General features: G+C 33.8%; 17 protein-coding genes and 1 long non-coding RNA gene across 27 annotated transcripts in view; 9 read left to right on the top strand and 9 right to left on the bottom strand.

Moving 5' to 3' along the window:
• LOC130621667 (DNA-directed RNA polymerase I subunit RPA2-like) overlaps positions 1–17,631 on the top strand; it is a 39,390-nt gene extending 21,759 nt beyond the window's left edge. For 2 of the 4 annotated variants that reach the window (XM_057436996.1, XM_057436997.1), the window contains exons 3-30: positions 7,518–7,577; positions 7,854–7,928; positions 8,010–8,129; positions 9,425–9,565; positions 9,691–9,885; positions 10,276–10,426; positions 10,669–10,795; positions 11,020–11,137; positions 12,016–12,213; positions 12,515–12,724; positions 12,811–13,017; positions 13,131–13,283; positions 13,353–13,397; positions 13,786–13,893; positions 13,977–14,051; positions 14,254–14,355; positions 14,581–14,664; positions 14,753–14,807; positions 14,881–14,980; positions 15,202–15,274; positions 15,382–15,450; positions 15,608–15,666; positions 15,756–15,853; positions 15,949–16,074; positions 16,189–16,316; positions 16,462–16,509; positions 16,672–16,788; positions 17,058–17,631. In XM_057436996.1, coding sequence (XP_057292979.1) covers positions 7,518–7,577; positions 7,854–7,928; positions 8,010–8,129; positions 9,425–9,565; positions 9,691–9,885; positions 10,276–10,426; positions 10,669–10,795; positions 11,020–11,137; positions 12,016–12,213; positions 12,515–12,724; positions 12,811–13,017; positions 13,131–13,283; positions 13,353–13,397; positions 13,786–13,893; positions 13,977–14,051; positions 14,254–14,355; positions 14,581–14,664; positions 14,753–14,807; positions 14,881–14,980; positions 15,202–15,274; positions 15,382–15,450; positions 15,608–15,666; positions 15,756–15,853; positions 15,949–16,074; positions 16,189–16,316; positions 16,462–16,509; positions 16,672–16,788; positions 17,058–17,276 — 3,261 coding nt within the window. In that variant the 3' untranslated portion in view covers positions 17,277–17,631. Of the gene's footprint in view, positions 3,935–7,517; positions 7,578–7,853; positions 7,929–8,009; positions 8,130–9,424; positions 9,566–9,690; positions 9,886–10,275; positions 10,427–10,668; positions 10,796–11,019; positions 11,138–12,015; positions 12,214–12,514; positions 12,725–12,810; positions 13,018–13,130; positions 13,284–13,352; positions 13,398–13,785; positions 13,894–13,976; positions 14,052–14,253; positions 14,356–14,580; positions 14,665–14,752; positions 14,808–14,880; positions 14,981–15,201; positions 15,275–15,381; positions 15,451–15,607; positions 15,667–15,755; positions 15,854–15,948; positions 16,075–16,188; positions 16,317–16,461; positions 16,510–16,671; positions 16,789–17,057 lie in introns of those variants that run through there. The other 2 variants (XM_057436994.1, XM_057436995.1) reach the window with 1 other exon arrangement.
• Positions 4,193–7,036, top strand: LOC130621668 (uncharacterized). Its single transcript, XM_057436998.1, has 2 exons — positions 4,193–4,430; positions 4,509–7,036. Exon 2 carries the CDS (start codon positions 4,512–4,514, stop codon positions 6,948–6,950), a length of 2,439 nt encoding a protein of 812 aa, XP_057292981.1. The 5' UTR covers positions 4,193–4,430; positions 4,509–4,511; the 3' UTR covers positions 6,951–7,036.
• A 2,183-nt stretch (positions 17,632–19,814) lies between the features above and the next one.
• LOC130621669 (39S ribosomal protein L44, mitochondrial-like) lies at positions 19,815–20,986 on the bottom strand. Its single transcript, XM_057436999.1, has one exon. It carries the CDS (start codon positions 20,946–20,948, stop codon positions 19,854–19,856), a length of 1,095 nt encoding a protein of 364 aa, XP_057292982.1. The 5' UTR covers positions 20,949–20,986; the 3' UTR covers positions 19,815–19,853.
• Positions 20,987–21,062: 76 nt separating this feature from the next.
• On the top strand, positions 21,063–26,387 carry LOC130621670 (vesicle-trafficking protein SEC22a-like). Its single transcript, XM_057437000.1, has 6 exons — positions 21,063–22,713; positions 22,796–22,959; positions 23,895–24,077; positions 24,384–24,517; positions 25,075–25,134; positions 25,838–26,387. Exons 1-6 carry the CDS (start codon positions 22,538–22,540, stop codon positions 26,036–26,038), a joined length of 918 nt encoding a protein of 305 aa, XP_057292983.1. The 5' UTR covers positions 21,063–22,537; the 3' UTR covers positions 26,039–26,387.
• Positions 26,388–32,137: 5,750 nt separating this feature from the next.
• On the top strand, positions 32,138–33,656 carry LOC130621666 (cyclin-dependent kinase 5 activator 1-like). Its single transcript, XM_057436993.1, has one exon. It carries the CDS (start codon positions 32,552–32,554, stop codon positions 33,392–33,394), a length of 843 nt encoding a protein of 280 aa, XP_057292976.1. The 5' UTR covers positions 32,138–32,551; the 3' UTR covers positions 33,395–33,656.
• A 1,858-nt stretch (positions 33,657–35,514) lies between these two features.
• Positions 35,515–39,501, top strand: LOC130621664 (uncharacterized). Of its 2 annotated transcripts, XM_057436992.1 has the most exons (4): positions 35,515–35,764; positions 36,026–36,085; positions 37,176–37,429; positions 37,517–39,501. In XM_057436992.1, exons 3-4 carry the CDS (start codon positions 37,177–37,179, stop codon positions 39,460–39,462), a joined length of 2,199 nt encoding a protein of 732 aa, XP_057292975.1. In that variant the 5' UTR covers positions 35,515–35,764; positions 36,026–36,085; position 37,176; the 3' UTR covers positions 39,463–39,501. The 2 variants fall into 2 exon arrangements, with proteins under 2 accessions (XP_057292975.1, XP_057292974.1); XM_057436991.1 differs by having other exon boundaries at positions 37,176–39,501.
• A 2,329-nt stretch (positions 39,502–41,830) lies between these two features.
• LOC130621663 (uncharacterized) lies at positions 41,831–51,021 on the bottom strand. Its single transcript, XM_057436990.1, has 11 exons — positions 48,546–51,021; positions 48,261–48,455; positions 47,939–47,993; positions 47,770–47,859; positions 46,742–46,875; positions 45,241–45,436; positions 44,593–45,139; positions 44,477–44,498; positions 44,109–44,189; positions 43,861–43,968; positions 41,831–43,368 (listed from the first exon to the last, which is right to left on the bottom strand). Exons 1-11 carry the CDS (start codon positions 48,771–48,773, stop codon positions 41,992–41,994), a joined length of 3,033 nt encoding a protein of 1,010 aa, XP_057292973.1. The 5' UTR covers positions 48,774–51,021; the 3' UTR covers positions 41,831–41,991.
• A 4,961-nt stretch (positions 51,022–55,982) lies between these two features.
• On the top strand, positions 55,983–59,297 carry LOC130621662 (major facilitator superfamily domain-containing protein 6-like). The gene is made up of 2 exons (XM_057436989.1): positions 55,983–57,969; positions 58,986–59,297. The coding sequence occupies exons 1-2, from the start codon at positions 56,322–56,324 to the stop codon at positions 59,222–59,224; spliced, it is 1,887 nt and encodes a 628-aa protein (XP_057292972.1). The 5' UTR covers positions 55,983–56,321; the 3' UTR covers positions 59,225–59,297.
• A 472-nt stretch (positions 59,298–59,769) lies between these two features.
• LOC130621659 (corticotropin-releasing factor receptor 1-like) lies at positions 59,770–74,630 on the top strand. Of its 2 annotated transcripts, XM_057436987.1 has the most exons (14): positions 59,770–59,881; positions 62,490–62,533; positions 62,637–62,748; positions 62,828–62,947; positions 63,070–63,209; positions 65,151–65,272; positions 65,617–65,728; positions 66,110–66,260; positions 66,603–66,684; positions 68,772–68,844; positions 71,519–71,604; positions 72,544–72,667; positions 73,163–73,251; positions 73,889–74,630. In XM_057436987.1, the coding sequence occupies exons 2-14, from the start codon at positions 62,504–62,506 to the stop codon at positions 74,145–74,147; spliced, it is 1,500 nt and encodes a 499-aa protein (XP_057292970.1). In that variant the 5' UTR covers positions 59,770–59,881; positions 62,490–62,503; the 3' UTR covers positions 74,148–74,630. The 2 variants fall into 2 exon arrangements, with proteins under 2 accessions (XP_057292970.1, XP_057292969.1); XM_057436986.1 differs by lacking the exon at positions 59,770–59,881 and having other exon boundaries at positions 61,893–62,533.
• Positions 63,591–68,620, bottom strand: LOC130621661 (uncharacterized). Its single transcript, XR_008980902.1, has 2 exons — positions 68,360–68,620; positions 63,591–64,247 (listed from the first exon to the last, which is right to left on the bottom strand). It is a non-coding gene; the product is annotated as an uncharacterized LOC130621661 (long non-coding RNA).
• Positions 74,631–74,876: 246 nt separating the features above from the next.
• LOC130621660 (corticotropin-releasing factor receptor 2-like) lies at positions 74,877–85,711 on the bottom strand. Its single transcript, XM_057436988.1, has 13 exons — positions 85,671–85,711; positions 83,879–83,978; positions 83,303–83,422; positions 81,811–81,953; positions 81,444–81,565; positions 80,804–80,921; positions 80,044–80,194; positions 79,199–79,274; positions 78,742–78,811; positions 78,136–78,221; positions 76,418–76,541; positions 76,255–76,332; positions 74,877–76,054 (listed from the first exon to the last, which is right to left on the bottom strand). The coding sequence occupies exons 1-13, from the start codon at positions 85,698–85,700 to the stop codon at positions 75,686–75,688; spliced, it is 1,587 nt and encodes a 528-aa protein (XP_057292971.1). The 5' UTR covers positions 85,701–85,711; the 3' UTR covers positions 74,877–75,685.
• Positions 85,712–93,832: 8,121 nt separating this feature from the next.
• Positions 93,833–101,524, bottom strand: LOC130622556 (pituitary adenylate cyclase-activating polypeptide type I receptor-like). 2 transcript variants are annotated; one of them, XM_057438023.1, is made up of 7 exons: positions 101,150–101,524; positions 97,532–97,598; positions 96,606–96,672; positions 96,009–96,094; positions 95,771–95,918; positions 94,842–94,922; positions 93,833–94,273 (listed from the first exon to the last, which is right to left on the bottom strand). In XM_057438023.1, the coding sequence occupies exons 1-7, from the start codon at positions 101,364–101,366 to the stop codon at positions 94,040–94,042; spliced, it is 900 nt and encodes a 299-aa protein (XP_057294006.1). In that variant the 5' UTR covers positions 101,367–101,524; the 3' UTR covers positions 93,833–94,039. The 2 variants fall into 2 exon arrangements, with proteins under 2 accessions (XP_057294006.1, XP_057294007.1); XM_057438024.1 differs by having other exon boundaries at positions 95,822–95,918.
• Positions 101,525–101,573: 49 nt separating this feature from the next.
• LOC130622756 (uncharacterized) lies at positions 101,574–106,755 on the bottom strand. Of its 2 annotated transcripts, none has more exons than XM_057438252.1 (6): positions 106,045–106,754; positions 103,671–103,794; positions 103,331–103,441; positions 102,807–102,985; positions 102,521–102,642; positions 101,574–102,020 (listed from the first exon to the last, which is right to left on the bottom strand). In XM_057438252.1, exons 1-6 carry the CDS (start codon positions 106,075–106,077, stop codon positions 101,834–101,836), a joined length of 756 nt encoding a protein of 251 aa, XP_057294235.1. In that variant the 5' UTR covers positions 106,078–106,754; the 3' UTR covers positions 101,574–101,833. The 2 variants fall into 2 exon arrangements, with proteins under 2 accessions (XP_057294235.1, XP_057294236.1); XM_057438253.1 differs by having other exon boundaries at positions 101,950–102,020; positions 102,521–102,566; positions 106,045–106,755.
• A 91-nt stretch (positions 106,756–106,846) lies between these two features.
• Positions 106,847–139,822, bottom strand: LOC130622758 (uncharacterized). Of its 3 annotated transcripts, none has more exons than XM_057438256.1 (8): positions 139,288–139,822; positions 138,181–138,239; positions 137,105–137,146; positions 136,579–136,759; positions 136,401–136,457; positions 136,224–136,298; positions 135,996–136,080; positions 106,847–106,933 (listed from the first exon to the last, which is right to left on the bottom strand). In XM_057438256.1, the coding sequence occupies exons 1-7, from the start codon at positions 139,310–139,312 to the stop codon at positions 136,028–136,030; spliced, it is 492 nt and encodes a 163-aa protein (XP_057294239.1). In that variant the 5' UTR covers positions 139,313–139,822; the 3' UTR covers positions 106,847–106,933; positions 135,996–136,027. The 3 variants fall into 3 exon arrangements, with proteins under 3 accessions (XP_057294239.1, XP_057294237.1, XP_057294238.1); XM_057438254.1 differs by lacking the exon at positions 106,847–106,933 and adding an exon at positions 134,823–135,666 and having other exon boundaries at positions 135,996–136,061; XM_057438255.1 differs by lacking the exon at positions 106,847–106,933 and adding an exon at positions 135,631–135,666.
• On the top strand, positions 112,443–113,204 carry LOC130621304 (uncharacterized). Its single transcript, XM_057436604.1, has 4 exons — positions 112,443–112,522; positions 112,741–112,830; positions 112,912–113,007; positions 113,089–113,204. The coding sequence occupies exons 1-4, from the start codon at positions 112,510–112,512 to the stop codon at positions 113,202–113,204; spliced, it is 315 nt and encodes a 104-aa protein (XP_057292587.1). The 5' UTR covers positions 112,443–112,509.
• LOC130622754 (uncharacterized) lies at positions 113,541–125,392 on the top strand. The gene is made up of 15 exons (XM_057438250.1): positions 113,541–113,850; positions 113,923–114,024; positions 114,190–114,428; positions 114,622–114,797; positions 115,055–115,154; positions 115,728–116,057; positions 116,193–116,310; positions 116,417–116,508; positions 116,580–116,697; positions 116,783–117,121; positions 117,326–117,505; positions 117,783–117,929; positions 118,021–118,115; positions 118,344–119,046; positions 123,936–125,392. Exons 1-14 carry the CDS (start codon positions 113,676–113,678, stop codon positions 118,908–118,910), a joined length of 2,778 nt encoding a protein of 925 aa, XP_057294233.1. The 5' UTR covers positions 113,541–113,675; the 3' UTR covers positions 118,911–119,046; positions 123,936–125,392.
• Positions 120,328–123,812, bottom strand: LOC130621302 (uncharacterized). Its single transcript, XM_057436603.1, has 7 exons — positions 123,267–123,812; positions 122,954–123,136; positions 122,716–122,861; positions 122,382–122,553; positions 121,422–122,144; positions 120,666–120,997; positions 120,328–120,432 (listed from the first exon to the last, which is right to left on the bottom strand). Exons 1-7 carry the CDS (start codon positions 123,631–123,633, stop codon positions 120,328–120,330), a joined length of 2,028 nt encoding a protein of 675 aa, XP_057292586.1. The 5' UTR covers positions 123,634–123,812.
• Positions 130,757–134,457, bottom strand: LOC130622755 (uncharacterized). Its single transcript, XM_057438251.1, has 15 exons — positions 134,377–134,457; positions 134,232–134,303; positions 134,059–134,134; positions 133,835–133,939; positions 133,591–133,680; positions 133,303–133,478; positions 133,089–133,216; positions 132,838–133,009; positions 132,602–132,740; positions 132,370–132,522; positions 131,543–131,783; positions 131,381–131,456; positions 131,173–131,229; positions 131,010–131,090; positions 130,757–130,895 (listed from the first exon to the last, which is right to left on the bottom strand). The coding sequence occupies exons 2-15, from the start codon at positions 134,259–134,261 to the stop codon at positions 130,806–130,808; spliced, it is 1,614 nt and encodes a 537-aa protein (XP_057294234.1). The 5' UTR covers positions 134,262–134,303; positions 134,377–134,457; the 3' UTR covers positions 130,757–130,805.
• Positions 139,823–140,239: the final 417 nt, after the last annotated feature.

Here is a 140,239-nt window from a genome sequence, read left to right as displayed (position 1 = left end):
TTTTATCGACATAACTGAAACCCTTATAACACCAACACAATATCTTATCACAGTAAAAGTTCTGGACGAGTATAACAAAGGATATCCTGTTGCCTATCTTATATCGAATTCTAGGGACGAAACTATTTTGTTCTATTTCTTTCGCGAACTACAAGTTCGTGTCCAAGACACGGATTTAAAAGTAACAGCAGTTATGACAGAGAATTCATGTAATGAGTACTATGCTTTCCGTAGTGTGTTTGGAGACGATGTGAAGCATCTGCTATGTAAATGGAACCTTCATCGTGCTTGGTGTCAAAAGATTCATGAAGAATGTGCAGGAGATGAAGCTCTGCAACAGGAGCTGTATTTTATATTTGTTACTATGCTGGAAGAAGTTGACCTTGCCAAGTTTGAGAGCATTGCTACGGAGTTTGTTAACAATTACCAATCAAGATGTGCAAATTTTATCACATTTTTTATGTCGAATTATCTAAGCCAGCCAGAAGTTTGGGCATCGTGTTATCGTAATAATCCTTATGCAGACTGTGATGAGATTCTTTATGGTGACCGCCTTCATGACAGAATAAAAAGAGAAATAAAAAATAACCACAAAGTAAAAGCTATCGATGATATTCTTGATCTCATATTAAAATTTGAACACGAAGATTACTTTAATCGTGGTTTAAATTTGATGCTAAACCCACCAGAGCCAATGCTGGTTATTTCAGAACACATAGCAGGAATGAAGATCAAAAATGCAAGTGTTGTTGAGAATTACAGCACAGATAACAGATGGCTTGTTAAAACAACAAAAAGAGATCCTGCGGACCTGCAAAGTATAAAGGAAGAGGCTTTTATTGTAACATGGAAAGCTGACATTTGTGAAAAAGATTTTTGCAGAGAACGCTGTCTGAAACTAGCATGTTTTGGTTTATGTGGACATTTATATCACTGCTCCTGTGACACTGAAACAGTAACACCATGTCGACATGTACACAAGGTTCACAGTATGCGCATTGGAGTTGGTCAATATCAAAACGATGAAGAATCGTCAAAGGAGGAGAACAAAGAGGCATCTGATGAAATAGATCACGGAAAAGTAGACATGGTGACAACTGAATTAATTGGCGAAACTAATCAATCAGAACAAAAATTAAATCTCATTAACCAAGTTCATGCGACAACTGCCCCAGATCTCAGTCATGCTCGAGAGCAAAAATTAAAAAAAATTAAGTTGGATTTAGTTCAGCTATACAAATTTCTGGAAAAAGATAACATTCAGAAGTACTCCTTGGATTTTATCGAAGCAGGTTTGAAAAAAGTTATTGATGAATGCAAGGTAATTGACAGCATTGGACAGAGCAAATCTATTGAATCTTTTCATGGCAAACGGAAAGCACCAGAGAAAGATCTAGAGGAGTTTGAATTATTGGTAAGATCTGTGAAAAGGAAAAAAGTAATGGGAACTAGTGTACCTGTTATTGTTGAAATTGAACCCAATCCTGCTGTTTATAACACTTTTCGAAAGAGGATGACTGGAAGCAATGAAGAAACACCTGAAGACAGAATGCTGCGTTTAAGCAAATCAAAGAACATTACCATTAATATAGAGAGTGATGAAAAATATCGTAAAACGCAAAGCCAGCAGGTTACATCAACACCTGGAATTATCGTGGCTAAAGAAGGAGATGAATCACCTTTAAAAGTTGAAGATGAGGAGTTTAAACTCGATTTATATCAACCCGATGAAGCTGATACAGAATGGACACCAAGAGGGCCAAGAAAGGGAAAAGCGAAATCGAAATCTTTAGGGAGAAAAAAAAATACTAAGCCAAAAGCAGCAAGCATTGAAATACCACCTTTTGCTGATTTTTCAGATCCACTTAAAGTGACCATTCGTAATGGTAACTGTGGGTTAAGTATGATTGAAATAAAAACCTTGGACACCAATGCTTTAGAGACAGAGAAAGAGATAATATCTAAAACTATTCCGAATTATACCGAAAACCTTATTCCAGATGCTGTGGTAAATTCTTATCTTCATGTTCTTTCAGAAAAGAACAATTCGTTGTTCTTATTGACAGAGCAAACTCAATCTTTGTGTAACTCTGAGCCTCACAACAAACGCTTTTGGGACATTAAAGACCTCAATGGTGACAAGAAAAGAAAATATATTTTCATTCCATGGAAGAATCATGATGTAATATGTTTATTTGTTATTGATCTCTACAATGAAAACATAATGCACATGAATCCACTCAAGAAACTTGAAGAAATTCCTGCAGACGTGAAAACGATTTACAGTATGCTAGCAGGTGTCATGATAACAGAAATACCATTTGATAGTACACGCACCACGCAGCCAACATGGCCACTTTTGTTACCTGATTATGTGGTTGAGACAGACCTTAAAAATGCTTCAGTGAGATCACTTTGGTATGCCAATCAGCTTTCCACAAACCAGTCAATTGCAGATACTTTGCCGAGTATGGACAATTTCAGAAAGTTTATATTTTTTGACATTGCTGGCTGTTGTCTTGTACATTGTATAAAAGAGACATTACATGTATGTCCCGTCTGTAGTATGGAGGAAGGTACATCTATCGAGTGCAGTCGTTGCAAACAAATGTACCATGCAGATTGTTTGAAGGAGAATTCAAAGGACAATCCATTTATTTGCTTGTTCTAAATATTTTTTCTTGATTATTTGTGTTTATCAATTGCTGGAAATTTTTAATTTGATTTTTTGATTCCAATGATATCATAAAATTGACTTTATTTTGCCTCACATTCTTGTCTTTTGAGCCCTTTCTACACCAAAGAAACAAAAGTATAAATATGGGAAAAAGTCTTTTGTGTACTTGCTAATTTTTTACTAAGTAAGATCTTGCATTAATATATAAAAAACAAAATTTTTTAAGATCTATTGATATCACTGCTGTTGTTGTGTAAATATTTTTTGCTATCTTATAAAGGAGAAGACTTTTCTTCCTATTTGGTACTTTTTTGTGATACTCCTAATGCTAAATAAAAATACTTTATAATGTTTTTTTGGACTAACTCTTGGTCAGTGGAATTAAGTTACATTCATAAAATTTTCTGATACTTTTTGCATGCTTTATAGAATTAGGTCCTTTGCATCAGAGTCTTTTATCTGTATGTATTGTTTACTAGAGTGTAAGAGTTATTGGTTCTTACTGTGTTTTAAAAATTAAAACAAAGCCTTGAGCATACTCGCTGTAGTGGAAGTTTGTCTTATCAGATTAGTAACCCTTCTTTAATATCTCTTTTCAGTTTATTAAAGATAAATTGTCATTGTAGAATATGTTTGCAAAGGTTTTTCATGTCTAATGCATATTAGCTTTTATTTTATCTGTGGTTTAAACAGATTTTGTGAGGAAATCTTAAAATGCGAAAAAGGTTCGCATTGTGTTTTAGCTTTAAAATCTCTGTTAAAACCGATTTAAAATATAATTAAACCACAGTGGGACCCAGCTTTAAAGTTTGGACAGAATGTATCTGTTTTTGATATGTTTATTGTTTTTTTTGACATGTGTTAATACTTAATAGTGTTTTTTGCAATTTTGCTATTATTTACTTTATTTTCTGGGACATAAGCCACTAGCGTTGTTTTTGCTGTACAAGCAAATGCAACTGGCACTAAATTAGAATTTAATGAAGAGATGCTTTATGGATTATTATTATTGTTTAAGCCTCTGCCTAGCATATACAGTCTTAATAAGAGAAGAACTGTGTATCTTGTTGCATTTTGTGTGTAAAGCTTGACAGACAGCTGTAACTTATACCCAGAGAATAATAGAGGCATTTAATGGTTTACATTATATATATTTATCCTTTTTATGTATTTCCAGTGTTTTTTTCTGAGAATGGTTTTTGTACAGTATACCAAGTACTAGAGTTGTAACAAAAAAAGCTTTATCTATCCCCACTACTTCTTCTTGTTGATTTTTTTTTCAAGGCAAGGCTTATTTTCCCTCATTTGATAAGTATATTTCCCACTGAAATAGAGATGTATTTCTCTTATTGCAAACTTGTTTTTTTAAAAGCTATATAAATTTAAAAATAAGCAGCAGTAATGCGAATATTCTTGTTTTAAAATAAAAGAAAATAGTCTTTAAAAACATGATGGACTTCTTACATAAGAAATATATACAAATTTTTATGTCTTTTAAAAAACAAGCAAATAATAACTTCTGAAACTGAAACAAAATACAATGTTGTTGTTGCAGTATTGCACAAATAAATATTTTAATATGTTCTAATCAAATTCAAACTCCTGGGTAATTAACACTTTGTGTCAATTAGCCAAAAAATAACTTCTAGATTTATTGATTTATTGATTTACGTATGTCTAAAATGTTACTCCTTTTCAGAAAAATAATTATTTTCACAGATAACAACTGAGTTGATAAAGAACATACCTAAAGGTAGATTATATTTATCATTTCCTCAAAATATTATTTAAAATGGGATACAATTATGATACTGTATTTTTTTCTTTAAAGCATATGGACCACACAAAATCAAAACAAGAAAATTCTGTTGAATGTCATAGCAGTGGAATGATTGATAACAACAGAAACAACAAAATTGATATTGAAAATAAAACTAAAGAGTGTAGCAATGCTGTCCATTTAAACAAGGAAATATCAGATGCTGTTCTTAATGTCATAAATGAAATTGTTTTACATCAATGTGACGAAAAGTCTGATACCTCTACCCCGCAATTTAACGAAACGAATGGTGTTGTATACAGTGATGCCACCTTCCATTGTGATAAATGTCCACGTAAGATAAAGCGTAAAGATAACTTTAAACGACACTACTGGCAAGTTCACAAAATGCGGTATCAGGACAATGCGATATTGAATAATACAAAAAATATTTGTATTTTCCCGGGATGTTCTGAAGTATTTTACCATAAGTCGAGAATGATTGAACATCTAACAACAGAGCACAATGTCAGTGTGGATGTTGATCACAAAATATTTAGTTGTTTTGATGATTTCATATCTTGGAAAGTTGTAGAAGAAGGCGAGAATTTTGTTTGCTTTACAAAGCGAGATGAACGGAAAATCTCAAGCAATATAAGTTACTCTTCTTATGTGTGTCAACATGACGGTGTTAGGCATAAAAGATCAGCTAAAAAACTATGCAGAAAGAGTGTCAAAAAAGATTTAATTTGTCCAGCGCGAATGTTAGTACGTCGAACAATTAATACTGACAGCATATCAGTCAAGTACATCAAGTCACATAATCACAAAATCACATATGATGACATCAGAAAACATCCTCTCCCACAAACTGTCAAAAACGATATCAAGGAAAAGCTGCTGCTAAATAAATCGGTGGATGACATCTTCTCAGAACTGCATCAGGAAGCCCACGAAGAAGTGTCCAATAAGGCAAGCACAACTGCTATTAAAAAAGTACTTGTCAACAAAAACAAAATCCAGTACATTAAGAAGAAATTAAACCTACCAAAAACTACTGAAGATAATAAGTTGCTTATTGAAGATCGTTTGAAAGCTTTAAGTACTGAAAATTTCAATCCTATTCTCTTGTATAAACCTGAGGAGCTTGCAAGTGAAACAGAAGATCCAACACCTGGTCAAGATAAAGATACAACTTTCATTTTTGGACTGCAAACAAAAGAACAATTGGATACATTCCAAAAATATGCAGATAAAATTGTTTTTCTTGAATTGATGCTACCAACTTCAAATATTCCATATTACATCTTAACGTTAAAAGTCATGGATGAACTCTTTCAGGGATATAACGTGGCCCATTTAATCACCAATGTCAAAGATAATGATATTGTTTACATATTTCTTAACGAAATAAAATTACGTTGTACCAAGTTAGCTATTAATACAGTTATGACAACACTAGATGATTTTGGTGTGAAAGCTTTTACCAATGTGTTTGGCAATAATATTCATTTTATATTTTCAAAATGGCACCTTCATGAAATGTTATTTACCAAGTTGTTAACAGATTATCCTTTAGAGGAGGAGCTGAGACATCAAGTCTATTTCACACTTGTCGCATTGGTTGAAGAGCTTGATCAGGAACAGTTTAAATCAATTATAACTGATTTTGTGCAATTATATGAAGACAGATGCCCTCTGTTTGTAACATTTTTAGTGGATAATTACCTCAAAAAGCCCGAAAAGTGGGCATTATGTTATCGTGAGTCATCTTTGCGATGTTGCGATGTGGTGATGCATGGGAATGATTTGCTTCCTCAGTTAAAGTCAATGATAAAACTTTCCAAGGACATTTGCTCCATAGATGAGTTACTCCATGCTATTCTAAATATAAATCAAGCTGATTACCTAAAGCACAAGTGTAGACAAGTGTTGAAGGATCCATTGAACAGTAACCATGATGTTGGATTATGTATTCCTGATACCGATGTAAGCAAAATTTCTGACAATCAGTGGTTGGTTCTTGTTAATAACAAGTCATACGAAGTTAACTGGAATTTAGATGGATGTTTTGAAATGTTTTGCCAAGTGCGTTGTTTGGAGCTGGTTTGTTTTGGCTTATGTAAGCACATGTACACTTGTAGCTGTGGTGAACAGGCCTTAATATGTTTACATGTCCACAAAGTTCATGCACTGGAAACAGGCGTTTGCAGATTCCAACGTGTTCGTGATAACAAAGAAGAAATTTCCCTTCAAAAACCAAAATTTATTCTGCATAAGCCAGTCATGTCCATATCAAAACCAGTGAATAGCAGGCTAAAAGCTCTTTTTAATGTTCAAGAGAATATCAAAGTGTTACAAAAACTTATAGAGGAATCGTCTGAGGAAGATCTGATTGATGTTAACACTGCATTACAGTCTTTAAACGACAAGTGCAAGAAAAACATTGACAAGAGAAAAAAACGCAAAAAGTGCGAGAGGGTAAAAAGCTCTAAAAAGCGTTGTGAAGAGTAAAATATTTTTTTAAAAGTAAAAGTGTATTTTCAAAGTGAATGTTGTATCTATATATGTTTGAAAATATATTACAATCGGACAGCTCATCATCATTGTGCTATGCTGAAGATCATGTGACTTTACCTAGAACTTTGATTTATATTGTATTTCCCTTTGGGGATTTATAAAAAGTCTCCTATAGGTTTATTTTTTATGTATCCGTCAAAACTCTGGTCAGAGGTTTTTTTGATTTTCAAAATTAGAACATTGCAGTGTAATGTTTTGTTATTTGTCAACAATTGTCAGTGTCAGCTTTTTAGATTAAAAAAAATCGAATTTGTTTTAAAATTGGTTTGGAACCTTGAAAATGTTAGTGTTAGTCTTGTACTATATATATACCAGGAGTAATCCAAAATTTACAAATTCTTTCTTGAAGTTGAAATAACAGCTGTTGGCTTAGGAATTGTACATTGATTAAAATAAAGTCTGATCGAAAAAAGTTCAAACTTGAAAGCCAAGATGTAATAGGACAAATTACAACCAAAAAAGCTGTTGGTTATTTGTCTATTTTTCCCTTTTTTTACTTAGTTAATTCATCCACAAGAATTCGAATTACCAAATGGTAAAAGAGCTGAGCTAAGTTTTTTGGTAAGTAAATTTTTATTTTTATTAAACCAGGTAAGAATCCAAAATATGATTCTTGTGATAATTTGATCCACGAATAGCATTTCATTTTTATGTCATTTTATTCCAGAAACAAAGACAAATTATATTCTACTAGATCAAACTCACGAAATTTATGAATTAACAGAGTTTTTTTGAGTATAAAGTGGTAGTTACATTTTTGAGAAAAGTTCCATCAGAGCTAGGGAACATTCAGACTGATCTTTTTTAAGATAACTGTTTCTTAAAACTCCATTTCAGAATGCAGAAATTGGAGTACCAACAGTTGATGATAATGACTTTCATTCAAGGACACCTCGAATATATCCTGCTGAGGTATATAAATTTACTTTTTAGAAAATTCATTATGTGCAAACACTTTATACCTCTCTATATTAACCTTGATTTATAACATAGTGTCGAGAAAGACATTGCACATATAAAGGTAAATTGACAGTTACAGTTCAATGGAAAGTTGATAACCAAATACAGGGTCATGTCACCAAAGATATTTCTCAAGTCCCCATTATGGTTAAGGTGAGATTTATCCAGTTTATATTTTTTATTTTTTGGTTTCATCCATAAAAAATAGTAAAGTAAATAAATAAATAATAGTAAAGTGTTACTTAGCCCGATGCAAAGTGTTGTTTTGAATGTCTCCTTTTGGAACTAGCCTGGATGCAGGAAGGATACTGTCTGCTGCTGCAAGACCTTTTTCCAACTTTCGTCTTTTTATAATACTTCCAGGTTTTGTTTCATTTTTTTAATATTTTTTTATACAACTTTTTTTTAAAAGACAGGTTTTTTATTTTTACAATTTAAAACTTAAATTTTGAATTAAACATGATGCATGCATGTATTTTTCAAAAAGCATCCTTACAAAAATTTATTTACAAGCCTCAAAAAACATTGAGTCCACATTATACTTTTGAACCCTTTTCGGTAGGGTTTCAGATTTCACATGCATATTATTTCCAGCAATGTGCCTAAACATCAGGAGACTGATGTTTAGGTACATTGCTGGAAATAATCGTAATAAAAAATCGTAATAGGGAAAAATACTATCCTATATAAAGGGGAGAAAGTGGACTTATATTCTTAGGTTTAATGCTATTTCAGTTGTTTTTGTTATAAGTCAGAGAATGATTTAAGAATGCTTTGCAACACTTAATTGTAAACTTAAATCTTTTTCATGTACGTAGAAAACCTCGTAGTTAAAATGCATATTTTTGTAATTTTTTTAATTTAGAGAGATCTGTTTTTTATATGACATAAAATTGGAAAAAATAGAAAATTGCACAAAAATTTTAAGCCTTTTTTTAAACCCTATTTAGGCTGGGCTTTTTCGGACTCTGTGGCTAGGGACAGTCCTCTGAAAACAAGGGGGACATTATATTGCCACAATAAAAAATAAATAACGTTATCCATTTTAAATTACGTCATATTTCGGAACGTAAAAAAGGTTAAAACAGTGGATAAAGAGAAATAGTTGAAAACGTGTTGACGTGTAAAATTACATATAAAAACATAAAAAAGCTATATGACTTTGAAACTATTAATAAGGATATTTAAAGAAGAAAAAAATTCACCACCCTCCTTTCGGGCTGAATAGGATAAAAAATAAAATTCTGTTTGCATCTTATTTTTGTGCTGCTATTTTTTGAACAAGTTCATTGTGTAAAATACATATCTGTTCCCTTTATCATTTCTGTTTGAATATGAAGTTAACCTTAACAAATTACATTGCAGAATACCATGTTAGGTTCAAATTACAATAGTGCCGTGCTCTATGTTTTTAATTATTTTAAAAACAAGTACATCTTTGTTTTTAGTCCAAAAATTGTTCTTTACACAATTTGTCACCGAAACAACTTGTCCAACATCATGAAGAGGCTGAAGAATGGGGTGGTTATTTCATTATTAATGGAATTGAAAAGATTATTCGAATGTTAATCATGCCACGACGTAATTATGTATGTTTTCAATTCACCATTTTATCCTTATCAGAAACACAGACACAAAAAGATCAAATTACGCAGCCATATTAAAATTCTCATAAGTTTACACAGGAGCTAAACATTTTTTTTTGATTTTCTAGCCTCTAGCGATGGTGCGAAACTCGTGGAAGTCCCGTGGTCCATTATTTACAGAATTTGGTGTATCTATTCGCTGCATTCAACGCGACCAAACTGGCAACACAAACGTCCTTCATTATTTAAATGATGGATCATGCACGCTATCGTTTATTCACATGAAGGAGCAGTTTTTTGTACCATTGGCTCTTGTGTTAAAGGTATGTTTTTTATTGCTATAATGTAACACCTGATGATTGTCTGCATATATTACATTAAAAATACCAGCAACTATGATTTAGTCACATTTCTTTTGCAGTGCAGAACACCCATTTTGTAGCTCGAAGGGCATGTAACACTGGAAGTGATTTTAGTTTTTCATGTAAAGGAATAGAGTCATAGTCTTTTGCACACACTGAAACCTTAAATGTTCCTTTAAAAAGATAGTACTCTCCCAGATCATGCAAAACATGAAATGAAAATTTTAGGGGACAGACATTTAGCATAAAACAATCTTGACTTCAAGATCACTCGTTTGTAAAGAAGAAAACATCTTTTGACTGCTTATTGTTGTTACTTATAGATACTATTATTTTAAATCTTATTTTTAGGCCTTAACAAGTAATTCTGACAGTTTTATATACTCGCAATTGATGAAGGGTCGAGAAGAAAATGTTTTCTTTAAAGATGCTGTAACAAACATGCTTCGATCTCTGCACATTGATAATCTTTTAAATCAAAATGCTGTTCTCAAATATATTGGTTGGTAAATTTGAATGTTATGTTTTTGTTGTTGTTGTTCGTGTACTAGAAACGCCGTCAAGGTCATTCGTCGATTATTAACGGATAAAACCCATACATGCATATTCAGATTTTAGTAATTTGTCCTTAACGTCTTTCATTTATAACCAAGTTCACATAACCTAGACTTTTTACCATATTTTTATATTGAACTAAAGTAAATCTGGGCTGCTATACTAATGGGATTTGAACTCTCTTTTTAGGAGAAAGGTTCCGAATAAAAGTTAATTTGCCAGAATGGACTACTGATGAAGAAGTTGCAATGTTCCTATTTCGAAACTGTGTACTTGTTCATTTGACCAAGAATATTGATAAGTTCAATCTCCTAGTGTATGTTGATTTCCTCTTCGTGAAATGTTTTCTGTAGAATTATGATTATCCTGCAGAGTTTTGCGCAAAGCGAAAGTAGAAATGTCCTTTACTGCAAGATTTAATTTTTGTCTGGTCTATCAAAGTATTTTGTCTATCGTATTTTTCTGGAGTATTTCTCCTAGTAGGGAAATGAAGTCCATTTGCTAGACTTTGTTGTTATATTTATTGTGTTCCCACTATAGGTATATGATGCAAAAATTATTTGCGTTAGCCAATGATAAATGTGCTTCAGAAACACCAGATAATCCTATGAACCAAGAAATCTTGCTGGGTGGGCATGTGTATTTGTTGGTACTAAAGGTTAGAGTTGTTTTTAAAAACTTTCGAAGTGTTTTATTGTCATTTAATTTGAAATTCTGAGTATTTTGAATATCATTTGAAACTTGATGTGAGATTATTGCAATTCTTTAAAACCTTTTCTCTTTTTCTCAAATCACTTTGGATTTGGGTAACTTTGGAGGGTCCAACATGGATTAATCTACGATCTAGAAAAATCAGATTGTCTATTGTATTAAGAATACATAAAACATTTATTACCCATGTTGAAAATACTGTCGATATCTTTTAAACTGCGATATAAAAGGATGTTATAAAAGTTTATATTTTCTGAAAGCTAGATAAATGCTCTATGGAATAGTGCTATTTATATCATAAAATGAAAAAAACTGTTCGATATTAAAGCTTATTGCATAAAAATCACACTACTCAACAAATTTATATCAAAAAGTTGCTTTTAGTGCTTCTGCGTTTGAGAGCTTAAGAGCTCAGTATGCCCCCCTCCCCACAATATTAATCTATTAGACACATGTATGCCAAATTTTAGGGTCATATGCCCTAAAAATCTTTATGCAATCCTAAATTATAAAATGTAAAATTTTCGAAATACCCCGAATGTTCGAACGTTCGAATAGGGTTAAAGTATATTTATTTTTATTTATTTTATAACTTGATAGTGATAAAAGAAAGATTTATTTTTTATTAATAAATTTTTTTTTGACTATTCGTGTTAACGCGAATTATTTTTTGAATAACTTGGTTGAAAAAAACAACAACTTTTAACCTTAATCAGCTTAAAAATATTTAAAAATAGTAGCAAGCCTTTTAGAGCGCTGTGTTAGTCCTTTTGGTTTTTAAATTTTAGTTTTTTACGATTGTGAATTGTAATCTACTTTTTTCAGGAGAAACTTGAGGGATGGTTAGGCACAGTGAAATATGCATTGATGAAAACGTTACAAAAAAAGTCTGCAAAGGAATTTGATTTTAGTCAGTCTACAATTCTTAACAGTTTTATGAAGGGTACCAACGTAGGAAATCATATGGAAGCTTTTCTTGCAACTGGAAATATAATGTCGAAATCTGGACTTGGTTTGATGCAGGTATGTATGTAAGACATTTTGTATTATATGTAACAGATCTATTTAGATAAATTTACAGTAAGAAAATTTGATCATCCGATTCGTGTGACTAAGTGCTGTCCATTATTTTGTGCTTTTTATATTTTACTTCAAAAGTTCAGTAAACCTGGATAATTTAACAAGCAGGCCACAAAACAGAATGGAAAGTCTTTTTATTCTCTATACATAATAATTTAAATACTGTTTATAGCCCGTGTCAAACTTAAATTACACAGTTCAATTTAAAAATGTTCTTCTAAAAATATGCGTTATTATCTTTTAGACGTCAGGCTTTGCAGTGATTGCTGATAAATTAAATTTTATGCGGTATTTGTCACATTTTCGTTGTGTACATAGAGGTGCATTTTTTTCTCAAATGAGAACGACGTCTGTACGAAAACTGTTGCCAGAAGCTTGGGGGTTCTTATGTCCTGTTCATACGCCAGATGGAGCTCCCTGTGGTCTGTTAAATCATTTAGCTGCTCCGTGCAAGGTAGAAAATAGTTTATTAATCTTTATTTTAAACCCAATTATATTTGGTGTATTTTTGTTAGTTTATACTTCTATTCTATTACTTAGGTGGTCAACAAGGCTCCAATGAAAAGTCATTTACCGCAACTGTTGGTTACCCTGGGTATGCAAACATATGACATTCAGCGCCCTGCAGATCAGCACGAGTGGTATAATGTTTTACTGGATGGGCGGGTGGTTGGAAGAATTCAATCTGAAATGGCAGGCGAAATGACAAAGAAGATGCGAATTTTAAAAGCGCTGGGAAAAGACAACGTATGTTGGGAATTAACGTTACAGTGGATATAATTGCTTTTCCTGTTTATTCAGCTTTTGTTAACTTGCTTTATTAGGTACAGTTGTGGCATTAATTTATTTACCTTTGATAGGTTCCTGCTGATATGGAAATTTGCTTCGTACCTAAAACTAAAGTAGCCAGTCAGTATCCTGGAGTTTTCATCTTTACTGACGTGGCGAGAATGATAAGACCAGTCAAAAATCTGACCACAAAGACCATAGAATACATAGGCACGTTTGAACAGGTACGTATCGTCATGTTCCTATCACACCACCGTCGTGTCAATATTTCAATTTTTATACTGTTGTTCTAGGTGTACATGGACATTGCAGTCTGTAATGAGGAAATTCATAAAGGGGTACGTCCATGTGTTATAATCTAAAGGCCGCTGTCCGTACTGCTGCATTTCCCATGTGAGCTGAAAATGTTCTTCAGCTTGTCACAAAGATGTGAGCAAGACGATTGTAGTACGAAGGTTACATAGACGTGAAATCTTAGGGAGATAATAAAGTTGTTCTGTTTCTTTCACACGTAATGTTCCTCTTATGCTTTGGGCCAATGTTGTTATGAATTGTTTCCTGCAGCGTCCCTCCACGTCCACACGTTGCATTATTTATTAAAATTCACCAAATAAAAGAATTTTGTTTGATTTCTCATTTAAATTGAACTCACTGTTGTATATAATTTAGTTGAACGTGTTTTCGTATACATTGCGTATGCTTCTACTATTCCAAACACTTTTTTAGATCACGACCCACCTGGAATTAGATACATCCGCTATGTTGAGTGCATTAGGCACTCTCACACCCTACTCAGATTTCAATCAAAGTCCTCGAAATATGTATCAATGCCAGGTATATAACTGAATGATATTAACTGCTGTCCTAGTGTCATCTTGTTTCAAGAAAAACGCTAAAAAATCGTTTGTTTCTTTTAGATGGGTAAACAGACCATGGGTACACCATGTCAAGCTTTGAAACATCGCTCAGATAACAAAATGTACAGAATACAGGTGAACGATACTTTTTAATTTGAGTCGTTGGTTTTTGAGAGCTAATTTATCTTTTCGGATAAACAAGCAAGTTTACTTAATCCATCCCACCTGTTTAGTTTTGCAGATTTATTCATAAATTTTCTTTATGCTCTTCTGCCTGTCTTTTTGGGTTTCAATGCGCGAAATGGTATGCAATTTCGAATTATTCTACTGCTTTTAGACCCCTCAAGCACCTCTTGTTCGGAACGAGACATACAGTCAATATGGTATAGATAACTACCCCCTCGGCACGAACGCTGTTGTTGCTGTCATTTCATATACTGTAAGTTTCATAGTACATCGTCCTTTAAATACCTGGAACTCATACACAACAGAAGTCAATATTTTTCAGATCATGCACCTGGAAATACTTTAAAATTGTCTTGTGAGAATAAATAATGTTTTTTCGTTTTTTGAACATTGCAACAACTTTATGTTGTTTGTGTGTTTTAAAATGTAGACACTCAATCTTATTCAAATTTGATCTATTTAATATATGTTTCTGAAGGGTTACGATATGGAGGATGCTATGATAATAAACAAAGGATCTTTAGAACGAGGGTTTGCTCATGGACAGATTTACAAAACGGAAGTATGTGCTTACTTTGCTAACCAACTGTTTCAGAAGTTAAGAAAATTTGTGCATATTATTTGTTAATTTAATGTTTTGTGGCTTCTAGGTTGTAAATTTGTCGAAAGTTGGTGATGAAAGGGGAACGTGTTCATTACGATTTAGTAGGCGCATGTTTTTTTTATGTGTTTGTTGTTTATTCGTAAAAGATCTTTCGAATTCATTGCAATTTTTCAGGTTGTGATACCAACTCACCGTGTTTTAAAAACGGTCTCATAGACAAAGATGGTTTGCCTTTTGTTGGGCGTTACATTCAACAAAATGAACCATACTACTGGTTAGTTCTGACTTTATATCCTGAACTAAACTATTTAAATGTTTGTCGTTTTTATTTTTCCTGATAATAGAGGCCACTAAACGACCTCTTCCTGAATAAAATTGGCTACAATTTTTTTTAAATAAATTGTTTAAGGATAATTATTCGGAAAGTATTGGGTGGTGCATCCCAATTCATATTAAAACATTTGTTTTTTTTATATTTATATTTATTTATTTTAGTTACTACCACTTAATTAACGGGATATATAAAGTTGTAAACTACAAACATATGGAACCAGCTTATATAGACGACGTAAGTAGTTTATTCTTGCAGTATTCATGTTTATGTATGTGTCCAATATTTGTTGTTGTTCTTCATTACTTCTAATTGCTTTTAATGCAAATTTTAATTTTTTTCAGGTTAAAGTTCTTGGCGATGATAAAGGAGAGAGTGAAATGGTGAAGGTTTCAATTAAACTACGAATTCAAGTAAGAATGTGCGATTTTTTTATTACAACTTTTTTTCTTTGTCATTAGTTAGGCTTATAGCTTTATAGAAATCAACTCATGCTATTTGTCGTCTTTAGTATACGAGTTACCTAAAAGATATTTTTGTTATATATTTTTTTTATTTTCTTTTTAAAAGAGAAATCCTATCATTGGCGATAAATTTGCAAGCAGGCATGGACAGAAAGGAATTTTGAGGTTAGAAGTCGTAATTTCCACAGGAATTACTTTCACGTAAAATTGAGTTGTTCTCCTTGCGAATAAACGTTACCTTATTTTCGTTGTAGTCAAAAGTGGCCCACAGTTGATATGCCATTTACAGAAAGTGGGATGGTTCCAGATATCATATTTAATCCTCATGGCTTTCCATCTCGTATGACCATAGGTATCTAATTAAATATCATTTTAACTGATTGTTTTTTTTTTCGAAAATTTCTGACTTTTAAAGATATGGTGCGTAATGTATGTGTTTCTGTCCAGGGATGATGATTGAATCCATGGGTGGCAAATCTGGTGCACTGCATGGTATTACGCATGATTCAACGCCTTTCAAGTTTTCGGAAGACGACCCTGCAGCTGATTATATGGGCCAAATGCTAATCAAAGGTAATATTTTAAGTTTGAATGCACTGTGGACACACTGATGTCGTGACATCTAGCTCACATGAAAATACCACTACGTTCGAATGACTTGCAATTCTTTCTTAATATACATATTAGCTGGCTACAATTATTACGGCAACGAAAGACTTTATAGTGGCGTCAATGGAAAAGAATTGGAAGTTGATATTTTCATTGGAATAGTTTACTACCAGCGTTTGCGTCACATGGTTGCAGATAAATACCAGGTAAGAAGAAATCGTGCGGAATTTCTCGTTTTTGGTTGTTATAGCGAGAATAACCTAGCGACACAAAAAAAAAATATTTTACGCGAACAAGTAAGCGCGAAATGGTGATAATTTTATCCCTTTTTCATGTGATTTACATTTACAGGTTCGAACAACTGGACCTATTGATAATTTGACTCATCAGCCAGTACAGGTAATCATTTCTCCAAGCTGATTTTTTTGTGTATGTTTATGCTCTCAACTAATAGCCAGGTATTTTGTAAGACGCAAACTATGCTGGTGGATCTGCGGAAGTAGGCAGAAAGTCTTCACGTCTTTTATCGCACACTGATCTTATTGTGTATTTAATATTTAGGGTCGTAAACGTCAAGGTGGTATTCGTTTCGGTGAAATGGAAAGAGATGCGTTGATTGCTCATGGCAGTGGATATTTGTTGCATGACCGTCTGTTCAACTGTTCTGATAAATGCGAGGTAATAGTGCGCCATTTAAGAAGAATTTTTTACGCTTTTTCTCTTTTCTCTAGTCCATGCTTAATCTTATACATAAAACTTTGGTGTATGATTCGGTTTCGTACAAGGTAAGTACGCAAATATTTTGGATATTTCCTAGAACCCCCACAACCACAATCCCTCCACCAACATGCAAACTTTTCTCTAATACCGTATGGATAAAAGCCCTGTGCGTGAAAACTTTCGTTCAAGAATGCACCAGATTTACCTGACTAAATGTATTTATTTAGAGTCACGTTTGTACTAAATGTGGTAGTTTATTGAGTCCAGTTTTGGAGAAACCGTCGTCGGAGTTAGCTGTTTTGTCTGCTCATGGTAAACGCGAATGGTCTTGTAAACTTTGTGGAGACGGCAGCAACATCACGCAAATGGTTGTACCATACGTGTTTAAGTACCTATTGGCTGAACTAACCGCAATGAATATACGAGTCGTATTGGATGTGAAGTAAAGTGTTATGTTTTGGAAAGTAGTTAGAAGTGGAATTTTAGGTGTTTCTTAAATTGATAAGTACGTTGTGTTAAAAAAACATAGGATTAAAGATAGCATTTACTGACACATACCAAAGTTTGTGCCGTTTGAAGAAAGGGAGAAGCACAAGCTTGTAATTTGCGACTTCCGAAGGAAGGAAGAGTAATGACATAATGCCGTGTTTTGGACAATTATAACTCTTTTTGAAAATCATTTATTGCTAGAACTTCTTAAGCTTGATTCGGAGCAACCTTAGATAGTAATAATCACTACACTTCTTCACCTCAAGCGTGTAACTGTTTATAATCTATATAAACATTTTGACGTCTTTCTTGTGTGGTTTGTGTGTTCGCTAACCAAAAAAATGTAAGAATGTGTCCTAAAGTACGAAAATATAAAGATACGTTAGATGTGAAAAGTGAAGATAAAAATACCCTAGAGAAACAACTATCCCGCAAAACTATCCCATCAGGTAGAAATCGCTCCTTTCGCGAAATTGCCTACACCAAAAGTACCGCGTAACAATTTTTGTAACGTTCGGTCTTCTAAATGTAGCATTAGGAATACACCGACATTGCCTACCTGCACATGGCATGGATAGACTTTGGTTGTGGTAAAGGCGCTTGCTAAACTTGCTTGCACTACGGACCTTGTAATTGCCAAGCAATTCCGTAACCCCTGACCATTACGATTCTTGATTTAATGCGGATTAATTTGTTCTGCTGTTTTATTCTTGCAACCATTATAACAAAAAATTATGTTTTGGTCTTTTGTTATTTAGGAGGTTGGTTGCCTGTAATTGTAATTAAGGAAGCTTTCATTTTGAAATCTTTTTTTTTGGGAGTAACGAAAACATGACATAAAACAAGATTTTTTGCATTGGAACGGCGTTGCGGCCAAGAGGTTGTTTCTCGTTTTGAAATCCATGGTAGCTCAGATTTTCATATTCCTTCGTCTGTAAAAATCGGGTTCTTCAGCGATTTTCGGAAAAAAGCTGTGCGCATCCATTTTTAACAAAATGTCAACTAAAAAATGCCTATAAATTTGTTTGGGTCCTTGCATTTAAAGAAATACTTTTTTCTCAGTTTGTGTAGACATCTCAATTTCATTTTTCCCTTACAATTTGCTACAAAATTGTTGTCAGTGGAATTTAATGTGATGTGAAAAAAGCTGGCATATTTTAAGGATGTTGAAACTATGGATTTTATAATAGGTTATAAAATTAAACATTGAGATAATTGGATTGCCGAGAGCTTTTTGGCATCCTTTATATGGCGTCACACATAGCACTGTGCAGACTAAGTAAAATCGGGTGTTTTTTGGCAGTTCTATTGTGTCGTTAAAACACAGTGAGGGTTTCTCTTGTTATCTAGTAAAAAAAAGCAAATTCGATGCAAAAGGGGAAAACGGCAGTGCTCTTGTTCGCCCAACACTTAGTCTGTGAAGTGAATGCGAAAGTTTGAATTTGTCTCGTCTTTAATATTTATTCCTGATTAAAAGGATTGTAATTCAAATCATTATTTCGCATTTTAACGTTATTTCAAGTTGAAATCAACATTCCAAATAAAAAATCGCTAAATACATTGAATTCTACATTCGCAAAAGTTTTAATTTTTATTGCCGTCGAAGAAGCACCCCTCTCTTAATCTCTCGCACCTTTAAACGTGATAATTTTCTTAAATTTCAGTCCGTGGATCGTCTGAAACATCAAAATAACGATGAGTGAGAATAGGTTTACGGGAAGAGACAATAACTTGTTTAAATTTTTGTTTATGAAAATCTAAAAATGCATCAAACTTAATAGCCTAAGCTTTTTTTGAGGATATAAAATTCAGTTTCTCAGGGAAATTGAAAAGAAAAATTTTGCTTGCTAAAGTTCTTTTTAGCGTAAATATTTTTAGCGAGATAATTAAAACCTAGTGCCTACCTCCATTGTAATATGAGCTATGTATAAGTGAATATATTTGCAAGTTCTCGAGTCTTTTTAGAAAGTAAAAAAATGACGCACACAAAAGTTCCTTCTTTTGCATTTTGATTTCTTACTCACTCCCTTGATAAAATACCCAAATCCAGTTAGTGAATTTCGAAATTTAATCAAGACCAAATTTTCACGTTGTCGGTGTGGTTATATTAAACAACTAAATAGACACTTTATATTGGAGAAGAACTACTTTGTTTGATTTTGCGGGAATTTATTTTCGAGGATTCTCAAAAATTCACTTTTATTGAAATAAAAAAAATTCGAGTTAGTACTATCAGCATGATCAGATAAAAAAGCTTACTGTAAATCTTCGAGTAAGCGCCGCATCTTAGAACAAGACCCTTAAAGCACAATGAACAATACGTTACAATGACGAAGGGGTCAATAATGAGACAGAGGGAGGAAATTTGAAAGCACCGCCCAGAACAAGGATCATAAAGTGGATTCTTGATGCTTGGGCAGCTCTTCCCTTCAGTCTAATCAAAGATTCCTTCTTGCATTTCGGCCTGAATCTACCAACGTTGTGACAACTATTAATGCAAAACGAGAATATGTCTTTTTTTCTTAGAAAAAACATTACAATTTACGCTTACTATTTCTTAGTAAGGAATAGTCAATTTCCCCTTCTAAGCAATTAAAAACTGTATTTTTGAAAGCATCGATTCTTGCAGTGCGAGCTGAGTATCCTGAACCCTCTCCAATTTTAGAAGCACTACAATAAATTCCAACGTGAAATACTGGGAAATTAGTGTCAACACCGCTTTCAGCAATAATACGTGCTCTTGTTGGTCCGTTAACTCCATGCATAGAAAGTATTTTCATTAATTCCTTGTGTGGATCTTTCAATTCCACGTGCCTTGCGAGGTCTTCGTGATGGATTAATGGCAAAAGCATGTCCTCAATAAAACTTTTAGCAGAGGCGCTTCCTAAATCCTTTTCTATGGCACCAATGAAACCAAAGAAGGCATCACTAACAAGATCTTTTTTACTAAACTTAAGATGAACCTCTTTATCGATGTCCTCAAAGCTCTCAAATTCTTTAGACAATAGAAGAAGCTCATCCAGGGCAATGTTCTTCGCAAGCATGTTGATGGTATTACGACATGTCAAAAAGTTGTTGACTTTTGAACATATCAGTGGCGTCATATCTGGATAAAATTTGTATAGTCCTTCTTTGATATATTCTAATGCAATATTGAAGCCTGACAAGGCAAATTTGTCGAATGAAATCTCAGAAAGTTGGTTAAAAATTCCAATTCTCCGATGTAAATCAGCATCATCTTTCTCAACTTCTCCAACAAGTTTTAATTCATCAATAAAGGAGCAGTGTGTAAGTGCACTTAGCAAATAACTCTGATTTTTAAATTTTACATCTAGCCGCTCTTGAAACGCGTTCAGCTCTTTAAAGTAATTCTCTTTTATCCAGTCTTGAACATTGAATGTTAGTTTGTTGGAAATTCCATACTTTAATTCTAATTCTTTCTCAAGGCGCACTTGATCTTTTCTAGCCTTGTTTCTTTTAAATCGATTGCTTCCTTTATAAGATCTATAAATTACAAATGCTGTAGTCTTAAATATGGGAGTTTTAAAGAAGGAAAGTGGATATCCGGGATGAGCTTGTAAACCACCATATTTTAACAACAAAGAGCACGCACTTCGACATGCTGCCATCTTCGAATCTTTTGGTCATCTTTGTCCTGGTTATATTATGGAAGATGTTTCTGGCAAACTAGATATACTTGCGGAAAATATGGTAGCCACGTCAAAGGTCGGATTTGCAAAAGCTGCAAAAAATTAGTATACATAAACGACAAGGATTTGATTACGAATTTTATATTCTTTCTCCTTACTACCTTTTTTATGATTGTGCGTATATAAAGTAATCATTTAGCTTTTTGTGTTTTTCTTGTTTTGTTTTTTGGAAACAATACCTGTCTCTTCCCGTGCTGTGCCACACACCGTCCTTGTGTTTTGTGGACAACATAAATTATTGCGGTTTCAATGCTAAAAATGCATTTTTCGGGATAATTCAAGGAACTCTTGCCTTTATTGACAAGCAAGGCGCTGTCCCTCGCCACCTGTGGTGAATTGTACAACAGCTGTGTTTGTAGCACAATGAGAGCTAAGGCTCGAATGTTAGCTCTTTGATAATGAGGGCCTGTCTCGTCTTAACCCTAGGTCTTTAGGTGTTTACCAGGTGTACACTTGTAAGCGTGCACCTGACATGCAGCTCCTGCTGTTAAAATACAGACCAGATATTACTACTACTCAGATAATTTCATTTAATTTTGTTGAAACTTGGTGTGTATATACACAGACAATAATGATATTTATCTCCTGAAATTCTGAAAGAAAGTTTCTGCAACTTCAGTATATATCTGCTATCTTAGATTTCATTTTCTGGACAAAATGTTTGGAATTTTCAGACACAGTTTTAAAGTCTTCTTTAAATTTAACTTAAATGCTGAGCTCTTGACCTTTCACAACATGCAAACAGAAGTATGGATTTTTAGTTAAATTGAGTAATTTTATCTTAAAATCAGGCCATATTTTTCAGAAATCTAGAAAGTTTCCCTAGCTACTAGATAGATAGATGTGCATATTTTACATGGCTAGCCTCACAAATATCGAGAGATACACCCCATCTATTATTTCCAGGAGGTGCCGTGGCTTAGATGGGGAGTCCTAGAGTATTTAATGCTCATTTTGTGCTACACAGACCCAATTAGGGTCCGCGCTTCCCCAATTTCCTCACATGGCTTCGGTAAACCCAGGGCTATTGCAACATTCACTCGCCCATTTTAAATCGCAGTCAAGGGGAATCGAATCCCGGCCGTTGTAATCATTAAACTGCGGCATCACAAAGTAATCTAGCTACTAAGTAATTTACCTTAGCAACCACACAAATTGTTTATTTGAGTATTATTTGAGTTTTTAAGACCATAAACTTCAAGGCATCCAGGCTCTGCTCTGTCCCTCTATCTATATATATAATCAGGTGATATTAAAGATTCTGCCTCATATGGTGGAAATCAATCACACAACATGCATAATGGAAACAACACTGCTCCTGCTTTATGGAAGGCAGGAGTGTGCTGTGGGGTAGTTTATTTGATCCATGATCTTTGCAGCATTTAGGAAGTTAGTGTGTGAGTTATATGCACTGTTATATATTTCACAGCCAAAACATCTGCAGAAAAAAGAGTTTTCTCTGGAATTGACTGGTGCAGACTTCATTTTTAGTCCAACATTTTAATAACATGATTCGGTTTGCTGTTGTCCACAGAGCTAAAGATGGACTTGCCTTGTCTGCTTCAACAGACATGGACAATGGCGTGGAATTACGAGAAAGTAAAAGATATGCAAAGCTAGTATCCAGAAAGTCAAGACAATTTCCTGTTCGAAGTTGGATGGCTGTGGGTCGATTTCGAATTTTGTAAGTTCCATCTTAATTATAAGTTTGCCTTTTGGTTTATTTTTTTTTGTGTGAATGGTTAAAGATCTCATTTTAATTTCAGCTTCTTTACAGAATCAGATGTGTGCTTTCTGTTGATCAGTGAGTCAACATTTGCACCTGTGTTGGCTTACAGTTTTTTAGATGATTTGAAAAGAGAATTTCTTAGTAAATATACCAGAGGAGCTGTCAATAAAGCTGTCCGGCCTTATTCTTTCATAGAATTTGGTAAGTATATATGTGTGTATTCAAAAAATTTAATAGTTGTTATTTTGTAGTGCACAGTGTGAACGTTGATATACTCTTTATTAAATCTTGCATACTTAAAAAGCATCTGTGGCGTTGTCATGTTTATTCACCTTCTGTCGCACAACTTTCTGTTTATTGTCTTATTACCCCATTCAGTCTGGGGCTTTTTTAACATACTATGACTGATTGACTTTCCAAAATGGAATCAAAATTAGCACAGTTATGGATGTCATAAAAAGAACAAAATGGTACCAATAAACATTTGGTGGTGTTGTCACTTCTTCTGTGAATTTAAATAATATTTTCAGGAAATTTCTTGTATTATTCTGCAATTGTTCATCCTCAATGGACAAATTGCTGCCAAATTAAGGAAATGTTACTCTATTTAAACTTGAATTGTAATACCCAGCATGTGTTAAATAGTGGTCATGTGATGTTTTCCATATAATACCTTGAATGATCTTGAAATACTTTAAATTCTTGTTTGTTGTTGCTTTTTTGGTTAAGTGGCTGTAAAGTAATGAGAATTGAAATAATTGTTCTACAGGCAGCAAGGGTAATTTTTCTGGGTTTGTCATTCGATAAAATAAATTAGAGATAATTTATGAAACTTTTTTGTCATTTATTACAAGAAAATACCCTAAAATAACTAGCTGTCAAGTTGCAAGCTAAAAATAATTGCATGCAGAAAGACTTGTTTTTAAAAGTTATGAAGCAAAAGTTATTCTCGTCCTAATAAAAAACATTTTTTATATAATTGGAATATTTTTCATTTTTGGCTTGTGATTCTTTTTCTACTTTAAAATGTTGTGTATTATTATTTTGTGGTTTTTCAAAAAATATGGTTGATTGAGCCCGTAGAACAAATTATTCGATTGCCTTTGCGTAATGTGATACCAACTCATTGTTTATAGATGCTTACATACAAAAAACCAAACAAAAATACAACAACACAAGAACATTATACACAAGAATAGATCTATCTAGCATAAGTGAAGAATTAAAAATTAACGCCCCTTTCGAAGTGAGTGAAAGAGATCTCGGTCAGTCTGGCATCGTGTCAAATGGGATAACAAAGACAACAACATCACTTCCTTGTAAGAAGAAAATTTCTTTTTTTTTTCTTTTTAAGTATTCATATCTCGTGGTAAAAAAAGTGTAATGATGTGTGCTAATTCTTAATCCAAGCCATGTATCAGTTTAACAAAAATAAGATACACTAAGATGTTGGGGTATGTATTTAAAATCAAGAAACATACTACTTCTAAAAATTAAGCATTTCTTCACTTAAAAGATTTACACCAACCTCTACCTGGTAGGCTTATAGTTTTGTTTTATGTTTTTTACTCAATGTTACTGTGCCTTTTTTTCTCAAAAATATTGCTGTTGATTTTTTCTTTTAGCTCCTGTTCGCAAGCTATCTCCTCTAACCACCATAGCTTCAATTTCATTAGCTCTGTCTGGAGTGTGTACAGTGTTAAATATTATTAGATTAATACCTTTCATAAGTGAACATACAGGCGATTTCAACAATGAAGTAAGTTTATATTGTACTTCGTCAGTTCCGCTGTTAAACACAATTCCAGTTTTTATAATGTGCTATTATGTCTTTCGCAGATTTTAATTTCATCGTCAATCGATTACCTCACATTACAAACAAAAAATAATTATCGTTACATTGTAATGTTGTTTTTGAGGAAATTCTTAAGGTCGCTCTCTTTTAAAAAGTCCTCATCCGCACTAATGAGAGCTTAATATTTGGGTATGTGCGATATTTTATTGGGCGACACCTGTATTTTCGATGCTAATGATGAGTTAACTTCCTAGCATTTGCAGAAGTACTATTTTAAAAACCAATAAAAATTCAGAAATCGCTACAATCTTTAATGTAATGAAAATTGAGCATATTGAGTGCCAACGTTAGAATGTTGTGAACTGCAGCCATGAACGCCGTAATAAAAAGAATCCTTTTTGAAAAAATTCTTTGCTAAATTTTAAAAAACTTCCTGTTTTTTTTTTGTTATTAGTTTTTAAACAATTTTTGGCATTTTAGTTTTAAATTTGCAGTTATTAAGGTCATTTCTTTGTATTTAGAGTCCTTGGATGTGGATAAGTTTCTGTTTTTTTCTATCAGCGACAGTTAATCTTCTTCAGGTCAGTATTTTTTTCTTCCATCGCTTGTCTATAAACAAATTAATACTAAGTGAATCACTTTTAAGCCAAATCAAACCAAATCAAACGTGTGTCACCATAATAATTCTCCTGTCGCACAATAAACCTTGCATTCATATATGGTTTTTTATATTAATTTGTTGTACACACGACTTATAGTCATATATGTATTTTGTAATTTAGACTAAAATTTGCCACTTTTTTAGGGATTTTAAAAATATAGGCAACATGTCAGGAAAATATGGTCGTTTTATGAAAAGTCAGAAAAGGTCAGGAATCTTAGGTTTGATGGTCGATTAACACCTCCGAGGTAGAGTGTTTACAAAGAAATTTTACACCGGATTCTCATGTAAACGGCCTCTAAGCCATCGTTGGCTCGTTGTGTCTTCTGTACTTTCTAACCCAAGAGCTACCACCAATTGCTTTACTAGCTACGATGAATAAGATTGATATAAGATATATTTCAGGGGTCGAAATAATAAAAATGGGAAATTAATAGTCATAATTGTGAGTCACAAATTAAGTTGATATAAATATTCCAAACAAGGACTTTATCCCAATCAGTATGAAATGACAGCCGTTTACCAAATACCAATATGTCTGAAGTATGCATCTCATTCCAACGATTAAATCTACCGGGAAAAATTTACAGATAATGGGAATATGAAAGTTTATTTCTTTACAGTGTTACGTGTTGTTGTATCCTGTCTGTCAGCGAGTGCTTATCAACGCAACATGCTTCGCAGTTGGAATGTGGTTGCTCTACTGTTTGTACGACTTAAGAAACTTAATTCAAATCGCTTTTCATTTCATCTCGTCAGGACTAATCACGTTTAACACGTGGAATCGACCGCTACTTGGTAAATTACCGAATTATAACGTGTAGTAACGTGTAACAAAAAACATATCTCTGATTTGCAGAAGAGATTTTAGAAGAATGGAGAGTTTCATAACTGTAAGGTGTTCTTGAAGAAACGAAAAGTAATGAAAAGTACGAATAGACTTCAGACGGAATAACCAATCAGACTATAGTGCGCTAATGACGTCATAGACTTCAATACTTCTCGCATAACCTGCAATGCGATATGGTAATTTGAAAAAGTTTTTTTAAACAATTTCATAGAAAATATTCCATAATTTATATTGTTTCATATATTTCTTTCCACCCGCCTTAAAAGCGCTGGTGAATTATTTATGCAGAGCAAAGAAATATATGATTTTTTTTCTTGGTTGAACTGATGTATTTTTCCATTTGCATTTACTTCTGTTACAATTCTTAAAATATCCTTCAAACACAAAAAAATTAAATGTGTTGATGCTGGAAATTTTCACGCTTATAGTTGGACTTTTTGACTGAAAGTGTTACGTTAATTTGACGTAACAATTCATCGCACGTCCAAGTGTGTATAATGTCTGACTCGCTTTCTTCATAACACACCTAAAAAGAAAATTAAGAGTAAAAATTATTTTTTTCAGAATTTCAAATTTTATCGTCTATCGTCGTCTCAATGTCACGCTCCACACTTCAGCAGTTTTTAAATGGCCTCGTTTTTTAAAAATGGCGGACTTGGTCTAATTAAAATTTTAATCAAAGATTGTTGACTTGGTAATTTCGACTATATTTTTAGGGTTTGGGGAAGTTGAAGCTGGATTTAGAATATCTTTTCATTTTTCTGAAATACATAAATTACAAAAAATTTTACACGAAGATATTTTAGACATTTTGATCAAAAAAATTCAGATGGTGTGTGCCCTGTTTTGGACGTTTTTGTACCAATTATTTTTTAGGTTCTAAGACTTTTCTTTGATCAATAATCAATGTAAAAGAATAGTTTACCGAACGACATAAGAATTATCCAGTTCTCTACGAATGTTTTAAAATGGGTCCTCTGAAAGGTGGTATATCTATACACCTTGATATTCAAAAACAAAAATTTCTTAATAGTTTCTTATGTGATCATAATGACTACTTGTACTTGATGTTTATCAAATAGAGCTAAAAATAATGTTAATCTTTTTCTTTTTTGGAGATTAAAACCGGCCGAAAAGTTTGATAATTAATGTTTGTATTGAACCATTCAGTATGTTAAATCAAAGATAAAAGAAAATATTTATTTCAAAGGAGATTCAGGTATTTGCGGTTTCTTACATGTCTAACAAACCAAATTTTATTATTTATTATTTCCTTGGGAAATTTTTAAATTATCACACATTTGCAGTATAAAGTGGAAAAGTTTTTTTTTCTCTATATTTCCACAGGATATCAATATTTCTTCCCATTTTGTTACGGTTTTTGTAATTTTTAATTTAATCTTCTTAAAATTGTAAACAAATCTATATTAGTTCTAATCTATATTAGTTTTATGCAGAGTTATCACGAAATTTTAAAGGAAAAATTTTAAAGTGAGGCTTTCTCAACCTCGTTCCCTGGGCATCTTGTATTCTTTCTCCCGGGGTTAGAAAGGATACAAGATGCCTTGGGGACGAGGTTGAGGCTCTCTCCCTAAACATAAAGAAATCTCAGTGGTGCTAGCCAGTAAGAGGCTACTGGGAAACTGCATTTTCTTGGAAAATCGACTCTAAAAAGCCTGTGTGTGCAATGTAACGGTATTTTCTGCGTCAACATATAAAATTGTATCAGCATTTTTTATCCCACATTGGCAAAAGCAAATAAATTATCAAAGGAAAAAATTAACATCGTCAAAAATTATTGATTTTTACATCAACTTGGAAAATCTCGAAGATTCTAATGAAGATAGAAATAGCATGGGAAAAGATTATTTTAATTGTGAAACTTGCGTCAGACGTATACTGTTTTATCTGCTTACATATTTTTATTTTTATTCGATATTATTCATTCTTTATTTTAATATGATTTTTTCTGTTTTTTTTGCTTTGTTTTTTTAATATTTAATAACTTCTCTTTCAAACTATCCACAACTTATAAATAATGCAGGAGCGGTTTGATCGTTTACGTTGTGTCGATTTACATCATCGCTATTGTTTGAAATAACTTGTTGTGCTAAAAAGGTTTTCAAATGACAACCAAACCACGAAACTACGCTGTATCTGTGTAGCTATTAGTTTGAAATAAATCATTTATATAGAAACTTAAAAAAACTTCTTTGGTCGTATTATCAATAACTAGCCTATGCGAAATCCAACAGGAATTAAACCATCGCTAGCTGCAGCTACCATCTTTGGTTCACAAGCAGCCAGCCAGCGTTATTATCCCTGCGCTCTAGTATTATAGACTAGTCGTTAGCTCGTGGAAAAACCCACATGTCTGTCAGTCCTTTATATGTCGCCTTTTCAATTTTGCGTATCCCGTAGCACGACTAAAAATCATGCTTGTGCACCTTTCTTATGATAAAACTTTTAGAACTAATTAAAGAATATAAGCCCACCTTTTGTGTTTATGTCAGCACTGAGTGCCCTTCGCCTAAACAATCGTATTGTCACGTGTCTTAGTTGTGAGAAATAAAAATGAACGCAGTGTCGCGAAGAATAATCGAATTAGTTTTATCTTGTATATTTTTCCTACTCTCATGTCACTTACAGTTCGAGGCTGACATTGTGAAACAGTGTAACTGTACACAATATATATCAACCTCGTCCCCAGAGTTCTTGAGTCATTATTACGGATCAATAAGGCAAAATGCTTTGTGAAACGAGGTTGAATATATATTACTTTAATTGGAGAAACTTTCGCGAGAGAAACTTTCGCGAATTTGCGAAAATGTGCGGGTTTCTTCATTCGCGAAAGTTAATCTCGCGAAAGTTTCCGAATTTCTTCATTCGCGAGTGTTTATCTATTAAGCTATTTTATATTTTTTTACCAAAAACTCACAAAATACTTAGAAATCTTATTTCAAGTAAGAAAAGTTATAACATTATCAATTATGCTAAGAATTTTGAAGTTTTTTCTAACTGAAAAATCCTTGTTCGCGAAAGTTTATCTCGCAAAAATTTGCGTGTTTATTCATTCGCGAAAGTTAATCTCGCGAAATTTTCCAAATTTTTTCATTCGCGAAAGTTTCTCCAATTAAAGTAGTCTTTATGTTGCTTTAGGATCAAAACCATTGAATTCAGGAAAGATGAAATAAAATGACAATGAAACTTAGTAAAGTAATTGATTAAAATTAAAGGTTTGGCATAAAAAATCAATCAATGCTGTTTTTTTCAAACAAAAGACTTAATTTTTCCCATTTTCTTCCCGAGGCTCTTTGAGATAAACCTCGAGGTTTTATATCAAAGAGCTCTGGGAACGAGAATTAATTTTTCTGTTTTGTTGAGCAAATTAATATTTGTTTTCAATATAGAGAAGAAGAAGTTGTTTCTCTGTTGCTGTTTTTTAATCATTCACATTTGTTTTATTATATTTTAATAATTTTTCCATCCAGCTCTGACAAAATGTACAAAGATCTTCACAAAAGCAGTAAAGTCATAAAATTTCCAGCCTACCTCATCTGAAAAAAAAGTTACCGAAAATAAACCGATGGTGGTGGCAAAATAAAAGTAGTCGCGTTTCAACAACCTCGTTTCCAGGGCATTTTGCCTTGTCGATGAAGTTGATAGCGGCCACACTCTCTGTAATAACGGCTCAGGGGCCACAAGACCCAGGGGGGAGGTTGGCGTTTTCAATCTGTGACAACAAAGTTACTTTTTGTTGAGTGCCTTCGAAACACGAAAGCAAATTTCTTTACGTACGAAAGTAGGAGCCCTGCGATATTATCAAGGCTAATTTCACAATTGTTATCCATTTTATCTCTCATATCAATCATGCATGGTGGGCAAAACAAATTTTATTGAAAAATTATTAAGATATCAAATATTGCGCAATGGTGAAATATTTGTCGAATAATTGAAACATTTTATTCCACGGCCCCAGATGCTCATTTCATTGATAGAATAATAAAAAAATAAATTACATGTATAAAGGTCATTAATTAAAAGCAGCAGATTTATTGGTCAGGTGACTAATATCGTTTCAACAGTGATTACACTTTTCCGCCAGGCCAAAAATAGGGTTAGGGAGGAGCTTTTGGTAACTTGTAAAAAGCTCAATCTGATAGGTTTGTTGTCATTCACTTTAGGAAAGTAATAACAATTCCACACATTTCTTTTTTCTAATATATAAAAACATCCAAATCCAACCATAATTTAGACGTTATTTCTTATAGAAACGACATGTACGAAATGCTGACGCAGGGCTCGAAATATTTACGCATGCTTATGGCATAGGGGTCAGAAAACGAGATTGGGCTTTTGGCCTTTTTTCAAAAAAAAAAAGCCCTGGAAACGAAATCGAGATAAGAGGAAGTCAAAGAGCGAACGAAAGCTGATATGACTGAAAATGTGAATGGAGGTTTCATTCATAAAGAAGTTCGTTGGCAATAAAGTTATAGGCTTACAAAGGCTGAGGCCAAGAATGTAACTTTCAATCAAATACATTTGTTAAAAAACTAGGCATACCGTAAAGGAGAAGGGCATTTTTTCTACAGTTTGATGCCTAATCAAGCATTTATGGTACGCCAAGCATATTATTGAAACAGAATTTCAAATAATAACTACAGTCTCCGGATAAGTGGAACTTTCGTTTGGTGGAACCAATTTCCCCGGTCCTTTGGATTTGCATTAGCAAACCTCTCTTATTTTATTCGAGAAGTGGAACCCTCGATAAATGGAACTTCCGATAAGTGGAACCAATTTCTTCGACCCTTGAGCAAAATTTATCTTTAAGTGGAAGTGGAACTTTTTCAAAAGAAAAATCATCTGCAGTACGTTCAAATCTTTTTTAATCAAAATATTCTTTTCTCGAATGCGAACATTCAATTGCTATCAAGTAATGAAAACATAAAAACTATATCAGCAGTCACATTTCAAAAATGGCAGCTGTGCAGTCTTCGAAGCGAAGGTTTAATTGTGTAACTTTAGTCAACATTGATGCATGTGAAACCCGTATATCTACAATTAAGAAATACGGTGTCGCTAAAAACACAGTTTCACACTGGGTGAAAAAGAAAAATGAAATATTTGAAGCAGTTGAAGAAAACAATGCTTCTAAAAAGAGAAAAAAAATGAAGACTGCGACATACGAGGAGTTGGACTCTGCCCTGTTCATTAAGCGGAAATTTTTTTCGGTTTCATAGAGGTTCCACTTATCGAGCGATTCGGATAAGTGAAACATTCGATAAGTGAAACCATTTTTTCGGTCCCGTGGAGGTTCCACTTATGTAGGTAAGGTAAGTTTCTTAAAGCATACAAAAACGTGTATCTAACACATGTAGCTAAGCGGCTTCGATTCCAGCCCTGTAGAATCTTCAGGGGATCAAAGTTGGTAGCCGAAACCTGTCTTTTTTTTCTGTCAAATGATTGGTATGGTTTATATGAAAAGTTTTTGAACGCAGATATATATTCATTTTGTTGATAGTAGAGCGACAGGCGCAGCGTATTTTCGTATATTGAAGCGAATTTTTAACACCAGCCAATGAAAATTCTCTTTTTTGACAATCTCGTTGAATATATTTATAAGCAAAGCGAGAAAATATGCAGAAAGAATTTACACTGTAACAGCTACGCGTGTTTGCTACGCACCTGCCGCATGGAGGAGACTGGCGCTAGGAAAGTGCAATTTTTATTGGTTGGCAAAGTTAAAAAGTGTTCTGGTTGGTTGAAATAGCATGTCGGGGAAAAACGTTTTTTTGAATTGAATATTCTGCTAAATAATGCAACAGCTAATTATTTTTATACGGAACATACCCGGGGGTAGCATAAGTATATTTTTAACTCATATAAAAAAATATAAAAAATAAAAATTCTCAGTGAAACATATTTTTTTTTTTCTATTACTTCTATAATAAATGTATATCTGAGAGTCTTTGTTTTCATATTCAGTTTTACTTTCTTAGTGAGTATATCCATATTAACCCCCTTGATAATGAAATTTATACACAGTGCTATAGAAACCACATAATTAAGAAGCATAACTTAGTTCGGATCTCAACCAGATGTTTTCAAAAACAAAAAAAAAACGAAGAAAAAGTTGAGATTAAAAAATTTATAGAAGAATAAAACGATAAAATGAGAATCAGCTGCTGGCGTAGTTCTCACTGTGAGAGGAAAATGTGAGAGCGAAAACAAAAGAGTTTTAATAAATCGATTGTTGTGGAAATTTACACATAAAAGATCTTTTGTTGTGATTGGCTTATATTTTCACAACATCTGCATAAAAAAAGAGAAATTATTTTTGAAGAATAATTGACGAAAATGAGTTGGGGAAAACAGTAAGGAAAAACATATATTGAAATTTGATGGAAGGCACAATTTAGTGGTAAACAAAGTATTTGAACGAAACAAGCATTTTTTGCATTCTTCTTACCGAAGCTGTTATTACAGTATGGGTGCTATTTTGACGACGCCAAGTAAAAATGCACGTAATGAGGGCTTGGTAGAACAAAATAACAATTGCCAGAACGAGAAAAGCAAACCAGCCCCGTTTAAATTTCACATCGTTCAAGAATGCTTTCCTGCTTTAGCTGGAAAGGAAAACAAATTCTTCAACGAAAAAGTTCCATCCTATTGGTCGAAGACAAAGAGTGACGCGAAGAAAAGGTCGAAACAAAAGGCTGAAATATACACGCAAGTTAGCAATCATACAAAAAACAAAGATATTCATCAACCCATTACACTAATTCCACCATACGACGAAAAAAATAAGCAGACTTTTCCAAAATGTCCACCGAATCCCGATAGGCATTTTTATGGAACTTTAAACTTAAGCGAAACTTTGAAATATATTGGCTGTTATGTCTATCTGCGTTGTCGTAACTTGGAGGGTCTAAAACCCTCCATCGTTGTGGGTTGGATACGTGGTATTGACAGAAGTTTGGTACTTTCTGGATGGCAAGAAATGGGCTTTATTTCACAACCTAACATGGTTGTGGTGTACATGCTACTTCGAGAAGTGATACCAGCAAAGGTACGATCTATCTCGCAGCTAAAAGCTATAATGATGAGTACATTATACATGTGTTACGCGTACAATGGACATGAAATAAGCTATCCGCTGAAACCATTTTTATTCGATGGAGATCGCACTGGATTCTGGAGCCGTTGCATGGAAATTATAAATGATCATTCTGATAAGTTGTTGAGAGTAAATAAAGAACCAAAATATTATAACGATATCCAGATCGAACTAAAAACCTTCGGAAGAAGTTTGGAGAGAAAAGATAAATGATAATGCACTTTGTGGTTTTACAGATAAAGTGGAGATGCCAGCAGAGACGATGGGTGTGATTAAAACGAAGAGCGAGACAAAGTTGCTCGAAGCTTGATGATATGGTGAGGCAGGAGTTGATGTGCGTGAAGAACAATACTACATGTGTGGACACCAGTTGTTGTGTATTGTATTTTTTATTTCGTCAATATTGTATATAGAATTTTTACATCGCATTTTAGTTACTTTTTTATTTATTGAAAATAATTGCAAATTTAATATATTTTAGCTAGTTGTTATTTCTTTTCCGCGGTACGGACAATGATACAAACCTTGCAACACGTGTATATAAAAATGTTTTTTTACGCTTGATCGCATTTTGAACAGTACCCGCAAGCGGAAGCAACTATCCTTCTAAAAGTCAAACGACTGAAAATAATTCAGCGTTATCTCAGAAAGGTGTTTTTGATTAACGCCCCTAATCAACGCCCGGCGTTTCCCCGTTCACAATTACCAGCATAAGTAAATAAGAATGGAAATATTCTTATTTTTTGGCGTATGCTCAATCCAAGGAATTTTCAAACTATTATTAAACTTGTGAAATAAACTTTAGGCTTTTTCCATTTAGGTGAGAGATTAAAAGTTCTTATTTACTGTGTTAAAAAATTGATTGTCTCGCTTAAATTAATTTTACAGAGGAACCTCCGTAAAACGGACATTTATTGGACAAACTGCTTTATCCGCTGAAAAAAGCGTCCGATTTGGAAGTGGGTCTGCTTTAAGGAGGTTTTGGCAAATTTTAGTATTTTGCATGAATTTCTTACATGTCAAGAGAAAACTAATAGATTAAAAAAAATGCCACACGCGTGTTTTTTAAGAATACCCAAATTCTTAACCATTTCTCTCTGTTCGAAACAATAATCGTTTTGTTTTTAACATAAATTCCAGCCTAATATTCTTTTAAAGCAAGTTTTTACAAAAGAAAAAGCGTGTATTGTAAACGAGCATACATAAGGTAATAAACAAAAAATTTAATGTCATTCAGAACACAGAAGTGAACTTCATGGAGCATCAGCGAGTTCGAAAGATTGCGGTGTTCCTTAAGAGTTCGTCAGAAAAAAAATAACTGTCCGGCTTATAGATAGAGGTGTCCCTAGGCAAATTCGTCCCCAGGGTTGATCCACGACTATGGTATTGACAAGGTACAGCTCCGTCCCGTCAGAGTATCATGGGTGTAGAACGGCTCTGGGGACGAGGTTTAACTTTAAAGAACGTCCGGCAGGCAGCTTTCAGTGTATATGCACAGACGCGCTTGCGTAATTATGTCTAATGTGATATTGAACCGATATCAGGACCTTTTCATTGTCTCTCTTATGAAAGTGGAAAGCGCTAGGATTTTTTTTTTCTAGAAACACTGTAGCACCCTAAGACCCACTCTTAACTCTAATTTTGTTTATCTTCTTGAAGTAACAAAAGTAGTCAATCTCGTCCCCAGGGTATTTTGCACGGCGGTCAATAAGTGATGTTAGGTTATGCAATATTTAAAAGTAATACCTCTTTCCTGCATTATTTTAGGTGTTAGATTTTAAAAAAATGTACGTTTCTACTATTTTGTAGTTTTATTATTTTGAAAATTCTAGGGTGCCATACCTAGGGCGCTATACCTCAGGCGTTTATGAAATTTTTTAATCAAAATTTTACCAAAATTTTTTCCAACGAAATAGAAAACAACAGCAGGCCTAGAAAAATATCTATACTTATTGTACGAAGATAGAATCGATTGTAGCAGTAAACAGGAAATTTTTAATGTTGTTTTTAAATGTAGTTGTTGAAGAACGCCCTCATGTTTTCCGACAAATCAGAATCTATAGTTAATTTTTAACCATTCTTAGGAAAAAAAAATCCTAAAAGCCAGTTCATAAAAAACAGGAAATTTGTGGTTCCGGCTGACTGCTTGCTAAAGGTTGGAGGTCATGTTATTTAACATACAAAAGTCGCTTAGAAACAAAAAGCAAAAGTCATCAACTGCTTATCATGAAAGTAAGAATTAATTGTCCCACATTAGTCGATTTGTAACTCATTGATAGACGCTTATTTGATTAATTACGCATTGTCAACATTAAAGATGTCGATGTCTTGTGATTTACATAAAGAAGTTACGCTATCCTGTTGGAAATTAAACGAATGTTTTTTGCAACTCTGACGTTTGAATTTTATATGATCTACTGAAAAAACATCTTTTATAAATAAAATGAATTAAGAAGCAAATGAAGTTGAAGGTAGAACAATAATTGACGTGGAATTATTATATTCTTCCGCGTTACTGTTTAAAACGAGGGTTTAGTATTTAAAAACGACGCTGGATCAAACTAGCCTCCTAACAAAGTTCAGGTTTGTGGTCTGTGTTCTTTCGGTCCCTTACCTAATAAGTTTCTAAAGGTTTTGTATTTAAATAACGAAACCAGTGGGCTTGTTTTGTTTACTAACTTCAATACTTTGTAAGACTAATGACGCGATATCTTTTATACATCTTAAGTATACTTCACAGGGTTTGTTTATACGAACTTACATTGTTTTAAGATTTGTAAAATTGTGTTGACATTTTAATTTATAAGCAATCTTTTAAGCCTACAAACGTCAATTCTTGTTTAGACGCGTTGTGTGGACGTATTTGACACGAGAAAGTGTGGTAATATAGTTATCGATTAAAAGGTAATTTACCTATAAAAAGTATGATTTTTTTTATAAGAGGAATGTTGCCGAAAAGGTTAAGGTTCGACAGTATTGAGGTTTTAACTATAATGATTAGTTAATTATTATGTAAGCTGAGTAGATATTTAGAGAAAAAAATAGTGATTTGTACGCGTTTTTCTGAAAAATACACTAAGAATCAAGGCCGAATATCACACAAATTCTAAAAAAATATTTTGAAATTATTACTCAGCCTCAACTCCTAGCTATTTTTCGTGTTTAATTTTTAACCATAAAGATATGTTATATTTATATTTTGACCCAGTGTGTTATTGTCAAGCGTTATTATTATACTGTAAAGGCTCAAAACTTTTCTATGAAACAGCGTAAACATGTTTTAAAAGATTACCATGAAAGAGAGTATTTAAAATCAACAAAATAACGCCAAGAACGGTTTTTAACCTACATTTTTGTAATTACCCAAATGTCATGTTTTTGCTAACATTCTCCCCTTCAGCGCCAACCCGTGTTTTGAAAGTCTAAAAAATGAAAGTGTTAAAGAAAATGAATTGAGTTATATATGGTGTAGAATTTAGTTAGCAATTTTTTACTTATTAAAGGTTATGCGTGTAGTTGGTAAAAAATAATTAGGATTTGACCAGGTCGAAGCGAAAGTGAAACGATTCACCAAAACGAAAATAGAAAATGAAAAAAAAGACTAAAAAGACGAATAAATAAAAAAAAATGAATAAATAAAAAACGAAACCAATAAGTAAGAACGAGATAATTTTGTAAAGTTTTTAATAAATCGATGTTCTTATTTTCCGAGGCCTTTTTCAGTCTGATTTGTTTATATCTTGTTCTTAAGATTAAGAACACAACCTCTGAACTCAACCTTTATTAAGTTCTTGTGGAATTTCTACTCTTTTAAAGTTCTAAGAAATTTAGATGGGTGTTTATATCTTGCTTGTAAACTAGTCGATTGTATTAATTGTAGATGAGAAAAAAGACACGGCCATGAAGGAAAAAATAAATTACATCCGGGTTTGTTCTTATTATTTTGGCGAAATCTGCTCTGAAATAATTTCATTTATATTTTTTCCTCTTTAAGCATGAATGAAAACATCTACCAAAACGAAACAGCTCACTCAAAAAAGACGCGGGAAAGAGTAAAAGAACAATCTAATTTTTACACGTTATCTGGTGCTATTAAGAAGTTCAGATTTCCTGTTACACTTCAAGTAATACCCTCACGGCAGTTAAACCTCTTTGATAGCGATGAAGAGTTCACTACGTTAAAAAAGCAAGTTATTACTGTAATTGGGGAAGTGAGTCGAAAGAAAATTAAATGTCTCACTTCTTCAGGTGAATCTTTAGAGCTACCAGTAAAAGATATTGCTGTGCATACTGTCTCGATTGGTCATAGTAATTCTGATTTCTTTAATTCGGTAGAGGAAATAATCAAGGAAAGAAAAAACAGAGAAATTATGTGGGTTGTAGTAATGGAAGCTTTTACATATGGCAATAATACATTTAACGTTGGAGAAATTCTGCAGCTGAAAAATACTTCAAAATTTTCAACACTTCGAGGGAGCAGAAAGTTAGCTGTTATTGTGTTCTCTACATCGCAAGAAATTCTTCTTCCGGGGAAAATTGAATGTGAATTTCGACGGTGTTTCGAACCAAACTTTAAACGGCCGACCAAACTCCTATCAGACGTTGTGAAAAATAAAACTTTTCCTTTTATCATTAAGTTCCCAACACAGATAGACAAGAAGTTTGGAAAAATTCCCACTGTGTTTGATATCAGCAAATCGTTTGTTGTTGCTACAGAAGTGTACCAAAAAGATATTTACATTGCTTGTAAGAAAAATAAAGACATGTTTCAAATCCACACCGTTCCTTCACATATTGATGCAGACGTGGAGGTCTTACACGGTGAAACCCCAGTTAAAAGCTTCTCACCCCATCAAGTTAATATTATCAAGTCCACCTTAATATACAGTGATATTGATTTCGCAGAACAACATCACCAGAAGCGAGATTACGCGGACCTTTATTTAGACGAACACGAGGAACATTTTGGCGATATCGACGAAAGCATTTATTCGAATCCTCAAGGTGTTATTGAAAATGCGGACGGCTACGAAGATCCTGATGCATATGGAAGAGAAAATAAAAACGAGTTTGATGAAACGAGTACCTACAACCCCTTCCTATCTAACACAAAGAAACTGACTCCAAGAATTTCCTACGAAAATAATAGTTTAAAACAGATGGGTACAGATGAAACACTGAATGAGGTTGATTACGAAGTTAACAATATCGCTAAAGAAAAGGAATTTAAAGTCGTCCATGCAAAAGACGTATCTGATCTACCTAAGGAAGCAAAAGATGAGCAGTCCCGAAACTGTCGAATGAGTGAATTATATTTAAATTTGCTTGATGATAAATCTGAGGATGTTTCTGTTTCCACCCCTCCCACTAATAACTGCGGGTATAAGTTTAGACCACCAAAAGTCAAGGAGCACAAAAAAGATTATATTGACAGTGATGGATATATGGCCATAAAATTACGTGGATGCTTCCCTGCAGATAGTGCCAGCAACTCTTCCGCAGACTTAGGACATGCAGACAACGGAACGCCAACCAATGCGTCTCGCCCTGCCGTACCTTCTCGTTTAAATCAATCTTCAACCAACGACAACGCAGCAAACTTCTACAACAATATAAATTCACCGGTAGACGAAACAAAACACGAGTCAGTCCGTGCGGATTACGACAATCATAGGCAAAGCTGTTCAAAGGTTAATTCAGCAAAGAAACATACACCTTCTTCGTCTAGTGACTACGACTATCCCGACATGACGGAATTTAGTATGTATGACTTGACGGATATAAAAAGTGACAAGAGCTTGCAAAAGGAAACAAGTCGCTTGAAGATATCTAGCTTGGGAGTCAGCGAAGTTTCAAATATGTTGAGAACTCTTTCCTTGAAAGACAAAATCGAAAAGTTTCAAAATTTAGGTATAGATGGACATATTTTAGCAAATTTGACGGAAAGCGATTTTATAGATTTAACACTGACTCAATTTCAAGCCAGGAAGTTGTATAAATTTGTAAATGGCTGGAGGCCATTGGTTGATGAAAATAACATCAATAACCCCCCTGCTGAATATAGTGTTAACAACGTATCGAAGTTAGTAAGTGAAATGAAAATCCAAACATTGTCGAATTTCGTCACCACACAACACATCGACGGACATCTGATGTGCGAGCTTTTGAAAGACGATATTTTATCAACCTTCGGCTGCGATCATGGTATCATGCTCCGGAGATATGAAATAATCAACTTAAAAAAGGTTTTTCTCGAAGGCAACGAATCCAATATCTGTTGATATATTTTTTTTAAAAAAGAAATTTGTTTAAGTTCTGTCTTTACTTGTTATTTGTTCCCTCTGGTCATGGGTGGTTAAAAATATCGTGTTTAACTGTTGAAATTTTGGTCTTCTACTTTCATTTTTTCTATCAAGTCATATTTCATTTTAATTAATTTTTAATCATCTTATTTGATATTCATACTTGGTTGTCTCGAGTTAAGTTGTGCGACCTCATCCTTTTTGACCCCTACTTATGGAGTCCAGGCCGCGACCAACAAACGTTACGTAATTAAAAAATGTTGAACTGCAGTACTCTCCGGGACATAATTGTAGAGGGGGGCTATTAAGCAGGAGGGGTTGGTATTTTACTTGGAAATTTTAAAATAGGGGGTCTTAATAAATTGAAGTAGGTAGGATGTCAAAATTACCATTTCTTCATTTTCTATTTGTGCGTGTGTGGGGAGGGGGGGGGGGAGGTCTCAATAAGAGAGGGGAGCCGACTTTGGAAACAAAATCCCTAATTTCGGGGGTCTTAATAAATTGAAATAGGTGGGATTTTTTTCTAAATCAGTAGTCCCCCCCCCCCCTATTTTCTTTAACACCGTTTTAAGCTTTACACATTAGAGGCAACAACTAAACAAATTTCTTGACGTCGTCAAAACTCATAAAACAAATTAAATCAGGCATGTGTGACGTCATTTCTGATCCCTATGAGTCTAAACAAATTTATTGGACCCTTTATTACAAGTACGCAAAGTTTTATAACATAAATATTTCCAGATTTACCGACCGCGTAAACGTTATGGCTCCGGGTTTTCATTTTCGGCAAATATTTTATATCGACTAACCATTTTTACTTTCTTTTTACCGATTTCTGCTTTTTTTAAGTTTCTCTAATTATAGCGCATTAAGAACCACGTTACAAAAATGAGAAAAATCAGATGTAAAAGATTACCATTCTGAAAAGGAGAATTTATTAATTTTTCTTGCATGCATGCATGATTATTATATGTATTTCAAATTTTTTCCATTGATTTTTTCCAAGAATTAGTGGACAGTAAGTAATTACGTTTGTAAAAGTTATTCTGTAGAACGTGGCTATCTTCTGTGCAAGCAACTAATATTTTTATTGGCAAAATTTTTTTACCTTTTTGACTAAAAACGGTATTCTAAATTGAGGTAAAAAAAAATATTTTAATTGCATAACTTTTTCGAGAAAGTTTATGAACGCTAAATAAACTTCTTTAGTTCTCAAATGTTCTTAAAAAAACAATAACACAACATTTGTTTCAGTTTGATTTTAAGGTTCTATAACAAAGAATACGCTTGAAGGTTGAATCATTAAACGGTCTTTTCGTAATTCGCGAAAGTAAATGCGAGAGATCGTTCGCAAAATCTTTTAATATGGCTCATATGCGAAAGTTAATGCTCAAGAAATTGCTCGCAATGTTTTATAAATATCGTTTGTTACCGAAAGTTAATGGGCGAGAGATCGTTCGCAAAACCTTTTAATATGACTCATATGCGAAAGTTAATGCTCAAGAAATTGCTCGCAATTTTTTTTAAATATCGCTTGTTACCGAAAGTTAATGGGCGAGAGATCGTTCGCAAAATCTTTTAATGTGGCTCATATGCTAAAGTTAATGCTCAAGAAATTGCTCGCAATTTTTTTTTAAATCGCTCATTAGCGAAAGTTAATGCTCGATATATTGTTTTTTAATATGGTTCTTTTATAGTTACAAAATGCGAAACAAATCGTGAATTTTGTCCCTGAAAGTTTCTGCATTTAAAGTAATTTTCCGGATACACGTGACATCACATGCATTTAACCTTAAAGAACGGCACATTAAGACTCCTTTTTTCTCCACAAAATCAGCTTCTCGAAACTTGAGCAGTGATTAGTGGTTGAGGACAAGACCTAGACGGAGCACTTTTTAACAACAAGCGAAGTTATGGTGGTCCAACTTTGCGGGGTTAAATACTGCAGAAAAAGGTAGACCCCGCACCCGATTTCTTACAAATGAAAAAGTGTAAAGCAAAGTGGCAACCTTATATTTTTACAATCCTCATTTATTTTTTATAATCCTCATTTATTTTATCTATATTATAATGCCCGTATACGTCTGTCTGTCTATCCGTCCGTCCGTCTGTCTGTCACGCATGGTAGCTTAGCTGCGACGGGCGAACCCGTGGATTTTTTTCACGGGCTAACGACTAGTTTTTTATAATCCTCATTTATTTTTTATAATCCTTTTTTTTTTATAATCCTCATTTATAAACCCATCAGAGACCAAGTAACAAAACTCACCCATCAACAACAATACACAAGCAGACAACAAATTGTGCACCCTACAACGTGTGCACAGAAAAAAAATTTCAACAAAACTTACAAAACCTTTCTTTTTTCAAAACAAGATACAACTTTGAACTTAGTCTCATGCTTCAATAAACATCTTTGAACACAGTCTCTCACTTTTTTATCCAATGTTCTGACAAGATTCAGGTTATGGAATACCGGTGCGCTTTGAGACTGAATCAATATATGCATTATCTCATGCCCATCTGCTGTCGCTCATACATAGGCTGCGAAGACATTTGACGCGTCATATGATCGTCATTATCGTATTCCTGTTTGCTCGAACGGCGTTCGTGTAATTGTTGCAGCATAGGTTTGCGTTTTTGCTGCTGGTGGTGTTGGTGCTGCTGTTGAAATTGCTGTTGCTGTTGCATCATCGACTGCTGTGGCGCTCGCTGAAACTTTTGCTCTTGTATTGGAGACTGCTGCATTTGACTCATAGGTTGGCGTAGGGGCTGCGTGAAAGACTGTTCCATCAAACCGTGTAGCTGTTCTTTAGTTTCTATGTTATTCCCTATATTCATTAAAGGCTGAGGGCGATTTGGGCTCATTAATGGCTGATTCCGCTGATGATTTGGAGCTCGGTTAGAACCCATCAACGGGTGAATGTTTGACTGGTTGGACATTCGATTAGGACTTCCGTCGTAGCGTGCTGGATACGGGCCATAATTACTTTGATCTTGGTTAACTTGCTGCGATTGTTGGGAGTATTGCAGCTGCTGCGGCAGTTGTTGTTGGTGGGTTGGCAGTTGTTGTTGCAGAGGACGTTGTTGCTGCGGTTGGTGTGGATGTTGTTGCTGCGGTTGCGGTGGATGTTGCTGCTGTGGTGGGTGTTGTTGCTGCGGTGGATGTTGTTGCTGCGTTGGCTGTTGTTGTTGAGGTGTCTGTTGTTGTTGGACTTGTTGTGGTAGTGGTTGTTGATGTTGAGGTGGCTGTTGCTGTGGAGGAACCTGCTGAGACGAAGAGCCATACTGCTGAGGTGAATGACCATATTGTTGAGGCGGGAATTGACGCATTTGTTGTTGTGAATATTGTTGTTGCATTTGCTGTTGTGGCATAATCTCTTTCTGCTGGGCTATTTGTTGAAAATTGGCTTGCGCTGACATGTTTTGATTTTGCGGTGTTTGGCTTCCTTGAGGATATAAGTTCTGAGGTCGCATTACGTTTTGCGGAGCAGGATTTGTTTGATAGGATTGTACCATACCAGATACATTCTGCTGCACACCTGGAGGCGTTTGCACGCTGTTGTTGAAGTACCCAGCGTTTACCTGAGGTCGCGACATTTGACTATTTCCGGAAGGCGAAGGAATTATATGATTCTCCCTCGTCATGCCTGGCGTTGATGGACCACGGTACTGCGGATTAGTATAAGCAGGCTGCTGTGGGATTGTTCCAAGCGGCAAAGACATAGAGGCAGTTTGTTGTGATATCGCATTAGGTGTAGGGTTAAAGTTCGGTTGCTGCTGTTGATACTGCTGCTGAGGAAAGGGCTGTTGTTGCTGGTACTGCGGTTGAACGACGGACTGTTGTGCAGCTTGTTGTCCAACTACATTTAAAGTTTGTAGAACCTACACATAAAAGAAACACATTTCACAAAAATATCTCACGCTGATTGGAGTTTATGCTGTATCGCAAACGCATGCATACTCCGAGGATCAAAAGTTTTCACATTCTAAGTTTCACGCACACATAGAGCGACTGAACTCATGGGGCAAATTACCGAAATCTAGTAGTCATAACTCCTAAACACAACTTAGATGTATCAAAATACAGATTGGCCTAAAAGCAATGCAACCGCTGAGAAACTTCCCAAGCTAAATAATTTTACAAACCAGCTCGCTCCTTAAATAATGAAATCTGTTTTAATTATTTATTAAAAAATAACACTGAAGGACGAAAATAGCGAGTGTAAGTTTGAATACTACGCCTTGTCAACTTCTGAGCAACTCTAAGGGTGAAATAATAAAAAAAAATTTCTAGCAGCTGAGCAAAGAGTGTACTTCTGCTTGTATCGGCATTCAAAGCACATGCGTACATTTAATAAGAATGAGATAACTCACTGAAGCTGGCATGTTCTTCATTCGATATTGCAGCAACGCTTGTGTTAACGCGTTGGAAACTTGCAAAGCTAGTTCTGCATCAGCTTCGTTTGTCACACAGCATTTAGCCTGTTAAAAAAGATGTTAAAAAGACATAATGATCTTTTTTTAAACCCATCATAAATATTTTGCACCAGATGGCGCATTGGGGCGTGATATGGTTCTGTTCACAGTAAAAACAAAATACAAAACAAAATTAAATAAATTACAAGTTCAGTCAGGTTCTGCATAACTAGACGCTTCGTGTCATCGTCTAAAATCTTCGGTGCTTCAGGAGGAGGAGACGAAACCTAAACCAACGTACAAAAAATTTCAAATATCATATTTGTTTAAAAATATTTGAAATTTAATCAACATTAAACTGCGAGCTTGGCAAAACTAAGGTACTCTTCCGGAGGGAGTTGGAATAGGCGGGGTGCTGGAGGGGCTTTTAGGCACCAAAGGGTGACCTCGAGTAAAGGTAAGAAATAATGCATCCACAACAACCCTTTGAAAACACCCAATTTTTTACAATAGTATCCGCGACATCCAATTCACTTGAATCCGAGTAAAATACAAATGGTATTAGAAAACTTACCCTAGAATCGCTCCTTGAAGAACTAGAGTTAAAATAGAAATAAAGATAAATGAAGAACACGTTTGTGAAAAAAAGAAGACAATCACCTAAAGAAAAGGAACAAAACTGTTCCCTACCCATCCCTCTTCCGTCTTTTTTTCTCTTCTTTTCGTTCTATTTCTTCCCGTTCGGCGTGACGCCGTTTCCGTTCTTCGGCACGCCTCTTTTCTTCCTTCCGTCGTTCCTGCCTCTTCATTTCATCTCTAATTTCGTCGCTAATGTCTTTTGGACCGTCGTCATCTTCAATAGATCGGGGAGAGCGTTCTCGGAACGGCCGTCTCTCAAGACTTCGCCCCCTAGGTTTCTCGGTACTTCTATCTCTTCTTCTATCTCTATTATCGCGACGGTCTCGGCTACGATGGTGACTTCGATCGCGGCGATCTCCACTAGGGCTTCTATTCTTTAGTCTCTCCATGCTTAAATCCCTTTGGGGGGCGTACATATTTTTGTCAGCTGCACTAACAACTGGTTGTATTCCATCGGGAATAGGTAGAATGCCATCACCTAACGCCATTAAAGAAGGTATTTCTTGCTGCGCATATGGATCTTTGGAAGGCAGAGGAAGTAAACCATCTTTTTCGTGAGAGATGTCAGTATTGTCATTGTCCTCATCAGAGTCATCTTCTAATAAATTAAGATGATACGCCCATAAACGCATTTAGATACGGCCAACAACGCCCCGAAAATTTAAATTTAAACAAAAAGGTTAGGAAAAAAATCTATACCCGGTATTAACCCCTCGTCCTCCAACTTAATATCACGTCTGTCATAAAGTGTTCCTTGCTTGACTTTGATGAACGAGATTAACCTTCCTTCGTCTTCTTCTAACCTCCTGGCAATGTCAGCAAGCTTGGCAGTAAGTTCAGAACGTCTCTCACAGGACGCATGAATACTTCTTGCCCAGTCGCTATCTTTTTTTTTCTAACGGTTTTAAATTGTAAAATAAAACTAATAACCAAATATATATATAAGATATAATAGGCATAACGAAGAAAAAGTACAAAGAAGATGTGATAAAATGTATACATGATAAATTATTGAGAAGAAGCCACAAAAGCAAAAAAGGGGAGGGGGAGATCTTACGTCACTGCTCTTCTGTATAGGAGAAGAAATAAAAAGTAAACTAAAGCAAATATATCTCTGGCATAAATGCATAGGAAAACCCATTGCGCAAGCCCTTTTTTTCTTAATAACCAAGAGACAAATTTGACTTGATTGGTTATTAGAGGGCAGCATCTGCTTTCGGCAACAAGCTGTGAATCAGCCATCATACCAGGGACTGAAACGAAACTTCTCACTGACAAAAAATACCAAGTAATAAAGTATTGTTATAAACGGGAAAGTAAAAATAATAGGAAATGTTCAATTTTATCAACCAATCAGATTTAAGATTTCAACCCGATCTGAGTCACCATTTGGTTTCGGATTTAGACGTTACCTCCTACGAAAAATCAAGTTGAGCTCATATGAAAGATCTTTAAAAGTTCTCTTGAAATCTTTTTTTATTTTTTTGAAAAATCTTTATCTGTTCTCGAGATATTTGTCTTAAAAGTTGCGCTAATTATGTTTAATTATGACGTCGTTAGCATTAAGCATAATTATGGTAACTAAATATTGAAATGTATGCACAGTGTTCAAAACGCGTCAAAGTGAAAGGCCAGAAAACATTTTTAACTCTATATGGCTTGTCAAAAATGTTATATTAACACCCTCGCAGAGTATACTCATGACTTTATGCATAATTAGTGAACCTTCTTAGTCCAAATTCTAAAGAACCAATCCAAAATTTAAAAAAAAAATAATCAAATTCCTAGACAACCTTTTAAGGTCTTTCATATGTTGAAATTAACTTTATTTTTTGCAGGAGGTAACCTTTCATTGTCCCATGTAGATTATGATTTCATGTTTGAGGTGTAGTAAACTTTGGTAATTTTCTGCCATATGTAGTTTTGGACCTGTTAAGCGATATACATTCAAACTTTGTCAACGCATCAATATTATACAGGTGAACTGGTAAACACAACCAATTATGCAAAAAGGCTCTTGTTTCCTACTCCCAGGCCTCTTAAACTTCTGCAGTCGATCCAATAAATTGGGATCTGCAAAACGTCGTGGGCATGCTTTTATACTCACCAGTTTTATTACAAACAAAATTTTAGGGTTGTCAGATATTCTTGACGAGACAAAGCGTGTTAGAAAGAATTTGCAAGTATGGAAAGCACTTACAATAAATTGATAACGATGTTTCGTACCCACGATATGCGGGAGCTTTAGGTTGTTATCAAACTTTGCATCACAAAGTTCACAATGGAAATAAGGCACTTCTCCTTGGATCTGTATCTCTGTTATATACTCCAGACCTTTAAACAATAGGGCATGCAAAAGTCACAGCATAAAAACAGTATGAAGGAGAGTTAGGCAGATCAGATAAAAACGAAGAAACAGAAAGATTGGCTTTGGAAAGGCCATGTTAATCAAAATTCTGTCACAAGTTGTGGGATTTATTGTTTAAAAAATTACTACAATTTTATCCAAAAATTGAATAGTAACAAACAACAGTCTTACTCTACTTCACTTTCAGTCTGTGCAAAGCATGTGTATACAAGAAAACTTGCACCCAGTCTGAACATCATAAATAACGTTATAGCAAACATTAGAATTTGCTTAAGTTAGTAAAATTTCAACTTAATGGGACATTTAAACATTCTTTAGTACACACATGCTTATAAGTTATTTAACATGGCCTCACACTGGGGTTACAAATTTAAGAGAATCAAACAACCAAACTGTGACTGTGACAATCAAATAATGGCTGGCTATCAACGTAAAACATCAACATCAAGAACAACAAAAAAAAGAATCAGGAAAAAATTTCCAGGCTTTAAAAATAAATATAAAAGGGGATAAAGTTGATTTCCAATGCTAGCATGGACATTCGCCATTATAAAACAGCTATTATAACAAAAATGTTAGTTTCCTTTTAAGTTAGTGATAATTTGGGTTTCAAATTAGTTCTTTTTAGGTTATAGGTCTAGATAAATATCAATCCCTGTTAAAATTTAACAAGGTCTACCGTTTTCATAAAATAGCCAGCCATCAGACATGACAAACAAAGGATACCATGGACCCCTAGCAGATGCTAGGAGCACCAACAAAACAAACTAGATTTTTTCACTCTGAACACAAATGAAGAGAACAACAAACAAAGTCTATCCTTCCTTCCATTAGTGTTCATCATGAAAAAGTCAACATACCGATCAGTGGTTCTGAATGATTTAAAAAATCCTGCAAGGTCATTGGTAAAAGATTTGGACTGTCAGTCGTGGCAGCAATTTTCGGAACACCTAGGTATAAATCAAGAAGGTGAGAAAGATAGGAACCCAAGGTTGGATACATATAATACTCTTATTCATATTTTCTAACCTCTATCACGGGCAGCTCTTGCTATTTCATCTTCTAAAGCTTTTAGTTTCTCTTTCTGAAAACAAAAATGAAAACTCTTTGAAAAATTAAATTTAAAGGTAGATGAAAACCATGTTTTGTTATGACATTATGATGGCCCACAAGTGCCAAGTAAGGGGTAATGGAAACCAAAGAAGGCAACCACAATCTTAAATTAAAGAAAATTGTGGCAAAAATGGATGTTTCCTGTTTTGACACAGCAGGTCTCCGTTTTCACGTTGGCACTTGTGGGTCAGTCACTGTAAACATTAGTTATATGCTAATTTCAAAATCTAAAATTAACCTTTTTATGCTTTGCACCCTGTAAATGAGCAGTCCAACATATATCTCCATTACAGTTAACATCACATATGTCACAATGGTGGATTTCTTTATCTTTTCCATCTTCCTTTGATTGTTTTTTCGCTGACACATCAAAATGAAAAACACGAGCAGCTCTGTTTACATGTTGTTCAGAAACAACATGCTCTTGGTAGGCCTGAATATCAAATAAAACTCAACAAATGGCTTAGTTGCGTCTTAAGCAATCGAAATATCTATTGTGATATAAAATGGTGTTTATTTATACCTCTAAGCTGTATGAAGTGTGGTTACAAACTCCACAAAAATATTTTTCTTCCTCTTCCTCCTCTGTCTCAATTTCTTGTTTTACTTTATTCATATCATTTGTGGCATAATTAAAAATGTCATTTATCCCCTTTTGTGCTTTATTACCTCCAATGTTTTGTTCTAATTTAACTGAAGTTGCAGGTGGTGGTGGCTGATTATTTTGGTTTCTATTAGTCTGTTTTTCCATTTGTTTAGATACCTGGTTTATCAATCATTTATAACTTATGATTATATGGAAAGATATGTAATGCAATCAGGTAAAAATGAAGGAGTATACAAAAAGAAGGGCAGAAGGCAACATCAATGCTTGTCAGCAACATTCAAACTCAGGGCTGAATTAATCTGTTAAGAACATTGTAGAAAGTTAATTTGGAATGCGGCCACTAAGAATTAACTCCAAGAAGCAATACGTATGATTTTGTCCTAAGGGGACACTACAGCTTGAATATTATGAAAATAGTCACTGGGTACCAAAGATTAAGAAGTGCCGAGGTTAGAAAAAAGTTAAACAAAAAAAGACAAAAAGCATGTTCACAAAAACAGGAATGTTGCCACGAAATAGCAATACTGTTTTTGTTCAATTTATGGCTTCTAAAAAATCTCAGCACCAGGGTGTTAAACTTAAAGCCTATAATCATAAACAAAGTTTTGCTATCAGACAATATTTAGCACAGCTATTATTGCAGGGGCTGTGAACAATTCATTTTCTTTATTTTAATGGACATTGGCAGTTAATGGGAAGGGGAGTAGATTGGTTGGCGAGAAAAATTAAATCACATAATATAGACATTCACGTAATGTGGCTTTTCATGTGAAAACTAGCAATGTTGTTAGCATGATTAATGTGTTTATGAAAAAGATTTCTTGTATATGGGATAACATCATCAAATGTTAAAAAAGGAAGGAAAATCTTTGAGGAAAATAAGTGGCATAATATTTAGATTTATCAGCAAAAATTAGCTCAGATTGGAAGTTTGGAATACCATACAACTATTAAAACATCACTTATATGAATTTAGAGTTCTTTAAATTTATAAGAGTTTGCAGGTATATTCAACACTGTAGTGAAACATTTTCACTGCAGTTGATTTGCATGGTTATTTCTTCATAAAAGTTATACTAAGAGTATATAAAGTTGAAATAAATTTTGATGCTGAATTCAGATAAGTTATTAATTTTTAAAAAAAGATCAGAAAATTTAAAACATGTTAACCCGGATCTGATAATAGCCCATAGATGAATTCTGTTGTTTACATTTTCAGCAGTAAGCTCTTTCGACTTTGACATTTGTATGGATGGCAGGAGAAAAGATAGGGGCGCTAGGTGAAGCAAAGTAATCAGTCCATTTCTTCACACAAAGGGACTCTTATAAGAATTATCCTAAGCTACGAGGGTGCAGATAAGCCGCATAAGGTGTAAAAAGTGTGGGTTTTTTTTGGCGAGTTTGGCGTTTTGAAAAAAAATTTAAGTATTTGCTCGAAAAACCCCGCATACACCTGAACAATGCCTGAAAAAGAAAAGAAAAACAGACATCAATGATTCAAAAAACTATAAAAATTAAAATAAACTTGGTAAGCGGTAGCAAAGTTCTTAAAAGAACTGTTTTTGATAGTTTATAACAAGATTCACTTGATAAATAACTTATATATAAACTTTATTAACTCCTTTATCTCCAAGCACCTTCTTTCAACTATCGTCCGCATGGTATGTTACAAGGAATTGCATTTCAGGAATGTTCCAGGCGAGTTCGGGCAAATGCAGGCAGATTTGGACGACAACTGCCAATTTAATTCAAAAAGTCATCCGAACTTGCCCTTATATATGCAGGTTTGCAGCTTATCAGCACCCTCTTCCTAAGCTTGAGACTTTAAATGATTCAAATAAATCAGAAGAAAAGACCTCTCTGTAGTAAAACCTAGCTAGCATCTTTTTTCCTGCCAAGCAAATGCCTAGCCAAAGAGCTCACCACTAAAACGTAATCAAATAACGTCACAGTGGAACCCATCTTATGTCAAGTGGTAGGAACAGAGAGAGTGGAGGTTTAATGACCAATGCTGATTAAAATAGATAAAAAATGATTGTTAACTGCCTAGCTAGCAATCAAGCTCTGAATATTTTACAAGACTATTTTAGGAGCAGTTAGCTTGTAGCTAATGCTTGGTTTTATTTTGTGGCTAGTTATGGATAGTAAAGACCCAGCTTGGTCAAACTTAGCTAGCTAGCTATATAAGCTGGAGCAGTCAGTAAGGCGGGGAGTGGACAGAAATTTAGGTTTATTGATTGTGCAACAAAATGCAATAATCCTCAAAATCATCCTTCCAATTCAGCATACCAAACCTTTTCTAAACAAACACAACACAGTCTTTCCATTTCCAGCTATGCAATGTCACAAGCCAAGCCAAAACAAGAGCACACTACACCACAGCTGCCAGGCAATTCTTCTGCCATTTTCGGTGTGGCAAATGCACAAAAACGCAGTGCTCCTAAAGCGCAGTTTAAAATACAGACCTAGGAACCCCTTTAACAAACGTGGCCGATTTGCCCAATAACCTTTTAAAAAACTTATATCGTGCCAGCAAAATTCCTTGGGACGAGACTGTACCTAACTTGACTAAAAAGTAGTTTTTCGCTGAAAATGGCTTAAAGTTAACTTCTATCGCCTATCCTTGTGATCTCGTTTATTTTTATGATAGAATGTTACTCTATTATTTACTTACTAGTCGATAAAGCCCGTGGAAAAATCCACTAAGGCAGAAGAACAATGGAAAAATAGGTTGCTTTAGATTTTTTGCTGACATCAGCAGTGCATATACAGAAGCAAAATTGGTGAAATTTAGTCATTCGTTGTCTGTAATGTGTAGAGAGTTGAAACGCTGGTCAAAATAATGCATAGTATCGTATGTTTTTGACAAACGCCTAAGAAGATATAAGGGCTTAAAAACTTTGCTGACGTCAGCGAAGTCCCTACCAAAAGTTCCAAAAAAACTTTCTTCACAAATTCGTACACCCGTTGCATTCATCGTATAGATCTTGAAATGTTGATCAAGAAAATGTATAGAAACATGAACTTTTGACAAACGGTTGCAGAGATATTGGGGTTTGAAGGTTTTGTGATGACGTCATCAACCCGTCCATTCCGAAACGGATTCAGGGACCAAGGTTTGGGAAACTTACCCAAATTGGTCCCAGGTGGTCCCTAGTTACCCACGCGGTGAAAAATCATTGACGTCACCACCTCGTTTCCAAGTTATTTGGGCCTCAAAGTTTTAAGTGCACTGTAACGGCTTCATTAATTTAATATAAGATATTGACGTTAAAGTAGTGTTATTGACGTCGCGCCGTAACGTCAGAAAATATAACATATTAGACATGCATTTTTCGGTTACTTCAAAGAAAATTTCGGTAAGATCAAAGGAAAATGAACACATCCTCTTTGCCTGTCACAGAGACACGGAACTGGCGTATTATTATATAGACTAGTCGATAAGGCCCGTGGAAAAATCCACTTAGGCAGGACAACAGAGAAAAATAACCGTCATTTAAATTTTGATGACGTCAGCAGAGACATGTCAGAACACAAAACTTTTTTTTTCAGAAATGTGTATGCCTGTTGCCTTCATCGTATAGATCTTGAAACGCTGATCAAGAAAATGTATAGGATCGTGTATTTTTGACAAACGGTTGCAGAGATATTAGGGTTTGAAGGTTTTTTGATGACGTCATCAACCCGTCCATTCCCGAAACGGATTCAGGGACCCAGGTTTGGGAAACTTACCCAAATTGGTCAAAGGTTGTCCCTAGTTACCTACGCAGGAGATGACGTCAGTTATTTCCACCCGTTTCCAAGTTATTTAGCCTTAAATTTAAAAGTGCAATGCAATGGCTTCACTAATCTTAATATACTTTCCTTTGACGTCAATATTGCTTTAACGTCAAAGTTTGGTAATTTACAGAACAAATTTATAGGCGATGTTTTATAGAATTTGTTAAAGAAAATTTTGAAGAATGTTCTCCACTTTGCAAAAGTGACAGACAGACACACTTAGCGTATTATTATAAGAGACTAGTGTATAAACCCCGTGGATAAATCCACTTAGGCAAAAGGTCAATAAAAAGAAAGTTGTTTTAGATGTTTTGCTGACGTCAGCAGTGCAGTGCAGATAAAAAAAACATTGCGAAATTTGTTTATTCTTTGTCTGTAATGAGTAGAGGTTGAAACACTGGTCAAAATAACGTACAGAATCATATGTTCTCGACGAACGCCTAATGAGATATCAGGGATTAAAAATTTTGCTGACGTCAGCAAAGAACCGTCAAAACCCTAAATATTTTTTTAGAAATTAGTATACCTGTTGCCTCCATCGCATAGATCTTGAAACGCTGATCAAGAAAATGTATAAGATGATGTACCTTTGAAAAACGGTTGCAGAAATATTAGGGTTTAAAGGTTCTTTGATGACGTCATTAACCCGTCCATTCCGAAACGGATTCGGGGATCCGGGTTTGGGAAAATTACCCAAATTGATCCTAGGTGGTCGCTAGTTACCCACGCGGTGAAAAATCATTGACGTCACCACCTCGTTTCCAAGTTATTTGGCCTCAAAGTTTTAGGTGCACTGTAATGATTTCATTAATTTAATATAGGATATTGACGTTAAAGTAGTGTTATTTTCGTCGCGCCGTAACGTCAGAAAATTTGACATATTAGAGATGCATTTTTCGGCAACATCAAAGGAAAATAAAGACATCCACTTTGCCTGTCACAGACACACAGACAGACACACTTAGCGTATTATTATATAGATCTCTCTCTGCAATCTTGGTTAAAACAAAATATGCTTAGACAAGACAACTAATTTTGAAGTTCGCCACCACAAGTAATTGTATTTATGTATCCAATTCACGCATTTTGACTTTGTCAAATTTCAATTGTTAAAGTTCGGAGTGGACTTAGGACTTAAGATCTTAGGTTATTTGGTCGAGTCCAAACTCTTGAATGTGATAATTGTTGCTGACGTCAGCGTGGCCGTTTTCCACAAAGTATCGAGGCCGTGGATTTGTTGTGCTGGCGTACTAGTGAATGTAACAATCAAACTACAAGCTTTTTGCCTGACCTACGTATGTGCAAAAGTAGTGAGTTTATAGCATGCTAGCTGCAGAGCATTACCATTTGACGCTTTTGTCCATGTTTGAAAAATGACAAAAAAATATTTATTTGTCTGATTATAATATGTCACGCTAAAAAATATAGCTGGTGGTGCGACAACGGATAGATGGTTAGCATATCAGAGATTTGTTATTATAATGCCGGAAAGCAATGATAAGTTTTATTTTTGGAAATCATGTAGGAATTCTCTGTTAAATCAACCTTGTTCTGAGGGTTTGCTAGTTTTATTTCCTTAGGAACAGAATCTGTTTTGTTCAAATATAAACAAGAAGCCCTGGGGGCTCTAAGAATTTCCGCGCGCTACCAAAATATTTGATGAAAACCTGCTAATTCGTTGTGTTATTGTGCCAAACATTCGAAGGGGTTTGGTGCATGAACCTTTGAAGATAAAGCACACCAGTGACATATCTTACAACAAACGCAAACAAAACGAAACGTGTCATAATAAACTCACATTTTAAAAGAAATTGCTAACAAAAAATACAGCCTATCATTCATGGTTGAAAGTCTTGCGATTGAAACGTTTATGGTCTTAAACGGCGTTAGTTGACAAAAAATCAAAATTTTGATGTGACCATCATTTTCAGCATACTTTTTATTAACTGTGTCAATTTTTGTCGAAAATAAAGCAGTTTTAATTTTTGGATAAATTTTGGCCTGAAATGACATTTAGGTTACAAAAAATCAAACTTTTGTACCATCATCATTTTCAGCATACTTTATTTGTTAACTGTGCCAGATTTAGCCGAAAATGAAGTGATTTTAATTTTTGTACTAATTTTGGCCTAAAATGGAATTTAGGTGACAAAAATCAAAATTTTGATGTCACCATTATGTTCAGCATACTTTTTTTGTTAAGTTTGCCAATTTTTGTTGAAAATGAAGTAGTTTTAATTTTTGGACCAATTTTAGGCTAAAATGACATTTAAGGTGGAAAAAAACCAAAATTTTGATGTCACCATCATGTTCACCATACTTTTTTTGTTAATTGTGCCAAAATTTGTCAAAAATAAAGTAGTTTTAATTTTTGACCAACTTTGGCCTAAAATGACCTTTAGGTAACAAGAAATCAAAATTTTGATGTCACCATCATGTTCAGCATACTTTAATTGTTTACTGTGCCAAATTTTGTTAAAAATAAAGAAGTTTTAATTTTTGGACCAATTTTGGCCTGAAATGACATTTAGGTAAGAAGAAATCAAAATTTTGATGTCACCATCATGTTCAGCATACTTTATTTGTTAACTGTTCCAAATTTTGTTGGAAATAAAGTAGTTCTAATTTTTGGACCAATTTTGGCCTAAAATGACATTTAGGTGACAAAAATCAAAATTATTATGTCACCATTATGTTCAGCATACTTTTTTGTTAACTGTGCCAAATTTTGTCGAAAACAAATACCAATTTTAGCCTGAAACGTCAATACGAGACTTCCCAGTAGTGAAGGAGCTTGGGTACGAAGTTTACATCTGTGACGGAGCAATGTGAAATCCCAGGGTCGATTTTTTCTCAAAAAATGCTCCGAAAGAAAAAAACGACGGTTTTAAAGAATTTCCTACGCCTTCGGGCGCGGAAATTCAAAAAACCTAAAAAGTCCTGGGGACAAGGTTGCTTCTTAATAACGCAAAGTCTTCTCTAATTTGGTTCCAATGAGTATTTCCAAACATTTCTTGATGAAACAAAAACTTGAATATCTTCGACAACTGTTATACATCAATTTATAGTTACATTGCATCACGTATGTAAAAATTTTTACGGTCATATACTTCTTATAAAAGATGTTTCTTTAATAAAACAACATGTTTTCTGGCTATACTTTTTCTTTTTTCAGTTCAGAAGAGCATTCATGTTGACAAAACAAATCAAGTCTACAGCCTCCTCCCCACGGTTTTCTTTCAATTTCTATATTTGAAACTGGAAAAAGAGCCCTGGGGATGAGGATGATTATGTCTTAACTTTTCGAAATAAACATTTTGCTTAGTACACATTCATTTTATTTTTTAAAGTTATTTAGGGACGAGGTGGAATTAGCCCCTTATCCGGTTTCCACGGCCCTTGCCGCGTCAGCCAGAATCTAGATTTGCTTTTAAAAAAAAGTGTGTTTGGCAAAATATAAATAGTGAACTGAAAAAAAATGTTGCTTATAAAAAACCACTCAACTTATTTCTAATTAAATTTCGTTAGCATTGTTTCTTCGTAAATATTGTGTCTAAATATGGTAGCGAACAACGCAAAACGCAAGAGCAAGAAAAATCAACCGAAAAATATTAGAAAAAAAAGAGTCGGATGGTGATATTAAATAAAATCTCGATAGAATATAGAATACAAAACAAGTCAAATTCTTGGATATTTTTTTCCATAATCGTTTTCAAATTCGTGAAATGCACCAAACATTCACAGCAGTAATAAACAGAACCGGTTTCGAGCAGTATTCGCAGTGGGGAAAAATTTATTGTTTCGGTTCATTGAGCCCAAACTACAAGATTATCTTTGATGTATATTTTAAAAATTCAAAAATGAGCTCGATGTTTTAAGAATACATAAAGCAAGAAGAAAAATAGTGTAATAATGGGATCGGATAACGAGGAGGAAATAGATTTAAATTCTTTTAGAGAAGGGAGTGCTTGTAATGAAGAAATAACACAAGAATGTCATTGTTGTAAGGACGTAAACCGCCATCTTTTGCCGCCAAAACTGTTCTACTTTTTCTTCTTCGCCGCAAATGGAACCTTAATGCCTTATCTGGTCTTGTTTTTCAAACAACTAGGGCTCACTCCCAGTCAAGTTGGTATTGTAACTGGATTTAAACCATTCATGTCTTTTATATGTACTCCTGTATGGGGATATATTGCGGACAAGTACAAGAAAACAAAGTGGATATACATCATATCTCTTTTGGCTTATATTGGTGGATATTTTGCTTATTCTTTTGCGCCAGCGAAACACGTGTGTAAACTTCGAACGAATTCGACGAAACATCACCAGCCCTTTGGCTTTCATTCTCATGTACACAAAAGAAATATCGAATCTTCATACAAGTTATATCAAATACTGCACAAATTAAAATCCAAGAGGAACATATATACCCCAAAACAAAACACCGAATACCTTAGAAAACACAAGAAAAAGCACATTCGCGATGTAGGAACGATCAATTCTGACTATCAAACTTTCCCAGACGAGGGTGGAATTTCCTTCTTTCAACTCCCAGCTCATTTAGGAGCTCTTGCATCAAAAGGAAAAGGAAAAGTGTTAAAAACCAACACAGGGCTAGAGAAAGAGAACTTTACACGCAAAGATAGTCTGCCCTTTTATAACGACGAGCCGTCTTGGACAAGTGATATAAGCGAACACAGATCTCCTTGGGGAATTTGTGCAGCTGCTAGAGCTAATTCTGAATATGAAACAAATTTCAGCGCGGAAATCAAAGCCATAGTGGATATGAAGGCAATCTTTACGTATCTCTTGATCGTCACTATTGTGGCTACCATCTTTTCATGTGCGTTGATTACAGTTGTGGATACGGCAACTATTCGAAAACTGCAAGAAAACAACGAAACGCACAAATATGGTAAACAACGCTTGTGGGGATCTCTTGGATGGGGAATTACCTCTTTTGGTGTAGGCGCCATTATTAGTTTGATTCCCCTCTGTCCAGGAATGAATAACGAAGTTAATTATTACCCAGCGTTTTACGTTTTCGCTGTGTTGTTGTTATTTGCACTGGTAATTGGATTAAGGTTGCAGTTTAATCCACCAGAACAGGTAGAGAGCGATGATGTACAAATTAGCCATGCGCAGAAAATCAAGAACGGTTTGAAACTTTTAAAAGATCCTGTATATTTTTGCTTTATCGCGACATCTTTTTACATTGGTATTGTTATGTCTATTATAAAGACATTCTTGTTTTGGCATCTAAAAGACATTGGTGGAACACAGCTTTTATTCAGTATAGCAGCAGCCATCAATTGTGTTTCAGAAGTGTTCGTCTATTTCTGCTCATCCTTATTCATACAACGTATTGGTCATATTAAAGTGTTATATATTGCCTTAGTGTGCTATTCCATGCGACTATTTTATTACGGACTGCTTACTAACCCATGGTACGTACTCGCTGCTGAACCACTGTCTGGTATAACAACAGCTGCTGCATGGGCGTCTATGACGTCATACATTGGATTGCACGCCACGCCTGAGAGTGTTACTACTTTACAAGGTAAATTAATTTAACTGTCAATATTAAGTTGAAAATAAGTCATTGGAAATATCTCTTTGGCAAAGTACTATGTATTTATGCTTTAACGAGGACAACAGCAAAAACAGTAAAAGCATACATACAAAAATTGTTCTTCTAAGCAACCTTTATAGCTTTAGGCGTAACGGGAAGGGGCGAGAGTTCGGGTTATGGCCTCCCTACTTTATTTAGAAAGATTGAAGAAGACACCATTTTCTTCAATGTAATAAAAATTAGAATGCCCACAATTCTTTAACCTATTGGTCTGAAATTTGAATTTTTTTTTAACTCAGTTCAACCACATTGGTCCACCGCTTCCAAAAATATTTTCTCAGTCATGCTGCGTGGTAAATAAATTAAAAGAAGCTAGTTTCCCTTGAAAACTTGAAAATCCTTAAATTAAATATGTATCCGTTTTACGCATATCCGACAACTTTAAAAAAAAATAATAATTACTTATCACACTAGCATAGCCTGAAAATTAAATAATAATTTTTAGGGTTTAGGCCCTCAGTCCCTCTTAAATCCAGTCTTTGACGGGGCCATGGACGTGTAGCTCATACTTTAAAAAATAAAAAAATAGTAATGAAAACAGTAATAACAAATAAGGGGAATGCACACTGCACTGTGATTTTGTCCGTGAAATGGATCATCTTTGTACATTTACTGAGAGGGGAATTTTATAGTACAACAAGGAATATCAACTGAACATCGAATATTAGGGAACGTTTGTAAAAAGTTTGCTTGTTTCTTTTCTGTATATTTCTGTATCTCTCTCAATGAAATACCAATTTGATATTAGCGATATACACCTTGGGAAACAAAACTAGTTTCATGTAGAAATCATTAAAACCCAATTGAAGATTTACAGTAAGAGGAGATAGCTAAAATCTATCCTGTGAGATTTTTTAGTAAAATAACAGTTGTAGCAACGAAGAAAAAACACAAACAAAAGTTGTTCTGTTAACTTGTTTAACCTTATATTACATGTTTTTTAGGTATATTACACGGTATTCACTGGGGACTTGGTCACGGTTGTGGGGAATTACTTGGTGGGTTCATGGTGTCATGGATTGGCGGAGCAATGACATTTAATGTGTTTGGTGCATTGACACTTCTTCAATTGCTTATTTTTATGTCTGTAAATTATTGCAGCCAAAAAAGGTTAACAAAAAACATAAACGCGAAACTTTCAGAACAGAATACGCCGTTGATGAAAAATCAAGTGGAAGAATGAAGAGAAGTGTTTTATTGGCATTAATTTGTAGCTAATTGTTTTTAGAATACAGATGAAGTATAAACAATAAAAACCTGTACGTCCTTTAAACGCCAAAACAGGAGACTATACACTGTTCTGAAAATTCGCATATCCCTTGGATTAAAAAAGCATTTTAGCTGTTCTGAAAGCCTGGAAAAGGAACGAGTTGAAACTAAATAAGCCTTTGCAGATCGATATTATTTTATCATCAAATAACATAATAACAAGAATTGTAACCAGGCTGATTATTAATCTTATATCTCTATTGTTTTAAACAATAGACTATTATTTTTAATATGAAGTCAGGCTTTTATTAAAAAGGTTGCATGGTCGTTCATGCTTCATATTACTTACAGTTCATCATAGTCACTCCTCCTGGGCTACATGCGGGTTATTGTCCGTGTGGGATAATTTTCATTTTATGCAGGGTAAATTTTATGCGAGATACCTTTTATGCGGGATAATTTTAATGCGGGATAATGTGTATAAATTTAGGATAGATAAGGCAATTAGCTAAACGGAATTGTATCATTAAGTTTTAATGGCTGTGCTTTTTTTGACAAAAAAATTACTTCTGACGCTTTTTTAAACGTGGACAGCGCTTTGAATAAGATCTCGTCTAGGAAAATAATACAAGTAAGAATTTTTTATGTTTGAAAATGACGTTGATTGAATGAAACGATATTTTACTTTTGAAAGTCTCCCAATAGACTTCAAACTTTAAATGTTAGTAGCAGAAAATGCTTGTATGTACAAGATTCAATATAAGTAATACTTGTTGTAAGCTTGTATTAAAAGGCCAACATTATGATTAAAAACTTGAAGAAAAACTCTTTGCATGCAGAGCCGATCATCACCGTAACTTGTGCCAAAATATACGATAAAAATTGAATCGATGGTGACCTTTTAATAAGAATGACGATTTTCTTTTTCTGGATTATTATGAAGTATTCGCTGATTGATTGTTTGTTCGAAAAGTAAGCATCAATCTAAAAAGCTATATTAAGAAAACATTGCGTGATAAAAATAAGCCAAGAAAAACAACAACAAAACAACAACAAAACAACAACAATAACAACAATTTTCCCGCACCATATACTTCAAATGCAGGAATAGGATCTTCACTGGAATGTGATCTTATAAAAATAATTCTCGAAAAAAACAATTCTGCTGATGTTTCCAGCAACCTTGTCCGAAGATGGTCCTGGGAACGAAACTGTTTAAGCTAGAAAGGTATCTAGTTATTCGATAATTTTTATTACACTCGTTCGACTGTTGAAAGGTTTGTCCATTCTTGTATAACAATATTCTTTCATTAGATGGGAACAATATAATATGGTACCGCAGCAGCGCTATAAAACAAAGATAATAAATTTGGCAAGCATAAGATTTTTTTTACAATGCGAAATAAATGTTAGTTTTGTTCTTGTTATCTTGTTGTTTACTTCAATAAGATGTTGACGTCAGCAGTTTCCTTATCGCCCCAAACTCAATGTGACAAAGGTTTTTGCCACAGGTCTGATGAAAATGTTGTTAATGTTTTAACACCGGTTGCGCCTTTGTCATCCGCTACCCAAGCATGGTTTTTTTGTATTCTATATTTCGTAAACGGACCATATTTCTATCAGCCTTCAATTTTGGTCAGCTCTACTTCTTTAAGTATAATGTATGCTTACATTTTCAATTTGTTTTACAATTTACAAGTGAATATTGTAAACACAGATGGCTTAGCTGTACGCCTGCACCAAGAAAATCTTGTGCAACATAAATTTTGTGAAATACGCACTCAAAATCACGAAGTCTGTGGTACAGTAATAAAGCAAACATGTTTAGAAAGTGTCTTTTCTAAAGAAATCAGTGCCACGTGAGAGAAATAAGCTACAGGTCAACCAGCGCTATGTTGGGAAATTACCTATCGGTCAAACCATGCCATGTGAGGAAAATTGGATATCGGTCAACCCATGCTATGTGGGGAGAATTGGGTAGGTATTGCCGATGTATATCTATAACGTATATATTCAGAACACAGAACCCGCATTGATAATCGCTATCCTGTATAAAGATTCGAAAATAAATGACTTATCGTCTTGGAAAAGTTTGGAGAAATAGTTTTGTTGAAGAAAATCCACAGCATACAAGCAAAGTGTTTAACGGATAAAAAAAAACCTTGAATATTCCTAGCTTCTAGTTCATTCATAAACCCAAAACCCTAGATACAACATAATAACTTTTGAGTCTGTTGGCATAGTAAGCAACTGGCCAGATGTAAAAAACTAAAAACACAAAGTTTCCCGCAGGTCAAAAAATGATGTGAAAAAGTAGTACGCTGCGACCCGTTCTTACACGCGTAGAATACTCGTCACGTCGCGTGGAGTACCCACAAAAGGAATAACTCGTACTCGTATTTTCATACTCGTGTATAGTTACATGCGATCGTCACAGTACAAGTGGCCGCCATTACCAAAGAAATGTTGTACCGTTATTTTAAAATTGAGGTACAATCGGAAATTCTCTTTTAAATTATTAAATATTAAAATTGGAGCCTTTGGTTATTATCAAAATTATCGATTGTTTCCGCAGCGGCCATAACTTAGCAGAACTAACAATCTGACACCAGCCCTCAGTTAACGCCTGATCTTATTTATATAATTTTCACAGACGAACTTATAAACTTTAAAGATTATTTTTACGTCGTGTTTTACAAATTAATATCATTAAGGGTCTCGTTGACGACGATGTTAGGAAATTTCAAAATATTTCTGGTACGCCACAAATTATATTATCGTCATTAATAAATGTCCATTCTGTTTTTGTCTATTTGAAAATAGTCAACTCTCACTTTAATTAGAGGAAATTTTGACCCTTGTCACACTAAATAAGAGGGAAACTGAAAACTTACCGCAGTAATAATTAGAGGAAAAATGGAAAAATAATTGTTTATCTGAGCTAATTAGAGGACGCACTAAATTAGAGAAGAATTTCGTTCTTTAACTACCAGAAAATGCTACGGCGAAATTTATGTTTCAAACGAACATGTGAATAATCTTTGTAAGGACAATGGTACCACATGTTAATAACAATTACCAATCTTGAATGTCATTTTAAGAAGGCAGTTTTTAACTTTAAATATTATATATACTGGGCTACCGTAACAAGGTGACAATTCTCATGCCTGGTATTGTTGGCCCTGCAACAAGTGGTATAGTATCGGTTATAATTTACAAGTTTTATAAATTTCTTACAGATTTTCGAAGCATAATGATATGGCGAATCTACGCAACAAGTTTGGTACGTATGTATACACCAACTGTTTGAACTAACGGTATCACCCACTGTTATGAAATTGCAGTTTTATATTTTATAATAATAACAGCACCTGTTTCTTTTATAGTTTTATCTCCTGCAGATCACTTTTGTAGTAAAGGCTGACACTAAAAGCATCCTGGAAGTGTTTAATATCAAACATACGGAATGCTTGACTGATACAAAAAAGATAGCTTCACGTAATAGACAATTGTTATATTCCTCTTTTCCCTTTTTTTTCCCGATTTTCCTCACATTTCTTGCTATTTGTATTTCTAGATTTGCGAATCAGAGAGAAATGTGTGGTTAAGTTTACTCAGTTTTTGAACTGCTTCCCTCAAACAGCGAGACAAACAACAGTTTACGAGCCATGCAGTCCTTTGTTCTTTTATGAAAGCGGTAGGTTCTTTTTGTTGTTGTTGTTGGTTATATTTTGTTTTTGTTATGCAAATGCCTTAATTTTTTTTGAATGTTAAATTTAGATAAAAATATGTTTTTAAATTATTTTTCGCTTCCTGTAGGCATGGTTCCCGCTCGTTGCAATGAAAATGGCACGTGGGAGACGATCAAAACATTGGAACACTGCAAAGTACTCCCCCCTCACCTTCTAGCTGAAAAAAGAGACGAATTTCTGCTGAAGCATAACATATCAACTGAAAAGGTATTGACAACTACATAATACATATAGAATCACATATTTGTTTTCTATCTCATTAAACATTGCTTCAAAATACCTAAATGTTTTTTTTCTTTTTTTCTTTTTTGACTCTTCTCAGCGTCACTGCAAGTGAAGAGAGAAAACCCTGGAAAGCAGGTACCTCGTCGAAAGCCGCCATTTTAAGTTAATTGTTGAGCATGTTGCTACAAAATTAATGAAACAAAACACGGAGAAAAAGAATAGCAAATTATTAGCAATAAGTTAAATCTTGTAAATGGTCATAAAATGTCTACTTGTGCTATACCTTTTTGAAATAAGAAAAAATAAAGACGCGTCAGTAAGCGTTTTTTTTTCAGCCTTCCAAACAGGTAAAAAACAACGAGCTACGTGGACTCATTAACAAAGTCGATACTCTTCCAAAACGAGTTTTGATACAAGATAAACACTTTTTACCAGATGTTTAGATCAACGCTAATATAAAGCCTATGGCACTTTTTAAACCTGGTCTTTAAGTTTGAGCATAGATCCTGCGCAAATTCTGGTATAGGTGTGCGCTTTTCTTTTACGACGCGCTATGCCTAGGGCTTATCTAATACACGCTTTTTTTATAAGAAAATGAAAATTCAAACCAGGCTGGCAATTATTCTTATTTGTGTTTTAAACAATAGACCTAATCTCAACCTGATATTCTTATAAAAAAGCGGTTATATTGGTACGATCCAAGAATTTGTGGGCTTTTATGCGTAAAGTTCAACCTCGATCAGAGAGAATGCAGCGTTGTTTTGGTATCGAGGACAAAATGCGTACTTGTTGTTGTTTCTTCTTTCCTTTCTTTTTTATATCACTTCATGTTTATTTGTTTTTCGTGTTGCAACCGCGTTTCGTCCTCATATCAAAGTTCGCCATGCCCACTGGGACAAAGTTGCGTGAATTTTATGTCCAAGTGTAGGCCACGCTCAGTCCATTACGACTTTGATTTGGTATTTCTGCTTTGTGTGTTTACTCACGTGGTCGTGATGATCAACGCTGCTGATGATCTAGCTAAAGAAGGAAGTTTTTTACTGACCTTCTGAATCAAAAACGCTTGCCGAGTCAACTGTAAACAACAAAAACTCTGTCTATGTGGACATTCCTGTACGTTTTTTACACTTTTGTAGACTTTTTTCTTAAAACTGAAAGCCTGCAACAAGCTCACATGTTATAAATATTAAAACACAATATTAAAGGACCACAACCGTTGTTATAAATAAAAACTACTTTGTATATACAAAATCCTGGGCCGCAGCTAATTTAACAATTTTATCGTTCGAGAGTGGCCCGCATAAGCTCATCCGCGAAGAAATTTATTTACATTGGGTAGATAAGATGGCAACCAGAACGGAGCATCGTTCCTAGCTAAAATAATGGTTCTTAATTGGTACAATACTTTGAGTTCATTTTCGATTATCCCTTTTTAAGTGGAATGTAAGATTCAATATTACCAATGTCGAAAAAATTTCGATAAAGTCGGACGAGGGGACTTGATTCTTATCGGTAGGCTTCAGATTAAATAGTAAAGGTTTGGAGAACTTTTTTCAATCCCTCTTCCCGGGGTCACCTTTTTATAGGAATTTAAAGCCATTACTAACGTTGTTACAATGGACCAGTGTGTATAATTAAATAAATTTGAGTAAAGTTTTACTTAAAGCTAAAAAACTCATCGTAAAAACTTGAAAAGGCTTGAAATTTTATCTTGGAGGATCCAAGCTAATATTAGGTTAATCGAAAATGTACATTTTTTTTTCCTACCCCGTGTTTTTATCTGCTGATAAAAAATTTATTTTTAAGAAAAAATTATTCTACATGATTTAAGCGATTAAAGTTAAAAACATTCCACGCTCTATAATTCTCCACTTGTCGCATTAGTCGTTCGAGATAACGCAGAACTTTTCTTGTTATTTTTAGAAGCTGAGAGGACAGAAAATAAGAACAGCACATAAACTGCGCGCAGAAAGAATAAAGGAGGTCTTGCAATGTATCGATCTTTCCTTATGCATTGCAAGTCTAATTCTGTTATTCTGTTTCATGTAAATTTTCTTTGTCATTTATTTTGTAAAAACTATGCTGTTTTGAGCTATTTATGAAGAGTGTTAAGTTCTTATTTTTGCTCTTGTTACTTCTTCTGATGAGGTTCCTTTAAAGTCGGTGTTGAGTAGACTTAGCTTTTGTTTGACACACGAGCCTTTCTTCTTTAGCGTCTTAATGCCGTAAAGTCGTACCAGCGTCAGTTTTTTTTATTTTTATGACGGTAAAATGAAAAAGGGTGTCATTAGGATACCCCAGTGTGTTTAACTAATTAAAAGGCCGCTTCATATCTAACTTAACAGATAATGGGTTTCTTAGAGCTAATGCAGTACAACTTTTTTTCCAGACCTCTAGACAACGCCAGGGTGATGCTGCACCGCAATTTAATTTCATCTTTCCTTCTGTCAGACATTCTCAAAATTTTACTGTGGACAAAATACAATAAAATCGGTTATACGGTAGGTTTTTGATTTCTCATGCTTGTTAGTTTATTTTATCAATTCCGCACTATTTCAGAAACAAAGTGAGGGCCATCTAGTGCTTAGGATTTTTTCCACCTACTTTTAGGGAAAAAGACGCATTGGGTTAAGTAGCGAGAAGTTACTACCCTATCGATGTTCTTTAGATAAAACATTGAACTGAACTTTTAAATAAAGTTTCATAGGACTGGCGCAATAATTTTGGTGTGCAAGGAGGTGTGGCATACAGAAAGTGACTTCTGTATGTCACCTATCCTCGAACTCAGACTTTTTCCATAGATTATTTTGGGTAAAATAGAATAAAATCCCTGAAGTCATATAACAACATCTTTACTTAATATATATTGTATTTCCATTTAGGCGGAATGCAACACAATATTTGTTGCGCAAAATTTTTTCTTTTTGGCTCAAGTCTGTTGGATGTTCAATGAAGGCTTCTTCCAGTTTCGACAGTTCTTCTTTGTGTTTGTACAAAAACCATACATTTGGCGTTATTTTTTGTTTGGATGGGGTAAGTAAGATTTTAATGCTAGATGTTTATATTCGTTCTCTAATACTATTCAAGTTGCTTGCTTAGATTTATCTTGACTATTTTTAATATCCCTGCTTCTGAAAACTTTAAAGTACGCCCTCCAGTAGTAATTAGGCCACGCCCTTGCAATTATATCATTAAACAAAGCATGATGATTTTTATCATACAAATGCAACAAGTGTGCTGACTAGCGAAACATCAACGAAAAATGTTAAAGCCAAAATGCATTTTTTTGCTGAAACCTGACCCTTTTGATTTTCTGAAGCAGAACATAAAATGATGTAAAGTTAGAAATAACTCGGAAGATCTTCATTCTTTTAGCATTTCCTGCCATAGTCACGTTTGGTATTTACCTTCCCCTAATGTTGAAATTTCCTGTCACATCGAAAAACGAAGACATAAAGTAAGTTTTTAAATTAATACCTTGCTGAACACCGTTCTCACGCTTTTTTAATATTTAAAAAGAAAACTTATTGTGAAAACCATGAAAAGCGTCATGGAAACGAACTTAATATTTATGCGTATATATATCCATATATATACAAAATATATAACATTCTGAAGAACACTAGACGTTAACCCATTAAATAAAACCGTCATAAAATTATTTACCCTGCGAAGAATCAGGAACGAAGCTGCACGAAACCATTTTGAACACATAAAAGAGGACTAATATAATAGAGAACTAGCCGGGAAACCCGGCGTCGAAACGCCGGGTTAAGCCACAAGTAAAGGTGTGATCCGGCATTGAACACTCTGTGGAGCGCTTAATAAGAGCCGTAAACTGTCCCACACGATCAGGTGGACCGCTCTAGTACAGGTATACAGTATGTCGTTAATCATTTGAAGCGCATACACCATTATAGTGTGCGACTGTAACATATTTTTCAAAAAATAACTTTCCCGCAACGATAACTGATATAAAAACAGAGTTTACAAAGTGTTGTTACTCCATCATAGCAAAAACAATCGTCAATTTTATTTCATTTTGCGGAATAACTTTTTGCACAAGTTAAAAAATTAATCGTGACACTGAGCTGAACGCTTAGTACAGTTAAACCGTGTTGTACAGGCGTAAATCAAGTTAAGCGCATACACCATTATAGTGTGCGACTGTAACATATTTTTTTTAAATTACTTTCCCGCAACAATAGCTGATATGAAAACAGAGTTTACAAACCGTTGTTACCTTGTCATAGCAAAAACAATCGGTCAATATTATTTTATTTTGTGGAATAAGTCTTTTTAAAAGTTAAAAAATTAATCGTGACACTGGGCTGAGCGCTTAGTACAGTTAAACCGTGTTGTACAGCGTATAGGAATAATACCCTTTTGAAAAAAACTTTTTCGCAGACACAGGGATGAGCGGTTAGTCCAGGCGTGATTCCCAAGAAAGTTTATAAATTAATTGTCACAGTGGTGGGCTGACCTTAGTATATACAGGTAAGCAGTGTTGCACATGCCCATAGGCGTAACAGCCTTTTACAAAAAACAGTCTGTTTTTAACACTGGGCTAACCGCTTAGTACAGTTAAACACAGTTGAACAGGCGCATAAGGCGTATTACCCTTTTCCAAAAATGTTCATTGCAACTCCGGTTTAAATAAAAACACAGGGAACAGCCTGTCGTTACTCGTCCAGCCAAAACAATCGCTCAGCCATTTCATTTGCAGAAAAAGTTTGCAGAAAAATAATAAAATATGTAGCTATACCTAGCTAGCTAACTGCATTTAGCATAAAAATTATATATTGCTTAAGAATATTGTTGTAGCCAAACTGCATTTTTATACTTTCACTTTTTAAGGAGCTAGCTAAATAGCCACAGCCTCAACATAAAAATAAATGTTAGCTAGGATAAAAAGCTCTTATACCAAACAGAATAGCAATAAGTGAGGCTCTAGCTAGCTAGTAGCTATAGCTAGCTAATCTTCGTTTCTAGCCAAACATCCTAAAACTGGTGCGTTTAAGATCTGTACGTGGCTAAAAAACGTGACAATATATTTATCCTAACATTGAAAACAAACAGAAAACAAATATTAAGGCTTTTAGAAGGTAAAAAAGTCAAACAGGCCTACAAACCTCACACACTGACCACAAACACGACCATTATCAAAATGGCCTTCGTTCCGCGAAGATCTTGGGTTCTTTCTGGTCGCGAAAATCTTGGTTTTTTTTTTAAGAATCAGGCGTTGTGAATGGTATTCCACGCGCGAGCGGTCAAAACGAAGTCGGTAAAAATATATTGCATTTGATATTCGTGCGCATTTTAAAAATTTCGTGTTTCCGTTACAAGACGCCGCTTTCGCGGACACACAGACAGACGGAATACGGCTATTATTAAAGAGATAGTCGTTAACCGGTGAAAATATCCACGGGACTGCCTGTCAAGAAATTACCTACTATGGAAGGGGAGTCTGGGCCTGCATTAAGGCTGCGTGCGGCTATTATACATTCACAAAATGAGGATTTATTGAATAGATTTCTTCCACAGGATGTGTTGGAGATTATTCAAACAGTACGAGATCAATCAAGTTATCTACGTTCCTGTCGTCATACTAATGAGTGTGAGTTTTTATTTTTTCGTCTTCATGCCATTTTGAACTAATTTTTCGGTTACATCTGCAGGTAAAAATATACTTTTACCTCCCTTTGTCTCTTTTATCCTGACTAATTTAAAACGTAATAGCAAGAATTTGTTCTGTTATTATTTTGTTATCAATTGAAAATATAATTAGACAGCTACAACTGATAGAATTGAATTGACACAAAGTATGCATAAATGCTGTATAAAAAAGTTACTTAAAAATTTGACTCTGTATTCACTACGTTCATCCAGTTAATCTGAGGAGTCGCAGATGTTAGACTTTCAATTTTAAAGATCTCGTTTGCAAGTTTGTTATGGTAAATATGGTAAAAGACAACACTGAAGTACCAGTAAATAAAATAGGTCGTTATTAGAAAAGTCGGAAACCAAAATACTGTTTCCATTTGGCAAAAAATGGTGGGTGAAAGCGATAAGCGTAGTTAATGAAAAGATGGAAAATGGTCAGCTTTCTTCAAATGTGTGCTATATAGAGGTTTATAGAACGATTTTGTTGTGAAATCGATATATTCAACATGGGTCTATATAAGCCTGCTAGGAGACCCAGCATAATTTTTTTTACCACTAGAAAATTGGAATAGTTAAAAGTGAATAGCAACGTTGTAACAGCGCTACAACAACGTCGGCCAGCGACGTCGCACTAACGTTGCATCCGAGTTGAAAATGGGAACCGCGACAACGTTGTTTTGCGACGTTGTTACAACGTTACTTTCGCACCCTGTTTACAACATCGCGAAGACGTTCGAACAACGTCGTAATACCCTCAAAGTAACCATTTACAACAACGCGAGACCCAAACATGAAGTTGCAACAACGTCAAAAAGCCTTGTACGTATTCCATACAGTGTTTATAGGTATTCTAAACGAATGAATGACGAGAAGCTTTGAAAAATATTAATCTTCGTAAAACTTTATATAAATATACACATAAATATTACATACATATATACAGTAAATTGTTATATCATTATAGTTACTATATTGAAACTTATTGTGAAATCAATGTAAGGACTTTATAACCCACTAACTTACGTGTTACGAGGGCTGTTTTATCTTTATCCTATTCTCACAAGATGTCAAAAATAAATAAATAAGGAACGTATATAAGTAAAAAATCTTTAGACACTTTTGAAAAAGGATGCATCAAAAAAAGAGGCAAACACGAATCGATGTGCACTATTTGTACAGCCTTGACAATTTGAATAGTCAAGGCTGTACACATGGTTTCAACAACTTGTGACTATTTATAAATATATTGTTGCACATTCATTTATGGATTTAAGGTTAATAACATACCCCGTCCATCCATGCTAGCATGAAAAGCAAGAATGATGATAATGACGTGTCACAGTGCTTATCTGCTTATGTGATTTTTGAAAAAGAATGTTGGACCTTAATGCATCCCTCATTAAAAAACTTTTTAATTTACGCAAAATGTTAAAAAAAAAACAATAAAAAAATCTACCAAAAATTTTATGAATGATAAAATCAAATCAGATTGGTGGGTTCATGACATCTTCTTATGCAGTTCTTCTATTGCCACAATCCCGGTCTGGGCTTACTTCAGTATCGCTGTTAATTTTTCTCTATTTCTGCGGTCGTAACACCATTCCTGCTGGACATTACACTCGCGTGATAAAACATACACTGAGAAGGAGAAAATTTTACCGACATATTATTATCTGTTTAGCTAGCTTTTCGAAGCTTATCTTCTACACTTAACACATCCATCGGTACAGATGAGTGTCAGTCATGTTTTGATTTTGCATTGAGAACAAATGAACTTGCATGTACACAGGCGAAAAATATAAACAGACCGCGACAATCGAAAATATTAGGTAAAATACAACAACTGACACTAAAATTGTAAAGTCTGCTCTTAAAAAGATGAGATGAGAAACCAGAGGCAATGAAGGGGCTATTCTAAATTCTAACTAACCTTTTTCATTAAAATATCCTAGTGCTCTCTTGTAAAAGTAAACCAGGAAAAATAATATTTTCCTAAATAATGTTATAACAGTATTTTAAAGATTAAGGCCCCCTGAAACAAGAAAATTGAAGTGAGGCTGAGCAAGACATGTTTATTTTATAATATATACACAAGTTATTATCCTATAACAATCTTGAACCAAAGAGTTAGCTTGTCAGAAAATACAAAACAATAGTATCCATACTTTCTTTCCAAAAAAGAAACGTAGATTTCCCATTTCTTGCGTTCATAATACTGACCGCACCTTTTGATTGGTTACTTGTATTGTTCTTTATTTACGTAATCATTTTGGGGAAATTGAGCGCGAATAGCGTTACTCACCCGAACAAGTGTAATTGATTCTCGTACTATATTCAGGGCAAGTTGCAGCCACGCTAGCTTTGTGCTGATTGGGAAATTAGGGTTTGCTCTTAGAAGTTATATTCTTTATGGGTGGATTTGCGTGAGAGAAAAACTCTGAAACATTGGTTTGCGTCTACCAAGCTTTTTATGCGAGAAACTGAATTTTGATACCCACAGAGAGCATAGTTAACAAAGTAACTATAAAGCCAGCTATTGTAACATCTATGAATTAAATAAGTAGATTTTATAAAGAACAACTCTACAGCAAATATTTTGAGTATTAATTTTGCAATAATTTGTGCAGGCCAACATGATTATGATGACATACTTGATGTGGATGATTTGGTCAAAACTGAAGGACAGTAACAACAACGAATTGCACAAAGCAAGGTAGTTATTTCTTCACTAAATTTATCCTACATTTCCGCGTCCGGTCGTTTCCGATGATCACTCCGATTAATAAAAGTAGTCGCGTCACTGGTCATTTGACATACGTAAGAAAATTGGCTAACAATTTTTGTTAGTCAGTTCAGAGTGTTTTACCGACTAAATTTTACCAACTAAAAACATTTTTTCGAGGTAGGGAATAAACGGGTAACAAACAAATCTTACATAAGAACGAAATTTTGCCAAAATGCAAGACAAAAATAAGAAATTGTCGTATCGTCTTAGTTTGAGACAGTACAAAGCAAGGACAGCGCTATATGCAACAACGTTGTCATTAACTTTTCATTAAAGCCGTCATGTGAAAAACGCGCCAAAAATTGATTACGAAAGCAACAACGTAAAATAAAATTAAAACAAATACTGTTATTGTTAAAAATTGCAAAAAAAAAAAATTGTAAAACTGACGAACAAACTAATAACAAGTCGTTAAAAACACAAAATTTAAAAAAAACTCATTCGCTTTTTATGGGTGTTTTGATCAATCATAATTCCCTATTACATTTTTACTTCGTAATGATATATTACGTTGTACCCATAACTTTAAAAGGGTTCTTTTCGAGTCGAAGGGATAAAGACAGTTTTTTTTGACGGGTTTTAATCTGATCTGCACATGTGCGGTAAAATATTATTAATATTTTCTCCTTCGTTAATAGCCCTTGTTTCGTAAGGTCGCTATTTTACTCCTAAACGCGCTACAAAAAGGTAGAGCTAAATCGATAGCAAACCTCAATCACAAACAAGTCGTTAAAAAGGTTAGCAAAACTGTTTGCGTACTTGTTACCGATTCTGTTTGGCCGGTAGGATAAATTTTAAGAAGTGAGAGTGCATTCTGTGTTGTTTACGGAATAAGAAAAATAAACAAACAAATATTTTTCATTTTAGAAAAGCAGCTCGCGGATTTTTTATCTTGATCGTACTTCTTGGAGGTGGTTATGCATTTACCTTGTATGGTCCGGACGATTGCTATGAATTTAAATATTTCGAAGCTGTCGTTGCAGAAACTCAGGTAAAAATATCAACAAATCTCCTGCAGTAAAACTGTCCAAAGTCTACACACTAGGTTAAAGGTTCATTTCGACTGCATTTGACACTATAGCACAAAAAATTTTAGTAGCGCATGCGCATGTGGACAAAATTGGAGATTTTGTCTAAGTGCGGTCACGCTAAAAAATATTCTCGTGAGCTTTTTGTGCTGTAGCGGAAAATGCAATCAAATGGAAACGAGCTAAGCATTTAAAATGCTTGACACTACAGAGAATAGGTCGGTTTTTATTAACATAAAAACTTTGAGCAACTGTTGTACAGCAGTCGTCGTTAAGACTTTATTCGAAACTCATGTTATACAACAAAGAGACAATAAAGAGGTTGAATAACATGTTCTGTATCACAATTACGAACTTTAATGGAAATCGACTTTAAACAACAAAGAGACTTGTTCAATTTCATTTTAATTCGTGGTAATCGTAAAAAAGGTTGCATGTGAAACAAACAATTTTTATAGGGAATATTTGTATGTTTGGCACATGTGATATTCAGTCGAGAAGTAAACGAAGCTATCCGAGGAAAGTATCGATTGTTCAAACTGGAAATGTAAGTTTTTTCCGACTATCATGCGTGTCATCAGACCGTTACAAACGGTAAGCACTTAGTTAATGAAGTAGTTAAACGCATGCTTAAGTTATAAATCGGCGAGAAAAAAAACAAAAGTGATCACATAGTGAAAATTGTTGGAATGGCATCACGCTTTGATTCTGGCATGAATCTCGCGAAAGAATAAACATTCGCATATCTATCCTCCTCTGCTTCAACACTACTTCTCCATTCTACGTTTACACACCAAAAATTTTCAACGTGGCCAAAAGCATCAATTTGTGAATTCTTTGCACCGAATAACGCTGCGGAAGTGCTTCCTTTTTAGATGCGTAGGTCTGGTAATCATTGTTTGTTTAATCGCAATTTCTAAAACGTCTAAACACGTCAGAATAACCCGTAGAAGCCCCGAAATTTGTGAAAAATGGCCATGCTGATGATAGCGACAATCAGCACCTTTTTTTGGTTTGGATCTAATCAAATAACCTAACTCTTAAAGTCCACTATTGACAAGTTGAGGGGACGAATTTTGCCATGTAGTCTTAGATATGCTTTGGGAGATTGTAGATGAAGAATGCATGTCCATAACCTTCAATTCTTTATAAATATGTGCTTATTTACAATACCATTTATACAGATGGGCATCAACAGATTCCAATTTGAGACGACCTAGCATAGCAGAAAGATTATCAAACGGCAGCCGAACAAACCACTCGTCGTCCAATTTAATGATTCCTAGCTACGCAAACACTGCTAAAGGCTCTGGCATTTCAGAAGACGACGTGTTCGCGTTTAATCAATCTAATGCACTTCATCAGAAACATGGCGACGAGTTATTTATAGCTGTTGATAAAGCCTTTCAGGAGATGAAACGAAGGAAACCCGAGGCAAACTGAATAACATTTGAGATATTGGTATGCGATTTATAACTGTATAAACACTGTTTTGCAGGAATTTAATATTTGAAGAGTTGTTGGGGATAATATACATACGCTTTCCAATCCTTTCTAATTGAATTCTCAATTGAATAAATATCATCGAAGTTTGGGAGTAATCATTGTATGATTTTTTGTGTGATATAAAAATCATTAGTAAGGATGAAAATTGAAAAAGGAATACCGAAAATGCCCTGATAAACGCCCAGTCTCTATTAAAGCCCTCCTAAATTTCTAAAATATTTAATAAAACCCGGCCTCTATTTACCACCCTTCACCAATAAATTCCCCCTTAAAAACCTCATTAGAGTATTTACGGTAACCTTATAAAAAATGTTTTAGAAACGATAGTAGTTGAAAAACTCACATATATATATGCGTGCATTATTATTCGTAGCTACTAACCATAGCCCATCGTCCGTCGTACATATTTTTCCGCATCACTATTTCTTTCCCGCCTGTTAGCATAAAGTAAAAAAAATTAGTTAGACAAGGGTTATTATTATGAACTGGTCGGTAGCCCGTGGAAAATCCACGGTCTCGCCCGTTCTTTTTATACCGCATTGCGTGCGTCTCGTAACTTGCGCATGTAAGCTACCATTTTGCGTAACAGACAGACAGACAGACAGACAGACAGACGTATACGGGTTTTTTAATATAGATTCATGTGGCATTAAATTCATGCTTAGGTCATACTTGAGATATATAATCATAAATTTTTGCTCTGTACAATAGTAATTTAATATTTCTGTTACTGCGTGTAAATATTTAATTTAAACCCAATCATACCGGCTTTTTTGAGGTTGTTAAAAACCGGCAGTGCACACAGAGAGCATTGGTTCATTTAGAATGTTTGGTTAGTCCCATGACTCGTAAATTTTGACTGGGTAGCATTTAAACAATAATTTACCACAAAAATTAATTTCCATAAAAAATAAACTTTCCACACGGTCACACGCAGAAATCGAAATGCTTTCAAGATTTTAAGTGATTACCCTTGCTTCTCAATCACCTGGAAATCTCCCGCTATATTTGTCAGAGAATGGAGAAACTTTTGGAAGATTTTTTGAGATCAATATGATCGCCAACACGCTCAAAATGTTTGTTATTGTTGCAACAGTTGGTAAAAAAATAGTGACGTTATAAACTTTCATGAACATTTTGGAAATGACGGCTAAGTAGATATGGTCCGTGTACACTGCCGATATAAATAAAGTTAACATATATATATACAGAGAATTAACACAAAAGAACAAAGATAACTTCTTTAATTAACATATTATGTAACTTATTGCGTTAATGAGAGGGTGTCAAATTTTTATAGGTCCTTTCAGTTCTAACACATTGCAGTTCCATCAATTTAGTTATCAGGGAGTCCATTTCAAATCCATCCATATTTTATAGATATAGTGAGTTCGCATGACGTTAGAAGACTGTGCTGAACCGTTATTGTGTTATGGCCTTCTGGTCGCTTTTCTGCTTGCAGTTTTTTTTCTGTATCAGAATGAATTTTTCTGATCATGTGTATTTACATAGGTGTTATCCATCCTAATGTCTTCCGATGATTTATTCATGTCCGGTAAATCTTCATCACGCCACAAGGCTTTGTTAAAATACGCTGCGTTTTGAGCTTGAAAAGCCGTTTCCACTTCCTCCATAATTGAATCCTGTGTTGCAGGAGGATTTGTTTGGGGAAATACTTTATTGTTGTTCGTAGAAAGTCTTGTTCCACTTGCGATGCTTATAACTGACGTACGGCGAGCGTCCGCAGCGGAAAAGCGGCGATCAAATAAGCTAGGTCGCCTGTTGTAATCATAGCCAGTACTGTCACCGCGATTGGTTGAGCGAGTCAACTGGAAACTGTCAAGCTAAAAACAAATTTCTTTTACTAAAAACTTTTTAACAGAGTAAAGATTGTTTAAGTTTAATTTAGTAATTATTAGCGCCACGCTACGCTTCAGGAGAGTAATGCGCGATCCCCAAGGAAGTAACTGGTGATTGTTGTGCCGTGGACAACCATTCTTACTCACGCAAGGGAATTAATAGCGGATATATTTTTGATTAATACCTGTCGTCCATACAGAACTTTAGCTGCTTCTTTAACTTCCCGACTGAAGAAGACATGACCAAAACACACAAATGTGCCCTAATAAATATTTTTATGAAAAAATTAATAAACCAAACATATAAAAACAAGCGATAGGTTTGCTAGTTCTTGTTGTTATATTTACCTGAAAGCTAAATATGAGGGATCGCAGGTATAAGAATTCTTCACAGCTTACAGGTCCGTAGATAGAAAACAAATATCCACTGCCCAACAAAACGACAAGAATGAAGAATCCTCTCAACGCTTTTCTAAACAAACATGAAATGGTATTTAAAAACAAAGGGACGCAGCATTACCTTTTGAGAGTTATTCGATGTATTGTTTAAATGGTTTTGTCAACAATCATGGATAAAATGAAATGAAACAAGACGACTAATTTCAACGTTCACCGCCACTAGCAACTATACAACTCATTCCTATATTAGAGTCGCGCATTTTGACTTAAATGTTCACAGCGTTCTATTGACTTTCGAATTTTGAAATTTTGATGATGATGATGATGATGATGATGATGATGATGATGATGATGATGATGATGATGATGATGATGATGATGATGATGATGATGATGATGATGATGATGATGATGATGATGATGATGATGATGATGATGATGATGATGATGATGATGATGATGATGATGATGATGATGATGATGATGATGATGATGATGATGATGATGATGATGATGATGATGATGATGATGATGATGATGATGATGATGATGATGATGATGATGATGATGATGATGATGATGATGATGATGATGATGATGATGATGATGATGATGATGATGATGATGATGATGATGATGATGATGATGATGATGATGATGATGATGATGATGATGATGATGATGATGATGATGATGATGATGATGATGATGATGATGATGATGATGATGATGATGATGATGATGATGATGATGATGATGATGATGATGATGATGATGATGATGATGATGATGATGATGATGATGATGATGATGATGATGATGATGATGATGATGATGATGATGATGATGATGATGATGATGATGATGATGATGATGATGATGATGATGATGATGATGATGATGATGATGATGATGATGATGATGATGATGATGATGATGATGATGATGATGATGATGATGATGATGATGATGATGATGATGATGATGATGATGATGATGATGATGATGATGATGATGATGATGATGATGATGATGATGATGATGATGATGATGATGATGATGATGATGATGATGATGATGATGATGATGATGATGATGATGATGATGATGATGATGATGATGATGATGATGATGATGATGATGATGATGATGATGATGATGATGATGATGATGATGATGATGATGATGATGATGATGATGATGATGATGATGATGATGATGATGATGATGATGATGATGATGATGATGATGATGATGATGATGATGATGATGATGATGATGATGATGATGATGATGATGATGATGATGATGATGATGATGATGATGATGATGATGATGATGATGATGATGATGATGATGATGATGATGATGATGATGATGATGATGATGATGATGATGATGATGATGATGATGATGATGATGATGATGATGATGATGATGATGATGATGATGATGATGATGATGATGATGATGATGATGATGATGATGATGATGATGATGATGATGATGATGATGATGATGATGATGATGATGATGATGATGATGATGATGATGATGATGATGATGATGATGATGATGATGATGATGATGATGATGATGATGATGATGATGATGATGATGATGATGATGATGATGATGATGATGATGAAAATTAGATTCTACTGTACCTAGTTTTGTTCAGTTGCTGATTTTCGTCTGATTTTAATTTGGACCAAATAATCCACATTAGATAAACTACCATCAATACATTAAGCTAAAATCAAAAAAATATTAATAATAATTATGACTTTGTAATGGTTGATAAAACTCTCCAATGAAAGGATAGAAATACTTAATTTTGATTGGCTATTCCGCTTGTTTGGATTTTCACGTAAAACAGACAGAGCAGAAAAGTTCTGCAATATAAATTGAATATTGTTTTTTGACTGGGTATTACAAATGGTCGAACCACACCTAATATATCTTCTTTTCAAAAGAGACCTTTAGTTGCGAATGAAGCATACGCTAAAGGCGCACATGAGTTTGAACTGTTAGTGCATGAAAAAATGAGGACAAACACAAATGTTTAAAAAAACACTGAAAAAGACTGGACCATAAACGGTTGGCATACAACCTCTTCCCCGGGGTTACCGTACCGAGAGACTATCATATGCGTAGAAAAGTTCTGGAAATGAGGCTTGGTTAGTATAAAAATCGGAAAGTCGCAATACAAAGAGTCTGGGTGAAAAGGGCGGGTACAGTGTGTTGCTGGCACAATGAAATGACAAACTTACAAGCAACAGAATAAATAACGTTCCATAAATAATGTAATTATATTTGTAGAGGTTGTAATTTGCCCAACAGCTGAAAGAAATGTAAACATGGTAAACACACGGGAAAAAAGTAAAGGGCTAATTTCACACCACACCTAACTCGGAAATATTCGGGAGAAAAACCTTCTAAGCATGCGCATTGGAAATTTCTAAATTTCTAAACTTTCTCTCGAAATTTTTATTTCTTTTTCTGCCTGTTTGAGAGTGAGTAGAAATATTAAAATTCGCAGAGCGAAAATATTTTTGCTTTATCAGTATGGAGAAAATGCTTATAGAGCACTAATGTAAAAAAGTTTTTTGCACTGGCAAGAAAAACCTCTACATGTGCTGCTCAAGAAAACCGCGCATAAAAATATCACCATATTTCGAAGCCACAGTAAAATTTGAATTTTGTTAGCATAAACATAATATAAAATACCTTTTGAAATCTTCTACTGGTGGGTCGATATACATGGCAGGAAAGTATATACATAACACCACGATGGCGGGAAATACTAAAAGAAAAATAATAAATACTGACTAATTGACCAACACGGACAATATCCACGTGCTTTATGAGAACGTCATCTTTCTCATACGTTAATCAGTTTCCTGATTTGCTCAATTGCAGGACCAAACCATCTGATCAATATATTGAAATAAAAAATGGAAAAGGAGAGAGTTAAGGAGAGATAAATACACAGTGTGCGGAAGTATTATATATGCATAATTTTTTTCTAAAATCACTGAAGTGTATTTTGGTTCAAAGTAATGATCTCTCAACTCAAATCATTACAACTTCATTCCATTTATGCGGAGATGGTGTGGTGGTAGCGCATTCGACTTGTAATCATAAGGTTTCAGGTTCGAGTCCCCACTCCAGCGCACTTTAAATGTAGTGTTGTAAGCACACTTGGTGCGATCTACTGACCGCTAACCGGTTTGTGTGGCAGACAAGTAAGTTAGAGCAATGCTATACGTATCTCTGGCGGTAATGTAACATAGTTACAGTAAGAGGGCAGGAAGAGATAGCCGTTAGGATGGAATCCCCGAGGACGTTGAAACTTCTCTTTACTTCTTACTTACTAACTTAAGAAACTTAAAAAATAACAAATTAGCAAGCGACACAACACTAAAACTAAGTCGTGGAATCATCTATAGGTGGCAAGTATTTAGTCCTCTATACCACTCAGATTCATATTGCGTGTCTTGACAAATCACTTATTTTTACAATAAACATATAGAATTTCTCAGTATTCACATATAAAAGTTTAAAATACTTACCCCATCCAAATAACATATGTGCCCAAATGTATTTCTTCTGAATGAATACAAAGAAAAATTGTCGACACTGAAAAATACCTTCGTTAAACATCCAGCAAACTTGAGCAAGAACTAGATACATTATCGCTACAAACAATGCACTGCATCCCTCCTAAAGAAAGGACAATTAACAGTAATGAACAGCTAAGCTACTTTGTCATGTAGGGTGTCATGAGCATTACATTTCTTTCTTTAACTAAAGTTGGTAGGATATTTTGCGTACTTTTATGAGGATCTGAAGTTTTCATTATTAGTTTGATAATATTATAAGGTAGCCTGTCTAGTCAGGGAGAAACGAACACCTAAGATCATAAGTTTGTACTATTTTAGGTAGCTTAGTTAACCAAGATTTTTTGGAAGTTCAAATTTAGTTTTTCTTAAAGGACCTGTTGTGACCTTTTGTAGAGATTGAAAAAAATTCTATCTTTACGACATTTGTTGTGTAACATCTCTTGCCTCGTTTTCTTGTACAGCATGTGTTTCTAATAAAATCGTACCAGTGGCTGTTGTACAACTGTAGCGCGACTATATAATTTGCCATTTGTCTGTTTAGTCATTAAGACGATTACAGCTGTAGGTATTGAAACGTAGCCGAGAATAAACTGGCTTGTTCACGATATGATAATATTGATATTATTCAATGTTGTGCGATTTTATGCTAATGGAAACCGACATACAGCGGAAGTCTAATATACCTAACAAATTGCAGAGAGTTACATACTTGGTGTTTGTTCGTCTTTGCTGGATATTCCTCCGATATCAAAATCTGTACGATATCGTTCAAAATAAACGAAACGATGAGATTACGATGCAGCATAATGCGAGGGTTTTTCAGTGGTCTGGAGATAAAAAGAAAGTTAATAATAAGTTACTACAATAAGAAAATTGATTTTTGCGAAGTTTTTTTTACATTTGCGAAAATTATTAGGAAACTCATTATTTGCGAAATTTACGAATATTAATTCACGCGAAAGTTAAATTTCTTTTTTTTTTTTTTTGAAAAACGATTTACACTAAACTTTTGTTCTGATTTATCTAGAACTACATATAATGCTCATATGTTCTTTAAATGACATTTATTTTAAATTTAAAAACACACATACGATTTTCGTACGTCGTACATATTTCGAAAACCGCTATTTCGCGTATTTCTAGCACAAATTAGCGATATAGCAACCATTTGAAACAAAATATAAGTACTAATATAAGATGCACATTAGTAAACGTGGAGTCATTGTTTTTGTCCTCAGTTAGCATAAACATTTCCACCGCAATTAGCTCGACTTTTGTGTAAGTCACTAAAGTCGAAAACCAACAGCCGTTTCGTAGCTCTTTATCAAGAAAAAAAAATTGCCACTCACATTAGTACAAGTAGTGCAATAAAACTGCCGACGCACACAGACAGATCGATGGAACGAAATACCAGCTGCATTGTGTTGATCCTATCCAATGTTTCCTGTTTTTTATCAGCTCTATCAAGTTCCTACATTTACAAACAAAACAGGATCGTCTTACTACGGTGCTAAAGGTGAAAATAGACTAAACGACATAAGGAAGGAAGGACGGAACGAACAACGGCAACGACAGAACAAATGATGGAACGAACGACAAAACGAACAATGGAACGAACGACGGAACGAACGACGGAACAAACGACGGAACGAAAGACGGAACGAAAGACGAAACAAAAGACGAATCGAAAGACGAAACAAACAAGAGCACATTTACCTTCTGTGTTGAAAAATTATACTTGATCAACAGATTATCTAATATGTTGTCTTTTACATCTTTTGGTAACGGCGTGCAGAAATCGTTATAATTTATTTTTTCCCACGTATTATTTTGCAGACATCTTCTTTTCACCATACTACCTAGGAATAATGAAACATACATACTAAATGCATATCGGGTTAAATAATAATAAAGCAAGATTATTTGATTGTACTTTTTTATTTTTTTATCCTCTTTTTTCATCCTGTTTAAATAATGATAGCTGTCATCTGTCTGTCACGCAAACTGGTAAGTGCAGTAGCAAGACACACGAATTGCGGTATATAAAAGACGGACAAACCCGTTCATCATCAGCTTCCCTAGCCTAGTAAAGCTTTCTTCGAGGATGTCAAATTGAGTTTCTCCTGAACGAAAGCTTAGACGCAAACAAATGTCAGAGCAAATCCCTAAAATTTAAATCCACCTCACAGCAAACTCCGAATTACAATCAACCAATGAGCACAGTGTCGGGGTGGTAAAATCGTATCTTCTTAAATAATACAAAAATCAATTATATTTGTTCTGGTGAATAAAGCCATTCGCGCTCAAAACAAAGGATTTCTCGATATTTACCACGTGAGCAAAGAACAATAGAATTAACCAAACAAAGAGCGCGGTCAGTAAATCCTTAGTAAGTAAATTAAGTTCAAAATTTCACCCTAGGTTATTGTAGGAAAATATTTCTTACTATCTATTTTTTTAACCATCTTTTATAGTTTTCAAAAAAACTTTCTCATCGAAAAGTTGAGTCACAGTGTCCAGACTGCAGAAAAAACTTTTTACAGAGTAGAGAACTCAAATTGCAACATGATTTGCAAAATCGTTTCTACACCAAGGCAGATATAACCGAAATCGTTTGTCACACTCTTCGCGATCCAACTAAGTTAGGTTTTCTATCTACTTTAAGAACACAAGTATATGCCATAAAAAAACTTTTAGTCAGCTAGCTAAAAAAAGATTTAAAAAAATGCTAGCTAAAAATCCGGGAAAAATCAAAATTGAAAATCAAAGTCTTTTTTGTTACGTTGCGTAGCTATGATATTACATGATACATACATTTAGTCATACGAAGTATGTAAACACCGAAGTATATTAAATAAGCTTCAGAAAACAAACAGAATACCAAAACTCGATCTAGACACAAAATAATCGAACTTTAAGCATACTGTGGTGGACTAACTGACTGAAATGTAACGCTTCTGATAACTTCACAGATAAGATGTTGACAAAAGTAAAAGCTTACTATAACTGTGTCAAGTTTGATACCATGTAGGAATGCCAATCAAAGTTATAGAGAAGGGGGAGGCACAATCTACCCCCGGGTCTTAATATGTTCGAGAAAACAACGGACTAAATAGCGATAAGATAATTTCTGCCATGTTTTCTGGCGGTTACGCCCACAAGCGACGCTCCTAAAGTAGAACTACAGTTCATGTTGGATCGTACATACCTTTAAAAAAGAAGATTGTGCTACATGGCATCTCAACTACTTTGTTTTTCAGTGTGTTCGGCCAACAATGAAAATAGCTGTCGGTTTCAATTTTGCAGTGACTCCGATTAAAGATTTCGACTGAAAGAAATAAGTTTAACGTTAAATAAAAACGCAGTTAGCCTAAAATTGTATATTGGCCCATGTGTTGTAAACAAGTTAACTTCTATGATTTTCAAGACCTGGCTACGAACAATATTGGTCCTTAGATTTCTTCTTCGTGGTATTCACCAACCCCCTATCTGATTAATTCACCCAGATTTTTCTCAAATAATCAAATCAAATTTTTCCCCTTTTTCATTTGCACTGCAAATTTAACATCAATATATTCCTAAAATTAAAGTTGTAATAACTTTGTAAATTTTGCGTTTTTTATAAATTTGGGAAGACATTTGGAAAAACTACAAAGTTCTATATTAGATTTGTCGCGTAAAACGAGGAAAGAGGGGGTACTAAAAAAAACCCAAAGTAAAGCTAACATCAGAATACATCATGTCGATTTCAAGGAATGTACAAATTAAAATAAACGTCATTTACCAAAATTTAAAGCTGATATATTCGTTATGCAAATTGTATGTAACTTAAATGCAAGTTGCACCAGAGCAGGAACGGAAGCTAATGTCCCTTTAAGCGTTGTCTAAAAAAAAAAAATCGGATGACTTTATTGACTATTTCTTTGCCAGCAAAAAGTTATATGTCTATACAGACTGTTTGTGTCGCCATTATTGCCTTTTAAAAGTGAAGTCTAAGTCTTTAAAAGTCTAACGGCCTCAGATCTTTTTTTATGATACGATTATTAACCCAGGATAGTTTCTTTACTGGTGAGCATGTCAACGGGAAAAAGAGGATACTAGACAGCACTGATATGTTACCATCAGGGCTGATTCCAAGTCACATTCTGCTCACCAAATTTTGATCAGAAAACGTTCTGAGCATGTGCATTGGTGAAATATTCAACTCGTAATTAAAATCGAGAAGTAAAAATGTTTTTGTCCAATTAGAACGCGTAGAATTTACTGGTAGAGCAATAATGTAAGAACAAATCACGAAAGATAGCGACTGCTCTGTACTGCGACATGTCTACTACAGAAGCAATAGAAAGTATAATAACTTGAATAAAAGACTGAAAAATAAAAATAGAAATGGGTAGTACTAAACCATGCAATGACCCAAAATACCTCCAATTAGCCTTCAATGACCCCAGCGTCCCCCAATGTCCTCCAATAACCCACCAGTGACCACCACTCATTTGCAGTATGTTATAATAGTTTACAATCAACATTCTTAAAACCAGTCATAGGATGGGCTTTTTTCCTAATAAAAACCGGTCCTGAAAACCAGAGGTGAGAAGATGATGCAGCTGAAATGAACGACTTTTTAAATATCGTTCTATCATTTCTTCTTTCTAATTATGAGACAAAGTAATAGAAATGGTTTTTAAATTGTTTTCTGTCGAGGATGTTTTACTATGGTTTTTTGTCAACGCCATTGTAAACATACCGTAACAGTACAATGTAGCTTTTTTCTGATTTTTTCTAGCTTTTTTACCAGTTTATGGTTTTTGTTGAGTAAGCAATACTAAATTGGGATTTTAAGTCCATATTTTGTTCCACGGTTCACCCTTTTGCCGTTTTTGTCGAGATTCGATGGGAAGTTTAGGAACATTGAAGAAACCTTTGATATATATATTTTTGGATGTGTATAGCAACTTAGAGGGACTACTGCATTTACATATTTCACGTATTATAAAATTGCTAAAGTCCACTTTTCAATGATCAGAGAAAAATTAGGAATTACAATGTTAAATTATTTGGTTAAATCAACCTCTTAGTATGTAGCGATTGTTGTCGATGCCAACATGACCATTTTCCACGAATTTGGGGCTTTTCCAGGGTAATAAAGAATGGAGCAAGCAAATTTTAAACTCTTTCCTATGGGATAGTGTCCATTTAACTATTTTATCCTTATTTCAGATACTTTATCTTGACAGTTCTGTCCAGGAATATAACTAGTATACTTTTTTACTTATAATGTTTAGCTACCTAATTTTGTTATAGTGAAAAGTGAAAGGAGCGAGACCTTATGTGTAAAGCTATGGGAAAAAAGGTGAAGTTTTCTGAGTCTATTATTCTTCTTATCAAAACAGAAAGCAGCAAGTCAAAAGTCGCTTTTTTGTGAAATGACAAAGAGTCCAGTAAATACTACCTAATTCGTGAAAGGGATGATTATTTGAATTGTGGAAGAGTTAGATTTTGTTTAAATTCACACAATCGATAACAGAAAATCATCGTTATGAAATAGATTACATATAAAATAAAACATAACTTACAAGAAGTAACAGAAAACGAAAGAACCTCATGTTGAATTGACCATTTGATTGACCATTTGTTATTACCTAAAAAAAACGTCAATAACAATTTTGATAGTAGCTATATTCATCAATAATGAAAATTTTGCAAAAGTTGACATGTACAAATTGATAAGAATAGTGTCTTTGTGAAGGCCTCGTGTGTGGTCCACATCACAACTGACAGGAATTACAAATAATACAAAAAGAACTTCAAAATCTTTTTTTTTAGAAAGAGTCAAAAAATTTGGGCGTCTGAAGCCTCAATTTTTCAACCAATTCAGGATTTGAAGTGCTGTTTTTGTTTCTTTAACTAACAAGAATTCAAATGAGACAAGAAGAATGTCTCATTTTTTACACGAAAATCGACTTCCAAATGTTGTTTTGTTACTGCAATAAAAAGGTATGCTCTCTCCACCTCCTCTTAAATTGATTTTGCAACTAGCAGTTTCAATCTTGAACTCCCCAAAAAGCAAGACATGATTTATGATTTTCCACTAGTAAAATATTTTACACGAAGACGTTTTGAGTTTTACTGACACATTTTGAATTTTTCAGAGTCCTCTCAGCACAAAAGGCAAAGGGATCATAGTTGGACAGTTTTCTGCAGAGGATGCCTTTTCAGTCAACCTAAAGGTTCAAAATGTCATAGTTGGGTCGCGTACAATGATAAATTATTAAGTCCCTTTAGATCAACATTTACATTTCACTAAACTTTCATGTTAAGGTAAGCTTATAACCATTAATTACGAAAACCTCCAGTTTGTTATGTCCAACAATGTTTCGATAGTATTTATTGGGATCCAAACAAAAATTAAAATACGTAGTAACACGCTCCAATGGTATCTTGTATCTCTTTCTGACATTAGGAGAACGATGCAAACATGACGCAGGTCTGCTCGCGTGATCACGCTATCACGTACAATTTTAATGGTATATGATAACTGGGATTGTCACTTGACAACCTTATTTACTTTTAAGAAAATCGAAACAAGTAAGCTTGTGACGTAACAATTAAGTAAAGAAGAAAAATAAAATAAAAAATATAAACATCAATATAGAAATTTTAAGTTTGGTCGAAAACAATTGTTTGTAAGGCACTATTTACAAAGTAGGAATAATTCCGCGCATTATTATTTCATTAAATAATTCTTTAATAAACTCACCTCCAATTTTATCAAATGAAGAAGATGCTTATTAAATATTTTCTATTTAAGCGAATGCATTTATTCCAGCTCCCTCGAGTACGGTCGATGATCATAAAAAAATGTGGTCAACTACAGCCCCGGGACAAAATATAGTGAATAGAAGGGCCGAACTTCAAAGATCTTAAGCATAAGAAATCGCAAACGCTGTTTTCAATCTACAGGTAACACGCCTTTCAAATTTGTGGAAATCCTTTTTCAGGTTGTGACACGAACTGTTCTGTAATGCGGATGTTGCGGAGAGTGCAGCTAGCATACTTTAGTAATTGTTTACTCCACATCGAACAAAGTAGAACTTTTACAACCAACCGGTTTCAGAATATTAGTCAAGTGATGCTGTTCAAACATTTCGGGAAAAATTCAAAACCGGCCTCTTTCGCAGCTAACTAACTGACACTGAAGAAAACCACTTTAATTTTTTCTTTAAGCAAAAGTTGTTGAAATACTCTCTTTCTGAAAACCGGACATAATATGTCGGACATAATATACTGAGAAGGAGTGCGGAATTTGAAAGATTGCAGCCACAAGCAATTAGGAATGCTGTTTCTATCTAAGTAACACGCACTCCTAACTTATGAAAATACACTGCTCTGTGTTCAAACGGTATATTATTTGCTTAGATCTAAAATCTAAAAGGGTGTTAATTTTTAATGACGTCAGTATACCCCAATTCCAAGATAGTCCGGACCACTCTGGTTCCTGAAGTGGATTGTTCCACAATTCAGACATTGTGGTTAGAGCAGCAAGCACATATTTGACGTTCGTTACTCGACCTGCAACCCTGTTAGAGTATAACTCTGTCAGCCTACAGGCTGCAGAGCACTGACCGATTGACCCTTTTTGTCCATTTCAAGAAAGAGCTAAAAACGGACAATTTGTTAATAATATGTCCAGGGTTGTAGCTTTTTAACCAGCTGAAAAGATGTTTAAAAATACATAAATTTTTAAGATAAAAAAAAACAGTTACTTTTATGTACAGTGCGCTAAATCCTGAACAAAATAAATTAGATTGCTCCATGTTGTTTTCTTATATACATCCTTCTTTCTCTATTTCACGGCAGCGTATGTACCATTTAACAAGACTTCAACATTAACACTGAGAAAAAGTGGGCATGGGGTTCTGAGAACGAGGTTCGTTCTTAAAAAAAATCAGGAAACTTAAAATCATCCCATAACATTTTAACAACAAAAAAAAGACAAAACAAGCATTGGTAGCTTTAGATGAGACCAGGAAAACTTTAATAACTTAACATTAATTAATTACAGCCAATTTTAATTTTGCCAAATGTCAATTTTTGTTTATCCTTTCTAACGTTTAATGTATTATAAATCTATAATAGCATTTAAAGTTCACATAACGTTTCATACAACCGGGTTTTGTCAATAAACACAAAATGAAATAGACCAACTAATGAGATACGTAGTTATTTTAAAATATCATCACAATGTTTTGTGATGACTTTATCATTCTCTTTCCACTAACCCAAAATAAAAACAACATCAACAACAAATAAGATAAACAAACAAACAAACGAATTATGGAGTATAAATAAACTTAAAAAATCCCAAACATCTTTGAAGCCATCACCACTACATCAATTTTATCAACAGATATGACAACAAGAATCGTTCATTAACATGAAAGCTCGCTTAATTAATCAAAAAAAATATACTGTTTAGTCAATCTACTTAAATTTTACATAATACACATTGAAAAGAGGATCGAAATCCTGAATAGTATGTTAGCTGTTCATTGTGTAATCGACTTCTCTTCGACATTGTGATGACAACCCGTGCTATAATGGCAGGTATTACGACTATATATAGTACAGGAAATGCAAGCAACTATCTATAAAACCATAGTCGTACAAAATAGCTAACGATTAGTTCTATATAATACTTCAAGCACACACACAGACACACAAAGGGAAGTTTGTTCATGTTTCTAAGATTAATAAAGGTGCTGAAGTAAAGTTTTGTTTTGATCTGGTAGTCTTACAGATAAATAAAAACAATAAAAAATAAATAGCTTTTTGAGTTGCCTTTTTAGTCAGTTTCGTCTCGATAACCCAGCAAATACATATGATAACATAACGTACAACAATCTCTATTGCTATACGTGCTTAAGTTTGTTTAATTACACAAAATTATTTTAAATATGATCCGATAAAGAATTTGTCTTTATACAGATTTGTGAGATAAAAGAGGAAAAAAGACCACATGAAGTGAAGTCTATAATGATACATAAAAAAGAAAATAAGAAGCGTTGTGTTTTCGGCTTAATTAGGATTATTTGGCGATACATAAAAAAAGTTAATGAACTATTTCATAGCCGTCAACAAAAATCCCCTTCTTCTACTCTGTCAAGCGATAGCTAAATATAGGTTGTTATAATAACAACGTATTATTTATAAAAGAAAAGATTTTAGGTTATATTCTTATCTTTAGTACAAAGTTTACAGATGTTGAATCCGCTGCATTGTGTGACGTAACAAAAAATCTCGCCATGGGCTTATATATTACATAGGCGTAACAACACTGGAAATGAGATTGTTAATTTTACTGTTGGTCATAATTTTAAATCCATCATTGATTTGATGACATTATTGGAATCATAGGTGACGTTATGACAATAACCATTTTTGCTGCTGCCAAAATGTAACTTAGTTTCTTCCTGTAAGCCGTAATTCTGACAGACACGTGAAATTAATTTGGATTTTCCTAATAACATGATTTTAAGAACAGTTTTATAAAAATAAATTTTGTTTTCAGCCTAATTAGGACGTTTTTTTCGGTAGTAATTTCCAAATTTAATGTCACGCCTAGGTTTGAAGCAGGGGTCAAGTATTATATTTGTATATTAACCCTATTCGGTCCGGTGGGGCGGATTCCGCCCCCCCCCTGACGGTTTTTTTTTAATAACTCCTTATTGCTATGTTATATGGCTATGAAACTTACTGAGTTTCAATAGTTATCTATTACACACCTGCATGCCAAATCATTAGGTCCCATACTTTTTAGAAGCTTTGATATTTGCCATTACTCGAAACTACCCCTAAAAATCTCTATGAAACCCTTATAATAGGAAAAATTTAATAACTTTTGTTAGGATTATATTTAGAACTTCAAAATTGCAACACAACTTTGTTTTATTAAGAAGAATCGTCTTGCATAGTTTGGACACGTGATTAATCCGATTTCCCGATTTTGTCGGATTTTACCCGAAAATCGAAAAAAGCGGAGTTTCGGGCAATTTTTGGCAATTTTTTATGTGATCCACGTAAAAACTGGAAAATATGTTAAATAACTTTTATTTAGCTTTCAGAAACTTCAAACAGAATGCAAAATTCGCTCTAGAACTAAAGTAATTAAATTTTAAGCAGATAGTGGCATTTTAAACAAATTTGAAGCTTCTGATGACGCCACAGAAAATGTGCTGACGCAAGCAAAAATTTATTGCTGCCATCTTGTTCCTTTTATGCAGACTGTAAGTGTGCCAAGTTTGATACAATTTGAATAACCCTATAAAAAGATATTGAGCGGGGTGGATTCGCCCCCCCCCCCGGTCATACTATGTTCGAAAAACCCGGACCGAATAGGGTTAACACTGTTTTTCAGTCCCAGCATGCATAATGGTCGGAAAAGGTCAGAGGTCTTCACCAAAACACGGTCAGTAACTTTGTGTTTTTTCGCAGCGGTTTTCTACGAAACTTCGTCGTGCGGTAATATATATTTTATTTAAGCAACATGCTTAAACCGTTGTCAGGTCACGCGGTCGCATTCACTTTTTGGACGATAGCGACGGCAAGGCCCTTTTAAAAAAGTGCAGTTGTAAGTCCTGTTCTTTCATTTTTATTCTCTGTAGCAGCTTGTATTTAACCTTAGATTCCAAAGGACGCGAATTGGCGTCGCATCAATGGCGGCTATGAGGCATATATGTTAGCCATAGATATACCATTCCATCTATTAGCCATAAATACCTTTATTGTCTAGGGGAAGCAATTTTTAATGTCTCTTTTTAACCTTTTGCCTACAAGATCCATCTTAGAAAAGTAAAAGTAGCTAAATACAGTTGCTTGCAATAAACTTTTTAATCAGTATTTGTTATTTATGCAAAATGCAGTTAGGTAGCTACATCTTTTACTGTAATATGAACTTCCCTACCCATTTTCCTTCCACAAAATATGCATTCAAATACGCGGAATAACATTAAGACGAAATTTCGGAATTGTAGTTGTTTGCATGCAAGTTTGATGAATGACTCTTATAGCTCTTAAATGGCAGTTTCACAAAATCGTAGTTAACAAAGTTATAAGCAGAGCATTGTTGGCTATGTTAGCTAGTTAAACCAAGCCACGTTTCTAGAAAGATGTAAATAAATTTTTATTTCACTTTTTAGATTAAGAACTAACACTTAATATACGGTTTACTCAGTAGCAATTTATAATACTCTTATCAATAGAATAAACTAGACCAGAAAAAACAGCGAGTAGCCAGCTATGCTATAACTCTGGAAAAATATATTGGGAATTTCGTTTCGAGCTCTCCCTTTCCCAAAAGTAATGTCAAATATTGAATTTGCTTGACTGATTTTTTATTTTTGACCTCACAAATGTTTTTCTCCGATAAAAGTTAAGTTTAACATCACAAGTCTTTTGTTAAGAATATTTTACAGTTGCGTCTGAACCGTTGGAGTAACCATTTTGTGTTTTTTTAGGAACAATTTTTAAATTGCTTTGTAAAGTGATTCACCCAAGGAAATTTTTTTTTCGACAGAGCAAAATCACTGGAAAATTTCAATTCCTTGAAAAATACTAAAATGGTGCCACTCTCAACAAACATTTAAGAATTAGGATATCGTCCCTTTTGTTAACCTTATATTTTGGAAGTTTAAATAATTTTTATTATCGAATACAATCTTAAATAGAGGTTAAAATTGACAAAAATGACAAAAAATAAGCAAGAACATTTCAAAGAAATTTTAAAGTCCAACTTGTCCTACCAAGTCAAATTAACATCCAAATTATGAAGTCACAATGTGTAAAATTTTTGTGTTTCACGTTTGTTTAGAACAAGATAGCCAGCCAGCTAGATACTCATATCATATTTAAAGCTAGCTAATACCTAGCTAATTTAACACCAAGAAAAATAAACAAACAATAAGAATGGCCCAGTGTATGGCAGATACATGTTATTATCCCATGTTATCACCAAATGTTGATAATTAGATTGTATGACAAACTAATTTTGCAAATATTGCAAGTAAACAATGCGCACTACTTCCCTGCAAACTAAAAATTCTGGAAACGACATTACACACGAAACGGCCCGTTGTTGTAAGCGCTCCACACAAATTTGTCAAATATTATTTGTGACATAATATTATAACATTCACAAAACTTACGTTAACAATAGGTTTATAGCTTGTGCTGTTATTTCTACTGACGCTGCAAACACAATACTCTAGAAAATGCTATGTCGTTGTAAGTGCTCCTGGCTGTCACATTTACAACTTTCACCAGGGCTTCGGAAATGAAAAACGTTAGGTGCTCCCATGGCAGGGTTGCATTAGGCTCTACCCTGTGCTTTTATTTGAACAGCTGTAGTGTGGCGTAAAGCGTACGAGTACTAATCGCTTTATCCGCACATGTGGCACGGTTTACTTGTACATAATCGCTCCATCTGGTGTTCAACGTCGGGTTACTCAGATAGTGTATACGACAAGTAATTGTGTGTCTGTAAACCAATGATAGCAGATGCAAGTAGATTTTAGAGAATTTCCATGGATTATTCCGCAGTAATTGAACATCGGTATAGCTGGTTATTTATTTGAAAAGCTCGATCAACACACGATAATTCTAATCATATTGGGGTGCCCCCACCACCCATCGTACACGCAGAGAAAAATAACGATTGTCAAATAAATATATGAAACTCAAAGTCTTAGAATTAACAAGCTTTTCTTTCTGACGTGTCCTGACGTACAATCAAACAAAAAGCGGGTTTTGAGCACTCTACTCAAACAAGATGTAAACAAAAAGAAAAAACAATTATATAAACACATATATTTACAACGATACGAAAATATCGAAGGTTTTATAACACAAATAAAATATGTCTTTTTATCAGTATTAGAACGTAAATATATTTGCATATAAAAAAACATTAACCTAACTACAAATTGCTAACACCAATTCAATCTTTGCATCTGTAGTGTATCACTTTGCTTTCTACGAAACTGGATAGTACCTGTTTTCTATTACTTAATACACAAATCATTTCAATCTATCTATAGCGACGGAATTACAAAGTGATACACTACAGTCTCAACGCCGCATGGAGCTTATTTCCTTTATTTTTGGAACCTGAATTTATTCTGGTACTTTTAAAACCCGTCTGAACTTATTTAATTTATTGTAATAGCATCTGTCATATACCATTTTATATAAGTTTAAGTTTTTTTTCAGATTTTTATTAATTTTGATTAGTTCAGTACTATCAAACATTTTTGGCATAACGTCGTACCTGTTGATATGGATGCACATCGCTACAGAGGTGATCTTGAAAAAGATGGGTTTTAGCCTCTTCAAGCCCATTTACTTATCTAAATTGCTTGCTACACTTTTTTTACATAGACTAACGCAAGTTTTTTGCCAATTTGTACCACATCTTCTTTTTTTCTTTCCATAGCCTTTCAAGAATCCCAAATAATCCGCTGAAATAGGGTTTTAAAATGTTAGACAAATAAAATAAACATGGCTAAGGCAAAAAACACTAAATTTTATGTCCCACACGCGATAAATATAGCTAAAAGGAGCGGGTTGACATAATATAAAGTATTTGCCACCACAGGTTTTAGGTTTAATTTTTCCCACAATTCATGTCTTCGGATTTAGTTAAAAAAAAACCCAGATGGACAGATTCTAAACGAGTGGACTAAACACCGCACATTTGTTTATAATTTAATTATCCAATAATTAACTGTAAATACAATTATATTTATCTTTACTAATAGTTAAATACATTTCCCTCACTTCAGTACTTAGCACGAACTAACTTTCCAGTCCCATTTAATGTACGTCCAACTTTCCCCTCCTTATTTCATACACGTTTCTCAAATTTCAAAAGCATATAAGAGTATTGTTACTACATATTCGTTTTATTGACCACCATTCCGATAAGTGTCACAGGGGCTTCCCTCTTTTCTTGATGGAGATCTTTGCATATCTCTTTTTGTGAATCTTCACTTTCAATTGAGGCACGAGTACTCACTGAACTGTTGGTCGTACATGGTAGTCTGCGCGGTAATCGACTTTCAATCAAATTTCGATTCGTTTTACCTGGTTCGTTACTATTTTTACGTCTGGAGAACTGTCGTCCCTAATGAAAATGTAAAATACACGAGATTATTTCAGTACAGAGTCTTGGGTTTACTCTATAAGCTGTCGGGTATTATATATAAGACATGCTGACAAACAGATGTTTAACGGTTTTTATTGCACCTGGCCTGATGTGTTACATTAGAACCCTAGTCTTGCAAACCATCAGGAAAACATTATAAAGTCTCATCGAGAGTTGTATTTTTTTGAAGATTGACTGTTCTCTTGTTAATTCTTGAATGGGTCTGGTAGGTATTATTTTTAGAAAATTATGTATAAGGTCAAATCCAAATTCAAATAAGTGTACTGAATTATTCATAGCTGACACAAATAAAATTATCCCGCTATTTATTAATGGATAAGAAAGAAAATATTACAAGTAATAAATATTGTTTGCTGATTAACAGAAAATTTCTATATTCTTATTCTATTCCAATTGTTTAGAACAAAGAGTGGAGAGGAATCAAATACTACTCGCGCAGTTTGTGTTTTGATTTCCCTTAGCCAATACGAAACGTTTCTTTTTCACCAAATGTCATTTTAAAATAACCTGCATCTTATGTACTAACCTTCCTCTGTCTAAATTTCTTCGCCAATTGTTTCCATGCACCTGGACTTAGGAAAACATAAAACAGACACACCAATGAACCCTACGAAAAAAAATTAATAAAAATAGCTTTGTGAGTAGGGCGTTATTTTATCTTAACCCTTATAATACGCGCCCATTTTTTAAAAGACTCCCCTTTCTTAACTAAAAAATAATCTACTTTTTGAGTTACCATCGTCGGCTGAGTATAAGTCCAACATGTTTCGTGTGTGGTATTGTTGGGTAAAAAGTTCAGTTTCTTTCTAAAGCATGTAGAGCCCTTTTTATAGCAACCCACTTCTTTAAAGTGACGAAGTTTTAATTGTGGGCCTGGTTTTCCCAAATTGTCCACCGTGCATCTAGGTGTTTCGCTCGCCAAGGGTTAAGAGAGAGTGGATAACAGTTTGCACTGAATTTTAACCAACATTCATGCTCGGATGGACAAATGGGCATTTCAAGTTGTCCAAATCCCTTGTTACACAGGTTACTTTTAAAAACTTTGTTGTATTTTCTCATGTTTTTGTGCTTACTTGATTTGGGTATGGCGTGAGATTCAAACACTAACCATAACCGCAAGACATGTCATTATGCTATATCGGTTTAGTTATTTCAAGCGTAGTTGCGAGTAATAGCCAATATAAAAGCTTCTGACAAGATTAGGAAAAAAATTGGGTCTGATTATGTGCAATGAAAAGATAAAGAACATAACTATGCAATTTAACATAGAGGAGACATTTCTCCGTAAACCTCTGTTGGATGTCCATTCAAGTCTTAAACAACAAAGGCCCTGTGACGTTTTCCTTCAAAAGTGTGGTTAATTCAAGGAAGAATGTGATAGATAATTTTATATTGCAATTCTTGTGCAATGTTGAAGAATTAAACCTTGCTTGTTAGTAGAAATGCAAAAATTACCTGTGAGTTTAATAAGAATCGGCTTGCGTAATACACCCATATCATTTTTACCTTCTCTTGCAAATCTGCTGGCTCTCTCCAGTTAATTCCAAACAAGTTTATAATACCCAGAAGAAATACTAGCATGGTGAAAGATCGAGCAGTTGCTCTAAAGGTAATGAAGAATGTTATTAAATCCGATAGGATAAAAAATGCAGATACAATGAAGAATGCTGTCCAGAATATGCTTCATACTTACAAAGCCTTTCTGTGTCTTGGACTTCTTGCCGTTCTCAATTTCTTCACAATAATGTAGATCAAATATGACATTATAAATAGATTTAGCTGAAATAAAAAAATGAAGAACTAATTTATATTTCTTTTTCATCAGTCATAAACAATCAAACAAAAATGAGGGAGGGGAGGCGGGGAGAGACGCCCTCCCAAATTTGACACTTGATGAAAATCTTTTATTGCAAAATCATATAAACACTATAATTAAGGCAAGGTGTGATCAATCACTGAAACTTACTCAACGACTGACACCTATCCAAACAAGAAAAAAACCCGCAGAATCGCTGCTACTGTCTAAAATCGATTAGTTGTCTACCAGGAAATTCCTTTATACACGATATAAAAAAAACAAAAACAGCAGAATGTTGCGCCGGTTACGTTTTCAAGCGATACGTAAAAAGCGGTGACGAGGATTTCGTCAAAAATCCCTTATTGTCTTTTAACTTTTTAACATATTTGTTTTATAGATTTATAGAATTTTATAGTTTGTTTTATTGTTTTCAGGGAAGAGCCAATGTATATATGATGGAGACAAATAAATTACTATTGAAAGAATATCTACCCCAACTAAAACGTAACCACTTCCGGAAACAATATTCTCCCAAGAATAATCAGCACCATGCCAGTACCTAAATGAAAATGTCGACATGATAAGAATGCACCATACCATATTTATCTTTACATTGTTACCGTAGGAAGGAATTACTTAGAAAACAAATGATTCTCTTAATCAAAATGCACCTGAAAACTTGCACAATATTTGCCCAACTTGCCATCTTTCCGAAAAATATAAATTTTAACTGTTCGTGGCATCATCAGTCTTTAGATATTGTTTAAAACCACTTTAATAAATCCAATATGTAAAATTACTTTGTGGTTATTGGTGATAATTACTTGAAGGCTGAACCATGTGCATACGCGTATTGAATACGAAGGTCACGGAAAATAATTTAGAAAACGCAATGGCTAGCTTTGTTAAAAATATTAATCTTTTTTCTCCGTTGTTATATAATCTTGACATCTTTTGATTTCGGGTCAATACTTTGTTAAACAATAAAGTTAAAAATTTTCACTATTTTCACCTTTCGTTTTGTCAGTGAGGGTATTAGTTTCATTATTACCTAGGATTTTAAGGGGATTTGTGTGTGCTTCATAAGTGGGGCATTGAATTTCATTCCTTTTTCTGCTTGCGTTATGCCTACATAGGTGAGACATACAAACGCACTGTAAAAGTTATTTGCTTCACTTATCCTGACACATGTGCACCAAAACAATCGGCACCAATGGGCTTCCGTATAAAATGTTCTATCCAAGTTTTAAAATATTTCTGCATTTGTCAGCTGTCAAAATAATTTAGAGGGTGAGCACTCTATGTTGTTCCCCATAAGCTTATATCAAAGATGGCTAAACGTAAAGTGTATTTAAGCAGCTAAAAACGTTTTTGTTGCAACAAAATTTGCGTGATACTGCATTTTAAAGATAACCTACCCTTCCTCTATTGGATCCAATTTAGTTGCACATATTATGTAAACAACAAGTGGCAAGATAGGAAAAGCTGAAATGAAATAGGATAACATTTGAATTAACAAAAAGCAAATATGAACGTGAATGTCTCAGGAAAAATTTACAGATTTTGGAACTGCTTAATTGAGCTGAGTTATTTGCGCAAATGAAAAAAATAGCAAGCAAGAGATGTCTATTTTAATGGACGTTATAAATCATAGAACGGTTTAGCACAATAACTGATTATTGAGAAGGTTTATGCGCCACTTTGTAATTTTTGCGCCACGTTGTAATACCTGCGCCACTTTGTAATTTTTGCGCCACTTTGTAATACCTGCGCCACTTTGTAATTTTTGCGCCACGTTGTAATACCTGCGCTACTTTGTAATTATTTTGCGCCACTTTGTAATTTCTGGGCCACTTTGTAATTATTTTGCGCTACTTTGTGATTTTTAAGCTGCGTATTTTATTTTACGTATTTTATATATAAACTATATAAAATGCCCATTGATTTTTTTTACCAATTTTTTTATTTACAAAAAAAGTGTTTATCCTGAGTTCTATTATCGCACTTAAAATAGATAGAAAGCAACATGTTTGGCGGCGGCAGGTAATTGAGCAACAGGTGTTCTTAACACATCTATTAAATAACGAAGGAAATAAAATATTGAAAATAGCAACTCTTGTTTGAAGGAAAGTGCGTTTTGAAAAAAGTGTGTTTCGTAGACCTTTTAAAAAAGCAAGTCTTTAGGTTACAAGAAGCTGCAAACGCGTGCTTTGGACGGCTACGCTAGAATCAGCCTTAGCAACATCTTAAGAGTCACATCAAACGACGCCGAGTTTAAGAGATTTACGGTCAAGTTCACAAATAAAGCCAAGATCAGTAACGGCAAATTAAGTACGTTTATTTGCTTCGCCTTCTTTCCGTTTGTCTCAAAAATGTCTAAAAAATTTTTATAAAACAAGCTAGCAAATGCATAAATGAGGATCATTGAAAATAAATTCCTCGCAAAAACTGCTTTCTACCCGTGAAAGGTTCTGGCGTTGAGATAAGCGCACTTTATTAGCGTTTTTCTTTATTTCAGGTTCACAAAAAACATCAAATTGATCTTGTGGATATAAAAAGTCAACAGGTTGAATACTAAGGCAAAAAATATCGCTATGTTCTATCCTTGCTTGATGTATTTTCTCGATATCACTGGCTAGCACCACTAACTTCGAAGCACTCGAGCAATGTTGCAATTGAATTGAAGAAAATCTACGATATGCATGGAACTCCAGATACTTTACAAAGTGTTAGAGGCAAGGAATTTTATGGAGCTGTTAAGAAGTTTAGTGAAAACAAAAGAATAAAGATGACAAAGAGTAGCGTCTACCACCCTCAATCACAAGGAAAAGTCGAAAGGTCACATAGAACACTTAGGAAAAAGATAAATTATGATCTAGTGAAGCAAGGACGAAAGGGAGTGAATTGGGTGAAGAATCTACAAGAATACGCAAAATGTCTTAATAAGGACAAGCTCGAGGAGCTCGGTTGGAGGTCAGTCTTTGAGGGAAGAAAGTCACACGAATTAGTTAATTGTGGTGTACCTATTAATAGGGAAATCGATACCCTTGTAGAACCAGTGACGAGACCATCCCAAAAACGTGTGCAAGAACATCAACAATGTATTGATGAACAAAGGCAAAAGGTAAAAGTTGCTAATAAAAAGATTTGTGACAGAGTAGTGGAGTACAGCAGAAGAAAAAATAAGTGTTCGCAATACAGCAAGGGAGAAGAAGTATTTATCAGATACGGAGAGAAACAGAAAGGAAAAATATCACCTAAACAAAGATATGTGATTCTTGGGGAAGTGAAAAAAGTAGGCAAAAACTAAAATACGTACAAAATAGAGTTCACGAATCCGGTTACTAATGCAGTAACAAGCAAGTGGTTTTCTGTGGAGAAAATTGCAGATTTTAAAAAAGGGCCAAAGTAAAAAAACTGTGATAGTGGAAACAGCAAGAGGCAATATTAAAAGAGTCTTTTAATTCCCTTAACCAGAAATGATCGTTTTGATTCATTTTCGGAACAAGGTTACACCGTATTGTTTGACCCCCCTGTCGAGAGTTAGTACTTACGGTGATCAACTAACACTAAGAGCGGCTTCTGACATTTACAACGTCGAATTTACTATTGTTTCACTCTTGGAGCTCAACGAAGAATAAACATTTCACCAGCTAGTTTCAATTCCCTCGGTACAATCGTTCTTGGTCACTTTGCTGAAGGTTATGGAGAGCATTATGTTTTGCTGACTAATTCAGTTACGGCAAGAATTGAAAATGAAGACATCGATTTCAACACGAAAAAATGGGTAGCTCGAAAGAAAAAATTAAAATAGTGGACATAACCGAATCAGAAGAGAAAACAGAGATTTTAACGTCAGGTAAAATTATGACATTTGATGTTTTCTTGTACACTGTGGTATTTTTTTTCTTAATGAGTTAAGGTTTTTATTTTAGAACGTCCAAAAAGAACAAAAAAGGTTCCGTCGAAAGTAAAACACTCCATGGGAAGTCCCAGTCTATCACTTGCTCCTTTAAGAGGTTTTTATAATTATATATTTTTTTATCATTAGATTAGAATTAGTTTTTAATAGATACGTAGAAATTTGTTAAATTGATTAACACTTTTATACTTTAGCTCGTTTTACTAGCTTTTCCGATTTGCCAACTGAAATTGTGGAAAAAATTCTAAAGACAGCATTAAAAAGTTGTAAATACGATTGGCCTAATCACGTCGTTTCAGTCTTCCATTCCTTAAGAAGTGTTTGCAACTTCTGGAAGATAATTTGCGACTCAAGTAAATTTCGTGCAATTCTTCCAAGGGTGTATATACCATACCAAGAGATTTTACCAAAATCTAAAGCTAACAAAAGCATTGGAGTGAATATGCAGAGGGTGATAAAGGCCGCTGGTTCATTTTCAGGGATTTCGATTGAGTTAAAGACCATTTTAAATCGTCCACAATGGCACACAGCTTGGCTAAATTTAAGTTTACTTGCTTATGGTTGGTATTTAATTAAGAAAATTCAATTGCGCTTTAAAGAATGACACTCTTTTATTTTTTAAATCTTTCTTTTGTTGCCGTTTTTTAGTGTGTAAAAGCAGATTCCTTTGTTTCATTCATTTCTTTATGTTTCATTTACTTTATTTGGATTTTAGTCTTTATATTGTATTATTTGTATTATATTTTAAAAAGAGAAAAGATTTTTGACAAAACTGACGCTCATTTAATTGTTTATATACGCAACTTCATTTATTTTTGTCATTATCGTCATCCCTCTCCTCCTTATAGTCCTTCTCTCCCCTCATCCTCACAATCATCCCCCTTTCCTCCTAATAATCCTCATCACCATCACCATCACCATCACCATCACCATCACCATCACCATCATCATCAAAATAATTACAAAGTAGCGCAGGTATTACAAAGTGGCGCAAAAATTACAAACTTGCGCATAAAAAGAAGCACTAAAAATGTCCGAATAGAGTAGTGTCTTAAAAGATTTTATAGTATTGTGAATAAAGAATTATCGCCCGACCCAAGCAAAAAAAACTTACCATACGCGAACAGCACGTAGTACTGGTATTTTGTTTTAGGTGCGAAGACAAAGTAGACCATCGTAAACTGTATGACTCCCTCGTTAAAAACCCAAGCGTGATTCACCAAATAACAATAAAGATAAACAGTGTACACTGCATTTGCAGTTCTGTATCGCACCTGCAATAAATAAAAAGGTTGCTTACTAAAGCGCTTAGAAAGCGTGACCACTGACATTATAATCAGATCATGTTTATATTAAATTATGGCTCCAGTTTATTATCAACCCACCCACCCTTAGAAGTGGATGGGTGGGTTGCTGTTTGTAGAAGGGATAGTTGTAGTGACAGATGGGCTATTCTCTTCCCTTCGTACAATACAGAGGATTTTATACGCATTTCTGTATAATACAATCAAATTTCCTATTTCATCATGTGATGAACATATGAAATCGCTTAATAATTTAATATGTCGATTTCATACAACGTTACCTGAATAAACAATTTTAAACAATATTTTGACCAATCAGATTTAATCAAGTAATTATTGCAAGGGAAAGTATTCAGAAAAGTGAATCGCTGTTGATAATTTCAAAGTGATCATCTACTTTCATCTTCATTGTATTTCTTGGATCTCCTGAAGTTGAATTGTCTATTTCTAATAAAATATATCGGATATGTTGGATCGCTCAACATGTACCGCTATTAGTAGTAAAGTAATCTTAAGCTCGTGTAAAAAGAAAAAACGTGGACCAATTTTTTTACCTCCCTTAATTGGTTTTGGGAACGCGAAGAATCCAGGTAAAGATGGTAGGCAACAATAATAACGTAATTGCACAAAAAAGCAAATATGACATGTCGGTGTATGTTGATTCGAATATCTGTCCATGGACTATAACAACAAAATAAAGGAAGGTTATAGTAATATCTCTATCATGCGAAGAATGCCACAATTTCTAACTGGGTACTTTGTCCAGCGCAAAGAGTGAGTCTGCCTAGTCGTTGTGAGAAAGTAATTCTATTCTTTTCATTTTTGAAGAGGTAAAAAAATAACAAAATAAAATAAAAATAGAAATGTGCTTTATTGCAGAACAGAAATGTGATACAGAAAAGTAGACAAAATACGTCATATGGGAAAATAGACGCCGGTGTTTAGGATAGAGAAAATTAAAGTCGGGGAAAATTCAAGTCACCATATATCTAGAATTTACCACTTTACTCCGACTAAATTTCTATCTCCACCCTCACATTTGTTCCCACTTCCATTTTCTTATTTTGGATACATTCTCTACCCCCTACCATTTATTACCACCCTACCCCTATCTAGGCTCATTCGGTGCTCCAGAGTACTTCCCAACAGGGCTTTTATTTTACAAGCAACATAATACTTACTATAACCACGCCAGAACACAGAGACTGATCGTACATAATGTTATTCCTATATAGAACATACAGTACTGCATTTCTGTGATGCGCATATAATGTTCCCGTAGTTTGTTTGATGCATCGAGAATCTGCACATACAATTAGAAATACAATATTTCGCGGGTTGTCTTTCAAAAGGGCATCAGAAAATTACGGTTTTTCGTACATTATTTTGAAAATCTTGGCTACGGACATTCTTTTAAGACTTTCAATAAATTTGAATTGGTCACACTAACCATATTAAAACACTTACTTCTCTTGTGGTTAATTTATTCTCTAAAGCATAATTCTCAAAATATTTCTTAACAACTTCAATTGGTCTCCTTATACAGCGTTGATGGTATTGCCTTTCTGAAAACTTTTGCCATTTTCCAGTGTAAATGGTATCGTCTGATACATTCTTATTTAGAAAGCAATTTCTTGTTATTTGACCTAAAATGGATAACCGTGAGTACAACCGTGAGTACAACCGTGAGTACAACCGTGAGTACAACCGTGAGTACAACCGTGAGTATTAGCTTTCTTCCCACACCTTACGTTTTTGATGTGGCAACGACAAGTAATCACAAGCAAGCTGTTTTTCAAAGCGACGTCAGTAAAAACGTCAGTAAAACCAAACTTGAGTTTCTTTTTACACGGCGAGGAAGGTATTTACAGAGGCCAGTATTAAAGGCAAGTATTTTCTGAATCTATTTGCTTTTGACAAGACAGTAACACAAAACAAAAGAGTCCCTGGCTTAAAGAAAGTGTTAAAAGTTATAACTTTAAAATACTCACCACTGAAGAAGACTTGGTCGCATTCCAGTGTTACATTGGTATTAACTTCAATTGGTGGCCAGCAAAGACCAGCGTATGAATAAAAAAATTTACAGTATTTTTTACCAGCGTCTAAAAAAACACAAAATGCAAAAACATTACAACAAGACCTCTAACAAACTAGTTTGGACTTCAGAAAAACGTCTTTTGATGGACAAGAAAGTAACCAAAATCACGTTGGCAACCTAGACAGGACTATAAAGCCGTCCAGTCAAAATATCACAAGCGTATGCAAAAATTTTGTACTAAGTGAATTCACAAGGACGAACTTTTGACTTTTTAAATAATAAAAATTCAATACCTCCTTTGAAAGATCTGTACTTTTTATGACAATCCAATGACATCTTTGCTCTGTGTTTGAGAAATTTTTCTGGAGGTACTACAAAAGTTATGCTATCCACAAGCCACTGATTTATAAGAAATACCTAAAAAATACCGAAATACAATTTTTACTGTGAGAACAATCACACACTACCGAAAACCCTTACAATGGGTTTTAAGGAACAGCTTAATAGTAATTCAATACTTGAAAATTTAAACGTTCAAACTGCTCATACGGAGCTGAATAACACGTCTGGTCCGATCTTGGCCGCTACCTGACGTATCCGCATTTAAGATCATAAGAAAAGAGACGAGTTTAAAATGGTTCATGTAGAGTGGCTTTAAAAATTATCCGGTAAACAGGATCTTTATCAGCAAAGTAGTTTACTTGCTAACCAAGTTACATAGGAAGTTGTGTAGTCCTGTACAAAGTATTAAATCTGTTTATAGAACAAAATTGCGGCATCGGACTGTATGTTATGCGCAATAATTTTTTTCAAGCTTAGCCTTGAATGCTCAATATTTTTTTATCTAAAATGTAGCCATTCGCAAAGAATACATCGGATTCTTACGTAAGCCTTTTAATTGCGAGTACTTTACATGAAGAAAGATACTAAAATGAGAGGTTTGGTAAGATTTGTTAATTTTTTCCCGGTTGATAATTATTACTAATTTGTAGTAGACAGGAAGTAAAAATTCAAATTGTAAGTCAAAAGTCGTGTTTTAAAACACTTACTTCGACACTAGCTAGTGTAGACACTTCAAAGGCTTCGCGTTGGTGCTAAAAACCTTTAAAGTTCGATATATTATTTATATGATAGAAATTATAAATATCGTTTTCGTGATAGAAGATATAATTTCAGAGTTAAATAGCAGAAACTCAGAAAACCTTTTTGAAATTTTTTTTATATGCAGTAAATCTTTTGCTGTGGTGTTTTGTGAAAGTCAGAAACATAGTATAGGGTTGTGTTCAAAAAGAGTACTTTTTCCCCACCGGCGAGGAAGACTTAACGAAAGTCATTCAAATTATTTTTGTAATTTTCAAGAATTTTTTTGACACGTTTTACGAATAACATGTTTTTTATGATTTCATTATTTTGATATTTGACTTTAAGATTATAACAAGACGTATGATATACGCAAACAACCTCGCGAATAAAGTTTACAAAAAGCTGTCTATCAAATTGGGATTTTTGTTACGAAGTTAGACACGACATATTTTACTATTCAGATACGCAATAATATTTGTTACACACTTATTTTTCAAAATTGATTTGTGAGACCTTCCTGAACGGAAAATTCCTCGAACTTTTAATTTTCGATGGGTCCGTCTTGGGTGAACCGACTGACAGGAAGAAGAAAGACCACAAACCCACAAACCCCAAAATTTGCGAAATTCATTAATTCAGTTAATTCTGCCTACATTCACTTTAAAAAGTTTGGTGGAAACACCTCTATGTACTAGTTAGTTAAACAAGTGTTTTGAACACTTGTCTTATCTTTTTAAAAAAGAAAAAAGAAAAAAAAAGTAAAAATAGTTACCAAGATGAGATTCGAACACACGACGACTCCCGTGTCGGTGCTCAGAGAGGCAAAAATTTCCATTCTTGTAGGACACATTTGCGTTTTAATACAAGCTCACGAGCTTGTAACAAGCTCACGAGCTTGTAATAAAGCATAAATTGAGGTGTGTATAAATCTCAAAAGTAATTCAACATGTGAAAATGCTGTTTTTGTGGTATTAATTTGATTTAATTTTTGACTTGTTTATTAGCCTTCTAGCCTTAGTTCCAAGCAGAGTTTAATTAGCACAAAATAAAAACCCTGATTTAACAGGTTGTTTGTTTGCTGTATGAATCTATGTCAATGAAAACTAATTCAGTAGAGGTGTATTCTGGCGAAAAATCCCCAGATGGGCGAAAATTTCGCGAAAACAGCGACCCCAGCACCTTTTTTCCTATTTGTTAACGATTTTTTCTATATAACTTATAGCTAACTTATATAACTTTGTCTATGTACTTTTTTCTTTAGAAAATAAAAGGTACAATCGAGCACAAAGAGACAATCAAGATTGAAATGACCAAATAAAAAAAAAAACGAATTAGGCACAATGACGTCGTGTCGTAAATATATGTAATCTACCGTAACATATGAACATACTCGAAAAGGAAAAAAAATATAATCAAAATTCAGGCAGAACATGTAGACAGAATAAAAACACCTCTGACGGTTTAAGAATAGAAATATATTAGCTATATAGTACGAGAAGCATAAAAACAAAAGAAACCCCGAAAAATCCCCTCGCTAAAGTAATTCCGGTATTTCTTATTTCTTTTAACAAAAAGAGGACCTACCAAAATTGACAACTCAAAAACTGAAGCTTTCATCTTTTCTTTTATCTTTCGTACATTTATAAATTCTTTTATACATAAGCTCAACTAAAACAACCAGAATTCCACATTTCATATATTCAGTAATATTTTATGTCAACTCATTACTGTAATTGCTACGTAATTTACGTTACCGGACATCATTTAACATAATAACATACTGACCATGAATGCACTTCGGCAAGTTATTTGTTTTAATTGAGATGTACATGGCCAATCGGATAAAAAATTAGCGTTAAAACTTCTCTCCTCTCTTCCTTTCATTTCCTGAAAAGTGAACTCAAGGTTGTTTATTATAAAATATGCATTATTCGGGATTTTGAAATCACTTCTTGATTATCCTTAACAAATTGTGACTTTTCGCTTATTCTTAAAGAATAGGCCTAATTTACACAAACTTCGATTGACTTTCGCAATAATTATAATATACGCCCACGACGGAGGGAAAAAACAAAACAAAAACAAATGAAATTGAAAATAAAAGTAAGAATAGGATTGGACTACCTGCTCATTGTGTCAGAAAACTTTGTTCAGATTTATAAATTTATATAATTATTGTTTCCTGTCAATTACTGCTATTTGTTCACTGTTGCTAAGCGACTTAACTAACAAAACAATAGATAGTAGATTGATAAAGTTCTGAGCGATTAAACAGAGCGAATAAGTTTATAAATTAATTTAATTTATGCTTTGGGTCACGACAGCATTCTTTTCCATAACGGCACTTGATGGCCGGGTTCGTAAGTGAAACAATCATATATGTCGTACCCACCGTCCCTCCTTAAATTCCATTTACAATAAGAGAGGGTTTTCTCACCAATATCCAGTAGAACAGCCGCAAACATTGTGAGGTCTAAAAGCATGTTCAAATATGGTTTGACTGTATTATATTTCGACGAGAATTTTTAGGCGGTTTGTGTTTTAAGACGCAGTTCTCTGAACTGTTGCTAAACTTCACCGAAAACAGAAACTAGCCGGCAATAGTAATTAACAAGACAGGTGATTCTAATTGTATTTTGTGGTTTGTTCCTTTAAAAACAATGAAGTTTTGATCTATTTTTGTTTTTAATTAATGTGAGTGATTTTCTTTTTCTAAAATTAATTGTTTATGTTCGGGTTAATAGCAAATTACTTCATTAACTATAATAAACATTCATGCAATTATTATTTCTTGAACTACGGAGAGCAATGTTTATTTAAGAACCCCGCTTATCTAAAAGGCAGCCCTGAATAAGAAAATTAGATGCTAAATATAAAAAATAAGCTCAGAGATGAGACAAGACCAAAGCATTCAAAATTCTGAAAAAAGCGTTATTAAGCTAAAGAAAAGTTGTAAATAGTAATTAAATGTTCCAGTCTTTTAGATTTGCTACAATTTGTTACAATAGACCTATTTCCATATCCATTTTCGTTCCGCGGAATATACATACCAAAATACCGAATAACATGAAAACGAGATTAGCTATGAGCAAATTTTTAGTTTGCAGCGAAGTAGTGCAGATATGGTTTGTTTACTTGCAATATTTGCAAAATTTATTTGTCATACAGATTGTTATTGACATTTGGTGATAATATGGGGTAATAGCATGTATCATTGGGCCGTTCCAATGCTTTTGTTTATTTTTGGTGTTAAATGAACTAGGTATTAGTTAGCTTTGAATATGATATGAGTAGCTAGCTAGTTGGCTGGCTGACTTGTTTCAAACAAACGTGAAATTTCAAGCTGCTTGCCAAAATTAGTGCTGTTGCTAGTATATATCCTGTGTCTCCAGTTCTTGAGTGTACCTTATTTTTTAAACAACATCTGTGAAAATAACATTAGCCAGGCTTACTAACTGTGGTTTTAAAATAGTAGTTGAGTTGACCTTGTGTGTGCCTTACTTCGTTTATTTTTTCCAAGGGAGGGTAGCTTTGGAAGTATTTATAACTCACATTTTACACATTTGTGATTTCAGAATTAGATACTAATTTGAGTTTGTGAGGCAAGTTAGACTTAAACTTTCTTTGGAATGTTCTTGCTTATTTGTGTCACATTTTAAGCCTATATAGCAGATTATATTTAGTTAAAACAATTTATTCACAATTCCAAAAATAAGGTTAGGGTTAACAAAAGGAAATTCTTAAAAACCAATTTTTCCTTGAGAGGATCACTTCACAAAACAATTTAAAAATTGTTTGAAAAAAACACATAGTTACTGAGGTAACTGTCTAGAAAATAAATTTTCCGTAAAATTTTGTCCACAAAATGCTTGTCATCTTGAACTTTAACTTTAATAAGTGAAAATAATGTGAAATATTTGGTTTTTATATTTTTACAAATCAACACTTTGGAAAAATTTCATCCAGTTTATTTTCTGTAAATAAACAATTTGAACAATTCTGCATTCATGTAAGCAAGAAAACAAATTACATAAGGACCTGGTTTTTAAGAACATTAAGACTGAGATTTTGAAAAAAATTAAGCAGGTTTATATCTGAAATCCAGAGATTCTTATAAGAAAAAGTATATTATTTCATTTTTCTTGTTTTGGATAAAAACCTAAAAAAAATAAGGTGCCATTCAAAAAAAGACTTTCTTTTTTCTAAACATGAAGATTTTTGATAAGCTCTGTGCTCTATCATTTCATATTACTTACAAAAATGTAAGTATTAAAGTTAACCATCACAATCCTTGATACAAATGTACGACTATTGACAGTCAGTAAGAGAGAGAGTAGTGACAGAAGGAGTGTGACAGTTTCATAAACATAACAGCCAATAGTTTGAAAATAGTAATTTTAAATACCATTTTATGCAACAAATGTTGAAAAATGACTATAAGCAACAACCCTGGAAAAAATACTTGTGAAAATGCTATAACAAAATCCAGCCTTTCCATTATTCTTGATGTTGAAATCTCTTTTACTGCCCCCTCCCCTTTCCCCCGAAGTCAATGTCACTTTTCTTTAGTACTCTAGGTTTCTGGAGTACTTCTGTTAGCATCAGTCAAACATATTCAATATTGATTTTTGGGGAATGGAGAGCTTAAAATGATATTCACAATATGTTTTTCCAGGGTTGTAGCTTTTAGCTGCTGGCTACTTTGGCCACCAGCAAGCTAATTTTAATTTTTTAAATGATCAGTGTAATACAAAGTACCACTGAGCGTTAGTTAACCTTTATATTGAGCTGTAGTTTTAAATTTACTTGAAAACAGTAAAATAAAAATGTATTCACATCATTTTAAAAACGTGGCTAGGTTTTAGAGAGGCCTAGCTAGCTACATATACCAAAAGATACGCCTTTAAAATCTGCAATATTTTTGTCATACCGCCACTAGCAACACCCTCTTTAAAACTGTGTTAACTACAATTATGTGAAACTGTAAGTTAAAAGCTATAAAGGCAACATTTTGTTGATACATTCTTTAAACTTGAATGTAAGTAACCAACATCCCGAAATTTGCTCATAATTTATCTCATTTTCATGTTATTCTGCATTTTCGCATGCATATTTCGTGGAACCATATGGATATGGAAATAGGTCTATTGCTAAAATTGTCTTCAATTGTCTTCTACTGTCTTCTTTAATATTGAAGATAATCAACTGTGTATTTGCATAGGCCAATCATCTAGTCTATTATAATAATACGCCAGAAATATGTGTATGTTTTGACTGTAATAGATTCGTTCGACGTCAGTAACTGAATTAAAAGTGGTGAAATAACTAATGCCATCTCCCGCCTGAGTACCTAGGGAGCACCTGGGGCTGAAGTTTAATCAATGCCACAGAGTTAAGCCAAGCCACCTGTTATGGGATCTTTTAATTGATAACGTTAAAAAAAAAAAACACTTTCAGCCCTTATGTCTCATAAAAAGTTCGTCGAAAATGCGTGGTCCTATACATTATTTTAATCAGACATATGCGCAATCATGAACAACGCCGCCACAAGTGATTGCATAGGCTATTTTTACATTAAGGTTCTGCATTTTTCACCTGTCGAAGCACGCAATGTCTTTAACGGACAGCGGACAGTGGACTTCGGATCATAGGTTATTTAGTTAAATCCATACTCTTGAAATGTTCCAATTGTTGCTGACTTCGGCACGTCTATAGCTCTCAAATTTTAGGACCTTCGTTGGACCCGACGTGAAGTATTTCGTTCGCTAAAAGCGCCAAGAAATGTCACTAGCAAAACTATCCATCTGGTCTACGCGTGCTAAAAGTAGCGATTTTGCAACATGTCAGCTGAAAGGTATTAACCATATGACCATTTTTATTCTTATTAAAAAAATGATAAAAACTGCTTTGTTCAATTCATTTTATTCACGACTGTAGGAAGGACATTTCATTGCTGTTTATTCTTTGCTTCTATGATATTTAACTAACAGCAGTTTTATTATGGATTAAATTAAAAGTCGATAGCTGTGATTGCAAGGTTGTTAGTCCTTTCAGCGTAAACTGGAAGTGCATTGTCAACCTGACATAACTGCTTAAAAGTGTAACGAAAAATTATAACAACTTTTCTGAATACACTGCGATTTGATTCAAAATTCCACAAAAGAAAATCAATCAGGCAGCAACACTTATAGGCCAATAAAAACTATATTTTGACATGTTATTAGATACATTAAGCTCATATCGTTTAGAAATTAAATCAACTGAAAAGCAACAACTAGTTAGTGAGTAAATAAAAAAAATAAAAAAACAGAAACAAAAAACACATTCGGGATTTCTTGTTGTTCTCCTCTAGTAGATAGTCAACAAACAACAAGAAAGCGACAGTTAAGCTTTAAAAATAGAGAAACTAATAACACCAGCAGTTAAAATTTTGTGTTGGTTAGAAAAGGGTGTATATAAAATAAAAAAATAAATAAGTAGATAAATACAATCCATCGTTATTGCTCTTTTATAATTGATCTTCCAAGCTTTATATACATTTCTCCACCTCTTTTGTACGACACAACAAAAAGTGTAAAACATTCCAGCACTGATTATGTTTCACAGCAACATAGTCGCACCAAAAATAATATGATATAGATAGTATTCTGAAAGTCGATAATAATATGATAAGCATACTATTTTACGGCCTTGCAAGCACCGTGTAAAGCTCTGCTCCTAATATTTGCGTAGCTGATAAATAAAAGATGGCGGGCTGTACTTTTTCTTGTGTTTTTCTGCACTTTTCTTTAATTGTAGTGCTTCTTTGTATAATCTACCTAATGGGATATTACAGTAGTAACGTAGCTAAATAACAGACGGCTGGCTGTTTAAAGCATTGAAACCAACTAAATAGATTTTGTCAGGCGGCTTTGTTGTCTGGTAAAATAAAAGGCACCCTCCACCAAGCTAGCTCTAGGCAGCTTTTTGTGTTTCTTGCTAAAATGATGCGGCTGCAACCTCAGCATGACATGCTGCTGTGATATTCATTATCATCATTAGATGTATTTAGCCAGCTACAGTTTTTAAACCTCTGAGTCCTGTGATATCAGTTTAGCTAGCTAGCTATAGTCCAGTTTTAGTCTTTCATACTGGCAACTGTTGCTGTTGCTTAGTGGTTTTAACTGAAATAATTGACAGGATATATCCCTTGATATTTGTGAGGCTAGCCATGTAAAATATGCACATCTATCTAATCTAACTACTACTCATCTTATTTTGCTAAACACAAATGTTGATTAGATGTTTAGGGGGGAAGGGGTGAAGGCTTAATACGTTGACTTAGGCAAAATGACACAATTATATATAATAACAAGGACTTATACATAATAGAAACAAGAAAATTTATATGCTTTATAAGAGTAAGGCATTAGTTTTAGGGCTGTGGGTCTTGTTGTTATTATTTTAGTCAAGCGAGTATATGTAAATAGAAACAGCTCGGTGAAGAGCAATTCGGACAGCTTCAATTACAATATTTTGTGATTGATTGCCTTGAAATAAGGAACTTTGGTGTTAGTAATGAGAATTTTGATGCTTGCTTGTTTATTGTCACCATGTAATTTCTGTTGCAAAATTGTCACTGCATGATGTATATACTACAATAAAGTTGTTGATTCCTATTGATGAATATACAAATATATATATTTATATATATTTTATTGAAAAAGGGATTGATTACTCTGCATCGTCAGCATGAGTGTTCGCTAAGAACACGTTCACTACCTAGCACTGCGCATAGCTCTGTCCCTAGGGGCATTGAGCACTCTGGTGACATGTAGTGCCTGTGGCCTAGTCGGTGTAATGGGTTTCAATACCATCAATTACAAATCGAAAGGTTCATGGGTCAAATCCCACACTAGCCCAGCTGATGAGCCATGATACGGCGAAACAAGCTTGTCCTGGGATGTGTATATATATATAATATATATGTAATTTTATTCTCCTTTTAGTGAAAGTCTATGGTACTTAGATTTTTTAAGCTCGCAGTATAATGTATGAGTTGCTTATGGTATGAGTGATATTGGTAAGATATTTTACCCTAAACAAAATAACATTATATTATACTGTATATATTTTCTCATTATTAATAAGAGCTGCTTGAACAAAACCTGCCTAAATTTTTCTTGGAACAATAATGATCCCTGAAGATTAGTTTGTTCCCTATGCAAGGTATGAAAGGAACACAAATTCTAAAACAAATTTGAGTATTATGTTAAAAATTGATATATTTTTTATCTTTAGATTGTGCACTCAAAAAATTGCTTTCACGCCCTGTGAAACCAAAACAAAAAAAAACACGGTTTATAGAATTCAAACGAGACTCTCGGACAGGTTAATTTGTTGTTTTTATCTAAAATAAACATTACTTGGAATTTTGAAATAAAATTATTATCGTTTATTTTATTTCCTTAGGACAGAGAGTTTTCAAAGTCCCATCCACACCAAAGAAGAAATACAGACCACGGAAAAAAAAATTAGTTGCAGAGAAAGCTCTTCCTGATAACGATGGTAGAGATAATATTGCTGGTCTTAAAGTTAAGCGAAACTGGCCTTTTTAATTTTTTTATCAAATAGGGTATTGTTTTTTAGCTGCCAATAGTGAAGATTACTTCAGTTGTGATGAAAGTGATTCAAATATTTACACACAAAACTCAGGTATATATATGTGGCTTGTGGTATTTATAATGCAAAAATGGTTTAACTGATGTATACACACACACATATATATATATATATATATATATATATATATATATATATATATATATATATATATATATATATATATATATATATATATATATATATATATATATATATATATATATATATATATATATATATATATATATATATATATATATATATATATATATATATATATATATATATATATATATATATATATATATATATATATATATATATATATATATATATATATATATATATATATATATATATATATATATATATATATATTATTTAGGTGGAACCCAGTTGAAAATTTGTGTCAATTTGTTACAACAAATGGTAAATAATGGTCCAAAAAAAAAGTACAAACGTAAAACATGGTTTCAAAGGTCACAATCTACACTTGCAGAATGGGAAAAGTTGCAGAGTATGATTTGGGAAGTGATGTTATCCAGGGAAGTGTTAGATGACTGCTGTCAAGTATGCAGAGAAAGAGAAAATGCAATGACTGTCATGAAAACTCTTTGTGCTATCTATGTGATGATATTGTTCATTCTACATTTCCATTACATGATAGATGTTTATTTTTTGAAGATTATGCCAAAAAATTGTTGCCGTGGGAATCAGCTAATGAACATCATGAAATAGAGCTGTCAAGTATGTTCTAATTGTTGTATTTGCTATGGGAAATTATTTTATTTCACTTATTTATTCCTTTCTTAATTTCAGAAAAAACTCTTAAATTAAAGTGCATGTCATGTACATGTTGTGGTGGGAAAAATTTGACAAAGAGAATAACTGAAGAAGTTTGCATTATAGTAACTCTAAAAGGTACATGTAATATTATTTTTGTGGGTTGTTAATTTTGGGTTTACTTATAAGTTTTATTAACTTATTGTGATTATCATGTATGACAATAATTGCCATATTTTCAGTATATATATATAGCTCTATTTGTAACATTACTAATTATTCTTGCAATGCATTTTACTATAGGACGATTTGATCTGCACAAACATCATTTGCGCTGTGAAGACTGTTCTACTGTCATTGATCCATTCACTATTGGTGTTTTACTGAAGTCTGGCTATTGGCCTGGTTGTGTTTTATCAATAAATTATTTAATTAAAGAAGAAGTATTTATTCTCTGGGACACCTTCAGAAAGCGTATGCCTGGAAGTTCAGAAAGAGCCTTTCTTATGTCACTGAATGATATTTCCAATGACAACGGTCGGGTTAGTTGATTGTGGTAATATTATATATATATATTCTATACTGATGAAGGCTTGTCAAGCGAAATATATATTGTTCCAATAAATGTGATTTTATCTAATTTATATTCTACACACGTTTTTCGCATTGGCTTATACGTTGATATAAGTAATGTATACAGTTGCAGTGCTTTTATGACATACAACATTTTTCTAGACTGGTATCATTGATCCTACAAATTTTTCTATGTCATTCAAGCAATGGAATTTTTGGTTGCACGAAAAAGATAAAATTCAAGAAAAAAACTGGCTGGAGTGCCCACCATGTGAAATTCAGCAGCATAGTTGTCATGTTGATGGCAATAGCAAGTTATACCGTTATCGACTTGGGAAGTAAGTGTTTTACAATAATCCATTTTTTCATATTTATTTGTGACATATGTTGTAAGCGTGGTTTAGGTTAAAAAAAATATTCTTTGTGTATGATTTGTGTATGATTTTTTACCATGCCTGGTTATGGTAGATAGAGTTAAAAAAAATATTCTTTGTGTATGATTTGTGTATGATTTTTTACCATGCCTGGTTATGTAAGATAGAGTTAAAATAAACATGCAACACGCTATTCAGTAAATTGATCTATTTTCTTGAAGGAGGAAAAGACCAAGTCATTATGCTGATAATTTTTTTGCATCAAATGAAATTGTAAAAAAGTACGTTGATGGAATTTATGGTGTCAATGCCTTAAAGAATGTAAGTGTTTGTCAAGCTTACTTCGAACACAGCCATGTTCTTCTTGTCAAACATTTTTTCTACATTTTTCTGTTGCTAAATAAGAGAAAAATGAGATAGTAGAAACTCTAAATTAGTTATATTCCTTTGATCATGTTGAAGTATGTGAAACCACACAATAATTAAAGAGGGAAATATCTACATTGCAAGGAAAGATATCCTTAGAGTTTGCTTGGTGAGATTCTCACCAGTAGAAACTCTAAATTAGTTATATTCCTTTGATCTTGTTGAAGTATGTGAAACCACACAATAATTAAAGAGGGAAATATCTACATTGCAAGGAAAGATATCCTTAGAGTTTGCTTGGTGAGATTCTCACCAGTAGAAACTCTAAATTAGTTATATTCCTTTGATCTTGTTGAAGTATGTGAAACCACACAATAAATAAAGAGGAAAATATCTACATACAAGGAAAGATATCCTTAGAGTTTGCTGGGTGAGATTCTCACTAGTAGAAACTCTAAATTAGTTTTATTTGTTTTATAATGTGACGTAACACGAAGGAAATTTTGTATGCAATGTATTTTTATATAGTTACCCGATTACTCGAAATGTGGTGGTAATTGGACTGCTGCCAAAAACACGAAAAGGAAATGGGGATCGCTTGATGAAACTGGAATTGAAGTTGCGACTTGTAGACATTGTATTGCACAAAAAGCTATCAATATGTTTCAGGGTGAACTTTTCGCATATCCAATGTTTTTAATGAAAACATTTATGCTACCTAGAAACGTAAAATTTGCATATGCAGATGTGATGTGTAAGTTATGGAACTTCGCTATCCGACACGATACTTCATTTATTGATCACATCCAGCCATCGTTATCAGTGATGCATGCAAAAGGACATGCATTAGATTGTCAGGTATTATTGATTAGAACGTAATGGACTATTGTTCATGTGAGATTTTTACTTTGTAAAATCCCGTTCACTATTACTGTGAATATTTTACATCCCCTTTAAAATATTGACCGTTATTATTTTCATTTGTTTACCAAGGTGATATGGAGTGGTGAATGGGTGAATGGCACAGGAAAATCGACTGGAGAAGAAACTGAGCAACTGTTCAGTTTTTTATCGCGTTTTGGTAATACAACTAAACATCAATCACCCGAAAGTAAGTCTTTCAAATTTAGGGTGTGTGTGGGGGGGGGGGGGGGGGGGTGCAGGTTCGTTCTCAATATTTATAAGCGAATTGTTATACTCTAGAATTTTTTTTATAGATAGAGAAGAAACCATAACTGAGATGGTATTTGCATGGAACAAAAGAAAAATATTGAAAACTTCCTCAGAACTTAGACGACGATATATCAAGGTTTATTCATACACTTGATATTCATTTATCATGTAGTTAACATATTTTATTTTAGCGTTTTGTGCATTTAGAATGAAAGCGAACTTGCAAAAACAACAGATGCATTGAAAATTATAAAAAATGACATGAATGTAGATTGTGATGGAACAATTGTGCAGTGGTTGGAGGAGATTCAAAAGTGCGCCCGAGGTACTTATATTTAAATAAATACAAATATATCCGTTACTGAGCAATAAAAAATCAACATTTCTGAATATTATTTTTTTTGAATTAGGAATTAAAAACACGAGACATCGAAAACTACTCTCAGATGTAGAAAAAGCACTCCTTCTTATTGACAACCTTCAGGATTCGTCTTATGCATCGTTAATTAACTCGTCAATGGTTTTTCCGAAGCAAATAAAAAGCAATTTATATTACCGATTGTTAGAATTTGACAGAGCAAGCAAAGATGACGAGCTCGCAAGACTACTTCCTCGAATTACAGAAACGTCTTTAAAGGAAGCATATTGTTCTCTGCTGTACGATATTTGGAAGCCACTTCTGGAGCAACAAATTGAAAAGCTGTTCTTAGAAAAAGTAGTGATTGGTTCACAAATTAAAAAAGTTGCAGGTATATTGCGCCTTTTATTTGTGTAAAAATAAGGTTAATCTAAAGCGAATATTTAAATTGAAATATCTATGACGGAGGAAAATTGCGTAGGCCATGATTATGGAATTCTCAATCCCAGTTTGCTTATTTTTGCATGCTGTATAATTTATACATCAATTTATTCAAATTCACTGCTTTGTCTTATCATCATGATTTTTAACATAGACACAAGCAAGAGGCGTCATGTCATGAGAGGCAAGCAGGCAACTGTAAATAAGAAAATCAAGGATATTTTAGATGAATACTGTTTACTGTTCAGTTTAAATGTTAAAACTGTCTTCGAAAGCTGTGAGAAAGGGGTTTTCGCCTGGCAAAACGTGCATGACGTTTCAAATACTGGTAGTGGTGAGTATACGTTAATGGTCGCATTTTATACGTCCCCTTTAACACATATACATTTTTAAGGATACAATCATTTTTTTTATAGTATTAGGAACTATTTAGTCTCAGAAATATATGCCGCAGTTGTTTGTGGTTACACAGTGTGAGCTCTTGTATTTTAATACGTTGTAGCAACGTCAAATACACGTCTCTAGACTATATTGCTCATTTTGGTAATTTTTATTCCCAGCTTATATTTTAAAATTCTTTAGTGTATGCCAGAGTTTGACTTTTTATGTAGCTGTTGACAGACGTGTATGTGTTGAAAAGTGGCTTCGCCAAAACCACTTACTAGAAGAACGTGGTATATTACAAAATGAAATGAAGAATTGTTTGAAGTTTTACCATGACAAAATAACAATGTTAACTGCTAAATTGGACCATACCAGTAAGACCCACATTTTTTGTATAATTGTCCTTAGGTAGTGTTAATTATGCAATAAAATATATCTAGATATCTAGATATATTTTTTTATTAGGAGCAAAAGGTAGTTCTGTTGAAATACAATCCGCTGAGGAAGAGCAGCCTTCTGAAGATGAAATCACGGAAGAATATTCTTCGAATGAGTTACAAGTATGTTCCACCTTGGTTATATTGTATTTGCACAGGATGAATAATCTCGCCAAAACACATTTTTTTATTGGGTACATATTGTAATTAAAAAATTCCGTGCCAAAACTTTGCCACTGTTGTATTGTAGTGTAAATAAGTATTAATTATTAAGACGAAAAAGTTTATTGACAATTTCTGGCCCTTCGATGAATTGATATTTCATTAATTTGTTTTTCGGTTTTGCTTTAGCGTCGATCGTATAAAGGGGAACTAATGCTTGTGCGGCTTGGTATTTGGTTTTATCGCAATGAAATGGAAAAAGCAATTGAAGATTTCCGGTCGATCATTGATTCCACTGGATGTACACCGACCAATTTTCTGGATATTGATTCTAGCAAAATTAGCCATTCGGTGGAAGAAGAAGGTGGAGATGGCGTAGAAGAAGGTGGCGATGGCGTAGAAGATTTTGGCGATGTAGAAGATGTTGACGAGCCTGAAGAGCTAGAAAATATAATTGATCAAGATGATGTAAATATCACCAGAGATTTCATTGTTAATTGCGGTGATGAATTGGCAATGCGTTACAAATTTGATGATTGTCATACAATCATCCGTAATGGTTGTCAAAATGTTTTTTTACCTGAAACGTGTTGTCAAAGTAAATTGAACGGTTCGAATGGTAGCAGTGCGTGTGTGATAATAGCGTTGTTAATGGGGTATCTACTCGGGCAACTTACGGACAGTCTCCAATTATTTCGGGTAAAACACGGGTATACCGCGTTTTATCATAATCGTCTACCGCGTTTTGCTATCTGACGTGCTTTTTGTCGTTTCAAGTTTGTGAAGAAGACAAGAAGGTGCCGCCATTTTTGTGTTTTTGTGTTGACAGAAATGGTTGGTTGTACCATACATTTGGCTGTTAAGGTATTTGTGATCACGCAGTAAAAACAAGGTTTGTAATATTATTTATTCTATATATTTGAAATTTTCTATATTCTATTTGCCTATAGCTACCTGTCAAAATTATATATATAGTAGCTATAGCAAAAGCTAGCTATATATTTCTGGAAGTGTTTACCTAAACTTTGTAACTGTCAGAGCTATACATAGCCTTTCTGGCTGTTATATACATAGATATATACATAGATAGATATATACAATATAAAAACAGTTAGTCAAGAAATTAAACTGTTTATGTAGTTCTTAGATCACTGCAGATTACTTAGCTAAATAGTTGTGGGTGCAAATCCTACCTCTGTACGAAAGAGTAGCTTAATTAGAAAAGCAGTTTAGCTAGTATTCTCTTGATTTAGGGTGCAGATATATAACCCACATAATGGATTGTAAAAATGGACCTTTTTAAGACTGTTAGCTAGCTAGCTATTTCTTCTAAGTTTTGCACAATACAAGATTATTGCGTATTAAGCCCGTCAAAGCAACAACAAATACTTTGATATCTTTTTAAAGGTATTAATTTCCTTCTCGTGTTGTTCTTGTTTTTTCGTTTGTGCAAAATGATGATCCACAATAATATAAAAATACATTTCCCATACGAAACGTATCAGAAAAAAAGTTTTGTATATATATATATATCAAATGTTTTTATTTTAGCTAGCTCTGGCTAATTTGTTGAAAAATATGCTTCTTAAAATTTAAAAGCGCATATTGATCCTTTTGCTGAAAAACTAAATATTTGTCCATTGTTCAAGAATTTTTTTGGCGTGGTAATTTAATTTATATTTCTCCATGTAAATTTTATTTGATTTAAGCTCTTCTGTATTCGGCATCTTAAAATTTTTTGCTATGAAGTCTTTTTCCCAATCTTTCGTAGCTTTTTCTGCTTCATGCTGAACAGCCATCACTTTTTCACGAAAATGAATGATAAATGCTCTACATTTTTTTCTTGAATGTTCACTTTTAGTCAGCTTATATGACATATGATGACGGTCGAAGTCCTTCAATTTATCTGAATAGCCAAGAACATACATTATGTTCTTGCATACACCTGATTCAAGAATTGGGTTTTGGTCAGCTTTCGTCTGTCTGTCTCTACAGATCTTTTCCAACTTACTATTTTCTGCAGTTTTTTTAGGATTAGTAACTGAGTCAGCTATGCAAGGTTGTTGTTCCAATGTAATTGTGTTTGATGTTTCTTTCTCAAAATGAACAGCTTGGTCAACTTCTAAATCCAATAAGGAAGGTTGCTGTTCTAATGTGATATCTATCTCCATTTCTATCTCTTCATTATTATCATGTGATATATACGCATTATCATATTCTGCATTATCATCAGTTTGATATTACTTGTTATGTTTGCTTTTGGATTTGTAACGCCAGTCTGAGAGTAAGAAAGAGTTCATATGAGCTAAGAAGCAGGCTAGGTATCTGTAGAATTAAAGATAGATGTTGTCCAGATATAAGTAGATTAAGTTGGTTAGGACACTTGCAAGAATGAAGGAGGATAATTGGGTAAGAAAGTGTAGAAATAGACTTGATACAGAGGAATTTGAGTTGGGGGCTATTAATATACCCATCCTACAGACAGTAAGCCAAGAATGACGTATTACTTACTTCTTCAAGTGCCTTGCATTCTATTAAATCTCCATTTTCGTCGAAAGTATTTATCTTTGTGATTGGCAATTCAATACCACGATCAACGCATTTCTTCCAACAAGCTTCTACATCTTTTGCTACTGATTGCAGGTTGTCTTGTTTGAAATTTGTCATCAAAGGCCCTTCAACTCTGAAATCATCATCCTCTTTTCCATCATGAAATATGATAATATCATTTTCTCTATGCCACCAAACACCATTACCATAGAGCAAAAAATCTGCAATTCTTTCCAAGTGTGCCTGATATTTCCGTAGAGGTAAGTTAATGTTAAAACAACTTCTTTTCTCATCTGAAAATTCAAAAAAGTTTATTTCGAAACAAAATGACAATCATACACTTTTTATCACATGTTAAAATTTTAAACAAAATTAGAAAGATTAATGTTTGAATATCAAACCAGACTTTTTATTAAGTCAAGCACTTCAAAATATATTTAATTATCACATAGAACAGCCTTTCTGTTTCAGTTTATTCCATGACGACAGAACATTGCCTACGTAAAATGACATTTTCCTGTTTTGCGTTGGCAAACTCGTGTTCGACATTTGCAATTTATATTTGTTTTGCGGCCAAATGCTGCAGTACACAAATAACAGTTAAATATTTGCCAATGTGAATTGAAAACTTTTGTTTTCATGTGGACATTCGTCTCAGCAATTTCTGAATGCCAACATGAATTAGAAAGCCAGTAGAAACAGATATTTTAGACTTACCAAGTACACTCTCTGAAAATTTCGATATTTTAGATGTGTTAGTTGATTTTCTAGAACATTCTTTGGCAATAAATTTCTGTTCAGCTTGAATACGGATGATGCTATTATCACGTATGGATTCTAAGGATCTGGCTGATGTTCTCAAACTTATTTGATTAATTTTGCTGAATAGCTGTTCTTCATTCTCTGTGTGTAAGGAGCTTGGTGAGATAATTCTCGATACTTCTGCTAAATGTGTTGTCAAGCCATGATAATAAATGCCATAAAGCTTTTGTGTAGACATTGACTTTAAATTATGCCCAAACAGATCTTGGCACAACATGGCATGCTGGAAACTAATATTATGTAATCGTAGAATAATTCGTGGGGACCTTTTTTGGGATTTAAGATATGATAACCGAACTAGCTCCATCAATGTGTACAACAACTCTTTGATTTCCTTTCTGCAAGTGCTTTGCATTGATTGGTAAACAACTATTGATGACAGCCGATAGTCAGATCCTCTCACCTTGTCCTTCGAACCATATGTGGCATCTAGGGACTGTTGAAAAATTTTATTCTCTTGAGGTGTCAACACTTCATGCAAAACATCCCACAAATTCTTGATATGTCCTTTACAATCATGCAGTGGTTCAATCGGCATCACTTCATAATTAGCAAGATTCAAGGACTCCATTGTACTATGTTCATTTCCAAAGCAAAGAGCTGGAACACGGATAATTCCTTTAAAAAAAATTGTTGACTGAATTTATAAATTTTAATGAGTGTAATTTTGAAAATAAAATCAGAATTGTTTTTATGCTTTTCAATTTTCCTCAACATATCTGATTTTCTTTTGCTTTATTTGTAGAACAATTTTCAGACAAATATCAACTAACATCAACTTATATAAAACTTTTGCGAAAAAGGCCAAAATTTGCAAAAGTTATTTTAGTTTATCAAAAATAAAATAGCCCTAACCTGTCAAATGATTTTTTAGTAGCTGTTCAAGGTCCTTTTTGTGCAACTTTTGATGAACTGGTAAGTCACGGTCAAGGTTTCTGTAATTTACTTCAAGACCCAGTTTCTCCACATTGAGTTGTTGAAATGGAGACACAGCTTTTTGTTGTTGTCCTGCTGGGCCTGATATTACCTAAAATAATCAAAAATAGTTAGTTAAAAATAGTTAATGTTATGTAATAGAAATCTATAAATTTGTCATTCATATTTTGTTTCATTTACCTGGAATAAATAATTTTCTATACTTTTTGTCAAAATTACAAATAACGAACAACTTATTTTGAAATTTATGTACCTTCTTCCTTCTTTGTTCCAAGGACACTATTTTGTTACTGTAGACATGGGCTATATCTGTAAATCTTGATTTTTTGCATCCACAAAGACAGGGAAAGTTTCCACCATGAGAGTTACCACTCTCGTATTGTATTTCAGGATGGTCACCTAAAATATAAATGAATTCCTGTTATCCTTTTTTAAATAAATTGTTGCATTATGCAGATTAAACTTGTGTGAATTGAATTCCATCAACATACCATGAAAAAACCTTATCACATCAACCACTTTCTTATCATTGACAATTAATGGGTCAGACAATTTTCTAATGTCATTAAGTCTGGTTTCGACATATGAAAGCTTCTCTGCAATGCTATCCTGGGCAAAACCAATAATATAAACGGATGGACGCTCCACAAGTTCTTGAACATCATGACAAATTCCTAAAATTTAATTTAGCGAACATTATTAAGTGGCATTTAATGTCTACTATCAAAGTAAAAAAAGTAAATATTTTTGATTTTAGATATCTAGAATTTTGGTGATCAATAACAATACTTCTAAATGACATACCTGTTTTTGCATACATTTCCTCATCTGTATAAAATAACTTGTCATCGTAAACAACTTTGACAGTCAATAGTAAATGGCCAGCACTCAAAAGTGATGCATGATCAGACCATAGTATGAAGTATCTTGTCAAAGCACCTTTTGGATTTCTCATAATCCCCAAACTTTGATGTTCTTCAAAAATCTTTCTGCGAATGTCACTCAGTGGTATACAACGACCAGATACTGTGAATTCTTCATTGAAAATCACTCCATTCTTTATCACAGCTTTTTTATATTTTTTTGGCTCAACCAAAGATCCTAATAGAATATCTCCAGATTCAATCTTCTTCAGTATCTCCTCTTTTATTTTTTCAAATGTAGGGGGCATAGGAACCGACACTCCACTTCCATCTGTAAAAAATGAAATGTTCTCAATATCTCTCTTTCTGAACAAGGAATGTTAAGTTGATTGTACAAACGCTACGATATATACATCCTCTTTTTGTATAATACATATTTCTAAAAGTATTGTGAAGATGCAATGTGTTTTAGGTAAACATTGTTCTACACACAGAAATCTACTGTAACACTTGAAAGAATTTAAGAATCTTTTGCTATAAATTATACAGATTTGATGACAAGACACAATGTTGGAAGCGTACATTATATATCAATTCTTCTTTTTTTTAGGTACTCACCTGGAAACTTTTCATATTTTCGACGATATTTGCATGGGTTAACAAAATTGTTTGCAAATTTTGATAAATCAACACCGTTATCTTCGAGAAATTCCTTAACAACTGTATTTCCAGTAGTTCCAGGTATATGATATTTTCGGGCCAAGTCAGAGTAATTTATCTGCAAGAGGAAATAAATCGATGTGTCACACAAGTTATTTTTTTGTTCAAAATTGGACAATGATATAAATGGCAATGTGTTCAACACAAATGTTAACAGATACATGAAGATATACCTTACTACCAACATCCATTCCTAACACTTCTTCAAGTAGAGCATGACGATCGAAATTTAATTTGTTTGGATCTGGACTATGTCGTTTTTTCTTGATTGGTGTGTCATCTACGTCTTGATTTTGTTGTAATTTTGTCCGCCCTATGGTTAGAAACAACTCCTTAATATATTTTGTTTAAAATAATTTTTACAGTTTTTAGTTTAGTCAATAATGATTTGCGAGACTGAATTCTACGAACCTAAGGTTTTATTTATTTTTGCTATTTTTTTTGCATTTATTCACACAGCAACTTATTTTCATAACATAGTTTTAATTATTTCTGCGTGTTAATTTCGTGGGGTTATATACTTCATCATGATATATGTTGATTGCTTATTTTTTCATTTTAATATTTGTTTATATATATATATATGCGTGTATATAATTATTTATAAATTTATATTCAAAAAATGCAACAATAAAATAATACCATTCAAGAAAAACCAGTGCCTGTAGGTGAATGGAGATACAGTACAGGTGAAAGATTAAAATTAAAAAATATATATAGCTATACCTATCATTATTTTAATTGAATTTTCTTTACTTTCAAAGTATTGAATCGATCTTGATTTTTTGTAGGAAGCTTTTGATTGTCTGATGCCAAAGATTGTGTCTGTTGCTTTATTTTCACCAAAACATTTTTTTTCCAAGGATTTTTTTATTATTTTATTCCGTTCTCTAAGCTCTTTCTTTTTATCAGACTTGGACTTCACTTGAGCAATATTAGCTGATTTGACCTTTGTGAGAACCTTTGTGAATGGAGTGTCATATATACTGTCCCATTTTGAGTTGATACTATTAAGTACAGATTCTGCCGTTGTTTTCATATATGACATGTCAGTCTTTGTTTGAGGAATTGTCAAATTTATGGTGATTGGATGAACTGGTGTTGTGTTGATACTGTTTGGAGTAGTAATCGTTGATATGTTGTTATATGTTACATTTACAGGTGTGGACGTATTATTTGTTGTAGTTGGAGTTTTATTATTCGTACTATTTACAGTGTTTGATATATCTGTTAATGGTTTTTTAACATTGTTGATTTTTTTTGTTCTGTGTGATGTTGAAACAGGAAATGTATTTTTATTTTTTTCTAATAAACTGCATGCTTGACATGCATGTATAGTATGCCTAATCTTCTCATTATCTTTGAGTTTCTTCCAATTGTCTTGAGAAAAATCATCTAGGTATTTTTCCCTTACTTTACCGTTCCACTTTTTTTTTCTCACAAACGCAGTAAGTTCCTTGGACTTTCTGTCAAAATGATTTTTCGTTATGGATACATCAGGAAACATCGCCATAAAATTTGAAAAACGCAAGTCACAGTGATGATGACTTATATTTTTCATCCCATTCAATACTTCAGCACGCATAAAAGCGCATTCAAAAACGTTTGCCATGATATTCGTTATTCGTTCTTACTTTATTCCACAAAAAAAATTTCCCGCTGAAGCTACCATATTTATGTTTTTCTTTTCCCGCAGTTTTTGCGCGTCTTTTAATATAACGGGAAAAAAATCCGACACCGTAGTAAAAATGACGTCAAAGTACTGAAAATGACGAAAAATCAAAGAAAACGTCGTGTTTTACAGTTCGCACCACTTAGGGGTATGTGGCGTCATCGGATATTTTTTTAATCCACAGATAATATGTCGACGACTTAAAAAAAAGCCGTTTATAGTTGATCGCGTATTTATTTATATGGGTTTTACCGAATTAAAAAGGTGAATAAAATCACGAAAGCGAGGCTATATCGACTTAAATACAACTAAAAAATTTTAAACAGCTTTTTTTCAAAAATCGATCCTTCACCTGAACGAATAAAAAAAACCAGGATGTTTTATTATCAGTCAGGTTGGTGCGCTTAGTAAAACCACGTTTTGGAGACTGTCCGTAAGTTGCCCGAGTAGTACGTGGTGTCAAATCAACAATGGATATAGAGATATTGTTCAACAAAATTTTACCCCTATTTTGTGGTGCAATCGACATCGGCAATTATCTCTATGAACGGTGTGGGGCTATGGGCCTTTTATATGTAGAAGAAGCTATTTCGGCGCTACCCACTTCAATAGACGTCCATATCCTGGAAGAGACTAATGTTCAGGTTAAAGGTAGTGGTGAAAACACGCTATTTTCTTATTTTCAAAACATGGACGATGAAGATATCCATTGTTTTTACGTCCTCGTCATCAAAGAAAAGGCTTTTTCGATATTTCCGTCTCGGAATGGTATAACGGTTATTGATACCCATTGCCACGGACAATACGGTGGCTCGATATCTGTGCTTGAAGAATTGTCATGTTACAATTTTTCCGCCACAGACGATGTTAAAATAGCCTATTTGTGTAAATGTGTATCGTTTTGTTAATGTCATGGTTTTGTTTACTGACGGAAGAAATTTTCGCGAGTCGAAAAATACAATAGCCTCGTGTTTTTTTATGGGAAAAACTGATATCTCAAAGAATATTTTTATCGATTTTTTCAAGTCGTGCTATTAGAAAGATGCATTTAGCTGTTTTTATATTTTTATGCTCTGTTCACACGTTCTTCGATTTTAATTAGGCTAACCACTTTTTCTATATATTTTTGTGTATAGAGAAGCTGATTGCTTTAACGTTATTTATGCACTTGTACATTATTGAAGTTTACTAAGCAACATATCGTGTCATTTACTTCTTTTATATCGTTTGCACTTATTACGAATCATTCTGACTAGACCTAAACAATATCTACGATAAATGAGAATTTTAATTCGTAGAAACCACCTTTTCCCATACAACGAAACACATTCTTGGAGTTCGCTGATTGAGATTCTCACTAGTGGAAACTCTAAGTTGGTTAAGTTCGTTAAGTAAGGTCAATACACACAAACAAATCGATAACGAATGAGAGCTACCTCTATTTACAACCAAATCCATTTTTAGAGTTCGCTGATTGAGATTTTCACTAGTAGAAACTCTAAGTTGGTTATATTCGTTAAGTTAGTTCAATGTACACAGAACAAATCGAAAACGAATGAGAGTTACCTCTATGTATAGCGAGATACATTCTTAGAGTTTGCTAATTGAGATTCTCACTAGTGGAAACTCTAAGTTAGTTATGTGTTCGCGCATTTAGGTCAATGTACATAAAACAAATCGATAACGAATGAGAGCTACCTTTATGTATAGCAAAATACATACTTAGAGTTCGCTTATCAAGATTCTCACTAGTGGAAACTCTAAGTTGGTTAAGTTCGTTAAGTTAGGTCATTGTACATAAAACAAATCGAAAACGATTGAGAGCTACCTCTATGTATAGCGAGATACATTCTTAGAGTTTGCTGATTGAGATTCTCACTAGTGGAAACTCTAAGTTAGTTATGTTCGTGAAGTTAGGTCAATGTACATAAAACAAATCGATAACGAATGAGATCTAACTTTATGTATAGCAAAATACATACTTCGAGTTCGCTTATCAAGATTCTCACTAGTGGAAACTCTAAGTTGGTTAAGTTAGTTAAGTTACGTCAATGCATCCAAAACAAATCGATAACGAATGAGAGTTACCTCTATGTACAGCGAGATACATTCTTAGAGTTTGCTGATTGAGATTTTCACTAGTGGAAACTCTAAGTTGGTTATGTTCGTGAAGTTAGGTCAGTGTACATAAAACAAATCGAAAACGAATGAGAGTTACCTCTATGTACAGCGAGATATATTGTTAGAGTTTGCTGATTGAGATTCTCACTAGCGGAAACTCTAAGTTTGTTATCTTCGTGAAGTTAGGTCAGTGTACATAAAAGAAATCGAAAACGATTGATAGCTACCTCTATGTACAGCGACGTGCATTCTTAGAGTTTGCTGAATGAGATTGTCACTAGTGGAAACTCTAAGTTGGTTATGTTCGTGAAGTTAGGTCAATATACACAGAACAAATCGAAAACGAATGAGAGTTACCTCTATGTACAGCGACGTACATACTTAGAGTTTGCTGATTGAGATTTTCACTAGTGGAAACTCTAAGTTGGTTATGTTCGTGAAGTTAGGTCAATGTACACAGAACAAATCGAAAACGAATGAGAGTTACCTCTATGTATAGCGAGATACATTCTTAGAGTTTGCTGATTGAGATTCTCACTAGTGGAAACTCTAAGTTAGTTATGTTCGTGAAGTTAGGTCAATGTACATAAAACAAATCGAAAACGAATGAGAGTTACCTCTATGTACAGCGAGATATACTGTTAGAGTTTGCTGATTGAGATTCTCACTAGCGGAAACTCTAAGTTGGTTATCTTCGTGAAGTTAGGTCAGTGTACATAAAAGAAATCGAAAACGAATGAGAGTTACCTCTATGTACAGCGACGTACATACTTAGAGTTCGCTGATTGAGATTTTCACTAGTGGAAACTCTAAATTGGTTATGTTCGTGAAGTTAGGTCAATGTGCATAGAACAAACCGAAAACGAATGAGAGTTACCTATATGTATAGCAAAATACATACTTAGAGTTTGCTGATTGAGATTTTCACTAGTGGAAACTCTAAGTTGGTTATGTGTGTTAAGTTAGGTCAATGTGCTCAGAACAAATCGATAACGAATGAGAGTCACCTCTATGTATAGCAAAATACATACTTAGAGTTCGCTGATTGAGATTTTCACTAGTGGAAACTCTAAATTGGTTATGTTCGTGAAGTTAGGTCAATGTGCATAGAACAAACCGAAAACGAATGAGAGTTACCTATATGTATAGCAAAATACATACTTAGAGTTTGCTGATTGAGATTTTCACTAGTGGAAACTCTAAGTTGGTTATGTGTGTTAAGTTAGGTCAATGTGCTCAGAACAAATCGATAACGAATGAGAGTCACCTCTATGTATAGCAAAATACATACTTAGAGTTCGCTGATTGAGATTTTCACTAGTGGAAACTCTAAGTTGGTTATGTGCGTTAAGTTAGGTCAATGTACATAAAACAAATCGATAACGAATGAGAGCTACCTCTATGTACAGCGAGATACATTCTTAGAGTTTGCTGATTGAGATTCTCACTAGTGGAAACTCTAAGTTAGTTATGTTCGTGAATTTAGGTCAATGTACATAAAACAAATCGATAACGAATGAGAGCTACCTCTATGTACAGCGAGATACATTCTTAGAGTTCGTTGATTGAGATTTTCACTAGTGGAAACTCTAAGTTGGTTATCTTCGTGAAGTTAGGTCAGTGTACATAAAACAAATCGATAACGAATGAGAGCTACCTCTATGTACAGCGAGATACATTCTTAGAGTTTGCTGATTGAGATTTTCACTAGTGGAAACTCTAAGTTGGTTATGTTCGTGAAGTTAGGTCAGTGTACATAAAAGAAATCGATATCGAATGAGAGCTACCTCTATGTACAGCGAGATACATTCTTAGAGTTTGCTGATTGAGATTTTCACTAGTGGAAACTCTAAGTTGGTTATGTTCGTGAAGTTAGGTCAGTGTACATAAAAGAAATCGATATCGAATGAGAGCTACCTCTATGTATAGCAAGATACATTCTTAGAGTTTGCTGATTGAGATTTAAGCCAGCACATTGCAAAATATTTTCGGTCGCAGCGCCTTAAATTTCGGTAGTCAGGAAGTTGAGAAGTGGTCAACTTTCTTAAGGGAGCTCTGATGACTCTCCTTGATAATTAATATACATTGAGAAACGCTGCCATCTTTAATGTAAATGGAAATTGAGTATAATAAGGCCCGACTTTCAAACGAAGGCCATGAACGCTGCAATGGAAACTGACCTTTTAGCGAAATCTCTACTAAAGGATATTAATGACAATTTGTGACGGCCTTATTGATTAGCTATTTAGGGAACACTTCTTGCCATTGTTTACCTGGGTAAGTTCGTGCAGATGAATATTTATTAAATCTCAGCTAAATTGTTTAATTGTTAAAAACTTTGATATTTATGGGCGATTGTTAATAAATAACTTCAGGCCGGTCCTTATCATCAATCACCTGTGTAAGGCTGAGTGTTGGGATCCCGTAACACGTGTTAAGCTACAGCCAGATCTTTAGAGGGTTTAACCTCTACCACTTAAAATAATAGTCATTAGACCAGTCAAATCAATACAGCTATCTCATAATCAAGAGTATGGGAACATGAATAGGGAGCAACGATTCTAAACTATATTTTTAGATTTCAAAAAATTCTCGCAAATTTTTACCCGCAAAATTAAATTGTAAGTTTTTTTAAAAAAATTTGTGAATATCCTTACGTTAACTTTATTTACCCTTCCTTTATATAAGAAACACAGTTTTTGGGTTCAACCTGGATGATGCTCCTCAGGTTTAAAGAAGATTTTGTGCAAAAATCTATGGAGCCTGCTTTATATTTTTAAATACTTTTTAGCAAGAGTCCTGTCAATTTATTAACTTACTTTTTAATTTTCTCAATAATTCGCGAATTAACAGGCAGGGAATCGCCATAATCACAGTCTCTGTTTCGCAAGGTCGTGGTGAAAAATGTAAAAAAAAAAGTAAACAATTCTTTTCTAGCAAATTTTTATATTTAAAACTTTATATAAATCAATCAAAAAGTGATACATCTTGTGACAACAACCTTCGAATACAGAGCATCGAACAATTTTCCTTCATCGATCCAACATACACGATGACCTAAATAAAAATTGAATTTCAAACCTTAATTAACTGGCTCATATTTTACAATTTAGCTATATTACCTACAATCTTAGGCCCATATTTTATAATATGGGCCTAAGGTTAACGTACCTCTGGTAGTAAGAAATTAATCAGCACTGTCTCGCATATTCCAGGTGATATCAGTCTTAATCGTTCACAAAGCTTATCACGCTAACAGAAAATTTTGAAATATAATATAATACTTAATATAATATTAATTTATTCACATTAATTCATTAAATAATGTACTCACAAAATTATTATCGAACTTTTCAACAATTTCGACTGAGACCGAAGTATCCATTGGATCCTAAAGAATAAAGTGAATACCCAGAAGTAAGTTTTAAGTATGATTATAAGAAAGTGAACTATAGTGATTTGACTATTGTCTCTATTCTTTTAAGTGATAGAGCTTAAACTCTCCGAAAACAATTGCCATGGTTAAATAAAATCACACTCACAATAATATGTTCTATTTGACTTTCATATTTATCGTAGAACGGCATGAAAACTTCTATTTTAGTAATCCATGACAGGCTATGAATGAAATAATTAAGCGGTTAAGCTCATCCCGTCATTAAATACAGTATGTATTGTAATAAGAAGTAAAAAATATTTTCCACCTGTTTCTATCCATCATAATAGATAAACGATGACAACCACATGAATTTTCGCGCCGAAGAGGTGGGACAACACAATTCTTATGGTATTGAAGATCACAGAAGGTACATATAATAAATTCAGAGGAGGTAGCTGACGAAGACAAACAGTGTCTTTCAGCCCAACAATCTCTACGTTCATTGAAACTGTTGCTTTGAAGAAGTGGCATAACATAGTTGAGTTTGGATGTAATATAATGCATGCCTGTCGAAAATAATATATATAAAATAAAATAATAGTAAGTAAAAATGTATACAGTGGACTCTCCATAACTCAACTCTTACGGGGAATCAGAAATCGTTCAAGTTATGGAGCAGTTCGAGTAACGGAGATTTTGGAAATTTTGCTAAGTACCACAGACGCCATTCTATTGATGAGAATGAGAACTTCAAAACAAGAATATTTGTAAACACACCACTTGACATTCGAACGGCGCGTTCGAATGACTTCGTTCGAATGATCTAAGGGGCCAAACACACGTAGAAAATATTCGAATAAGAAAAAAACTCTGAAGTTCTTCAATTTTCAGATTGTTCGAGTTATGAAGAGCGAAAATAGCCTAGGACAAAAAAGGATAAAAAATGTTGTTCGACCTAAGGAGATTTTCGAGTTATGGAGATTGGAGTAGTATAGAGTTGATTATGAGAGTTTATTAGCAAATTTTCACGGTGCCTACGAATTCGTTCGAGTTAAGGAGCGGTTCGAGTTAAAGGGTTTCGAGTTATGGAGAGTCCACTGTAATAACAATAAATATGAAAATGTAGATAAAAACAAATTATTCTAGCCATACCAGTACCAAACACATTTAAAGTCTCGTTTTCCTGATCGGACCAAAAATTTAGGATGCCTGGCGACAAGCCATTTCGCTTTATCCAAGACGGATGTACTAAATAATTTATTGCGTACTTAGTGAATATAGTCGCGCAATATACATCAAAGATTTCTAAAGAAGCATAATTATAGAATTAAAAAAATAACGTGACGTAGCAATACATGTTTAAAATGTAGCTATTCGTAATTACCAGCATGATATTTGACATTCAGGGCAGAGGTATAGAGTTGTTCTATAACGTCATCTCGAATTAATTTTGCGTTGTCACACCACGTTATCTTTAACTGCTTACAAAGTCCGTCGCCATCATCGCTTTTTCCATTTTTTATCTGTGGAATATAAAAATAAAATTGAAAGCGTAAAAACAAATTCAATCAAATAACTTGCCAATGAACAGATATTACAGAAAGATCGAAAAGATGTTACCTTAGTCACAATACTTTCCAAATTTACAAAAGCAGAAACAATCGAGCCTAATTTCATATACTTCCATCGTCGTTCGTGACCATAGAACAATACAGAAAGAGAACGATAAAAGCTCGTGGCATCACGTGTGACATTAATTGCGACCATACCTTGAGGTACACCCTTTTTTACCCTAACAAGAAAACGTTTAACGCTCATCAGTAACAAGTAATACCGATAACGAGAAACCTTTAGTGGCAAAAAATACATACCATAAACAAACATCATTTTTCTCAGGCCGTTTAATGTGGAATTGTGATGACAAATCACTGTAAATTTGGGCATAATTAAGATTCTTTATGTCATCCAACAATCGTTGACAATGAGCATCCGAATAATCCTGTAATGTTTTATATAACAAAAAATCAAGAAAAAAGAAAAACAATACGCTCAAAACAACCTAAAATTACGAAGGTATGGTCTTACATCTTTCCTTGATTCCAACAAATCATCATCATCTGGTAAGGTTGCAATAAAAGTTTTTATGACTGTATTGCAGTCCACCATGGTCATTTTTGGGGTCCCACTTGGATTCCTAAAAGGTACTGTATCTGGCCACCACTCGGGCTTATTTTTTGACCAATCAACTAATTTTTCGCGATCTAAATGAAAAGAAATTAGAGCGTACATTGACCCCCCCAAAAAAAAAAAAAATGAAATTTGAAATACGGTGGTTTGTAACTTCGAACAAGCAATGTTAAAATATGACATTACTATATCCTCTGACCAAGACACGTATTAATTTGTGCTTAACGTGTATAGTCTTCTCTTCCCAACGAACCAAATCAACATACACATCTTCATCTATAAAGAAAAAAAAATGGATTTGGCACTGAGCGATTAAGCAAAAAATCTTTTTTCAAAAAAGAACACTGTGAAAACAAATTCTGAACTTTTTAACTGACACTTAAAAGGTCATTTGTTTTTGGAGAGCGAAAGGAGATTTGATTCATATTACCCTTGTCAATATTATCAGACGTTGGATTATGACGGCCACAAAACTTCATAAATTTTTCTTTAACTGCAGGATCTTCACAGAATGCCTGCATATGCGGATCATTCCCTGAAAAAAAATGAAATGACGAGATTAAAAAAAACTAGTGTTCTTTTGACATCTTTTGACACAGTAAGGAATAAAAATGTACCGCCAATTTTCAGTTTAATAACACACAATTTCCTCACCAAAATGAAATAACTTTCCGTTGTAAAAATACAACAACGCCACTTGTGTTCGACAGAGCTCAAACCATTGAGATAGCTACAAGCAAATTCAGTCAAAACAACCAAAATAAAAAAAATTAAAAACACTCGAAGTAAAATACTTCAAAAATGTTAATAGTGTTAATAGTGTATACTTTTTTTTCCAATTGCTTCACATAATCCATATTTCTGCGGTGTCGCTGTTTATAAGAATCAATGTAGCCAGTCTTAACAATAAACATACATTTAAAAATTTGCAAACATTGCGTGTTGGAATTATTATGTACAAAACGGTCTTACATTTTTAGTCCAATTTTTTCCGTGACTTCCTTTGCGTCTCTTACAAGTATCACCATGTTTTCTTTTTCTGTTATTATTGTCTTCCATATATATATATATATATATATATATATATATATATATATATATATATATATATATATATATATATATAAATATATATATATATATATATATATATATATATATATATATATATATATATATATATATATATATATATATATATATATATATATATATATATATATATATATATATATATATATATATATATATATATATATATATATATATATATATATATATATATATATATATATATATATATATATATATATATATATATATATATATATATATATATATATATATATATATATATATATATATATATATATATATATATATATATATATATATATATTACATAGTGTAATGCCAACTTTTACATTTTTTACATTACAAAATTATTTTGTAGAATCATTAAGAATCATTGCTAGTTTGATGATAGGAAACAAGAAAAACCAAGGAGATCTCATTTTTTAAAGCTGTAATATACAATTATCAACAAAAAAATGTCATGAAAACATATATGTAACCCAGTTAAATATATATACAGTTTAAGAGAAGATTAACATACATGTAGCATAAAAACACAAGGCTCAAAATGTTTAAAAACTTTGAGCCTGCCTTGCAAAACCTGCTTCTTAAAAAAGACGTGTTATTCGAAAGTTTCAAATAAGGAAGTAGACAATATGTTTTTAATTGGTCAGTTGAAAAGTTTAACCCACATCTTATCAGATTCAGTAACTATGAATATATATTAAAAGAAAAAGTTAAACAATGAAAAATTAGGAGCATAAACTAAGCAAAAAATCATTACATTCTTTGCTTAGTTCAAAATTTCCACTTTGTTCTTTCAGTTTTATTATATATAAACGTGAAAATACTTTCTTTGGTCTAACAATATTTTTCCAAAAAAGTTTGCATTTATCACCAGATTTGTAAATACTTTCTATTTTATTAAACCATATTCCATCCACTGTTTTTCCAACTGAAATAAGCCTGGTAAGCCAAAAATGGTCACCAGACTCTGGTGATGCATAAACGGCAACAACATCTCCTGGATGTAAGTCTTCCTTTGGGATTTCTAAAAATAAATTGCATCAAAATTGAAAATACAGTAATGGTGCATCCAGAAGATACAGCTTACATAACTTACCAAAAAGGCCAGGCACGATTGAGGATTCTCTATATTGCAATGGCTTATAGAAGTTTCTTCAGTACCTAAAAACAGTAAAGAAAGTATATACACTATACAGAACCAAGTAAGTACTAACACTTTTGTATTTGCATAGTCTCATATCTATCACAAAGGTTCGAATGAATTAAACATTATTAACTCTAAACAACCATCAGTTTGTAATTAAATGACAATATCTATTTTTTGTAAGTTTTTCGGGTGAGATTCTCACTTGTGGAACTCTAGATGAGATCATCATTGTGCCAGGTTAAAGGAACACACTCATTGCAAATCACACTGCAAATATTCTCAGTTTACTAAAATTATCATGACACAGAAATGTTTATAAAAATAACAAGATATATATACTAACTATTATTCTCCACAGTTGTTTTTAAATTCAGTTCAGAAGGATGAATGACAAAGCTCGCTTCTGAAGCTAATTAACATAAAAAGTTCTGTAAAATGATAATGCAAGTATAAAAAACACTCTACCACCCAAAGTTTTGTGAAAGAAGAGATGTGAAATATACTGTAAAACTCCGCAAAAAGAATTGTTCCAGCATGACTCAGCTCATTAATAATTAAGGTATAAACTTACTACTTTCCTGCATTGACTTCCCAGTGTGCTGCATTGTAGGGTTATCAGTAGAAACATTATTAATTCGTTCAGCAGCTACAGAATAATGAAGGTAGGTTTGCATTTTATATCAAGTTATTGATTTGTGCTAATAATTCAGTGGTTTAGTGAAATGTATTACTGTATAGACTTATTTACCAGATGGAATTCTACAGGGTTCTTGTACTGCTGTTTTTAAGGTCGTAGATAAATATGCTGGAATAGATAATTGAATATAGTTCATATTTCTAGAAGTAATTTAGTCTCATTTATGTGCACTTTGTATATGTCCAACTATTATCTGTGGCAAGAAAATACAATGTGAAAACACAATAACCCTCAAAATTATTCCTAAATGACTGCTTCAGTAAGCTTCCCAAGGAATCACTGGCAGTTCCTTCGAGGTACTGGGTAGCAAAACCAGGAGTCGCATATTGATCCATGGTGATGTTGCTTTCGCCTTTTTTTATATATAAAACAATCGCATGATGGCCCTCTTTTTCATGGAGACCAAGTAACTAAACAAACACAAATGTTAATTATTATATATATATAATATATATAATATATATATATATATATATATATATATATATATATATATATATATATATATATATATATATATATATATATATATATATATATATATATATATATATATATATATATATATATATATATATATATATATATATATATATATATATATATATATATATATATATATATATATATATATATATATATATATATATATATATATATATATATATATATATATAGCTGTTTACTTTGCCCTTCGGAATGTAACTTTCTAACGTTCTTCCTTTTTTTTCAATTTTGTTACCACATGGGCATACCTTTTTAGCTGCTGCATTTTGCAGCCCGCATACCTGACATTCCTGTAAATAAATGTTCTTGTCAACAGCTTAAGAATACTGAATGGACACCCCTTTTTGAGTGCCCCTCTTTTGATTAGAAATTAAATGAGAGCCACCCTTAAAGTTTTCAAAAAAGGTTCTCATTTGATAAAATAGTGGTTAAAGGAGGCACTCATTTTGAAATTATTCAAACAAGGCAAAATAATACAATTAATTTAAAGGAACATCTGTGCATGCGAGATAAGTAAAATCCTATACCATTAGATTTTGTGATGCATAGATATAGATCGAGTGGGACTTGAACTCATGAACTTTGCTAACGGGGAGATTGTCCCAATGTGCTATTGATCCAATCCGATGCATCTATCTATAAATTAGCTTTTTTAAACTATTTTTATTTGTACCAATATAAATATCCATATAGTATGCAATGAGTTCACAAGTGCCTCCCCCTGAATGAGAGCCCCTTCCTTAAAATTCCAAAATTATTAAATATATACGGTGTATATTTGTGTTATCTATTCTTCGAAGAAAAGTTCTCCATACGTTTACGCAGAGCAAAGTTACATGTATTTTAAATAAAATAATATAAATTGAGAAACGTGTGTGTATAGTTTTTATTTCATTTTACTTAAAATATATATAATAACTTATCTTTACTATATACTCTTTGAAGGCTTGTTCTTATTGTGTATTACTTCGCCTTGGTTTTGTTTTTTTAATCATTTTTTAACATGCATATATATATATGTATATAATTGGGAACTTGTAGCAATTTACATGTTATATTATGTATGTTTGTTTGAGAAAGTGGATTGATAATTCAAAAAAATTTATGAATATATATATAACTTTAACTTTATAACTTTAACTTTAATCAAACTTTGTTGGTTATTCTTTACTGTGATTGTTGAAATATATATAAATATTGCATGGAATAACCTGAATTACTCAATTGTTTTCGAATATTCTTTCATATATCCTTTACGTCAATACAGCATAAGAGACAAAGATATAAATTATTAAAGAAAACATATCACTGTAACCAAAAATACCTTTAATCTCTTTGCATACTTAATATTTGTTGGCTTAACTTCGGCGGTTATATCGGCATCTATATATAAAGTATATCATCATCTGTTGAATAGATAGATAGATAGATGTGCATATTTTACATGGCTAGCTTCACAAATATCGAGGGATATACCCTGTCTATTATTTCCAGGAGGGGCCATGGCTTAGATGGAGAGTCCTAGAGTATTTAATGCTCATTTTGAGCTACGCAGACCTAATTAGTAGGGCCCACGCTCTACTAGACAACTCCCGGCAACATCCAACGGCCCACACAGTGTGCAATCTCCCCTATTTCCCTCACATGGCTTGGGTTAACCCGGGGCTATGGTAACATTCACTCGCCCATGTTGAATCGCCGTCAAGAGGAATCGAACCCCGGTCTCCCGCACAGAGTACGAAAGCTATAACCACTAATCTACGGCGCCACAAAATAAGAATAAGAGAATAAGAGAATGTAACTTTATATAAAAGAAACGGCAACTCGTAGTTACATAAAAACAAGCGAATGAGAATCCAACCATGCCCTGAGATTTTCTTAGTTGACCCCCATGGTAGGCAGCATACCCAATAACGTAATATCACTTAACACAATTTTAACATAACTTCGACCCCCCGCTTGTGTAATGAAGGAGCATAACAAACACCCTCCCTCATCTCTGAAAATTATGCAACAGTTAAATGTTTCCTCCTTGTTGGTGATTCAATATAGGCAACTGAATATTTCAGTAGGTTAGCTACAGCCATGTGAGGGAAATTGGGGAGATGGGACACTGTGTGGGACGTTGGATGTTGCCAGGGATTTGTCTGGGTAGAGCACAGATCTTAAATGGGTATGTGGTGTAGGTCATAAAATGAGCATTACACACTTCATTCAGGACTCTTCATCTAAGCCATGGCCGGACACTGAAATGATAGACAGACTCGAAATAGGCTCTGTCATGTGCCTATCAGATTGTTATTTCACAGAAACCTATTACGATGATGGTAGCTATAGCTAGCTAGCTGCTAAGCTGAAAATAAAATTTTGAACTGGATTTCATTAAGAAAGATTTCTTGGTAATAGCCAGCAGTGAAATATAATTATATACCTCTTTTTTGACCACTATTTTCCATTGTTATTGTGCTAGATTTTTACTTGTTACGATGTGATCTGAGGACAGAAATTTCCCGCTTAAAGTAGGTCACGGGCGTACCATCGCGCCATATCTTACCACCACTCAGGCGCCCTCCTTTTTACTATGACTATCATATTATTTTCCAGAATTCAAATATTATGATATTAATATTATTTTCTCGCGCGAATAGGTTGTTCACAGTGTTCTGTATTGCTAGCGAACTGCCGTATCCTCGTCCAAAATAAATTTATTTTTGAGTCTCTAAATAGTTTCTTTCGAATTCGTCTGTTTAGAAACACATAGATGAATACATCTGAGATAAATCCACATGTGTAAAACATCTTACTTGCTTTTCCCAACCATCCTGGGTTTTCATTAAACCCCTTGATGTAAACAAAGTGGACAACATCTGGTAAATAGACACATACTATGAACGTTAGTATGATCACACATGGTGCTAGAAACTTCTGTTTTTTAGTGTTCAATGTTTTGTTATCGTTAACATTAGGATGGGAGGGTTCAGTGTTATTTGAATTATATTTGAAACATTTTACGTAAATATACGTATATACTATAAATGCATTTAGGACAACAATTGTATTCATAAACGGAAAAATATATGAATAGGAGAATGAAACATAATCCAGTTTGATGGTAAACCATACGATCATGAAGATCAAAGTTAATAATGCCGAAAATAACCAGATTCCAAAAATAATGAAAAACGTTCTTTTCTTTGTTAAATACAAGTTGTATTTTGCTTGAAAATAAACAATAAAGAAGCGATCCAGTGTAAGAAATATCATTGTCAACAAGTTTACAAACCATATACCAAAAATATGAAGAATAATGAAAACATGGAACCAATCTGCATCTCGTTGTGTTGTAAAATATACTTTTACTAACTCAATAATCACCTGATTGA

This window comes from Hydractinia symbiolongicarpus, chromosome 12 (genome assembly GCF_029227915.1).
Source record: "Hydractinia symbiolongicarpus strain clone_291-10 chromosome 12, HSymV2.1, whole genome shotgun sequence".
Lineage (NCBI taxonomy): Eukaryota > Metazoa > Cnidaria > Hydrozoa > Anthoathecata > Hydractiniidae > Hydractinia > Hydractinia symbiolongicarpus.
This window is presented reverse-complemented; position numbering and strand designations above follow the sequence as displayed.

Bases quoted from the DNA above. Each gene is read 5' to 3' on its own strand.
- LOC130621668 (XM_057436998.1), top strand. From the start codon at position 4,512: ATGGACCACACAAAATCAAAACAAGAAAATTCTGTTGAATGTCATAGC.
- LOC130621669 (XM_057436999.1), bottom strand. From the start codon at position 20,948: ATGGCAGCATGTCGAAGTGCGTGCTCTTTGTTGTTAAAATATGGTGGT.
- LOC130621670 (XM_057437000.1), top strand. From the start codon at position 22,538: ATGATTCGGTTTGCTGTTGTCCACAGAGCTAAAGATGGACTTGCCTTG. The intron at 24,078-24,383 runs GTAAGAAGAAAA...TTTTTCTTTTAG, and splicing joins GACAACAACATCACTTCCTT to CTCCTGTTCGCAAGCTATCT. The intron at 25,135-25,837 runs GTCAGTATTTTT...ATTTCTTTACAG, and splicing joins CGACAGTTAATCTTCTTCAG to TGTTACGTGTTGTTGTATCC.
- LOC130621666 (XM_057436993.1), top strand. From the start codon at position 32,552: ATGGGTGCTATTTTGACGACGCCAAGTAAAAATGCACGTAATGAGGGC.
- LOC130621664 (XM_057436991.1), top strand. From the start codon at position 37,177: ATGAATGAAAACATCTACCAAAACGAAACAGCTCACTCAAAAAAGACG.
- LOC130621663 (XM_057436990.1), bottom strand. From the start codon at position 48,773: ATGGAAAAACAGACTAATAGAAACCAAAATAATCAGCCACCACCACCT. The intron at 48,456-48,545 runs GTATAAATAAAC...TTTGATATTCAG, and splicing joins ACACTTCATACAGCTTAGAG to GCCTACCAAGAGCATGTTGT. The intron at 43,369-43,860 runs GTGAGTTATCTC...TTTTATGTGTAG, and splicing joins TGAAGAACATGCCAGCTTCA to GTTCTACAAACTTTAAATGT.
- LOC130621662 (XM_057436989.1), top strand. From the start codon at position 56,322: ATGGGATCGGATAACGAGGAGGAAATAGATTTAAATTCTTTTAGAGAA. The intron at 57,970-58,985 runs GTAAATTAATTT...CATGTTTTTTAG, and splicing joins GAGTGTTACTACTTTACAAG to GTATATTACACGGTATTCAC.
- LOC130621659 (XM_057436986.1), top strand. From the start codon at position 62,414: ATGCCTGGTATTGTTGGCCCTGCAACAAGTGGTATAGTATCGGTTATA. The intron at 63,210-65,150 runs GTATTGACAACT...TGTTATTTTTAG, and splicing joins ATAACATATCAACTGAAAAG to AAGCTGAGAGGACAGAAAAT. The intron at 71,605-72,543 runs GTAGTTATTTCT...TTTTCATTTTAG, and splicing joins AACGAATTGCACAAAGCAAG to AAAAGCAGCTCGCGGATTTT.
- LOC130621660 (XM_057436988.1), bottom strand. From the start codon at position 85,700: ATGAGGTTCTTTCGTTTTCTGTTACTTCTT. The intron at 83,423-83,878 runs GTAAATGACGTT...TATTTCTTTCAG, and splicing joins TATATCAGCTTTAAATTTTG to TCGAAATCTTTAATCGGAGT. The intron at 78,812-79,198 runs GTATTTTATATT...CATTTCTTTCAG, and splicing joins CCAGTAGAAGATTTCAAAAG to CTGTTGGGCAAATTACAACC.
- LOC130622556 (XM_057438023.1), bottom strand. From the start codon at position 101,366: ATGTCAGTGGTCACGCTTTCTAAGCGCTTTAGTAAGCAACCTTTTTAT. The intron at 95,919-96,008 runs GTAAGTATGAAG...CATTACCTTTAG, and splicing joins CCAAGACACAGAAAGGCTTT to AGCAACTGCTCGATCTTTCA. The intron at 94,923-95,770 runs GTAATTTTTGCA...TTTTTTTCGTAG, and splicing joins GATTCTTATTAAACTCACAG to GGTTCATTGGTGTGTCTGTT.
- LOC130622756 (XM_057438252.1), bottom strand. From the start codon at position 106,077: ATGAAAGCTTCAGTTTTTGAGTTGTCAATTTTG. The intron at 103,795-106,044 runs GTAGGTCCTCTT...GGTATTTTTTAG, and splicing joins TTTTTGAGTTGTCAATTTTG to GTATTTCTTATAAATCAGTG. The intron at 103,442-103,670 runs GTATTGAATTTT...GTGTTTTTTTAG, and splicing joins GTACAGATCTTTCAAAGGAG to ACGCTGGTAAAAAATACTGT.
- LOC130621304 (XM_057436604.1), top strand. The intron at 112,831-112,911 runs GTTAATTTGTTG...TTATTTCCTTAG, and splicing joins CAAACGAGACTCTCGGACAG to GACAGAGAGTTTTCAAAGTC. The intron at 113,008-113,088 runs GTAGAGATAATA...ATTGTTTTTTAG, and splicing joins AGCTCTTCCTGATAACGATG to CTGCCAATAGTGAAGATTAC.
- LOC130622754 (XM_057438250.1), top strand. From the start codon at position 113,676: ATGCAGAGAAAGAGAAAATGCAATGACTGTCATGAAAACTCTTTGTGC. The intron at 114,025-114,189 runs GTACATGTAATA...ATTTTACTATAG, and splicing joins CATTATAGTAACTCTAAAAG to GACGATTTGATCTGCACAAA. The intron at 117,506-117,782 runs GTGAGTATACGT...CTTTTTATGTAG, and splicing joins CGTTTCAAATACTGGTAGTG to CTGTTGACAGACGTGTATGT.
- LOC130621302 (XM_057436603.1), bottom strand. From the start codon at position 123,633: ATGCCCCCTACATTTGAAAAAATAAAAGAGGAGATACTGAAGAAGATT. The intron at 122,554-122,715 runs GTACATAAATTT...TGATTATTTTAG, and splicing joins TGGAACAAAGAAGGAAGAAG to GTAATATCAGGCCCAGCAGG. The intron at 120,433-120,665 runs GTAAGTAATACG...TCTTACTCTCAG, and splicing joins AATGCAAGGCACTTGAAGAA to ACTGGCGTTACAAATCCAAA.
- LOC130622755 (XM_057438251.1), bottom strand. From the start codon at position 134,261: ATGGATTATGTGAAGCAATTGGAAAAAAAA. The intron at 133,940-134,058 runs GTGAGGAAATTG...ATTTTTTTTCAG, and splicing joins CGGAAAGTTATTTCATTTTG to GGAATGATCCGCATATGCAG. The intron at 131,091-131,172 runs GTGAGTACATTA...ATTTTCTGTTAG, and splicing joins AAAAGTTCGATAATAATTTT to CGTGATAAGCTTTGTGAACG.
- LOC130622758 (XM_057438254.1), bottom strand. From the start codon at position 139,312: ATGGAAAATAGTGGTCAAAAAAGAG. The intron at 138,240-139,287 runs GTATATAATTAT...CTTTATATATAG, and splicing joins AAATAGTGGTCAAAAAAGAG to ATGCCGATATAACCGCCGAA. The intron at 137,147-138,180 runs GTATTTTTGGTT...ATTTATTTACAG, and splicing joins AGTATGCAAAGAGATTAAAG to GAATGTCAGGTATGCGGGCT.